Genomic DNA, 121,896 nt, shown 5'->3' on the forward strand with positions numbered 1-121,896 from the left:
TTTTGGTTTTTACCTCTGCCAGGGTTGTTCTACATTGTTTGGTCCTCTTTGAATATCCTGATGATGCTCTTTTCTCCAGTTCTTGACACTTGGAAATGCTCTGATAACTTTTTATATCCTCCTCCTGCTTTGTGAGCATCAAGAATTCTTTTCTGAAATCTAAAATAGTTTTTGGCTTGATTCTTTCTCAAGTAACAGCTCAAACAAATACAAAGATACGTTTTTCAGGGCTGGCAAGTTTTTGTTTTTAGTAAATAATTTTGTTATTGTGTGCAAATAGAAATAATTTATGATTGCAAAGAAGACTAGTAAGTTTAAAAATGCTCTGTTAATAATCCAAATAAAAAAGCACTTGGGAAGGGGGGAGGGAATTATCTGGTGAAATAGTGAAATACTGGCCATTAAAAAAAAGAAGTATATATTAATACATCAGGCATTAGCCAGTAAAAAGGTGGCACCTCTGCCACCTGAGACATCTCTTACAACAGACTGCAAGCTGTCCTTGATGTTGAAGGGTACATATAGACCCACTGAACAGTATTCTGATTCTTTCATAACTGCTTCAGTTCTTTGTCTAATAGATCATAGCATCACACAGCTGCTGCAGAAGATTTGTCACCTGTGATGCAAATCTCCAGTTTACTCAAATCCCAGAGATGCTCTATTTAATTGATATCTGGTAACTGTGGAGGCCATTTCAGTACAGCGAGCTTGTCATGTTCAAGAAATCCGTTTGAGAAGATTTGAGAAGCTTTGCAACATGGTGTATTGTCCTGCTGGAACAGCCATCACAAGTCAGCAACAATACTCAGGTAAGCTCTTATACACTGTTCTGCATACCTTGCTTATAATGAATGATTATTTGGGTTACTGTTACCTTCCTATCAGCTCGAAGCAGTCTGCCAATTCTCCTTTCACCTCTGGCATGAACAGATTACTTTTTTTGTTAGACCATTCTCTGTAAACCCTAGAGATGGCTGTGCAGGATAAACCCAGCAAATCAGCAGTTTCTGAAATGCTGAACACCAGCATCTGGCACATTCAAAGTCATGTAAATCACCTTTTCCTCCCCATTTTAATGGACAGTTAGAAATTCAGTGAGCTGTCTTGACTATGTTTACATGCATAAATGAACTGAGTCACTGCCATGACATTGGGTGACTAGATATTTGCCTTAACAAACAGTTGAACATGTGTACCTAAGTGGCCAGTGAGTGCACAATGTTAAGAAAACCTTTTTCTCAGCATCTCACTATTTGCTTTATTTTTGTTGTAGTTATTGTCATCATCATCACTGCAATGCTTTACAGTTTAATTTGAATCCAGATAATTTGAAATGTTTTTCTTTCTTTCTTCCTGGCCACACTTGTGGCCTACACACCTTGCATCTCCCAGTGTAAACTTGAAAAATTTAACAGTCTGACATTTCCCCTACCTACCTAACAACAGTAAACTTTATACAATGGAGTATGAGGGTCGCATTAAGAAAATATATATACATTGTTGATCATTTTGAGAAAATAGTCAAAATTTTGAGAATGAAATTGAAAATTCAAAATACTATTTGGAGACAAAGGTCGAAACGGTATTTCAAGAAAAAAGTCAAAATGTGGAGATTTTTGTTGTTTCAACACAAACTGACACGCCTGCTATTCCCTCTACAGAATGTCCTGTTTAGGTGAGTTAATGAAACAAGCTGATCAGTTTTTTGTGACACAACCTACATCCTCTTTATTGCACGAGGGTGTAACCATCGGCAGCCTTGTATCTGTCCATTACAAGCCATTTCATGTTGTACAAATTGTTGCAAATCACTCTTAACCTCCGATCCTTTTGTCACCCAGCTGAAAAGAAACACTCTGAAATCACAAACACTTGCAATGCTTTTATTTAAACCAAACCTCTGCGGAGAGGGAGATCATGCAATGTCACCAGCAGATCTGACGGGGAAAACCTTACATTTATACTCGGTGGCCACACCCCTAATGGTCATTTACAGCATCCAACACAGCTTTCCTAAATGACCATATGTGGATATACGTATGTGTGTCTGCGTGTGACACCAATGCTCAAGCCCCTATCAAACAGGATGTGTGGGGATATGCCGTACCCTCTCTGCACCTCAGGGAGAAGGGTAACAAACTTCCTCTCTCTTTCCTAGCTGTTCCATACATTCCTAGCATCCCCCAACTGTGGCTTCCTATTTCCTTTTATGACAGGCAGACCCCCACTGTCAATAAATTCCTCTCTCTCTACACAATTACACACACACTCAGGCCTATAGCTAAACCAACTTAAAACACACACACACATTCACAAATCCTTTCCTATTCCTCTGATCTACAGCTGGACCCCCTCATCTAAGCAAACTTAAGCACATTTTATTCTAATCATTGTTTTCTTGTGCTCACAAAATACAGTCTTGCAAGTTTGTGTGTTTTTCTGTCTGACCAGATACAGCATTCTGCACCTTTTCTCCATATTTTCAGCCTCCTTATACATTTGCCATTTGTCGAAATTTAGACTTTATTCTCAAAATAATCAAGATTATTTTTTAACGCGGCCCTAATACTCCATCGCACACACTTTCAGCACATATTGATGTGCTAAAACAGAAATTATTTCTGTCCTTGTTTTTAAAACCTAATCTGAACTCCGATGGTACAGCAACTGTGTTTGCCAGGTTGCCTTGAAATAACAACTGTAATCTTCACATTTTGACTTTTTTCTTAAAACCGTATTATGACAAATAATATCGAAATTGTTTTTCTTAATATGGCTCTAACACTAATATTAAAACAGACTTTACATTGATATCCAGCAGATGGCATCAGGACCAGATCCGGGTAACATAGGCCATTCTAGCCATTCATTTGTCTAAATTAGGCAGTCATGTGGTCATTTGAAACTTACGGTTCCTCTGAGGACGTTTCGGGAATCCACAAACAGCCTTCTCTTCTAACTACATAGATAAAAATGTTTATGAGCAAAATATCAAAATGTTTTTTTTCATAATAGCATGATAACAGTTATATGGAATGATACATTTAGCCTACAATTAACGATGCACTACTAGACGGGGCACGCAGTGACACAAATTAAACAAAATTAAACAAACCCTGAATGGAGACACGTGACCAACAGCGAGGAATGGATGCTTTTATTCAGAAGAGAAACAAAGTGTGAATTATCAGTAAATCAAATCAAATCAAATAAATAAGAAAATGTGGAATAGGAATACTCAGCATTGTTATTATTTCCTTAACTGTTGTCAACAAGTATTGAAGAGCAGGCTGGGAAGCAACAAAGTACAAATACTTCCTTACTGTACTTAGGTAGAATTTTCAGGTATAAGTAGCCAACTTTACCTGGTAATTTACTTTTCTGACTAGTGATGGGATTTCCGGCTCTTTTTAGAGAACCGGCTCTTTCAGCTCGGCTCACTAAAAAGAGTCGTCACTTTCGGTTGTTTTGTTGCTTTAATTAATTTATTATTAACAATAATATAAAATTATGCACAAAAGGAATTACTAATGTAAAAAAAAAAAGAAGTGGTTTTATTTATATATGTTTTTATATAAATATATGCGGTGGCCCCTAGTGACAAAGCACGTACAAACTTCAAAACATGTACAAACTCCAAAACACATTTCTAGCGTTAACTGAACTTCAAAACACAGCTACTAGATCACTTAAATTACACAATTGAAAGCATGTGTGTATTGTTTGTGTATTTATACACAAGCACTCATATATATTCAAATAATTAAAAAAAAAAAAAAAAAGTTAATTTACCTGTTACTACCACACACCAAATCCGGTTGTTGGTACTTGCTGGCTTGAGTAGCCACTAGGTAACAAAGCTCAACACTGCGCCCGGCATCCTGGAGCACTTCTGTTGTATTTTGTACGTGTTTTGAGTTTTTATGTGCTTCGGAGTTTGTACGCGTTTTGGAGTTTTTACATGTTTTGCAGTTTTTACGTGTTTTGTCTCTAGGGGCCACCGTAAATATACTTTTATTTATTCACCCCACATAAAATGTAATAAATAAATCATATAATACAAAAACCAACTATTCACATTTCAACTTTTAACTATTTAAATTTTCAGCTTTTTCCTTTTAAACAAATTTAAAGTGAAACAACACAAAACACTGCAAACCACAACACAATTAAATATAAATTAAAATATGAAAACAAAAAGAACATGCATATTCTCTGTCATTTGGACCTGCATGAATAAACTTTCTGAATCCTTTATCAGCAACTGAAAATAGTTGTGGATGATTACTATACCTTTCTAATGTGATGTTGTTGTCCCTGGTTCTCTTTCCTCTCTTTCCCTCCTGCTCTGTTCCTGTGCTACTGCGAGTGTAACTACCGCCCCTCCCCCCTCTTCCCAGCTCAAAGCACAAGGCTCGCTGCGGAGTGACAGAAAAAAAGTGCGAGAGAGAGAGAGAGAGAGAGTGAGAGAAAGAAAAAAAAACATGGCTCCCAATAAGGAGCTGGCTTCTGTCATTCACGTCAAAGATTCGGCTCTAAAAGCCATTTCGTTCACAACCAACACATCACTATTTCTGACAGCTTTTTACTTTTACTCCCTACATTTTAACACAAATATCTGTATTTTCTACTCCTTACATTTTTAAAACAGGCTTGTTCAGCACTACATTTATGCCATTTATACTGTGGAGTTAAAGTGGGCAGGGACAAGTGAAGGTGTCCGTGTATTGTAGTCAGCATCTAGCTAGCGCTACAGAAGAGGAATGAGCATAAAGGGAGTAAACGTTTTGCAACAACATTTCTGTCAGCTCAACAAACATGAGCAAACATTTTTCTCAGAATTCTGAGCAAAACCTGTCTTAATGCATCCATTTCTGCACAGTGTGTTTGGGGTTTTTTTTGTCATATGTAGATCATAACGTCTTAGGATTCTTGATCTCCAGAAGAAGATTTCTCCATTATGCTTGTATTAGACCAATGTGGTCAATGTTGAAAAGTGCAGCAGGGTTGGCAGAATACATTTGTATGTACTCTGTCAATCTTCATGGCATAAACCTCAATACATATCTGGGACCTTTCTGAGTGGATCTTACACATTTTCTCTTTTCCTGCATGGGTGTGACACGCTGATACTGATTTATGCCAACTTTGATTTTCTTTCTATGGACGATAACTGACAACATATACAAACAAAAATACAGAGGTTCGGCTGGATTAAGGTGATTTTGTTGCTGAATGGTTTTTGCGCTTGTCCCCCCTTGGTTTACTCTAGTGAACTTTAAGTCACTCACACTGAGGTGCATCCATGCTAAAAATGTTACATGTCAATTGCACATGTTACTATAAGTGTGCATGCAATTATTTTCCTGCACCCCTGTACCCACGTTGTGGGTGCATGAAACAGATCAGCTTGTAACCTGAGATGCATCAGGCTGACTGGCCAAGCACAGAGAAACCAGCCTGGTCAGTTGATGAATTCATCTCTTTTGAAATACCTTAAAAAAACATTTAAAAACTGGTAACTGTTGTTTCTACCAGTACTAGATGTAAGAATTGTACAAATGAATTTATTGGACACAAGATTAAATTGTTATCTCATTTGCCAATATGCCTGTCACAGTCATCAAGATGAAAAATAATTGATAGTCTTTGTAGAATATCATATTAATTAAGGTATATTTCATTTCAAAACTAGAGCTATATTTTTTCCTATGATTGTGGCTTTCACTGAACATTTCTTTTCATGCATATCAGACTCTCTTAATATCAGTTTAGAGAACTTGAAAAACTATTTTAATGGAGCTGAGTAAATGTTTTATTTCATGCTGGTTGACATCAAAAGACTATGCTACTACTGGCACCCAGGAGGCTGCCACCACAGGGAATGGTTTAAGTGGAGTTAAATGCTTTCAGATAAATTTGTAAAACATGCCTGCTCCAGAGACTTCCTCAAGTGTACAGTATAAAGAAGCATAAACATTTAACACAGGAGGATTTGTCATTTGGGGTTACCAAATTGCCAAAATTGCTGTTGAGTACGATTCCATTGAATATGTTAAACATTGTAGAGTGCTGTATAATCTAAATAAAAAGATAAACAGATGAAGGAACACGAGGATTGTTTGATTTATCACAGTGCCTCTGCTATGTTCTGCCAAACACTTTTAACCCACGTGGTCCAGACACAATCAGTTGCTCTTTATTTTGTATTTTGAAAGGGACTCATTGAACATGGAACATAACCCCACCGTTAGTGGCACAAAATCAGGCTGTGTTACTGGCAAGAGCTCCTGTTGTGGGTGTCTGGAATATTAAACTGGGCCGCCTGGTACTCTGTAAGACCATGAGCTCAGCAGACATGAGCACACTGTTTGGCCATGATTTGTTAGAGACTTCAGCAGACAGTGAGGAGCTCTGTCTCCTAGATGAACATAGAGCTTTGGAGCGGTGTTGTGCCAGTCGGTTCAAAGACGAGCAACAAACAAAGCTGAAAGTACGGAGATTAAACTGCATAGCAGCAGAGGGTGAATGACAGCTTTACTTAACCACTCTGTGTGTGAGAGTTCCAGCACTTACGCAACTGTGTACTGTATGATCACGTTAGCATTTTGGTTATTTAGTTCTGTTCCAAGCCTCACACGGATTAGTGATCATATTTTTGGCAACATCATTTAAGAGGAATTATCTAATATGGGCTTTGTCATTAAGTGTGCGAGTAGGAAGAGACAGAAGGAGCCCAATTATGTGTTTATATGTGAAGTTGTGAGGATGAGTGGATGTGCACAGCATATTACTTTATGTCTTGTCTAAAAAATAAGCAGGCTTAAAGGTTTCACTAGTAGTTAAACATAATCATGACGGACACTACAAGATGCTGTGCAGGTTTTATACATGACCTCTTTAATCTTACTCACAAACACACCCACATCGAGGCTCTGCAGGCACGTGGCCATTACCTACATGCATCTTGTTAACTGTCCACAATTTTGGAAGATTTTAGACATCCTGGACATTTGTGTGATAATCATGGTTACAGTGTAGGTTGGAAACCTCTGTTCATGAGGATAAAAATATATACTCCCTGACTGGATAACAATTGTTGATAGAGGTTGCTGGGAAAATGATTGCTAAGCCCTCGTCATTTAGGCCTACAGAACGTGCAGTGACCCCTGAGAACTAGGGACAAATGTTTGTCCCTCAGCTGATTGGCAGAAACCTCCTTGTGATTGCTTTGATTGTTAACATATTGCTGTGGTTTGAATGGAAGTGACAGACTTGCCTACAAACACTGTCCAGCTTATCTATGAGCTGTAATAAAACTGTGAAAAGTCTGACACATACAAATGGAGACCTTTTTCCTACAAAGTGAGAGTTGCACCTTTGCAAATATGTTGGCTGCAGTGCTGAGATACTTCTTTTACTTTGACGATGAACCTTCTTCAATTTTGGTTTGTGCAGCACTTTTTCAACTTGTACTACCGCTCAGCTAGTAGTTAGCAAGTGTTTGAAGACAAACATGAAAAACTGCAGGCAACCAGGCCACTCTGTCAGCAAACAAATCAATCACTAGGATGTTTTTGGTGCAGGACCTTCTTTGGAAGTGATTTCATCCAGTTTCATTACAGTCAGCATCCTCCAGGAACCACTGCCAGCATGTGTTGGTATGGTACACTTTTCTTCATAGCATGGAGGCCTGGATCAATTACATGTAAAAAACAAAACAAAAAAACACTGCCACCATCATGCAAAAGACTTATATTGCATAAAGGTCAGGATCGTACGTATGTATATTGGATGTATATTGGATTGGTGCATCCCAAGCTCATGGTGGACTCAGTATCTGCAAGGTGCAGCAAGGACCTGTGGATCCACAAGCCCAAAACGTCACCCCTCCACCACCGTGCTTCACACTTGACATAAGGTGTTTGTGTCAAACATGGCACTGTGAATTATTAACAAATATTTCTACTTTGATCTTGTATCCAAAGGAACTTGTTCTTGTGCTTTAATCAACTTAGCAAACCTAAGCTATACTGCTATGTTTTTTAATGCATTTCTGGAGCTCATTAGATGGCAGAGTAAAGAGAGAAAGGAAAGCACGGAGCGAGAGTGTGGGGGAAGACGTGCAGCAAAAGATCAGATCAGAATTGAACCTGAGCCACTGCATTCAGCCTTGCGACATATGGTGTTACACCCCGGCCTAGGCAACCGGCGTGCAACGTATGAAAATAGAAATAAGAAAAAAAACACACGAGAAAAAAAACTAAAGCTCTCCACCAAAATCCCAAAACGAAGGTGTCTCAAACGAAAATATTAACAAACCCATTCACAGCTATTTACAACAGACTATTTATTTACAACAAAACACCAAACTATTTACAACACGGGGGAGATCGCGACCATGACCAACTGACACACAGGGCTTAAATACATAGAAGGAGCAATCAGGGAATGGACCACAGGAGGGAAACACAGCTGGGGCAAATTAGACCTGACGAGACAAGGAAACGTAAACTGAACACACTAAGATAACAACAGACCTTCAAAATAAAACAGGAAACACATGACAGTCACGCAAAAACAAAACACTGACAACACCGAAACGTAACAATGGTAACCTGCTTGTGAGCTAAATTGTTGCCCCTTCCTTTTTTTTCTTTCTCTCTCTCTTTTTTTTGCTCCTGGCAACCTTTTGTGGAAGCTTGTGGAACCTTTTTTTTTTTTTTTTTAAATCGTACTGTCATGAACTTTAATATTTAAAAAGCTAACTGAGGTCTGAGGAGTCTGAGATGTGAAATTGGGTTTTTTGCGACTTCTCTGAGCCTTGCACTGTCTGACCTTGAGGTGAATTTGCTGGTTAGTCCACTCTGGGGAAGACTGGCACTTATCTATATTATCGTTTTTCACCTGTGAATAATCTTTCTCACTGTAGAGTGATGGACTTCAAACTGTTTGGAAACGGCCTCAAAACCCTTCCCAGATTGATAGGATTGCTTCTCTACAAGAATTCTCTCTACAATACTTCTTGATGTCTTTCCTCCTTGGGATTGTATCAACACACAACTGAATGCTCACCAGTGGTCACCAGAGGTGGGAAGAAAGTAAGGTAACAAAGCACAAATACTTTGTTACTGTACGTAAGTAGAATTTTCAGGTATCTGTACTTTACTTAACTTTCTACTTTTACTCCTTACATTTGTAAACAAATATCTGTACTTTCTACTCCTTACATGTTCAAAACTGGCTCTGCTTTATGTTTAATGGTATATTTTATAGTATTTATACTCAGGGGTTAAAGTAGTTCAGGTGCCCTTAAGTTATGTTTGCGGTACTTCAGCATCTAGCTATTGTTAAAAAAGAGGAAGAAGAAAGAAGGGAATGATGTTTTTTTTTTAAGTGTCAGATAATTTCAAATGCAACATTTCCATCAGCTTAAATAATTATCAGCAAAACACACAAACTGTTTGTGTGGAGTTTGTAACACTGTGTGTTGTTAGCTACAGGTCTATCTGTTGTATTTCACAGAGAGAGAAAAGAAAGAGAACTTCACACTGAGACTGAGAAAGATATAGCAAGACAGGCAGTACAGGAGAGGAGGATATATTTAAAGGCAAGGACTACTCAGTGGTGCTTGACAAACTGAAATTTTAATCACATATTAGATCTGTATGTAAAGTGTTTTGATAAATTGTGTATTTTCATGTTTTCAAAATATCCTGCAAAACAAACTAAACTATAATAACTTTGTGTTATTCAAATGTTGCATGAAAATACTGGGTGGCTTAGTGCAAGATAAACATTTTAGTTTGCAGTGTTGTGGTGAATTGACAGTAAAGCACTGTGTTGGACTGATGCACAGTGGATGTGGTGCTCATGGTCAGATTTAGATCACATTAAGTGTAGCAGAGATCAATTTGCATTTAAGCTGATGATGCTTAGATTAATTCCCTGGATTCCAACTTTATATCAATTAGATAAAGATAGTATAAACTATGTAGTGTCGATGTAGGAAATGAAAATAAGCCAAGATGTCTGTGAAACAGCTGCTGACATTTTGTTGAATTCGTTTGTGTAATTCTGTCACTTGATCAGGTCATCTGATCAGCTCATAATAGAAATTATTGTGAGCTGTGATTCTTTTCCCAATGCGGAGCCACTACACAGATCTTAGGGTTCCCCACCTGCTGCACCCCTGACTGTACTCATTTTACCATTTAGGTGTGGAGGCAACGTCAGCATCTACAATGTAAGCGACAGAAAACAGTTCTTTTCACTGCTTGTGTCCTACATAATGGAGCTGAGTACATTCATTAAAATTACAATTTAGATTTGAATAATATTTATATTCTCGTGTATTAATATTATTTTACTGTTATATTAATATAGTTACTTTTGTACAATATAGTTAGTTACCTTTGTAGAAATGTCCTTCAAGGAGCTACTTTTTACTTTCTTTTTTAGAGTCCAATTCACTGTACTGTTTAAATTTTAGTCGAGTAAAAACATTGCTTCAGTACTTCAACTTTTACTTGAGTATTTTGTTAACACAGGTATCTGTACTTCTACTTAAGAAAAAAAAGTTTGTACTTTTGCCACCTCTGGTGGTCACACTTGCAGATTGAAATAGCACTGACTGCACTTGTTTTTTGGCAGGTTCTGATTTTCTTTCTAATTCAGTAAAAAGGAGCAGATGTTACAGTCCCTGATAGTGCGTTGCTTTAAATGGAGAAAATCTTGAGGGATGGCTGTTATGAGGAAAGGTAGCCCAGACACTCTACCAGTTTGGGACACATCGTCAGTAGTGGACCTTGGAGTCATATGTGTCGGCCAGTATCACTAGACACCCTCATCCAAGGAGGCTCTGCCAGGGTTGATCAGGCCCTGGTGTGTGTCACTGGTTTATGTTAACTTATTATTTCTCTTCTTCTTTCTTCTGTTTAGTTTCCTACAGTTTAAGAACTATAACTTATAGCAAATACAAACAAATACAGAATTATATTTTCACAAAAAAAATTACTAAAGATGATTTAAAAATGTTACAATTTTCCCCAAACTAAAGCAAGTTACATGATTTTCTCTCAATTAGAAAAAAAAAGTGATCTGCTACTGGGAAGAGGTACAAATACTGAAAATGAGCTGCTATGTGTCTGGTACTTACATCATTTCCCAGCATTTTTATAACTTAACCAGGAAAATACATCAATCCTTTTCTTTTTTCTTTATTCACCTCCATAATGTTTCTTTGTAACTCCTTTGGTTGCTCATACCGAGGCTGCTGGCTACTGGATGGCTCTGAGCTCTGGGTAGCTTTATCTTTATCTTTTTTGCCGTCGTTAGCTTCTTTAAAATGTCTGTGTTCAGTTAAGTGAGGTGATTTTAGTGCCTTATAAGTTTGTTACAAACATTTTCGTGATTCCTGTGGAAGCAGTAAGGATGTACTTACTGTATAAAGTCCAGAAAAACATTAAATATGAATCTGATCCCACTTTGTAGTCAGTCAGCAGACGTAAATACGTGAAGCATTCTGTAAGCGCATTTGTCTTTAGAAGGCAGTCAGAGTGTAGTTTGAAATGAAAACTTCATCCATTCTTGTTAGAAATGATCTTCAAAGGCAGGGAGGATATTTTGAGCACATGTGTGTATGTGTCCATGCAGCTGCTTCCTTTTCATGTTTGAAAATGATTATTATGTGGCTAATCCAGGAAATACACGCCCCTTTTCCGCTTATAGTTTTCAATGCAAACTGCATACTGATTGGTTAACGAAATGTAAATGTCTATTATTTGTTCTCCTTCCATTTCATTATTCTTGATTTTACATTTCACTATGTCCTTTGTCAACAAGCACAAGGATTCAATAATTTAGAAACACTTGCATCGAAGAAGAGTGGGCCATTTGTTGTTACAAATGGCTTTATATTTGATGGAACAAAAAGGATGTTCCACTCTGCATTCAGACAGTAGAAAATGCACAGGGTAACAGAACAGCAGACACATTCACTGAGATATGGCATATACATAATGCAGAAGGCACAGAATACCAGAGAATGTATGATTAATAAGAAACCAGAATACGGGGCAGGAGGTTGGGCAGGAGGAGGCGTAAACAGCAGCAGCTGTGTGTAGCAGGTAGAAGCAAACTGCATAACCAGATCCCGGCCAACAGAAAAAAAGCTAGCACAGTGTGATAATCTTCCTGATAACATACGTAAGCCCCCAATTTATATGACTGCGCAACAAACAATGATTATCATCATGTTTGCGTTAGTTCATTAATCATAAAGTCCTGGAGCTGAAAGTGTTCTTTCTTAATTCCTTATTTTGTGAGGACTCAACGACATTCAGTATTAATTATCTGAAATACTGAAGAAGCTTTAGTTTGATAAATGATCTCAGTAATGAGTCTGTTTTATAACTAAAACTGCATTTATCTTAAGTTGAACACTGGGGATAATATGCTATTGAGGAACCTAAAATCATAGTTTAAATATCTATACTGAGGCTGTTTTTTAAGGCTGAGCAGGAATTAGTTTGATCATGTGTTTGAGTTTTGGAGCACTGTTGCTTTTCCTCACCTCCATTAGATCACCATGTGGGCGAAGCCACCTGATGTTTTTTTTTTTTTTGCTTTCTCACAGTCATTTTCTCTGCAGGCCAAATGCTATGCCAATCATCAGACCCCCCCCATGTAATTCAATAAACAGACCTGAGGCCTTCTGGTGCTGCTGCTTCTATGGGGAAGTCTGTCTAACTAGCGCACTTCAATCAACTCTCAGGCTGTAGCCGGAGCTCCTCAAATATAGCTGTCAGAATTTCCAGCCTTTAGAGATCTGCTGGAGTCTTTAGTAACAGCGAGTTAAAACACAAACTCCTCTTGACAAGAAACGCAAGTTTGATCATTTATAGTGTTTCCTCTGGTATTTAGAACAGTGAAATACTTAAAAAATTTCACAGTTACCTAAAGGAAAATACATCCCCAAAACATTAGATCCATAAATCAAGGTACTAGCTACAAGTCATTTTTTGTAGAGGAGTCAACTTCAGTTGCCAAAGAGATGAAGTGCAAAGCTTTTCTAGCCTTTCCCCACAGGGGTCCAATCCATCATCTGCTGATCTGCCTCTGAGTCTCTATTAGTCCCTCCCTCTCATTAGGGAAATAAAAGCCTTAATTGGAAATTGTGTTAATTCTCTGACATGTTTGAAACTGGATCTCCCCTTCTCTTTCTCTAAATTGGAGACACACTTGACAAATTTGGGGAGGCAGCTCCACTGATGCATATCCTGGTTTAAATGTTTTCAGCTTCGCCCACTTTCCCCTGTTCACGTCACATTATGAGCTCAATGATTAATGCCTTCAAAACTCACAAGCATGCTGGTTCACCAAAATTAATCGGCGGCGCATAAAAAGAATTTTGTTTTGAACAAAGAATAATCATGTTGATGACTAGTACAGCATAGGGGCTCATTGCTTTCGTCATGTAGGAAACACTCAGAAATAATAAATATATACTTAAAAAGATGTGGCTCGCAAAGGGCCTAGTTTATGGTTAGTATTGCTGTCAGGATTGGGGATGTTTCATCAGTCTCGAATGTGATCACTTGAAGCAATATTCTTTTTAAAAAAAATGCTCAGGTGAAACTACAGACTCTAGCTTCTATCATATCACCGCAGCCTGATGAAAAACATGTTTTTATAATGCAGTGAGCAAAGGAGACGGGACCACATTTGAAATGTTGCTGAAATGTTATTCTGTGTTGAGACAGTGGGGACGTAATATTGTCTTTTTATGTTCATCAAGAGGTTATTGAGAACATAACGGTGTATGCGTGTAACAAACAAGAGCAATCCTGAAACAACAGAGGCCATTGAGAATTATATATTTATTTATTTCAAAAAGCCGTTGTAAAGCTCTGTTACAAGTTGTTATTGTCATCATTAATTGATCTTGCTGTCTTTTCAGACACTTATGTGTCTGTGGAATGTATGGCTGGTATAATACCAGATATTTAGCAGTCAGTACTACTGAATTTCTGCTACCTATTACTGGATGCTCTTGCTAACAGTAACAGAAGAATTACACGACTCAACAGAATATCCCAGATACTTTATGTAAACTCTTTTATTAAACATTTAAAATCACTGGCTTGGTGGTGGCAGACTATTTATTTAAAACTGAGTGAAATGTTAGGATGGTTGCCAAGTATCCTCATCAGTGGCGTGCACAGACATTTTGGGGGGCAAGTGCTCCAGGGGGAAAAAAGGGCACTTTTTGCATATGTGGAAAACCTTTTCTTTGTATAATAAAAAAATCGCACAGGTTAAATGCAATTTGACTTTTATTTTCTCCTTTCTCAGCCTCTCTTTCCTAGGCATTATGCTTGCTGAAATTAGTAAATAAATAGACCAAAATGTATGAGAACGAATAAGACTGACTGTGGTCATTACAAGAACAGGGCAGAATGGTCGTTTTCACAGGCAATTGGGAACTGCCTATTTTTCCTTTAGCAAATTAATGTGTTAATGTTGCCAATATGTTACACCAAAAAAAATTAACATGTCTAACCAGTGCTTCTCAAAACTTTTAACATGCACCACCCCCAACACCGTACCCTTCAAACTACCAATAACAACGTCACTGTTCTGTCACAATCAGGTCACAACACAGTGCGTAAATGTCTGCGAGCATCGCTGAGTCAGTAACAACCAGTTAGGCTAAAGACTGCATCTTTAGACAGTTGGACGGTGTTCTAACTTTCTCACAGGAGACACCTACTAAAGACAGTCAAAGACATTAATTTCAATCTTACCAAAGTAGGACAGTAGTTGACGTTAGTTATGGAAAGGCTAATCCACAAAAACGGAGAAACGTCCATAATTCTATTATTCATAATCATGTCAAGGTTTTAGGTTTTTCTGCAGTTCCATCTCTAAAAAGTGTGATGTCTTCCCGTCACTGACTTCAGTTTGAAAACTTTGTATTTATTCACAGATTTCCGTGAGATCATCCTAAAATTTGTAACGAAAAATGGGCTCAAAAGAGCCCTCTGCCTAACGGCATGTAGCCTTAGCCTATAGCATAACGTGATATTTTCAATAGTGTATGCAAAAAGGTCGGAATTGATGGAGAGTGGGGTTGCCTAAATGGTTTAGGTTACATTTTAAATGTGTCGTTTTTTTGTTTATCCATATGGATGGATGGAGGGGTAAGCTGGCAAAGTTTGTCATGTGCAGTTTCTGACAGGCTACTTCACAACAAAACAATTGCAGGTTGGTCTTAGAGGGCAAACAGAATAATTTCACTCGATTCATGGGTTACCTGACTGGTTGGGAAGGGAAAGAGCTGCCGTGTTGTCCGCCGTGGCTCCCAGTCGCTATAGTCAGCCTACTATGCCTACTCCAAGTAGTCCTGTGTCATGCCGCTGCTACACGCCTCACAACAAATGAACTGCAAGCGTGTTCACGTGACACGGTGACAGTGAAAAAGCGACAGGGTTCGGGTGTCTTTGAAGAAGGGGCACAAATCAAGCCATTATTTTCACACCTTTTTAAATCGCGCAGCTTTAAAAAAAAAAAAAAATCACGTCTTTCAAAAGGGCACTTTTTTGGACTGAGGGCAAAAGGGCAAGTGCTTCAGCACCACCTCGTCTCTATCTGTGCACGCCAGTGATCCTCATATGTTTTTGTATTATACAGTGTATGTATTATTTATTAATGTAATTTCACTACTCTCTTACTAGCACTACAAAAAGCAACAATTAACATTTTGCTTTAATAATTTGGGTTTCAAAAGGTTTCATGAGAGCTGGTTCTGCTGACATCCTTTGCGGCATTACAATGGTAAAATAAATATGTATGAATGCTTTTCAGGTAAAGCCTTCCTTTCATGTCTGACCTGGACTGGACTGGGTGTCTAAAATACTCGCTTTTGATCAAAAAGTGATTATAATAACACTGAATTGTGGTCAATTTTGTTTAAAAAATTAATTATAAAATCACTGAAACACTGATCTCTTGATTAATTAATCTAATAACTCTTTCAGTTCCATTTATTAGTAGTGTTTGTGTTGCTGCTGGTAATGATATTTGTATTGGCCTCAAAATCCAGTTCTGATGTGGCTACTGTTGCCAGACAAGGTAGGGGAAATTGCATTTAAATGCTGGCACATTTGAGTTGGAAGTGTCACAATTCTGGATATCAATTTTGATATTTGTATTCAGCTGCCAGCTTGGCTTACGCATTAGGGGCGTGTACTTTGGAAAATTTGGACAGAGGAACGTTTTTCATTTGTGTTTGGTTCTGTGATTGCCAATACTGGCTGATTCTGGCGCATTGTTCATGAGTAGTCTGGAATAAGTCCAGCAATCAGGCGTGTTTGATTAAGGTCCCTGTTTGACTACCTGGCGTCATGCGAAGTGCGAGCACTAGAAAGATTCACCCATCAACAAAGTGGCCCTTTAACGGTGCACCAAAAGCAAAGGAGGAAAAAATAATAATAACAAAAAACAGCACAAGCAGGAATCAATCCTGACCAGGGCGTTTACCTATAGCTGCCACGGTTTAGTTCACAGCTCTAAATTTTGTGCGGCTGTTTAGCATATGAATGATGAGATATGATAAAAGGAGTTTAGAGAGGGCTGATGAATATGTGTGGTTTTGAAGCGGTTCTTGTGTGATCGTGTGCAGATGAGCGCGTGGGAGGTGTCGTGTGTGTGTGTGTGTGTGTGTGTCTGGAAGTGTTTGCTGATGAGGGTGACATTTGTGCTCACAGTGAGAGGTTTAACCACAAGCATCTGGGACTCTGAACCCTAAAACGTCAAGCCAGGAGAGGTAAGAACCAAGCTCAGCCTGGTAGTTTAGTCCTTTATCCTCCACATGTATGTGTGTCAAAGTGAAGATGCTGCTCTCTGCACACTCCACACAGGATTTCAGCACTCTGCACATACTCTGTGGATTCATCACCTTAGCAACCGGTCGATTGAAAGATGATGAATCATGCCAAAGACTGCTAATTTCTTTGCAGTTGTCAAACATGAACAATGGGTGGTAAGAAAGAGTCACAGAAACGTCACGGCAGACAGAATGGTGTGTGTGTGTGTGTGTGTGTGTGTGTGTGTGTGTGTGTGTGTGTGTGTGTGTGTGTGTGTGTGTGTGTGTGTGTGTGTGTGTGTGTGTGTGAACTTGAAGAACAATCGAAAGAAACAGAAAGGAAGAGTGGCAAAAAATGAGGCTAATCGGAGGATGGTGATAGAAGTACGAGTTGTGGTGGTGCTTACTGTTTATACTTTTCACTAACCAATAGGCACGTGCAGGATTGATAGCTATACACGAATGTAAATATAGATACAAGCCCCTGACAATTTCAGGTGAGAGCAGATGGTGTTGATGCTGTATGATTTGATTTCCTCCGTGGCTCCAGTGAATGAAGCTGCAACAACACCTCTGACCTCATCCTCTCGATGTTTTATTGAGCCTGGATGCTCTTCCTGACAAATAACAGTCTTTGTTGTCAAGAGGGAGGGTCTGAGAGGTTCATCTGAGAAACATTAGTGCCACACAATAATAGCAGTGATGGTATAAAAGACACCAATTGAACACAGACATGTGTCAGCTGTAATACACTAGGATTCTGGGAATAGCATATTAAAAAGAGGCAGCCCTCAGATACTGCCAGCCTGGTATGCTGCTACTAATTCAGCAACAAGATGCAAATGTGGCTTCAGTTGATTCCTGTAGAATCAATAATAATGCAGTGCATGAACAATTTATGTCGTGCAGTATACTGAAGGCAAACAGCTCCCACTGCTGGTAAAGATGCTGGAGGCTTGTGCTGCGACAGAGACTCGGCTGCTTTTTGTAACGCTTTGAGCTTCAGTCTGTTTTCCAGTGGGGTTGGAAATGTGCCACGATGGGTGGTTTACTGACCAAGATGCCGTCACTAAACCACTCATTGCCTAGAAGCAAAAGATGCTCAGACTTCTGGTACGCAAAGTAATCAGCCATGATTTTGACAAATAATTACCTCTTTAGGTTGTTTATCTGCTCTCTTTTCTCCTGCAGAAGATAAATAACATTATTTTATCCCGGCAGAGCGCTCATACATCACTGGTTGCAAATGGTCTTATAACGAATTTGTGGAGCAACCTTGAAAAAATGATCTCATGCAACAACCCTTTGTTTATTTCACTGTTCTGTGTATCGTTTACCACATAGATCTCCATGCCAAAAGAAAATGTAAAAATTAAACACTGATCAGGCAGCAGTCTTGGCAGCATTTACTGATTTTCTCTGTTTTATAAAATGTGTTTATGGTCAAAACTGTTACTCGAATAAAGGAGAAATATTATGTTTTATGCATGTTTTGTTTGTTTTCTGGTGATTTATAGATCTAAAGCAGAATTGCACACGAGAAAACAAAAGTCACTCCTCATTTTGTATCATTTGCTAGGGAAAAATAGACTTATATGGAAAGACAGTACAATTCTAACAAGCTTGACAGCCTGTGATTTTGTGTCCAGTTCTCGTGTAATTTGGCATACCTCAAACCCACTGAGACCATTTCTCATGAGATCTTCGTGAAGGGCCGTCTGCTTCTCTCGGGTGCTGCGTCAGGTCTCTGCTGGATGTTTTTAAAATATCTTAAGGGCATGATTTTCAGACACAGTTCATCTGCTGTAAGTAGTTTTACGTCTTTTGTCCTCCATAGATTACTCAAATCTTTAAGGGATGCACTGCACACAGTGCTTTAAATATTCCAAGTTTTTTTCTAATGGATATTTGGGAATAAAATTGTTGGTTAAATTGTTGAATTCAGCTGAAGAAATGGGAATAAATGATGCATTTTTGTGACAGGACCTTTCCCATTTTTATTTAAAGAAAATACTTAATAATACTTTTTAACTGATTCTTGCAGCTCTGCAAGAGATTAATTAGTATTTAAGATGTTTCATCATTACTAAGTCACTAACTCAAAATGAATCTTGACATGCTTGACACCAGCTGATGTTATTTTTGCCGTTACGGGCCTGATGATGTGTAACCCTGTAGTGTGAATGTTTGTGGGAGCTGGAGGTGTGGAATGTGCCATGTCCTGGTCACAGTGTTCCCTCCTCTCTACCGGTCACTCAGCAAGAGAGTTCCTGTGGGCAGAGTGAGAGAGCATCACACTCAGCCCACACATTTGTCCTCCAAAAACCACAGTCATCTTCATAGGCAAAAAAGAAGCGAAACAAATAAGGCTGTGATGCTTTGGGGCATATAGTCAAAGATTTGTAAAAAGTATGTCAGATAAATGCTACTATCAGATGAGACTATAAATGACACTTGAGGGTGGCTCAACACGTCTAAATGCTTCCTTTCTTGAGTTTTAGCCAAGCTTTTTCTCAAAGAAAAAATACATGAGAAATTCATAAATGGACATGTGCAAGAGAACGAACTGGCTTTGTAAGAAATTATTTAGTAAATACTTGCTTACTAAGTAGTTGCGATGATTTTATTTTTCAATGTTGACCTTGACTTCATCCAAGCCATTTCCACTTTACAAATAAGCACAACCCAAGGCAGTAACAGTGCATGCTTCTGTTTCTGGAAGTCATACACTATTTATAAGGAGGCTGATCTTGTGTATTATTCATTAGAGAGGCCCTTGTCTAAGACGTCTGCTGCATAAATTCAAGTTGGATGCTTTTGAATTACCCAATGCTGTCTAGTTGCCCCCTGTCAGTTTAGCAGTTCAGTGAACAAATTGTCCTTTGCCCCTTTTTTTTGTACCTATCAATGTACCCTACAATAATACAACAAATAATGCCAAAAATAACCAAACATTTTAAATTTGGGCCTTTTGCTAATGATTTTCAAGCCAGTTCTTCTTACTTACCTTCGGCATTTTCCCTGTTTCCTTTCTGTAAGAAGCTAGCTGAAAACTTTGGACTACAAAATATGGCTTCTTGACAGGCTGGATAAGAGCCAGAGATTAATAACCAGAGTTGGCAAAAGTACAGACATTCTGTTCTTAAGTAGAAGTACAGGTACTACTGTTAAAAACTACTCCAGTAAAAAGTTCGACTTCAACAACTTCAAAAAGTACCAGCTCTGAAATGCATTCAAAGTAAGAAAGTTAAAGTAGCTCTTTGGAGGACGTTTCTATTTTTGTGCAAAGCTAACTGAACCTTGTGCAATTTTAACACAATGATAAAATAAGATTAGTAGATGGAAATACAAACTTTAGTTTAACTTTTTTATACTAATTATATACGGCTTGAATCTAAAGATTCTGAAAAAAGCTCTATTTTCTGTTGCCTACATTGTGGAGGGTGACTTTTCCTGTAACCAGATGTTTCATAAGTTGTCCTGTCTGATTTTCGTCCTCTACACTGACAGTGCACTGTTTATGCTGTCTTTTTTTTTACAGTTTTTTCTGATTGCTTAAGCACATTTTTTGTAACCATTGGCTAATTTTGCAAAACTCTTCACACAAATAAGAAAACCTGTCACCCAATAATCAAAACATTGTAGTTCTCTTGCAAAAGCAAACACAGCTAGATTAACTCTTCACACCTTCGTAAAAATGGTGTTTCCGTATCAAACAGTACACACAAGCCATCATCTCCTAAGCACACAATGCGCCAACTGCACACTGATGGTATGAATACAAAACACATCTGGCTTTTGCTTTCTCTGTGCACAAGGTAGGCTATGTCAGTTTGAGCTCATACTTCTGTCATAGATCCATAAGCATAGAGGGATCCAAACTTCAAGTACTGGTGTTTATTCAAACACATCAAAACAAACACAAGTGTTTATTTCCAAGTATAGGATTATTTGCAATCGCCATAATGACTATATGGGTTACTTGGTCTGCAGTGAACATGCTTCCTCTGCCCCCAGCATCTGGTCATCTAGCAATTCTGTAAAGTAACAATTTCAGTATTTTTACATCAATGGTATTGGTGTGTTTCTCATTGGCATATGGCAGTGCTACAAATCTTTGTGCGAAGTGACTGTACTAACCGATTCTCATTTCAAGATGTCCTTATGGTACTTGCTACAGTGTAGCGGCTCAGTTTAGGCTGGACCCGTTGGCCAGCTACCCTCAGGGTCATTCCACGGTTGATTACATGGTCCACTATTGTAGCTCTAATGTCATCAGCAATTCTATTTCTTACTCTTCCTACCCTTCCTCTCCCCCCTCCTCGTCTTCCTCTTGCTCCTCCTTGTCCTTGTCGTCCTCTTCATCCTACTTCTTCACCTCCACGTCCTCTTCCTCGGCCTCCTCTACTTCTCACTCTTTCTGCTCCCTCCATTGTACTCCGCACACAGCTTACCTGTATTATAGTGCTTAGGCTGATTGCAAAGTGAACTAATTATCTAAGAAAGTTTTCACATGCGAAAGTGTGCCAGACAGTTGGCAAATTAGTGTTAATGATAGCCATACATGTGTATACTTTTGCTAGGAGTGTGTTGGAAATTTGGTAATTGAGTGTTGTGCAGTGAATTGTGCCTACAGTTTTGCAAAGTGTGTGTTACAAAATTGCAAACTGAGTGCAAAGCAGTTTTTGTGCTTTTAGTTTTGCAAACTCAGTGAGTGGTTTTGCTATAAGTCTGAATAGTTTTAGAGATTGTGCTACAGGAATCACAGTTAGGGTTTAAGCATTCAGAAAAAACTGTAAACGGTATAAAGTTGGTATGAAGGTGGAATTCAGTCAATGAATCTAAGCATATGAATCTGTGCTACACTTGATGTAACCTAACTCTGAGCATTAAACCACACATGAAACCTCCACTAAACTACAGAGTATTTTCATGTAACCTTCAAATAGCAGTTAGTCTACTGCAGTTTGTTTTACAGCATATTTCACAATATGAAAAAACATAGTGTTACATGTACAGGCCCACTATCTAATTTAAAAACACAAGGACTTGCATGTAAACTTTAAATTCCCAGTTTATGAAATCCCACTGAGCATCATAACATTTAAATCTAACCTCTCTTCTCCCTCTCCTCTCCTGTCTTTCTTATTTTTCTCCATCTCTGAATGAAGCTAGCTCTCTTTCTTTTCCTCCCTGTGAAATACAGCATCTGGACCTTTAGCTAGCAACAAACTGTAGACACAAACAGTTTGTGTGTTTGCTGATGTTTGCTGAGCTGATTGAAACATTGCATTTGAAATTACCTGACACTTAAAAAGCGTTACTCCTTTTGCGCTCGCTCTTCTTTTGTAGTGCTAGCTAGATGCTGAAGAACCACAACCGCAACTTATGGACACCTGCAGGAAAACCCCCCAAAACAAAACAACCCTGTCACACTTTTAACCCCTACATTTTGGCACATGTCATCTCTTTTTCTGTGACATTCTCTGGTGATTAATAAACTTTCCTTTCATGTGTTACTGTTTAGGTTTAAATTGGTTTGATATTTAGAGGCCCGCAGTGACGAAATAATAACTCTTCCCAAATGGGTTAAACAGAAAGTAAAAGGCTGTTTTTAAAATGTAAGGAGTAGAAAGTACAGATATTTGTTTAAAAATATAGGGAGTAAGTAAAAAGAAATCAGAAACAAAACTACTCAAGTAAAGCCCAACTACGGGAGGGCTCAGGGTGATCCAGCTCTAACTATAAGCTTTATCAAAAATGTCATCCCCTGCTTGTCATTCAAAATAAAAACAGGTTTAAGGCTTCACTTTTCAGACCTGGCATCTGTGTCTGTCATTCATGCTGTCTGTGGTGTTGACCTGAAATACAAAATCCCCGTTGGTTTCCTGTTTAATCTATACCAAAGCCATTGCAGTTCAAGATGAAATATGAATAACTTTGAACCTCTACATTGTAACCCTTCCTGCAAATGTCCTCTATCAAAGTATTCTGTGGGCAATATTACAGCAGTCCAGTAAGTAAATACTCATTATACTCATAATGGTTCTTTTGAAAAAAATATCTCTGATGGGAATAATAAAAATAAATATAAGTTATAGAAAAATAATAATATATTTTCATGTATAATTTGAGTGTGAATAGTAACTAAGGTCTTTAGCTTCCAGATACACCAGGCAAACAAAGAAAGATATACATGTACTAGAAAGTGAAAGTTTCCTACTGAGTAAAAGTAATATTATAAGTACATTAACTGAATGGTTAAAGGCAAATTCAAACAAGAGTCAAACTTGGGGAAAAGAATTGTTGTTGGAAGGTTGAACCAGAGGGTTTTGGTTGTTTATCTGGTTCCCCACTGGCCACTAAGAAGTTAGCAGCCGTTCTTTCTGTTGTCCAGAGAGTTAGTCATTACATTATTACATAAAATGTCTGCATGGATATATGTATAAATACACCATAAGGCATGTCAAACAGGAAGCCTGATTTTGGTGACCATACATTTGTGTGCAATTGCATTTTCTTTGACTTCCTGAGGAGGGCAGCAAAACACCTGCATAGTTTAAAACAAGAGACCAGCTCTGCAGCTCTGTCTTGGTCTCCTGCAGGATCTGTGAGCCTTGTCGATAAACTCTAGCTTCTTAGCTCTTCAAACACGAATTCTGTGAAATGTTGGGGAAAAGGTCATGACATTTCTCATGTGTGGCACACAGTACAAAGTGTTACCATGAGTTGAGAGAAAATAGAAGCATTACTTCCTCAGGGGGGGACGATTTGAATACTTTTATTTAACAGAAAGTTGGGAGATTTTGAAGCTTTTTCTTTTAAATCTGATTTGAGTAGTGAAAAAATGTAAATGTATACATTGCTTTTGAATTGCTGCTTTTGGTTGCTCCCTTGTTCACAAGGGATCACCAGTAGGTAGTTCCACTTCCTGATGCCAAAGTCCAAAGTGATTCCCACCTCCTCCAGAGATCAAGTCAGGGGTCTTTTGATTATTAGGCACTAATAGGCCACTATATAACATTTTACAATAACTACTTTAAGTTACTACTGGAAATACTCCATGTGATTTAGGTGATGGAGCTGTCTCTGTAGAGTGTGTAGACACAGGATACTCACTAGCTCAGTTTAGCTGTTTATACAACAATATGTGATTTTTTTTTTTTTTTTTTAGTGTTGCAACTACACTTTTTTACGCAATCATATTTAGATCACGAATATTCATGCCTCAAGTTTGTTTCATTGAGTCATTTCCTGTGGTATTCTCACATTGGCACTAATTGTGCCATCAAAGAGGTGGCAGGTTAAAGATTATTTAAAGTCCGGTACAAATGTGTCATGCATTTCATTCACACAGAACAGTGGGTAATGTGAAAAATTAGGGGCTACAGTGCATGGCAATGGCTTGTGTGGCTTGTTATTGAACAAACAATTCAAAACCAGAAGATGTATTGTTTGTTGTACACAGTGTGTAATGGTCCCTGGTCTTTGACCCAGTTTTGAGTTTGTTATGGTTTTGCAGTTTATTTTATCAGTTTATTCTGTGATTGGTACCGTTTAGTTTTGGGTCCAGCTTTCTAGAAAACGTGCTCTGATTTTTATCTAAGTCACAAGTGCTGAAAACATAATGCGCCCCAATGCTAATGAAGCGCAATCACTTACAATCAATCATTACCACCGTTATGGAACAAGGATTCACGGTACTGGGGAAAAGAGAGTGGATCCATTGGGTTGATCAGCTGGCCAAACTCATTTGGTATCATTGCCTTAAAAAATGTCTTCATATTAAACCTTCTCAACGTTTTGGAGATTCTATTTAATATTATTCCTCATAAACCTGCTTTGTTTAAGCCCACTGCACAGGTCTCATACTGTTACTGGTCATGAACACCATGCTTCCATCCTTTAAAACTGAATTATTGAGCTTAGGAGGTAATTTCCCATGACTAACTCACACTATGGATGTTTGGATGATGTGTTTTATATGGGACAGAACAACACCGTGTTTGTGGTGTAAGATGGATTTGTTTTAAGACACATGCATCATTCAGTAGAAATACTATCAGTTTTCATTTGATCTTGCTTGCCTTGTACGATGATAAATTTCAGCTCATGTTTGTGAACCTCAAACCTGCAAAAATATTTTTGCTTAAACATATATTATACTTGAGTCACTGAATACAGTTTCCACTGTGTCTTTTTGTCATCATCGAATGAAGAATCCACTTTTGTATCCACATAATAATTTCAGTTATCATCCACCAGAGAGCATAGTTTGCTAAGGAAGCAAAAATTCTGCTGACCATCCTTCAAGATTTGAAGATTCAGTTTCTATTTTTTTTTTTTACATTTTCCCTCAAACCATACTAGAATAAATATACTAGACTTGTTTTGAATCTTTGCTTAATTGGATAGATGTCCTTGTTATTTGTGTGTGTGTTTTGGAAAGATTACACATTTAACTGACTATTATCCACAGTCCTGCCACCCTAAACAGGATAGTAGAGTCTAGAAATAAGTATTTTATTCCAAAGACCAGCTCAGTATGAGAAGATCTGCAATCTTAATAGGCAAGCTCACAAATTTATATTATATAACACATATTTTCTGTTCTTGAATTTTTTTTGTTGAACAAAATAATTTCGTGTTTCTGTGGTAAACGTAATGAAATCACGTACGATCTGCATGAAATTCAACGCAGCTTAGATTCATTGGTGATTCTAAATTACCTAGAAGTGTGAATGTGAGTGCAAATGGTCGACTGTCTCTCTGTTTTAGCCCTGCCATAGACTGGCGACCTGTCCAGGGTGTATGCTGCTTCTCTCACTATGACAGCTGGGATAGGCTCCAATTGGAATACAGTACCAGAATCGCATAAAGCTAAAATAAAGCAATTTAATCACATGGAAATCCTTTTCTTCTTTTTTTAAATTTCCATTCAAGTAGTTTTTTGAGTGTAGTTGTATCTCCCAGGTCCTGTGTCAAGTCTTTGCTGGAGTTCTTCCTTTTTTTAAGGGCATGCTGCTGTAGCTAGTTTTTTAAGCCTGTGTTTTTTCCTCCTCTTGCCCAGTTTCCTGTTTTGTTTTGTTTTTAGGATGCGCTGCATACCATGTCAAGACATCAAGTTTTGGATTAAGAGTAACTAATAGTTCTTTGGGAATCACTTCACAGTGCAAAAATACAATTTTATGCCTCTCTTGTTACCTTTTATGTAGATTGAGACATTGGAAATGGGACATATTCTTGTTCGAGCCTACTTATTTATTGTTTGAATGAATCCTCAGTGTTTTAGAAATAAGCAAACAAAATTAAAAAAGAAAAGATTCCTCTGAAAATGGTCAAATACAAGAATAAACAGAAAATGAGTGTGAAAGCAGCCAATGTCCAAAGAAAAACTTTGAAAGAGCTGCAGAAAGCCTTGAGAACTATTGCCCTGAAGAACTGCTCAACACTTTTGCCCAGTGATTAATTATCTATGGATTATCTATGGGTTCATACATGTTAACTCTAGTTGTAACCAAGTGGATTTTTTTTACACAAAGCACTTTGTCTTTGCCTCATGTGCAAATTATTATTTATATCTTCTGACCAAGACAGCAGATGAAGAAAAAGGCTTTTTAATTTTCTCATAACGTATCCTTATCTCATATATTACTGTTTTCTAAGTTGTGCTTTTCTGTACTATACTGAATGTAGAGCAGAGGCAGTAATGTTGCTGAGTGGTGGACCATCTTAGCTGTTGGTAAAGAGCTCAGCACTTTCCTAATGGGTGTTGTATTAAAGAGATTTGGGGCTTATGGATGTGTTCCTCTCACAAGCCTGTAATGGATTTAATGTTGCGAGGGTCACTCTCACTCAGTAGGATACTGTGGGACTCAGATGTGATACTTTATTTTTCTTTCCTGGTCTTTTTTTTGTTTGCTTTGATTTTGGGTAGCACATGAAAATGAAACTGTATGAACTTTGAAGTTACTATTACTACTTTAGTGTAAGTTTTGGCATCATAGTAATGCTCTATTATTTTCTCTCTCCAGTGTTTAGCAGTTGTTGCAGGAAACTATGTTGGAAAAAGAAAAAACTATGAAATAAAACGAAATCAGCATCCAGTATTTAATAAAGAGTCTAAAATTAATCATTCTGCAATGCCTATATTTGTCAATATTATTCAGGAATTTACTAGATGATGGAATTGAATTTGTAAATGGATGTGATTAATATAGAGAGATGCTATCCATTAGCAGCCCTATGCAAATTAATATTGAATGAAAGTTTAATATTTTGGCTAAACGTAAGCACCTTAAATTAACACAGTTAAAATAGATTTCTCCTAAAACTCACAGGAAAAGATGTCCATATTAGTGAAAATCCCCTAAAACTTCCAATTTAGAGCTTTATAACTTTGAGCCATGTGGAGGAGACTTGCAGAGATATTAAGAGACATCTGAACTGAACAGTTTCCCTCAGTTGTAGGTTTAAAGCTGACTGTGCACTAAAAGCTTATTTTCTCGCTAGACACGATGTTGTTAACATGCTTCAAAACATACAGTCACTGGATAGCGCCGTGTTAGACGTGAGCAGGTGTAACCTTAATATCTTGATGAGTGGTCATTAATGTTTGCAGTGGTGGCTGGATTAGTTATTAACTGTGGCCTAAATCAGTTTGTGCTGACAGATTGGGAAAGTGATAATCCAAGGTGTGCCTTTAAAAGCCAGACTGTAGCTACCTGGTTCCATTTGTAGCATTTGTACCATCACTCTCCCAAACAGCCAGAAGAAACACCTCTGAAGGGCTGATCGCAACCACAAGCCGCAACCATGAATGGCACAGAGGGACCCTTTTTCTATGTCCCTATGGTAAACACCACTGGTATTGTCCGGAGTCCTTATGAATACCCTCAGCACTACCTTGTCAGCCCAGCAGCTTATGCTGCTCTGGGTGCCTACATGTTCTTTCTCATCCTTGTTGGATTTCCCATCAACTTCCTTACTCTCTATGTCACCATTGAACACAAGAAGCTGCGAACCCCACTAAACTACATCCTTCTGAACCTTGCGGTGGCTGACCTCTTCATGGTGTTTGGAGGATTCACCACAACGGTTTACACCTCTATGCATGGCTACTTCGTCCTAGGTCGCCTTGGCTGCAATCTGGAAGGATTCTTTGCTACCCTCGGTGGTGAGATTGGTCTCTGGTCACTGGTTGTCCTTGCTGTTGAAAGGTGGTTAGTCGTCTGCAAGCCTATTAGCAACTTCCGCTTTGGGGAGAACCACGCTATTATGGGCTTGGCCTTCACCTGGGTAGCGGCCCTTGCTTGCGCTGCACCCCCTCTTGTCGGCTGGTCTCGTTACATCCCTGAGGGCATGCAGTGCTCATGTGGAGTCGACTACTACACACGTGCAGAAGGCTTCAACAACGAGTCGTTTGTTATCTACATGTTTATCTGCCACTTCACGATTCCACTGATTGTTGTGTTTTTCTGCTACGGCCGCCTGCTCTGTGCTGTCAAGGAGGCTGCTGCTGCCCAGCAGGAGTCTGAAACCACCCAGAGGGCTGAAAGGGAAGTCACCCGCATGGTTATTATGATGGTTATTTCCTTCCTGGTATGTTGGCTGCCCTATGCCGGAGTGGCCTGGTATATCTTCACACATCAGGGATCTGAATTTGGACCAGTCTTCATGACCCTCCCAGCCTTCTTTGCCAAGAGCTCTTCCATCTACAACCCTATCATTTACATCTGCATGAACAAGCAGTTCCGCCACTGCATGATCACCACCTTGTGCTGCGGGAAAAATCCCTTTGAAGAAGAGGAGGGAGCATCTTCTACTGCCTCCAAGACCGAGGCTTCCTCTGTGTCCTCCAGCTCTGTGTCTCCTGCATAAAAGGGGCGTCAAGCAACGGCTCCGTGATCCGCCATCCAAGACGAAGACTTCTGCTCCCCCAGGGAAACTACTGAAGGCTAATGTCTACAGAAATAATTTCCTTTTTGTATTTTTACAAACGAATTGATTCAACCTAAAGACAGTTGCAGTAAAGGTCAGCCCATTACAGAGTTGTTCCTGTATGTACAGAATATCCAACTTAACAATCGGTGAGATTTTTTTTTCCTGAGAGGAAAAGGAAAAATGCTAATCTTTCACAGTTGGATCCTAAATGATACTGGCTTATTTTTGAATGTAGAGGCATGTAATCAAGGCAACGTAAAATAAAACGCACTTTGCAAATGACACATCCTGTTTATGTTTTACTTACAGTTTGGGTGGCAAAGTTCTTATGATTGTAGTATATTTAATCAAATAAATAAATGTGAACGACCTATTCAGAATGCATTTATGTCTTGAGTCAGTTTAGACTTTAGAGCTGTTATTGCAGTTACTACTGCTCATCTACTGTTAAACTTGATGAAACAGTACACAAAAACTTAGTACTTAGTGTTTACAAGTGGCCTCTATAATCTCATTTCAGTCACAGGTCACCTTGGGCTTAGAACTTGGCCTAATAAAGAGATTACAACATTATAAGATCTTATTATCGGTGAGTATGCATGACACCAGACACAACTTTATCTGATAATAGATATTAATCACATTATGTAAAGGTTGACAAAGATTTATTAGATGACCAAATGAGTCTAACCAAGTGACACCTTCATGCAAATTCAATGGAAACATTACAGGTAGTGTGAAAGGACGAATCAATCAAGACTCTATTACACGTAAACCTAATTAGTATTAATAAGGAGTATTGATATTTAATGGTTTATAAAACTCTCTAATGTTTTAATAGCATAATAGTATATTACATAAACAATAGTATTACACACACACACACAGCGTGGTGCTTGTGCAGTGGAACTGCATGAGCACAATATGAGCACAGGTCTTTTTGCATCACAGATACGTTACTGAACAAGGTGAATTGTGATGCTTGTGCTCTTGGTAACTTGTAGTTGGAGTCCAGAGCAAATTTCCTTCCTCTTTGGGGAGAATGAAACATAAAATAAAGTAATATTAGTCATTATTATTATTATTATTAATAATAATAAAACTGAATTTACATTTTTAAAGCCAAATTTGAGCTGGCACACTGGACTTCTCTAAGAAATCAGAAATTACTCAAGCATTTAATTACCAACATTCAATCACTAAAAATATTTTTTCTGTTCAGGACTGCAAGTAATTAACTTTTTTTAAAAACATTGTAAATTCATTGATAACAGCAATGATATTTTAGTATTAAAAATAAAATTTAATTTTTTACAGAAACACTTAAAATATTATTTTGGTTATTTACTGTTACTGTTGTTAAGGGTAACTAAACTGTACACTACCTTGTGGTGTAATACATTTGCTAAACTGGTACACTCATTCCTATATGGCAATGAGTAATTATCCGTTTCACAGTTCCAAATTGTCCAAATGTATTAAAACAGCACCCATAACAGCATGTTAGCTCCTTGTATCCATGCTGCCATGTTATGTTTTTGTTTTGTTTTTTTCCAAGTTACCCATTTGAGTTACAAATTAAAACTAAGACATGAAACCTATGACTGTGGACCTGTTGGACAACTACTTGCCTTTTTCCTGCTTTTCTGCACAGTGTCCAGCATTTACATAAGTAGACAACCTTCAGACACTGACAATCTGTGTAAACTTCAGTTTTTTACCCCTCAGCCATAAAAGGCTCATGTGGTGTTGTTGTCACCCTCCCAGGCAGACAATGTGGACACCCGAGTTTGTTAATGCGATAACTCGAGAACGAAGTGACGTTTGAGATTCAGATTGATACCATCAGTGCCGCTTCTACGTTTGAATCACAGTGATCTTGATCTTAACGCTAGAGGTTAAGTTTTCTGAAAGTCTTGTGAATGGGATAAGTTGAAAAGGAAATCACCTATACTTTTCAAATTTATACTATAGGTGTTTGTACTAGGAGGCTGATGGGTACCACTGGGTACCCCCAGTATTTTTTTACACAGATAAAACTGATCAGAAATTACTAGTGTAGTTGATAAAGAAGAATGAACTCTATGAAGCAATATAACTAACGGCCCACATCGATGACTACTATCTTACATGTTTTTTTTTTTGTGTGTGGGAGTCAGTAGACACATTCTCCTCCTCTGAAGAAGGTATTTAAATTTTTTTTAGAGATGTGTGTGATCAACAGATAAGCAGTTTTTAAAACAGTTTGAACTTCAGCAGGTTGTTTTGACCATGTGTGCATTCCTAAACCCATTGAGTTGCTCTCGTGTGTTCACATAAGCGAGCAGTTGTGCAGCTGCACCTAAAGAAGTGGCCAGTGACTGTACAATCACCATTGTTCTTTCTTCCAGTTGCCAGTCTCTACACTTGCACATCAAAACCACGACCAGCTCACCAGCGACGTGATCAAAAACCTGAACAAACGTAAAAGCTTATCCTGAGATGTGCAGTCAGGCATAAAAAAAGAAATCCTTTTGAATTTGTATGGAAAACTTTATTTGATAATAAAAATAGCATTCACAGACTTCTTTTGATAGCTACATATACATTGTAATCCATCTCAAGGAAAGAAGCTGGATAAGTCCACATCTACTTGTACTTTGACTAATGTTATGTATAGCTTCATGGGTCAAATAAAGCTATGAACAATGTAGTATTTATATATGCATAGTTATATAAAAAAGATTGGCCCATATACATGTACTGCTTTTATCAACACAGAGACAGCATTATGTCTGGAGCACGTTGCAAGAAATAATGCTTGAAGAACACAGACTGCATACAAGTGCTTTATAATACAAAGGCAGGCTAACCATTGAGAGAGATTCAAACCATTAAACAGTTTCTGATTGACCACATACAGTCTTTCATTTTAAAATGTCTTTACATACCTGATCCAGAGTAAATCAACATATTTCCCCACAAATCATCAGGTCCACTTCAGAGATATAAACACAATGTCACATTCCTCACTACTGAGGGTTTTCATAAATTTCTCTTTTGTACAAGAAAAAGGCAACATTTTATTCCTCCACAGGTTCCTTGTAGTTACATTGGAGAAAAAAAAAAATCTTTACAGACGATGGCCAACACTTCTCAGATTCGCTTCTTTTTTGTTAAATACAGTACCATGGTGACAATGGTGATTAAACAATGCATTTGTTGTGGTTCTCCCCCCTCCTCCCAATATATTTTTAGTTTGTAAATGAAACATAAAACAGAGAATACACACAAAACAACAGTAAAAAGCAGCAGTCAGATTCCAGTGGCATGACAGCATGGCTCAGCATGGCAGATCAGTTGTCCCCTGTACCGGGAATCTCCATGTTACCGACACACGTAACCACATGGGCTCTGCGCCTCTGTACCCAGGAGGTGGTCGGTGCACAAACGTGCTTGTAATAAACATGAGGACAGGGCTTAAAGTTACTGTGGGATTACAGTGCATGTTCCTTTATCAATTATTCTCACTCAGACCCATCAAATAAAGTGATCACACTACATTTTAATTTACACATGCATCTTGCACAGGGATAATTTACATATTTACTTTTTTTGGCATATCTCAAAAATCATATTTCATGGCAGCTTCGGCTGGTATTATGGCATAATGCAGACTTGTGTAAGGTGAAATTACATTTTTCCACAACAGAGAACATTGTTGCCTGTAGCTGAAAGCGAGTCGAGCTCCTTTCCCATCGCATCAGTACACACAGTTTTTTCCTCAATCCTTCTCCAGGGGGAAATCTAATAATAGCACTGCCAATTTTCACATAATTCGTTAGAGTTTTGGAAGCGTGTATTTAGGCAAAAGAGGTTACACTGCCTCAGCATGCATTTCCAAGTCCGTTGTATACTTTTACCTTGGTCCTTAATAAAAGATCGAATGACTCTTACTGGAGATATGTGCCGAATCAAAAATAAATAGTGAGCAAATGCAAAAATGTCATATATTAATTATCTAATTATCATTCTAGTTTCACCATCAAATCTTAACATTTAGATTTTTGCAAAGTCCATTTTCACAGTTCTCGTGAACCACCAGTGTCTTGTGCTATAGTTTTTTTTTTTTTAAGCAATTCAGGAATGGATAAAGACATCTAAAAACAAGTTGAAAACAAGCTTAGTAGTTACCACAATTGGAAGCATGTTTCATACCTCTGAGGGAACAAATATTTAGAGTCAGCAATGCCTACAAAAAAGCAATATCACTGATTTCATATGCAGGCACATACAATACCTTTACTATAGTACAACAACCTTTGTTATGCTCAAAATAACCAAAACAATGACAAAAACAGTGTGAACTGATAGGATTGTACTCCTGCTGTTTTATGAATCTCTGGATGGGATCACAAGTAGTAAAGTTAATCAAATCAAACCATTCGACCAAATAAAGCACGAGAGTTAGTATCCTTAGAAGTCCAATTCCAGTGTATGGTACATAGTTTGCACAGATAGAGAGAGTGGTGAGGGGGATCTCTGCTCTGCTCTAGATGCTGAGGTCTTTCGGGCTTTCTTTGTACAGCCTTCTCTTGGGCTCAGGGAGCTGGTTCGGGCTGCGGCCTACTGCGTTATTGTTGTGGCCGGTGTTGTTGAAGGCAGCGTTACTGTGTGCAGCGTTGTTCTTCATCATGCTGTAGTAGTCTTTTAGTCTTGGTGCGGCTGCATAGTTCAGCTCATCCCGGCTGTAGGTGCTATCAGGGGAAGAGTCCCGCTCAACTCTGTACAGTCTCTCCATTTTCCCGTTTGTCCGATGTCTCTCCTCTCTCCTCTCCGATGAAGAGTCTCGCAGAAGGTTGCCGTTCTTTGTGGCTCTGTCGTATGTGCGGCCCCTAGCTTGAGAAAAGGAATCCCCTTTGTTGTTGGTGCGCTCCGGGGTGGTAAACTCCCTGACTTGCCCAGTCATCTGCGAGTCCTTGAGGAGCCTCCGCTCATTGTACTTCCGATCGGGGGTGACTGCGAGGAACCCTCCATCATCGTAATCCCTCTCAGGTGTACGGTCGCGATGTGCTCGCTCTGCCCTGCGGTCCATCGATTTGGCCCGCCGGTGATCAGGGGACGAGGCGCGCTTTCGGGTCGGTGAGCGGTCGAGGGAGCCGCGGCGCTGCGGACGAAATCTCCCGTCCAGAGTAGAACTGCTATTTGAGAGCTCTCGCTCCCTCAGTTTCTCGGCAGCTGCAGCTTTTTTCCCCGAGTTGTCCTTCCTCAGAGTCTTTAGGAGTTTAGAGATGCCGCTCTCCGACTCAGACTTCTTGACTTTGCGGCCCCGGCTCTTCTTGTTGCCATTGCTACTGCTGTTGCTGTTGTCAGGAGACTGCTGTCTGGGGGAACTTTGACTGTGATTGTTATTCCAGGTGTGATGATGATGGGGTTTAAATTGCCAGCCTTGGTAGTCCATCTGATTTGACCCATCCCTGTCCCTGTTCCTGTCCATGTCTCGGCCACGCACAGCCTCCTCCTGGCGTGATGGTTTGTGAAGGTCTGGTGGATAACTGGACTCCAATGAGGTGTGATATCGGCTTTTGGGTGGCAGCGTTCTCACTTCCGGAGTGTTTTGTGCCCCGGGTGCGGAAGGGTGCCCGTCATTGCTGCCGTCTGCAGGAGGGAAGAACGAACGGGAAATATCTTTTCAACAAGTATCGGAAAGAAACTTAAAAAAAAAAAGAAAAATCAAAAACGTGAAATTAATTGCGATCAGCAGACATGATTTTCCTTGTTGGCTGATTTGAGCTCTTGCATTGACATGATACAAAAAAAAAAAAAAAAATCAAAGCAGATACTGATGGAAATCATGCATACTGGTATACTTCCATTTGCTGCATTTATTCTTAGAATAAATCCGGCTAATGTAAGCTGATGTGTAACACTTTAACACATCTGCACACAAAAAATGCATTGAAGTTATACATGATTTCAATATGGTTTCGCTATAAGGGCTGCAGGTTAAAACACAAGGTGACTTCGGCAACAACAGCAGGTGCAACACATCAGCAAGTGTAGGGCAGGGGGTTATCGATAACACAGCAGGCACCTAGGAAATCATTCAAAAATAAAATGATGAGTTTAATGTACATTAATTGGAGGAACAAAGCAAAAAAAACTGTTTGGCTGAAAGTCTGCCAACCCCCCCCCCAAAACAGACAGGTTGCAGGTGGCAGCAGCGTGTGATGACGGGTTGAATTAAATTAGTCCCATTAATAAATGTCTGGTCTGAAGCTGGCACATGGGTAGGGATATCATATGCATACAGAAGTTGAATAACATGGGTTAAATGAGGCTGACAAAGCTTGTATACAATGTCAACAGGTCTTCACGCCAACACAATGGGATGCAGGGTGGTATGGGCTGAAAGAAGGGGTGAATATAACTGAAAGGAAAACGGTGACAGGGAGAGTGGAGTGGGACAGACTTTTGGCTACAAACCGTTGTCTGATTTTGGCCCATTAGGTAGAAACAGGGCTCTCCCATCTTGTCATTTCTCATTGTACCAACAGCGAGATGAGGAGCCATCATCGCTGGAGAGAGGAGGAAGAGCCCAGCAACGAGAGACAATCAGAGAGAGAAAGGAGGAGGAGCAGAGAGGAGAAAACAAATAAAACAGACAGGAGGCTGTTTTACAGTACATCTTATTAAGAGAGAGGAAGTTATTTTTTGTCAAAGACAAAAGAATATTGACACAAACTCTTTATAAAGCATCAAAAGAAAACAATCTGAGGGTAAAAGAAAGTGTCAGAAAATTAAAATCCCAGTTGAACCAGCAAATAACAGTAAATTGACAATGAGAAAAAGAATCCTACACAGGAAATCTGTGCAATAGCTCTTTAAGATCAAATATATATTTGAAAGATCAGTTTTGTGGATAAACAATAAATGACAGGTTGTTACATATTAATCACACTTTGAACATGTCTTCCTGTTAAACATTTATCAGTTAGGTTAGCAGTGCAGCTGAAGATCATTTTTAAGGAATATAAAGTTTTTCTGGTGCACTACAAAGATATGAAACTTTAGTCTGCGGTTCAGCAGTGACAGTGATGAGTTTCAGCGCCACACCATAATGCATTACCTACCATATTCAGGTACAGATCCATCTCCCCGTTTGAGGACGAGCCGTGCCCTCCGACCACCATTCTTGATCAGTTCGATGGCACGTGAGTGCTTCATGTTCTTTGTGCTCTCACCATTAATCTCCAAAATCTCATCTCCCACCTGAAAACAGAGAGGCCATGTTACTGTGGCAACTGGCTAAAGGTAGGGTTTCATCGACACTGCAAAAAAGAAATTTAGTACATGAAAATGTATTTTGACAGAGAATCAAAATAAAACAACCCAGATTCTTACCCTTATCTTGCCATTTCTTACAGCAGCCCCGTCCTCTGCTAGTCTTAACACATATAGGTCCATGTTGTACTCCCGGCCGCCTCTCAAGCTAAAGCCAAAACCTTTACTGTCTCGCTCGAGGTCCACAGAGTAGAACTCTGCATCCTAAAAGATAGAAAAGGGTTGACAAAGAGAAAGTCACAGAGACACCAGAGTGACTAAGTTCAAAGAGTCGAAAGGTGATTTCAAACTTAAGGGCTAATCAAGCCCTGTCCCAGAAAAAACTCAAAGTGTCAATGGCAGTGCAATACCTTCAAATGCATGAATAATTAATGATGCATGAGCCTGTGAGCTGGGTACAGATCACTGAGGGAAGGGCACCGCAAGGGCTGGACCCAAAACTTACCTTACTCATGAAAAAGTTAAGAGTTATGGAATCTTCCAGCGCATGGTAGTGTGTGTATGAGGGGGTATCTGTATGTAATAAGGATTATTTGAATATTTGACACAAAAATATTTATGCCATCCACATGTGGTACATATCTCCCCATGTTTACTTGCGCTTTTCTTCCTCCCTCTTCTGGCCTGAAATGGAATATTGCAGCACATGCTGGCATGTTACTGCCATCTATTGATCAGAAAATAGCGTGGTACCACTGCCTGCTTTTTGTAATGCATCACACATGTGTAGGGGCTCTTCTCATTTTCTTTCTCGTGCAACCTTAAAACCACTATCCACTAATTTTACAGTATGACCTACTTTTCAGCTGACAAGTAGTGGAAATACATTAAGGTGACATTCCACAGAGGAGTGGAAGATTCTATTGCGGCCATAATGATCCTTTTATTTCCCTTTGATAATAACTGTAGCATATCTGCATGTTACTGATAGATTGAAGTAAAATGGTGATGACCTTTAACTATGGATGAAAAATCCATTCTTACCTGTGTGATCAGAGATTGTGTGGGAGGAGGAGGTGGAGCTCCTTTTGACTTTGGGTTATTCCTTGGGTTATAAAAAAAACAACAACAACAACCTGTTAATACATGTAATGCATAGATATTGTGCTGTATTTATGGCTTCATCATTCGCCACAACAGTGAAACCACTGTCAGGTGAAGTGAAACATTATCTCATCACAGTGCAATATTCTGCCACCTACATACTGTTACTGCACGCGTGACCCAGTAGATAACTTTCTCTTTACTCAGGGTCTAGGCCCTCTTAAGTCTAATTTTTGCTTCTTTTTTTTCTTTGTTTGCTTTGAATTTCATGATTTGGCTGTTTGGCTGTGCAAATGATTGGCTCTCGTTCACAGTGGGCGATCGTGGCTCAAGAGTTGGGAGTTCGCCTTGTAATCGGAAGGTTGCCGGTTCGAGCCCCGGCTTGGACAGTCCCGGTCGTTGTGTCCTTGGGCAAGACACTTCACCCGTTGCCTACTGGTGGTGGTCAGAGGGCCCGGTGGCGCCAGTGTCCGGCAGCCTCGCCTCTGTCAGTGTGCCCCAGGGTGGCTGTGGCTACAATGTAGCTCGCCATCACCAGTGTGTGAATGTGTGTGTGAATGGGTGGATGACTGGATATGTAAAGCGCTTTGGGGTCCTTAGGGACTAGTAAAGCGCTATATAAATATTTACCATTTACAGTCTGCCTTTTGTCCCGTGTCTCTGGCAACCCGGGCCCGAGTCTGAATCTGTCAGAGGTTTCTTCCTGTTAAAAGGTTGTTTTGTTTTTTCCTTCCCACTGTCTCCAAGTGCTTGCTGTTTGATTGTTGGGGTTTCTCTCTAATATTTTAGAGTCTTTGCCTTAAGGCAACTGTTGTTGTGATTTGGTGCTATATAAATAAATTTAAATTGAATCAGTAATGAGTTGTTTGCAAAAGTCCGCTTATTGACAATGTCATTTTTGCAGTTTAATTGCCACTGTGCAGAAACTACGTCAATCTTTGTGGAAGAACTTCTATTTTTTTAGCCCCAAATCTACAAGGCTCTGGCTTGACTGTGAATCTAAGTAGTTAATGTGAATTTCTCTGTAATCAGAGCTGCAACAGATGGCAACAGATTTTAAATCTTCAATGATTTATCACAGCTAACTGCTGTATTATCACAAAAGGATTGCTTGTAATTGCCAACTTAACTCCTTTTAACTGCAAACCAGTAGCAGAGTGAGACACTGACTTGTCTTAATATTGCTGTCTTTATGCTCCTAAGTCTGAAGACAGCAAGTAGTTGCAGGCCCAGTCTTTCAATCAACCATTTCAAACAAAGTAGGATCACATTTTGCGCATGTTTACATAAACTTTGGACATGCCACAATCTCCATCCGCTTTTCTTTAGTTTAACAGTAACATTCTAATGATGTTTTGGTGACATAAGACAAGTCTGATTGGTGTGCACTCTTTAAAGATGATTTTTATTCGTGGAAATTAAAAAACAAAACAAAAACAAAAAACCCCCCAAAAAAAAACCACATCGTCACCTACCGGGAGTCTGCAGACTGAGGTGTGTGTGTGGTGGTGATAGTGGCGATCTTCTCAGCGTTTGTCAGCAGAGAAGCATTGGAAGATTCTGAAAAGAGAAAATACAATAAAGAGATAAACAATAGAAAACAAAGTGACTACTTTTGTTAAATGCATTTGCCTCTAGCTGCGTTTTAAAAAGATACTCTGGAGAACAAAATGTTAGTCTACAAGAGTCCCCTGAACCACCCACAGGCAGTTCTATTCAACCTGATGCTAACTGCCTGTGATGCTGTCATTTGCCATTTACTCATGTACAACACTGGCCCCACTGCACGAAAGAAAAATAGCATTAAAGGAAAAGAAAAAAAGTCAAAGTCAAAGTCAACTTTATTGTCAATTCTGCCACATGTACAGGACATGTATCATTTTGATTTAGTAGTTGTTCCAGGAGGGCAAAAAAAAAAATTAATAAGAGCAAGAATGACCGTCTTTTCTTGCTTTTCTGTTGTATCACAAACAAGCAGCACATGTATAAGTTACCCGCACCACTGATAGGAGTACAGCTCTGTCTGCAAGAACATCAGCCTGACTCATTTGTCTTAGACTCCTTACTCACTCATGCCTACTTCCCTCATTACTTAAAGAAATACGACTTCCTTGCAGCCACCTCTCACTTTCTCTGAGGCACAGGGTTTTCTAAAGCCACACTACCAAACTTTGCCTTGTGATTCTTCATGAGTGAGTTGCTGAACATGTGCGCGTGGGAGTTTGTTCCCACCTCTGTCACCTCCCATCTTCATTAAGCTTAATTTTATGTCTCTACGGAGTATGTAGCTGCGTGGCTCTTTGCGATGTCTGCATGAGCTGACCAATGGCTCAGTCTTTAACATGCACTTTGTGTCAGCGCTTGACATATTTTTGCCAAAACGTGGAGCTTTGAGTCACAAACTGCTTGTGCTGCAATATTGTGCAGTTCCGTTTCTTTTTCTAGGCTAAGCTAAAGAGCTTAACACCATCAGGAAGCACTTGATTAAATGTGAGCAGTGTTTTTAATCCGTTAAAAGTGACAACAAATCCAGAAAATAAAATAAACCAGAAACTCGGGGGGGTGGAACGAAACTCGGGAAGTGTTATGGCAATTTCTGGGGGCAACTTCACCTTACTCCTACTCAGTGACTCACTTTCAGGAGACGAGGGTTCACACCCTCGTGAAAAGTGCTCTCGCCTGTGAACAGAGTCAGTGCCCTTTGCTTCCCACCACAACCATGAATAAGTCACATCACAATGCATTATGAAACAGCCATCGTGAGGCCGGAAGCCATTGCACGCCTTACCATCACCGGGGATGATCCTGAGCGAGACTGTGTTCCCGGCTTCCTTGATCAGGTTGACGATGTCAGAGTGCGACTTGTTGGTGATGGAGCAGCCGTTAACGGCCAGTATTCGGTCCCCGACTTTCAGCTTCCCGCAGCGGTCCGCCGGGCTGCCCTCAATGATGCGTCCTATTTTGTGGGGCATGGCCACACAAGCATTTCCAGCTTTTGTGTTAATAAACATGTTTGTTTTGTGTGTACATTTTGCACATCATGATGATTTTTTCGATTGGTTGTATCGATTTATAGGTTTGGAAAAAAAAGAAGAGAGAAAGAAAACAGGGAGAAAGAACGAAGAAAGGTTAATTATGCAAATCATTGCGTCCCAGTTCCCCCACAGAAAACCAATAAAGCTGAGGACCTGTTGAAAAATACATATGCACTGTAAAGTATGAGGAGAACAATATAATTTACAGGCTCTTTGGGACAATGCGGGCGATGTGGTAATCAATGCGCAGTGAAGCAGGTGGAGCACCACTCCTGTTAGATATTCAACTAAGTGAGCTTGACCAGCTCCGAAATCAGATGAATTTGGATATGTAGATGTTCAGACTATACTGCAGTTGGAGTTTAGTCAGTGCAAATGCTGCAAGAAATACTTGCAGCAGCAGATTGACAGTTTTCAACACTGCACGCCTCGTTTACACAGAAGCTTTGAACAGACCCAGGGGATCTCCAGCTCTTCTCACCCTCCCTCCATGTTTTTCCCTTTATCTCCGCTGCTCACGACACTTTTCCCTCCAGTATTTTTTGCGGCATCCATATTTATTACATCACCTTAGTTTACCCTTCTTGTGTCTCGATTTAAAAAAATGCAGTTGTATTCTGTCAGTCTATTTAAAAAAGGAAATATGGGACAGGGTGTGTCAAGGATTTAATACCCAATCTGTTAAGCACAACACCAACCCCCAGGTCATGTGGGTAGGAAATGGGGGGGAGGGGGGGGGGCGCAAATGGACTTGTGCAAAGTGATTTATGCATCACTGATGTATGGAAGACAGAATCAGCTGAAATTGCTCTATTTTCTCCACCAGGGCTTTAAAAAAAACCCATCTAGCCTCCTGGAAGAATCCTTGCAGCAATGTCATGCCATGTTTTTATTTTTGTTTGGGCTTTTTTTTAGTAATACACATTCCTCTTTCATATTTCAGCTCGTGTCCCACATGGTTAGAATCCATTAGAGCAGTGAGTGCAGGATGCTACAGCGTGATCCTAGATCAGTGAGTGAAAGCACAAAGTCAATTCATCTCATTCTCCCGAGAGGAATAGTGACAGAGCAGAGAAGGGGGGAGCACAGCGAGGAAGCAGCAAAAACAGGCACCTGAAAAGTAGAAGTAGTCTAGACGTGGTTGTTGACTAGCACCGTCACAGGTGTCATTATAAATAACTCATTAATTCTTGCATCGCATTTTGCAGAGCGACGCCCTCAGCCTGTGGGATCAATGAAATATTCCCCAGGCACTCAGCATGGGTAACGTGTCATCCATTCTTGTGTTATGCCTATGACAGACCACAGTACATCATCATAATGGCTACTACACAGGGGACCTTGCTATGACATTCATGTTTGAAATTCATCACTCAGAGGTTAATACCAAATTTGTTCAAGGACGTCTACAATTCCTCATCAGTGCCTGCCTCACGTTAATACATGTGATTCTGCTCTTTTGCTGCGATACATAAATGGTACGGACAGCTATGGACTGTGCCGAGTATATTTCAATTACATGCTGAATGAATTGGTGAGGGCACCTCCGAGGCATCAATGTGTGATGATGGCGTTTGTGATAAAGCTGCAGCCGGTTCGATCCTGACAGAGTGCACTCGCACACGAAGGGTTCCTTTATCCTTAAGCTTATGATAGTCTGTGACCTCAGTCTGTGGCATTAAGCACCCTCCTGTTAAACACCTCCCCCCTGCTGCGTATAAGCAGGGGAAACTCAGTGATAAAAATATAAAAAAATATGTTAATTCTGCCAGGAGATAGCGTCAATCATTTAACTTTGTAGTGCTTTCATACTTTGTATGGATGTGTTTTGCTGGAGGCAGTTTCATGTACCACCTGTCAGTTTCTTTGGGATGAACTGTTTTGGCTTTAGTTGTAATAAAGAAAACACACACACACACACACACTCTAGAACGTACTAAAGTTTTTTAAAAGTGTTGATGTGTTTTTTTCTTGCCCTCAAAATGCAGTAATTCTGGGTATACACTGTTTTTGTCTCTGAAGCTGGTGATCAGGGGATAATCTATAAACTAAATTGAGCACAAGATGCTGTTCGGTGCTTTTTTTAATTACAGAAGTTTCCATTTATTCCGTCATTTACTCATTATAATCATTTCAGTACATTCTTAATAGTCACTGGCATACACACGTGTGCGTTTGTATATAATCATGACTGGAATTCTGCTTATTTTTGAATTTTTTGCCCATCCTGCTCACAGCCAGAAAGTGAATTAATGACAGAGACATGAGGATAGAAGAAGATGAAAACATCACTTGCACCAATTCAAATTACAAATGCCCGAACAATCAAACTGTTAAATCTGATTAATGTCTAAATTGAACTGTCTGTAGCTTTGAAGACAGAGCCAGGCTATAGTAAACAAAATAATTTCTCTTGTCAGACTGAATTAAAGTTGCTGTCAATCTCAACTAGCTTCAGCTCAGTCTGCCTCACTTACCAAAGGTGGTTCCAGCATCGGGCCTGGAAACTGATGACACGATGACAAAACCGAATCCTTCGTTCTCTCCTCGTTGGATCTCCACATCGTACGGTTGCAGGGAGGCCGGCACTACTGCGCTACCGCTGCCTCCTCCGCCACCACTGCCGATGCCGCTGGTAGATCCACTTCCAGAACTGACAGTGTTGAGTGAGTTCTGGCTCCCCTGGGGGGTCCGCTTGCCCTCTGTTAGACTCGGTGCCTGGGTGCTGCTGTGGTGGGAGGATGCTGGTGATGGAGGGACATCACCTTCCCCTTTTGAAACTTGGGATGAGGGGAGTGAGAATAGACTCTTTAGACTACATTTCAAGCAAGAAGCATGTGATATATTTGCATAAAATACATGTGACTGTGCGTGAGTCATGCATGAATGCACACGCTTAAGTTTTATCTAAAACTTTCCTCACCTCCGTATCCAGGGCTCTTGCGTCTGACAGTGAGATTGACATGACCCTGTTTGGCGGCCTGCTGCATCAGCTGCACCACCAGCTGGTGAGACTTGCCCACTACTGCTGTGCCGTCCACACAGATGAGCTCATCGCCCGACCGCAGGCGACCATCCTCATCTGCTGCCCCGTACTTTACTATATGCCCTATGTAGATCTGCCAAAGGGAAAGCACATTAAATGCATTGCTACAGAGTAATTGCATTAGCTTAGAAAACAAAAGATCATTCAAGACACACCGCACTGAATCCGTGTGATTTATACAGCAGCTTTTCAAAGTTTCCCGTTTCAGTACTTCAAAGTATTTGTGGCTGACACAGGAAAAACCAAAAAGGCCGGTGCAGCCTATTGGGGCGGTGGAGAAACTAGTGTGCTCTAGGCATTGTGTGGGAGAGTACACAGGCCTGCCAGAAACAAGTGCACAAATACCATGCAGCATGTTTGGCACAAACAACAAGTACTAACTCCTGTGGGGCAGACCTGAAACCTGCTGCCATTTTATTTCACTATCTGCCTTCCATTCGTCTTCTCGAAACCTTCTTTAAGACAAAATATATGGCACACAACCAGAAGGAATGGTGGATAAGGCCTTTGCTGTTCTTAACAAGCTATCTATACAAATCTCCAGAGAGCAACAGCTTCAGTTAAAGAGAGAGAGTGATGCATTAGGTCTTTCTGCTATTTGGTTTAAAGGCAGACTGAAAGAGGCACAGGAAATGTAAAACACAGCGGAAACTAATGAAGCAAAGAAACTGTTAGGGAACAGAGCATTTAGTAATGGTTGTTGTGGATGGATGTATATGTAAACATAGTATTCTCATTCACAAGCAATTATAATAAACTGATGAGACTTAAAGTGAAGGAAGACTTACAGGCTCCCCAGGCTCATTTCCTCCCAATATGCGAAAGCCAAAGCCTGTATCCTTCCGCCAAAGGAAAATGTCCTGCTCCTGGCAATCTGGCACTGAAACACAAGAGAAACAGTAAGGACTCCATGGACATCAACAACCAAACCCAAACCAAAGATTTGCAGGTTCTGCTCAATTTTTCCTGCTAGAATCTATTTAGACTGATCACTGGATCCTTTTTTCTCTGATCAAATGTTCGCTTGATTATGGCAAATCTGCTGATCAATAAGGCATTTGCATTTCTAACAGTGTCAGAATGAGAGCAGGCTGGATCAACAGCTGCTTGCTCCTGCCTCATGCTCATGTTCAGAGCGCAAACTAGGCTGCAAGGTCTCGGGCTGTCACCTCATCACACTTGCAGACCTGAAATCTAGAACTCAACGCAGAGCCCTATTATTAGCTCTCATTTACAGTCAAGTCTTTCTTGCATGCATTAATTCATAGCATCTGCCTCCCATGCACTATTTCTGTACACACACACACACACACACACCTCCCCTCACAGTTGCATGCACGGACAGGGCAGACTGTGGAGGAGGACACAGGCAATTTGGTGTCAGTCTGTTCAACCCACAGGGCCAGTATGTACAGAAGGCACAGGCCATTTCTTCCTGCTCTGCCTGCTGCCTACACGGCTGCCACGCAAGGCCAGCAGTGAACCCATTCGTTTCAGCTTTCTAGGTCCCTCGATAAATTGCCTGGTGTGAATTAAACTGCAGCTGTTGGACTTGTAATTAACCCTCTGCTGACCCGCAACTACAGAGTAGTGATCAAAGCTCGATGTAACTAACAGTGCTGCTTTGTGACGCTTCATCATGCAACAGGTAACATGAATTCCCAAAAGCTCACCTTTCAGCCACACTGCTCTGCCACTGAAACTGTGCTCTTCTGGTGGACGCATGAATGCACCTACTCAAAAATTCAAGTTGGGTTCACTCTTATGTGGCAGCATGCACATGAATAAACATGGAAACACACAGAATCTGGGCCTCTTTTTCATTCGGCGTCTCCCTCTCTTGTTTCATTGTGTCTCCTCTCCTCCCCCACTCAATGGAAAAAAAGGCTAGAGCTCCTTCAGTGGTTATCAAACAGATATACCAATCAGCTACAGCTTAAAGCAGACCTCTCCAGGCCCAGTTAATATTTAATCAGCAGCAGTCCTAGATTCTACAGGCAGCCATGATTGTTAATGCACTGCAATACACAGGATGTGGGCAGCTTGCACATCTGGCTGGGAACAGTCACAAATGTGTGACAAGCTAATGCAACAGACTTGCCAGAGACATCACTCTCTCTATTACAATGCAATCTCTGGCAATACTGAGGTTTATTTCACAGCCCATACAAATCCATCCTCCTCTTAAGTATCACCAGTGGTCCAAGTACAGGAGGCGTGAACGATGTAATTCAGCCAGAACGGGCGAGTGGAGTGCTTCTTTTTGAGGATATCCAACACTCCTCTATTTCTTGCAGACTCTTCCATTAGAAACACATAAGTGGTTTGACACCCTTACAGTGTTACCCAATGAATTATGCAAGAGTGGGCCGTGACTGCAAATGATATTGTGGAATTTTATGTGGAGACTGCCCACTTTCTAGTGTTCCAGTTTTGAATTTTCTGTTTTCCCTTCAGTAAACATGGCACAGCACATAACTGTTTGCCTACTAATAACATAAACACTTTCTTTTATAAACTTTAGGGAAAGACTATGGTAGTTGCACATCATCCTTTGGAAAACCAAACCGGGTGCACTCGCATTTCACATCCCAGAGTCTGGGGATAATATCGTGTGTGTGCGACTGACATGCACAAGCGTCACAGCAGCACTCGTCAGCTGCTTTTGTGCGTTTTCAAGGACACTTCTCTCTTGGAGGCACCTTTTGTCACAGGATCAGCTGTGACTGGTAAGCACACAATTGTTGAGCAAACAAACTAAAGGCATTAATGGACACAAATGCGCAGGTAAATGCATTTGCTGATCTACTTTAAACAATCAGAGCCTTGTCCAGGGCGTTTTTTTGCTTCATATGGGTCAGCGTAGTGGGAATCTTTTCTCCTACCTACCTTTACACAGTAGAGCTTTTTACATACCACTAAACTGACATTGCTTACTTACCTTCAATTAAATAATGTTAAATATCATACCATAGAATTTATGGAATAGAAGCCCGCACACAAAGGAAGGAAAACATAAAAAAAATATGTAGCGAAAAGCCTCAGATCTTTAAGAAGATTATTTTTTCCTTTTCGTTTTCATCTTGAATCTAAGCCATCGCATCTATACTGACAGGCTGGTACTCATTCTTACAGACGGTAAAAAAAGAATAAAGAATAAGTCCTCCTGAATTTTTAAACTCTAAAGTCTGCAAAATTTTCATATTCTTCAATTAAAAATTAAAAAAAAAATACTCACGTCGACTCTCATACATGCTCCTGGACTGTGCCCAGATCTTAAAGGGGTCTGGCTTCTTCTGGAGGGTGAGGGTGCCATCTGCGGGATCCTGAGGGGGCAGACCTGGCAGGGGCTGGGTGGGGGCAGCAGGAGTGGGAACCACCGCCTCACTGGGCATGACAGAGGGTGGGTGGCTGGGAGAATCAGTGTGGGTGCTGCGATGACTGCACACACTGTGCTGGGAGCTGCTCTGGCTATCTTTTCTTTCTAGCTGGTGCTGGGTGGACAGAACAGAGAGAGGGAGAGAGAGAGAGAGATTGAGGTGTGTGTATATAAGCGATGGGGGCGGATATAAACATACATGCAGAAGACGGAGATAGAGGGCAGAGAGACGAGAAGAAAGGAAGAGTAGAAAGTGAGTCAATGTTAAGGGTGACATAGAGGAAAAACAAGACGACTTAGAAAAAGAGTTGATGGAGGACAAAAAGAGAGAAAAGTATCCAAGGTCATCTTTTTTAGATGCAGCAGAACATCTCCCACTTTGACAAAAAAAAGAAAAATCTTGCCTTGGTTTCCATGGTTGCGAGACAAAGACAGACAGAAATATGAGGGAATTTTAATGAACAAAGATATTGCCTTTTATAAACCCTGTGATTCTTTGTTCATTGCAGAAGGTTCTCTGCATGAAAACAGAATCAAGGTTGGTCTGAGTTGAAACAGGAATGTGTGCCATCTGCTTTGAAAGCAAACTAAAATCTCAGCTGCAGAGAAAATAACCCACTGAAATTGGTGTACAGAGTCGGTCGTTTTAACGGAATTTTTTTTTTTTTTGTTTACTTCACGGTCATAATCACATGACAAAATAAGATGAAACACAGCCATAGTTAATTCTATCTGTTTAAGCATCAATGAAAATAACACCCATAGCACTGAATGCTTGGTTTGAGATAAAGAGAACTACGTTTTTAATGGTCTAATAATGCAGTTCTATACCTCAACCTTTTGTTCTGTTCCTGTAAACAGAAAACGTGCATAGATGTTATCATGTTATTATTTGCTGATGTTCTTTTTTAACAGGTTATAACTTTAAAAATGTTCCTACGGATAAAATTACTAATAATAATTCTAATACTGAAAAAGCACAAATGTGACTACTTAATCACTTTTTCTGATATGAATAACAAAAAAAGAAAAGATATAGAAGTCTCCCAGTCTCTCACTTATCACACTATATGAGATGAAGGGTCAAATTCCAGTAATGCACTGCATTACAGCCATGTGAAATTGACTTCTTGTTTGATCACTGCAGACTTGCTTAATGAGTTGAGACAGCACGGTCTCTCTTGCATATGGAAGTTTACTGTGAGTATCTATTTAGATGCTGAACTGGAGGCAAAGCGGTTGTTCTGGGCTGACATGAAATCGCATGCAGCGTGACATTTCACTGACATAACACAGAGGGAGGGAAAACTGGCTTTTCCTCAGTGGAAAGCTAATCCAAAGTGACAGTCAGGCTAGGCCACTATTGGTCCCACTCAACCCCCTTACAGTGCCCACCCCCTCCTCCATCCGCCACACCATGTGATCTGAGTAGGTGACACCCACAGCTCTGACGAATGCCATTTTGAAACTAATCCTAATCCCAATATCCAGCAAGCTGAGGTGAGGCTTTTAATGTTGATGAAGAGAAACTGCTGCAAGGGTGCAAGGGTTTCTGCTTCTCAAGTGGGAGGAATTGAACCTGCAACTCAACTTGGTGGCTCTCAGGGGGTAAAACAGGGTGACAGTAATTTGAGACTGTACTGATTTGTTATCAGGCTGATGAGTTGCAAAAACAAAGAAACATTTGCTTTTTGGACTCTTGAATACCTGCACTGGCCCACAAAAGACCCCTCACATTGCCCATCCAGTTTTTCTAGTTTCTTTTCTCTTATAAATAACATCTACAAGACACATTACAATCTATCAAAGTCCCCCATCCAGCTTCCCCAGCTCCCTAATTGTTTGATTCCAGTGCACTTTGGAGACATTGCCCCGTTTTCTCTCCGAGTTAGCCTCAGTGCTCCCTTTTTTATCTGTGGGCCATCACAGGCATTCACTGCTGTGGGCCAATCCATTTTTCTCGTTCTCCTCCTTTTTCTCTATCTTTTCTTCATGCTTCTTTCTCCCATTCTCCCTCGTCTGAGGCTGTGTGCCCTCCCCAACAGCTGGTCAATGTTACACTGCTCTGCCTAGGCTATGCTTAATCAGTCACAGGATGGCAGCATGGCAGGAGCGGAGGGATGTAAGGAGAAAGCGAGACAAAAAAACAGATGACAAAAAAGCAGAAAAAAAACCCTGAGAGAAGGATGTAGGGAGAGCCAAAGTGTCAGACTGGGAACGAAGTAGAGATATGATGGCAGTAGGAACAATGGGAAGAATTTCTGAAACTGTAAAAGCGGGAGTTAGCTATCATATGTCTGTCTTTTGTTCTTTAAATAGAACTCATTTCACTCAGTGGAAAGCGCAAGGAAATGCACAAACACGAAAGAGTTCATAGTACTCACCACCAGCTTTGGACTCCTCTTGGCTGGCACCACTCCTGCAAAACATCGGCAGAGAGACAGAGAGAGCATTAATGACCTGCGGTGCTCTTGACTTGTCCCCTCTTATTAAAAACTCCCCAGGACAAACGGATGAACCCTTGATTCCTGCTGCAGAGCAGAGCGCAACTGGCCCGGTTCTGTCTCCTCTTCCTCCTCCTCCTCTCTGTTGCTTTCTCTCTGAGCAACACACTGCGCTAGGCTGCTCGCTAATCTAAGTGATCTCCGCCCCCCTACGCTCCACTCCGCGCTCTCACCCGTGCTGCTAGAAGAAGAGCTACTGATCTATCCGCATTAGACAGGCTGACCGCCTGCCGCAGCCTTGTACTGCTGGTACAAGCTACAGGTCCTCATAAGCAGCCACAGTCCTGCCTCCACAGCCTGCACAGCAGCCGTCTCCGGCACGAGAGTAAGGGCTCAGCAGTTTACGAATCATGTCAAAGGAAAGCCCGAGTTTCTGCCTTACTATGCACATCCTCTTTGTAACTACAGAGCCGCTTTCTCTCTTCTCAACTCCACTGTTTAACTCAGTGCTTACAATGAGAAGGTTTCCCTCTCTGCCCTTCTTCTTGTTCCCTCCCCCGTCTCTTCATATGTGCACCATGACTTGTTGTGCCTCTATCCCTCTCTCTCCCTCTCTCTCTCATATATGTGCCAGTTAATACAGTGTTAAGAATCACCAAGACGATCAATCTCATTTGTGCTAATGAAATATTAATACATGGAGCCAGCTGTCAGGAGAGATGTTTCACAGCAGACTAATATACATTCCCACATAATAGCCTTTCCCCACATCCATCACAATCAAACAGTTATTCAGTGGGTATGTTCCTTTACCTCTAAGACCAACCTATCAGCTCAGACTCCACCTGACTGCTTTGACCTACACACAGCTTGTGAATCGCTTTCCAAGAACGCTATTTTCCTGTCTTAAATCACCTTTGCCCGTCTCTTACTACGGCACAGTGCGCCGAGACAAAAATAGACAAATGAATGCATGAACGACGTGAGGCGGGATCGGGACAAGGAGTTGCTGTTGCCACGGCAATCAAGTCCTTCCGTATACAACGATGGCAGTCCGTTTTGTTAAGCATAAGAATTGAGCAGCAGTGCAACATATCTATATTAATTGCAGACCTTTGATCTGTTGCAGACAACTCCTCCATCTATGCTGTCAAGACCAATACAAATATAAAGCAGCTAACGGACCGGCACATGCAGGGATTATTAATGGAAACTTCCAGTGACATGAAAACACGCAACAACATGCAAGCATCCATCTTAGGCTCTTTCTGCTGCATTGGCAAAAAAATCATTAAATGTTAAAACTCTGTTGCTGCAAAGCCCCTCTCTCTACGTGATTCATAATTTATCCCTATTTTCTCTCTCCCTCTCTCTCATATTATAGGGGGGCAGCTACTGGAGCAAGTAGAACATCTCACAACTGCTGACGTGCAGAGGGATGCTTGTTTTTTGGTTTTTTTCTTGAGCGAGAGAGAGCGTCAGAGTGAATGTGTGGGTGTGTCTAGCCCAGGATGGACATACACAACAAGGTCAGATGTCAATAATAATGGTTTCTTTTTACAGCACTGTGGAGCCAGTGTGGAAGGTTAGTGAAGATCCTTAACTTTTAAACAACCTCTGAAAATCTCCAAGCGGGCAACAACGTCACCATAATCAGCATTAAGGGTATAGAAATTGAACTCAACTATGGCCGTACGGTTGATAAATTTGAGCACGCAACTAAAGGGGAATAGAAATTAGAGGAACAAACTCATATTGACCCCTGCTCTAAATTCACCCACCGAAGTGTGTGCCAGCTAGAACGGTAGCTTTGCATCTTCATGCGTGATGCAGTCTTTAAATCTGCTTAACTTAATCTAGCATTGTGATGTTGATGTGTTGTATACATGGAATTCAAAGTTGATTGGATCTGTTCGAATGTAACATTTATGAGCAGCCGAGGCTCAGCGAAATAAGTATGCTGATTGCATGTTTGTGCACACACGCAGCTCACGAGAAGTATTAATAAATACGTAGAGCGATACACGCTATATGTGATGACGGCACACATTCAAGAAGGTGAGCGGTTATTTATGCAGAGAACACACACACACACACACACACACAATTTACATTAGGCACCTGTTCCATAATCCTGTTGTATTCCGGTAAAACCATGCTCAATATTCCATAAATAAACGTAGTTCTCTTTAAAAGACTCTGAAATGATGATTAAGAACAAAAGGCCAACTTAAAAGGTAAGCATTTATTAATACTGAGACGATCTTTAGACGGAAAGACTAAAATAGCATCCATTAGCATTCATATGGGAAAGGATGTAAACAATCTAGAAGTGGCTTTGAGTATCAGTGTCTAGAAGGCAGATTCCTCTCCTTTTACAGTAGAGAAGTATGCTTGTGACATCACACAGCATTACAGATAAAGACGTTAATGGCATAATTACTGAACGACTCTCAAGCTGCACACAAGTTTTTTTTACTCACTTGCTTTGGATTCCCAGACAGTTAGCTACTCTATTCTCACACTGGCGTAACTGGGCATCACATGCACGTTGTACTGGGAAGTCGACAGGTTAAAGACTGTTTAGTGTCCAATAGTACTTTTGTATTTTTCAATTTTATATTGTCTATGTATATGCGAGAAAATGTGAAAATGGCTTTTCACATTAGAAAGCTGCAATATTACAACAAACCAGTTGACATTTGTGTTCAGTAGACTGAAAGTATGCATGTGAAAGAAAATCCTCTGTATGATGGAGTAGGTTTGACCTGAGATAAGGTTTGCCCCCCCCCCCCCATTGTCATGTAGGTAGAAAGTATGCATGCAGGGGGGAGCGTTCTTTTATCTTGGAGTGACAAGCAGTGAAACAGCTTGAGGGTTTTTTTAAACTGAATCTGCAGCACTGTGAGTGGCCCACTATTTCAATGTGCAACTGATGCTGTGGCCTTGGTGGGTCTATGCAGAGCCCACACAGCGTGAAGAGTGCGAATGGTCCTTCCTCCAGGTTTTCTATATACATGGTCAGAGGGTGTACAGCATGAGACAAATCTGTAAATATTTGTCCCTTCACTACATATAAGAATTGTCCCATTATCCAATGGGGTTCTCTCCATTCATCTACCCTAAATGATATTGCCTTCACTTCCTCTTCATCTCTTATTGCATTTTCCTTCTAATGCCTTTATTTCCTCTCCATTTTTATTTCTCCTTTCTTCCGGGTTTTCATTTTCTCTCGTCTTTCTCTCTGTCTCTCAGGGGACAGGAGCTCTGTGCACGATTGTCATGGCAACAACGATGGGAAGACAAGATGGAGTCATAGTTGGCCTGGCCTCCTTTACATAGAAGAATCATGCAGTTGAGAACACCAGATGTTATCTTTAAAGTTTTCTAAGAAAAAAAAAAATTAAAATCTATTAAAATGCTAAAAGGTACATCTTGCAATCCACACTTCCTCATTGCACATTAGTCACATGAGAGTGGATTTATTTGTACAGTGGTTTTAGATCAGGGCAGGTAAAGTGATAAACTAGTAGAAATTAGACTCGATTTTAGAAAAATACCCGCCTGGCTCGAGAACACTATCCACAACTATGTTTTGGATTTTTAATATCTTCTGCTATGCAGGAGTTTAACATGTACTTCCTTCACCTGTACAGGGTACTTTTGCACGTCTAATTTTAATTGCACACACATTCTGCCTTCCTCTAGATCTAGACTCTTCAAAGTGTAGCCCGTAAGGCCAATAGTGCAGCAAGAGTGTAGTGAGGAAAGAACATTTTAATCATCCATAGTTCATGTCATGTTACTATCTAGCAGCACAGGTGGTGACTAAAGGAGGGTTTTTACTTCACATCTGTTTTAATCTTCACAGCAAAGTGAACCTTCCCATCTCAGAAATACAGCAGACGTTAAAACACTGCAACAACCACATCCCTAATGTTAAAAAAAAACAACAACCCTAAAACCTACAATGTCCAAAATAAACCACCATCCACCTACACCTAAAGTTTTTTTGTTTTACATGAAGCATTTTTATTCTGTGAAGCCATTCAGAATATGAAGGCTCTCTAAAAATCAGTCACCAGAACTTTGAAATCCTCTGCTCAAGATGTTCGATAACTACACATTTGGAGGAGCAGCGATTGCCAATGTGGCTCTGCTCATTTCACTGTTACGTCACTGCAGGGAGCATTACAGTTATTGCAAATGCACACCCAATGTGTTCTGTCACAGAGCTTCTGAACTCACTGTGCACATTATCTCACATTAACCACCACCAAACTGCCCTGACACAGTTCAGAGCAATGCTGCCTCAGAGCGACAGGGACAAACGAGTGTACGACTCCAGAAGATGTTTTCTCACTTTGTTGGGCATATGCGATAATAGAGACAACTCAATCTGACTCTTAGAAAAAAAACCCAAAAAACAACAAAAAAAAAAAACCTTAAACTACGTTCGGTTTTGTTTTGCACATTTTCTCAACCTATGAAGATCTATTTCTAGTTTTGCCACAGAATATTTTGTATTAAAAGAAAAGCAGACTAAAAATTGCAGCCGGCGTGGGAAACAGAAAAATAGCTGTCATATTTGAATGGAAAACAATCCTGGTGATAAATCACTGTGATGTTCTGACCTTGTGATTTGCGCCTTCTCCTAAAACCGGACTCTGCTGACTGAGTCAGACGACGCAGATTGATGAGTCACAGATGAACCGATTAAACTTCTCTTCTAGCTGAAGTCCACCTTGTTCCTCCTCCTCCTCCTCCTCTCCATCTCAAAAACCAATCCCCTCATATATGCTCCCCTTGCTGAACTTTCAGTGCTGTTCAGCAAATCTCACACTCTCTCCTCTAATCCTCCACCTCCAGTTTCTCAAAACATGATCCCCAGTTCTCATATTTCTCATCCTCTGCTTTTCCTCTTATCTCACTCTTTTTACCTCCTATAACTGTTGTTTGGGAACAATTATGTGCTAGCTACTAGCGATCCTTGAAAGGTCACAGCATAAGTCTTAGAAAACAGAACACAAATCTCGATCAGAACAACAGTTACAACCATAAACTATTTTTCATATTTATTGGTTAATCTGTCACGTACACCTACTCATAATTTACCATAATGGCATTTTAAAATCACCTAATCGACAGTTAACGTGATCTAGTTATCGAACGGACAGCTTTTTGATAAATGCCTTCAAAGTTAATTTTCTTTTGAGCAACTAAAGGTGGCTTTTTACACTCTTAAACACGTGCAAGCTATACCTGACAATACTGTACGATATCAACTTGGGCATCTCTCATGCTAGTACTAAGGAAAGACTCCTGCTATACTCTTGTCCAGCTTGGCATGGAGGGCAGAACCAGGACTGGTACTTGTTTGAGGCAGGTGTTTTTACATACAGTTCTGTGCAAAAGTCATCTCTCATTTTTATTTTTTTCATTTTGCTTCCAAATGTATCAGACTTTCTAATTTTTAAAGTGGTCTTGAGCAATAGCTCTCCAGGATTTCCCATCCTTGTACCTGACCATTTTCTGAGGAATTTCCTTTTTTTTGGGTAAGCCACTTAATACTGACCTATGAACTATTAAAATATAAAAAGGCACCTAATTGAGGATACTGGGATAAACCAGTATTCGTGTCAAACAACTTAGCAAAGAACCAATGTTAAATTGTGTCTTTAGGCGCGTTAACCTTTTTGCAAAAACACATCATTTGTTACCAATTTTGTATCTAAAATCAACAAACAATCCTGAAGTTAACAGGTCTGATTTTTTGCACAAGAAATTGAGTTATTCCCAAAGAGATATTAATGCAAAGCTTGGCACATGTCTTTAAAAAAAATTAAATACAATTTGAAAAAACAAACAAACACCTATCTACAGCAGATGAACACAATCAAGTATGTCTCTAAAAAACAGGGAAAAAAATTCAGCAAAGATGTGACTCATCATCTTTGCTGGATTTTTCGGCCCCTCACTTGATCCATCTACTGTTTACTCATCAAAAATGGTCTCGGGCTGTCAAGAAGCTTGACTTCTTTAGGAAGGGAAGTGCCAAACTACAAATATCTGGACTGAAAAATCAGTGGCAACAGGTATTAATGGCAGGTTTTTTTTCCCCACTTTGGTTCAAATCATTGTCAGTAATGGAAGGTCAGAAGCCATGTGTGACCATGTGTAGCCTTTATAGCCATCTGTAAAACATAAGGCAGATCGAACCATGGTTAGGGACTGGATTTCAGACAGTGGTGTCAGAATCTATGGAACTATGGATGCAGGAAAGTATCATCAGATCAGTGCTATCTATCTAAATGGCAACGGCTTAAGTTTCAAACATGATAATGATCCCAAACACACTGCTAATGCAGGAAAAGCATATCTGGGTAGAAGAAAAAACTGATAATGGAACACTATCAGTCATGGATTGGCCTCCTCAGAACCCAGACCTCATTATTTAAAGATTGTGGGATCATCTTGATAGAGAATGGAACAAAAGGCAGCCAACTAACTTCCTAAGAAGAGCTTTGAGTGTCCTTCAAGAAGCCTAGAGAACTATTCCTGAAGACTACTTGAAAGAAACATGCAAAGGCAGATTTATATAATGTGTGCTCAATAGTCACTTGAACAGCTACTCTGATAGTATCATAAGATGGTCTTTAGTGAAATTTGCATTAAACATACTTCAAAGATGTTGCATTGGTCAGCGCACACTGCATGCTTGCAGATGTAAGTCACATTGTAACAGTTTTGTCCTTCTCTCTGAATTTTGCTCGAGGTCATCTTTTGTCATCAAAGCTCTGAACTGGCAGTCTTTGTTTAGAGGCTTTTACGAGGTTTATCTCACAGTTATCAATGTTATTCTCAGACAGCAGCCCTGCGCTAGACTGGCAGCCTATTCAGGGTGTACCCCACCTTTCACCCTATGACAGCTGGGATAGGTTCCAGGTACCCCGTGACCTTGAACTGGATGTCAGCTGTTAATAAAAGGTATTATGCAGCAGCCTGTGGTTGTGTACTTTGTCCTTCATCACCTGGTCACTCACCTGATCCAACAGTAATGGCAGGTTGATATCAAACATAATGGAGATGATCTACGTTGCTGTCAGTCACCAGTGACTGCCTATGGCCTCCTCCTTCCTTTTGCACCTCTCCCTCTCTGCTCTGTCAGGGGGAAATACTGCTCTGCATCCATATTATTCTCTCTCCCACACTGGTCCATAATGATGCTGACATTTAACACAATACAGTGGTGTTATTCCAGCTGCAGTGCACAAGGTCAGCTCATTAGAGGACATAATTGATGTGGGGTGCAACCTGCCACTAATACAGATCTGGGTCAGCCAACATGAATGACAATTTAACAACAATAAGGACTCAACACAAACGAGGGACCTTGAATGTCATTCAGTAGCCACGTGAATACTCTAAACTCTGTCACGCAAAATGATTTGTTGACATTTCAGCGAGAGAAACGTTTAACTCCGGGTCGTTTCAGGTCAAAAGTGCAACATCTCGGAACAAGATTGGCTAGGGAGCAGATTGAGAAATGAAACGGCCACAATCACGTCAACACAACACCCCCCCCCCTCAAAAAAAACAACCATTATAGCTGAAGCCAGAATCGAAATTGTTCAACAATGACTTTTCAGGATGCTTTCAGGACCAAAGTAGTTTCCAGGGTAATTTGGAAATAAAACACATCAAAACAGAAGATGAGAAGTCACACCAATTGCTCAACATGTCAAATAACTAACATCAGGTAGTAAAAGTGAAGGCCGACTCTGATATACAAGTCCCTGACCTAACGTGCTCCTCCCCCCTCTCATTCATTCATCTCAGCTCTTACCCGTCCTCCCACTCCTTCCCACACTCATCTGCTCGTCCACAGTCATTCTAATTCATCCCATCGTCTCTTTACCTCTTCTCATTTCATCCGCTCTGGTCCGTCCAATTTTCATTCTGCCACCCACTCTCCTCCTCACTTGTCTCTGCTGCTTTTTTCCCCCCCTTATTACTCTTAGTGTGCCAACTGCTCAAGCTGTTGTCTGTTCAGCACTATATTCTTTTGTGTATTTGATCTCATAGCCTTTCATGTCAAAACTTGACTACCTGCATCTGTTTCTCCGCCCCTGTTGATATACATTTGTAAGACATGTAATACATACCTCTCTGCACCAGCATAGTGACCTCGCTGCCTCTGGGACATTTGCTCAGCAGGTCCACCACCTGGTTGTGACTCATATTTTGGACATTTCTTTTGTTGACCTCCATCAGAATATCTCCCTCCTTTAGGCCACGGCATCGCGGATAGTCCACTATTTGTTTGACCCGCTGACCCCCCCCTGTCAGGCTGTCAGCAATAGTGAAGCCAAAACCTTTGTCTCCCTTCTCCATGTGGATAGTGATGAGCTCGGGCTGGGTGGCTATGGACGAGGCCAAGGTGACCACATCGCTGGTGTAGCCGTGTGAGCCGTTAGACGCCACCTCGGCTGACGGGCTGTGCGGCCGTGGCTCACGCAAGCCGTTAATGGGTCCGGCCTGGTTGGAAGGTGGGTCAAACGTTTCCTGTCCATTGACGATGATAGGCTCTTTGTCCAATATTGCGACCGAGGTCACCAGGCTAGTGTTGGGGTCATCAGGGTCAAAGGGCAGCGGGTACCCACGACATAAAGACAGATCGACCATGGAGCCGATTGGGATGGATTGGAAGATCTTCACAACCTGAGCATGGGTGTAGCCCAGCACAATGGTGTCATTCACACTGACTATGACATCACCTGCACAAAGAAAGATCACAATATTGGTAATGTTGCCGTTTACAGTTAAAACCCCTACCAGGCCAGATTCACATTACACTGTTAGTGATATCTGGCATTAATCACAGCTGTGTGGCGGTTAGACTCAAAGAATAAAGAGATGCATTCAGAAAACGACAACACAACGTTTTTAAAAAGAAAACAGTGCCCTCTGTGGATGGTGGTCATGTACTGCACCTGTCTCCATCTTGCCATCCAAAGCTGCAGGCCCATCCAGCACTAGACTTTTGATCTGTAGAAACTCATCTGGCTCGTCTCCTCCAACCACAGTAAAACCGAAGCCGCGGCAGCTTTTCTTCAGCTTTGTGTTGATAAAGGTTCCTTTCAGCTCTGCTGGGTTTCTTGTAAAGAAAGGTTTCCCCCCTGCAGAGTGGGGCAGAAAAAAACTCTTGTATCAATCTGCATAACATACATTACAGAACACAAATAACTTTTAGGTGGCATGTTGGGAATTTTGTCCTTCAGATTCAGAAGTCACATGAATTTCTGCAGTTAAATATGTGATGACTATAAAAATGAAAGAAAAGGCACAGTTGTAATTTTTAGTGGAAATGAAAACAAAAATGAATGTTTTTGAAATGACTTTCCTGTTTTCACTCAAACAACACTACTGGTCAAACCACACCCACTTCTCCAGTTGGTATTTCTCGGTGTAAAATCATTTTACAACATGTATTCTGAATGAATATGCCCCTAATGTTACTGCAGAATTTTCCCAAAAGTGTTGCATTTATTAGGTTGCTTTGCTTTCACAGCTCTGTTCAGTTCATCCCAAACCAACTTGATGGGTTTTAAAACTGGACACTGTGTTCGTCTGGCATCCTTTGAATCCTACTTTCTTTACTTTATTATTTTCTTTGGTTTGTATTTGTTTGCAATATACAGTATGCCTTTTTGCAGTACTACTTCCCATCTCACAATAATGCATTGATGGTCGAGGTACACATTTTTCTTCAATGCTTTGTATAATAACAGAAGTTGGGAAATTGGCAAGATTTCTTAATCCCCGACAAAGGAGCTGTTTTCTCGGAAACTGACTGTTCTATGAAATGTACCATTTAAGGCTATTAGGTGGACTGCACAGTATTTTGTACAGGATGTAGTTTTGGGACTCTTAAGAACGCATAATGAAAAAAAAAAAAAAGTAGTAAAAGGCTATTTCTCAGCCAAAGCTAAAAATTCCCTAAACAAAGACACGAAATCAGTTCCAGAAAGCTTTCTGGATTGGTTTATGATCATATTTTTTCAGTTTGTTTTTCTGAAGATTGTGTGCAAAGTCCAATTTTGCTCTATTGTAAACTGTATAGAATCCTTCCAAAAATTCCTGGATTCACATCCAGATCCAAATGGACTCCAAAAATTACCTCCTGAGTAACGCCACCCACAAACAGACAAAGAAAAAGCAAGCTGAAACAACTCTTTTGAAAAAACAAAGAGTAATAATATATAAAGTCTATAAACATAATGATTTACGTTTGACTCCTGTAGGGACAGGAGGTAGAGCTGGTGGGACCTGTGGGTCCCTGTAGGTCTCCAGATGGTTTGGTGCGTAGTTTGCCAGTGGAGCTGCTGCAGAGGAGTGCTCCTCTATCCACTCTGCACAGACACATTTGTATCCAAACGTTAATCCACACACGCGCGACACAGAGGTGTATTTACATGCCACACATGCACACAGAAACACTTAACAGCAAAATACACACAAACACGGAGCTGAAAGGAAGTACTATTCATACTTATCTGTACTTCTACTAGTGTTTTTTTGTCGTGTATATCATACTGTTGATCTCAGCAAATGTTATGCAGCAAAATTATATCCGTTGTCGCAAAAGCGTCATATTACAAACACTTTACACAGTCTGAGTGTTAGTACTGTTAAAACAAATGAAAACAATTAATAGAAATGGATGTTGTTACTCTGTTATTCTTTGACTTACATCATGCAAACTGTGAAATGCAGTTATCACATTTTGTGGGTTGTGGAGCGTGTGAAGAGTAATGTTTTCATGCAGTCAGTGGCACTTTTAAAAATATGCTGAGTTACTTATGAGTGAGTCACTTCTGTTCTCCGATGTTCTTATGGACGTACAGGCAGCTTTTAAATCACAGCAGTTGTGTCTGTGTTGCGTTGCCATTAGACTAGACTGTCTGCCACTGTATTGAATTTTTTGCGTACCTTGAACAGCAGTGACTTAAACTGAGTTGATCATATCTGAGTTTGAATGAATAAATAATAGACAAAGTTTACTTCTGAGATGAAAAAAAAGAAGATACTGGAACCAATTGAATTTGCTCGTGGATTGGCACAGCTAAGAAATAAGAATAGAGCATATGGCTATAAAGGCAGAATACTGTTGCATTAGTATAGCAAGCAGGCCAGTTAATTTGCTGCTAATATACTGCGTTTCAATGCATTTTATTACTGTTAGTGCATCATCGTGAGCCCTTATCCTCATGCATGTATCTTTGCCTCACCTCTTTCAGTCTTTTCACCCTCGACTGCCAACTCAAAGTTTTTGAATCTCTAAAGCAAACATCATTCTTGCCTTTTCATGGTAATGCAGGATAAATGATCAAATACAAAATGGCACTTATGACTATAAATCACATAAATTAAAACCTAAACATCAAAGACAACCCCTGGCTTGGGCCAGTTCTACTTTTGTGAAACGTCCTTATGAGAATCCATTTTTAATCCTTTGGATTTCAGTAACAATAATATATATTTATATTGCCCCCCCCCCCGTTAAAGTCGAATTAATTCAGAGACAAGAAGTCTGGCCAAAGCCCTGGATAGCAGTGGACAAACTATAAGGACATGACACTGACAGACATGAAGAAAGAAAGAAATGGTGCCGTGCCAGGGCAGGAAACGAACCTCGAATATACCGCTCACCTTCTGGAGGCTGCGGCTGTTGCTGCTGCTCAAGGATTTTTCGACGCCGCGCCTCCCCCACCGGGTTCTCATATTGAGTCTTCCTGTTTATATGACTGAGACAGAGGGCGAGAGGGAGAGAGAACAAGATAATAACTTGGAGACTGATTAGTCTCAGATTCACTTAAGCAGAGAAGAGATTTGTAAAAGGGTGTTTCATCTGGAGAAACCCCGTTTGTCTTTGCAAGCTGCCAATAAGGAGATTCACTTACTCTACATAGTACACCCCATACACTGGGTCATCTATCCTCTCCCATCCTGGAGGCAGCTCTGAAATAGAGAAGGTACACAGCATTGAAGACAAAAATTACATTTTAGCAGAGCTCAGTGGGATAGTTTGGTTTGGGTAACACAGTCTTTCAGTCCCACAGTTATAGGAGAAAAACTATTTCACTAGAAAGGACATGCTGCCTTTATCCCAACAATGGATTTTAACATACATGCCAAAAGGGGATGAAATTGTAGTTTTGGTTTTGTCCTGCTGACCACTGAAAAACACTTTTCATCGTCCATGTTAAAACTTCAGCTTTATTACCAGGGGTGCACATAAGTGGTCGCAGGTGCACATTCGCTGTCAAAATAAAAGACACACACCAGATAAGAAGTTGCAACGCGCGTTTGCGTACATAAGATTTTCTGGAGGATGACAGACATTTGTTTCGAACTCTTAAAGATGTCGAAGAAGCAAGCTCCTTTAAGCAGTTACTTTGGTGTTCCTCCACCTCCAAAGAAATGTCAGAAGGAGTCCGAACAGCAAAAGAAGCGCGTATTCTTGGAAAAGTGGTTGCAGAAGGTGAGCTGGCTTCAAACAAATGATGAACGCACAGAGATGTGGTGCAGAATATGCTGTGAAAATCCGCAAACGCGCGTTGCAACTTCTTATCTGGTGCGCGTCTTTTATTTTGACAGCGAATGTGCAGCTGCGGACCACTTATGTGCACCCCTGGTTATTACTTTTTGTAAAACTGTGCTTGGAGCACAAACTCTTCTCTTTTCCCTTTACATCGTAAGGATTTCAATCCATGGGTACCAGTAATAAAGTATTATTAAATAATAAGCTGGATCTCTCTCCAGCTGCCTGTAACCAATTTTAACATCCTCATTATGGCCAAAACACAATAACTGAGAAAATAACACCAAACAGCTTCAAACAAGACCGCAAAGACATGTGGCTACAAATGTAGTCTGACCATTTAATAAATAACTGAAAAGCATGATGCAGTTATTTTGCTAAGTATTACCATACATTACATCACTACCTCTGTGAACACACCCCTACACATTGTACACAGACCTAACCACATTTCATGACCACGCGCCTATTAAACTGACATGTTCCCATTAAGATGTTGGCATCTCAGATCTCCTATCTCGCTGTATTTGATTTCAGACAAAGACATTACCTCCTTGTGTTCCTGTGGGCTTCTCTGAAGTCCAGTAAACACTTTTATAAGAGTCTAGATTTCACAATCAATAATCACAGACCGTCTGCATCTGAGCAGCCTGGAATAATAAAGGCTCGAAGCCAGACATTCAGAGTCTTGTTTAAGACCGAGCTTGCGTTCCATTGCATGGCTGTTTGTGTTACTTGCAAATGGGATGAGAATCAGCAGCTGAGCAATTTGCCTGCTTGCGAGAAAACTCTGAGTGCATATATGTACCTGTGTCCCCAGTGAAACCTCAGTATAACGGATTACAAATGGTACTAGTGCACTTAGGGCTAATAACTCTTCTTGTTCATGCAGTAAAATATCACGTTTTATTGCATCCGATGCAGATTACATGAGTCAGATCTCCTAAAACAAACAAGAATCTTGGAAAAAAATTCAGGTCCAACAATAGCATACAGTATATTTCACTGTAATGCATGTGATGGATAAATACTGGGATTTCATTACAAGCCTAAAGCCTATAGAGATATATCTAGATAGAAGAGCAAGAAATATAAAACCCAACAGCCAAAAATCGACATGTACTAAGATGCAAGTTATGATGGTACACTGGACGGATTTATTTGCTATCCTTGAACTGACGCCATCTTCACTGCACTATTCTCACGTGGGTGAAATCAGACATTACACAGGCTTTGTAGTTTGGAGCGGGCAGATTAAAGATTGAACATCCATTCTGATGTATTCTTACTAATAGTTCTGCTTGATAATGTTGTGAGATATTCGAGAAAAAAAAACATATTTTTTTCCACAAAATCCAGTAGAATATATTATGGTCATCATCCCTCGCCACCCATGAGATGAAAATATAACTTTGCATTAGAGCAGGGGTGTCCAACTCCAGTCCTCGAGAGCTAATGTCCTGCACTTTTAGATGCATCCTTGTTCCGACACACCTGTATCAAATGAATAGCTTGTTATCAGGCCGTTGCCAAACTTGATGGCATGCTGAAGAGGTAATCCAACCATTTGATTTAGCTGTGCTGGAGCAGGGATGCATCTAAAAGCTGCAGGACAGTAGCTCTTGAGGACTGGAGTTGGACACCCCTGCACTAGAGCATCATGCATGCTTGTTTTTGCTTTTTTTTTTTTTTTAAAAAACAACTCATTTAAACCCTTGCAGCTACCTTTGCTCTAAACTAAATTAATATATCTTCCTTACAGAATTCAGGGCCTTGCATTTGAGACCGATGCCCAATTAAATTTCCTCTTTGAGATGATCAGTTTTGAATGGCATCTTTGAAATAATATAATTTTAATATAGCAAAACATCCTCCATAAAACCTCCAAAAACCTTACCTAGATCACTCTCCAGGTCTTCTGTATGTATCCCTTCTTCTCCAAGGACAAAGCAGGATGAAACAAAGAAGAGAAAATAAAGAGGAAAAAAAAGGGATGATAGCAGATGGAAGGTGGATCATAGATGCAGGAATCCAAAGCAAATAAGGAATGACGTGACCAGTCAGAGAAAGACAAAGAAAAAGGGAAAACCCTTAGAAAAAGACTGACTTGGGCTATAACAACATCTCAAAATGCCCTGAGAAATCTAGTGAGACTTGGGGTGCCATTCTAGATTTCACCACTTGATGGGGTAATTATGCAATTTGTGTTTGGAGTGAGCTGTAAACAAAGTGTCATTTGGAATTAATCAAATGTTTTTTTCTGTTTATTTGAAAATTATGTCAGGTTTTGATGACAGTAGAGCTAACAACAAGACAAATGTAGCACATTCCAATTTCTAACAAATCTTTCAATCAAAACCAAATGAGTGTACTAAAAACAGCACCAGAAATTAACAACAGCATCACAACAATAAACAAGAGGAGCCTCACTTCTGAGACCCCGAGCATCCCCTGCTGTTCCTGAACCACTACACAGGAGTGTGGATGAACGCTTTGATTTAATAAATGAGGAATAGAAGCTTACCATCATCGTCACACTCTTCCAGCGGTCTGGAGGCTCTGTCTCTACACCGAGGATCCAGCCATGATGTGGTCTTTGTATTGTGGCTGAGAGGAAGCAAACAAGAGAACCGAATAATTCAACACAGGCCGTCAGACTGACACAGCAGGGGGACACGAATGCATCAATGAGAATTAGGAAAAACACGTCAGCAAGTTTACAGCGGACAGAAGGTGTGCTGCAAACACAAATGAAAAGAACAGAGAGGCACAGCAAGGAAATAAACAGTAAGCGACCTGACTTTTCCCTCAATTGTTAAACAAGAACATTCTGTAATTCAGTGATAGCAGAAATGAACATACAAGCTCTGAAAATACACAGCCATGTCCTGGTGTTGTGCCTTTGCCGTGCTGCAGAGAGGACAGAGAGGTGGAGGTAGTCAGGTGATCAGGATGTGATCTCCTTTTGAGATCGGGACATGCAGGGATTAACAGGAAAGCAGTAGCACCCAGGGGGCTGGGCAGGTTGGCTGGGAAGGCCTAAAAACCAAATCAAGTGGGAAGACAAGCAACTGGACGAACAAAAGGGATAATAGTGCAGGTAAAATGCAGAAAACACCGACTACAGCGTGAGCCATGGCCAAAAAAAAAAAAATGTATAAACAGGCGGCGTCGAGAGTCTGCTGATACATACTCTATGAAGTAAAGTTCCCCGTTCTCAGTATAAGCCATCTCCCAGTTTTCAGGCAGTGGTCCCAGCGGGTCTTCTGGAGAGACCTGTGGTTCTGCAAGGGTTTGCTGCCCGCTTTCTGCAGTAGAGGTGGCCGCATTGTTCAGAACACAGGATAGAGCATTGTCACGTGCAGGGTACGGCCGGAGAATGCCGCTGCGGCTCTCATCCTGGTCGTTAGGGTTACCTGTGCACAGCAAAGGAGAGGGAAAGAGACTACGTACTAAGGATCCTGGGTGACGTAACAACAACACAGCACAACAACAGAAAACAAACAAAATAATAATCACATTTCATGCATGCAGGAAAGGAAGAGATTAAAAAAAGCAAACATGCTCAGTCTTTATTCTCTTTAGACCACATCAGGCAACTCTAGCCACACTAAAGTGCTAGCACTTCTCCCTTCTTCTGCTTGGTTCCCGCCCATTTCTAGTGTATTGAAAAGGGTCACAGGAATATGCTAATTTCCTCAGCAACTGTCTCTCAAACTCACTTTGACCCCCACCCGTTTTACCTCTCTGCCCACAGGCCTTTTTCTCCTAAAGCTAGTCAATCCCAACCCCCATTCCCATTCCTTCCCCAGTTTTGGCCAAATATCCTCCACCACTTCCGTGGGCTTTTCAGGGTTGATCAAATGCAAATTCAACACTCTGGCAGCCTAGCAGGGGGACACAGAGAGGGCATAGTTTCACAGGATCAAGTTAAAAAAAACAAAAAAACAAGACACCATGTCTTGCACTCAAAACAGGATAAACCCCCTCAGAAGAAAGAAAATCGTGAAAAACTTTGGCTCATTCTTTAGTTTTTTTGTTTAGGAATTAGTTTATAACAGCAGCTAATCTCTTGACATATGCTGAGAATCAGCAGGCATAAACATGATTTCAATCAGCCACGGGACAAATATTCAGAATTGGTATGTGAGTAAATGTTAGGGGCAATTTAGTGAGAAAGCTTTAAAAAAAAATAGTGTAGTTATTGAAACCAGAGCAAGGTGGTGGCAAGGAGAAAATTCTGAACACTGAGTGCAGTTTGTAATCTAAACCTTCCCCCACTACACCCCTCCTCACAGGCAGATGGCAGTGTTTGGAGGCTCACAGAAAAGGAATCAGCATCACAAAGACATGATGTAACCGCCAGACACCCATCACCGTACAGCAGAGGAGAGGATAATAAACATACACACATTATCTCTTTCCTTCTGTGTTCCTAATCTTGGGCACATACATGTTTACCGAGACACGCTTAAACAAACGTCCAGTGGAGAAGAAGCAAAGCACACGCGGGGAATGCTACACATGCGGAAACCAAGGAAAGCTGGATTTCCAAACTTTGGGATCGGCAGCGTTGCCCTCACCTGTAAAACTGTTGTTCATTTCCGTGGCCTGGTCGTCATCGTCGTCGTCAGCAGGCACTACGCGGGCGTTTTGCATGTCATTGTAGGACTTCGTGCGTGTTGGGGTGGACTGATGGGAGCCTGCATCACTGAGAATCACTGTCCCAATGATGGGCTGCCTTGGCGGCTTGGGGGTCCCATAATAGTTACCTAGGCAACAAGGAGGACATTAGTATGCTTGAGAGAGACGCAGAAGGAGGGAGAGCGAGAAACAGAGAAAGGAAGACGGGGATAAAAATGAAAGAGTTGGGGACAGGAAGATAAGCAGGAAGAGCATCTATGAAACCTCCTAATCTTACGCTAGGAGGAAAAGACATAAAGCTGGATCACAATGTGACTAGAAATTGCAGAAATAAGAAGCTGGTTGGAAAGCTAAAAGATTTTAGTTTGGATTTGAGGCTTTAAAGCATAGCGATCAAAACTGTGGACCAGCTCAGCACACAGCTTGTTTTAGCCACTTTTTAGCTCCAAAAAATTGTTTTGGGGAAGTGGGAATCAATATTACATCCTTGAGTATGTTTTTAGTATCGTGTGACAAGCTACTTAGTGTTTGATTGTCAAAGATTAAGCAAAATCTAACACAAACAAAGAAACAGCTTGTTCAATATAACGCTGGTCTGATCACAAGGTCTGGGTTTTGTGGGAAACTGAGTCCTCAAAGTACTCTTCAAGTTAGTATATAATGTATATGCTGTATAGTGTTATGTACACCGCATAATGCCAGTGTGAACTCAATAGCCATACATTCAATCAATTAACTACTCTGCAGTTGAAACTGGCCAGGGGAACCAGTTAGCGCAGCTTTGCATTAGAAAAGAAAAACAACTAAACTAGCTCCGTCCATGGGTTACAAAAAAAAATAAAAATAAATCCCCCACCTACAAGCCTATCTGAGATGTAAAAGGAAAAAAAAAAGCAACTGACCGTAAACAAGAACCACTTCCAGCTATTACCAGAAGCAGTGAATTATTGCTTGCCTGCCTGATAAAAATATACTCATTGTCTTTCTTGCAAAACTCAATAAATCAATACAGTATGTTACACCCCGCAGCCAGTTTGATGAGCTTTGACTTAAGACTGGAAGCAGGGAGAAAAGGGTAACCTGCCCTATCCAGAGACAAACTGCAATTCTGAATTTATGCTCAGCTGAGCTACCCATGTGGATTCTATAGCTTTACATTTTCATGCATGTGACCCGTATGACTCTTCTATCTTTAAACTTAAAAGGAAGACAAGAACATTTGGCAGATGGTCAAGCCATCATTTAAATTTGGTTATATCCCCTCCCTTCATTTCAACTCTTCCACTAAAATCAAATTTTAAAAAAGTGGCATTTTCTAAAGTTATTTCTATAGTTATATTTAGAGACATTTGAACATCTCAAACAGATTTTGCTGAGAATCAATCATCCAATCTTCATCTACTAGCATGGATGGCCACAGCCTCCTGTGGATAGGTATTTGACATTGTCTGCGTGAAAGGAAGAAACGTGCCAACACAGAGCAGAGTCGGTGCCAAGCAGATTAATGTCGTAACATTCCCTCCCAACCAAGCCCATGCACACGCACACACAAATCTGTGTGCATAACACACTGCCTTGTGAACAGGCACGCACGCGCCCACAACAACGCACACAAACACACAGGTTTGTGTTAGTATGAGACTTAGCGCTGCACAGCACCGTCCTAATCAGAGTGAGAGGGCCAGATGTGGAGTGACCTGCTGTCTCCTGATGCATCTCCTCCCATCATGCACTGTATAATCAGAATCAACTGAATGCATGCTTTTGTAGCCTGCCTACATGTAGGAAACACTGATGGCTGCTACGCTCATTGTATCTGTGGAGAATGAGGACACCTGCGCAATCATGAGTCACATGAAGTGCCAGTTATGATCATTATCATCATCATCACCCTCCTCCTCCTCACCTTCATATGTTCCTATTTCCAGTAGCGTGCCACTCTCCTCAAGTTCTAGGAACTCCTCCACAGACAGGAAATTGTAATCCACCCCTGGGACCTCTCCGTCTCTAGGGGGGCGGGTTGTACCTAGGGGTAGGAAAAAAAACAAAATAAGCTGCTGAAGTCAACCCTTATCTTTAGGATAGAATGACAGCAAAATAAGACTTTTCCTCCTTGCGCAACATGTTCAATATACTTCTCTCTCTCAACTGAAAAATCTGTCATTAATGTTAGAAATGCAGCCAGCGCTGCAAGATTCATTCAGCTTTTTGAGATGATGACCAGCCACAGCAAAGTGTTCTGAAATGAAGAGGGTGTGATTGTAATTCAGAGCCATCACTGGCAGCGCAGTGTCTGTTGAGTGGCTGTGAATATTACGTCAGGAAATTAAATCAAGGCTTTGCATCTTGAGCCATCGCTTCGTCTCATGGGAAAGTGCTGCCCGCTAAGATGAAAAAAGGTCACCTTTAGCAATACACTAGTCCTGATAGTGTCATCAATCTCTCAATTTCTTCATGGTGAGTTTGAAATTGTAAAATGGACTGACATAATACTATTAGAGTCGTTTTGCCAAAGGGATCCTAACTAAATTATTATTGATTGTTAAAGCATGCATGCTCACTGCTTGGAAGCTACACTGCATTTTGAGGTGCCGTTCGGTTTAACCGTAGTACAACAAATGCCTTTTAATTTGAGACAAAATAAAGCTGGAGCTTATACCTGAAAGTCAGTATATTCAGAAAGAAATGCTCATTAGAAGTCTGATCATTGTCTTTCTTGCTGGCCCAACTGCCCTGAGCCTGATCTCCTGTTGGAGTTAATGATTAGCGGTTTGCTGTGTTTTGCTTTGTATTGAGAACACTTTATAGGAGGAAGCTGACACCAGACAATGGAGGCAGGGGCCATTGTGTCTTTGACTTTATTGAAGGGAGATGAGATGACGTGCCAGATGGTTGATGGAAGTTGCAACCCATCTGTGATCAGTACAGGAGCATTTACATACACACAGCAGGTACTGCAAAACCCGGCTTAAACAAGAGACTTGAATGTAACACGCAACCCTTGCACCAGTGTGAAGCACTGCAGGCCACATTCAGTTGAACCTCACTGAATTAAGCAGGAGTTCAAACCTGAAAAGAAATCGCTACCTTATAACACAACTGAAGCTATCAGTATAATCCTTCAGAACTGCTTGTTGGATGGTTGAATAGTTTCAGATTAATTAACATTAAAAACAAACTGAATATTCAATCTGATAATGCACTCACTACTAACATTACTACTTACATTTAATCAAGACTGGACATATAATATAGGTGTATGGGCAAAAATACAAATGTTAATCTCTGTCGTCAGGGGATCACTGAATTGCTTTTGAGTTGACGGGTGCAGCAATTGTGCTTCTCACATAGTTTAAAGTCACTGTTCTAGTCGAGCAAGGAGTACAAAAAGACTCTTTCATGTTTATTTTCCTCAGCCCATGCAGTATGCAAGCACGCATCCTATCCCTCAAGGTGCATCCAGCCCACAAACACCCTGTAATAAACAAGTCTTTACCAAGCACTGTTCAGTCCCACACCTGCCCCGCAAAGGAAACGCCGATTCTTTTTTGCTTTCCTTTCTGCCATTTTGAAAATGATACTCGAGATAAATAGATAAGGGAGGAGGAAATTTTATTACACAAGGCTGTCTAAGATTTAAACCATGAGTAAAAATACTCACACGAAGAAAACATGATAAATCATCAGCAGCAATGCACGAGCAAAGTGATGCTTTTTATTCCTCTTAGTGGATCACGATAAGATGAAAGTAACCGTCTCTGGGAGTTTGAGTCATACCACTGGGTGGTCCCATGGTGGAAGATGATGTTTCTGAGGCTCGGTGTGCTCTAATGACACTGTCTGCTGAGCTGGGAATGGAGCTGTTATTCAGGGCTATTCCCCACAGTAGAGAGAGCTCTGATAGGCTGACTAATTCTGATGTGCCCGCAGTATAAAATATTAAAGCTTTTGTTACATCAGCACACCATCATATATAAAACAACATTCTCTTAAAATATTTTTGTCTTTTAAACCCCATGAGTGGAACTGCATCAGTAAAGTAAGGACCACTCTTATTGCTTGCGAGCAATCCATTCCCAAAATGCCATCATATTTGGGTGCATTTAATAAAATCGCAAACATAAATCCCCATGCACCGGATCTCAATCCAAACAAAGTCACCGTGGCTCACTGTTTACTTACACTGTAGTCAATTAAAGCAGAAACTATAAGAAGAATTTTACTGGAAATTTATAGTTTACATTTTTCACACCTAAACTAATTCTGGAATGAAATAAATCAATTAAATAAACAACATCTAACATTTAAAGGATCTTTTTATGACCAGCATCATCACGCTTGGATCTTTTAGTAGCTGAATCACTGGTCAGTGTTATCAGCATTATAAATGAGCAGAATTAACAAGTGGAACGATCTGAGACGGCCGTGTCACAACCAATGTTGCTCCAGGACCATCACTGCAACTGAGGAATCGCAATGATGTGATGTCTTGTTTATAATGGCTCAGGATAAAAAGACTAGTCAAACACTACAGTACGGATGAAAAGCCTCATCCTTAAACTAGTTGAGTACTATCCCAAATTTTGGGATAAATAAAGTACTTATTACCTTAAAAATAATGTAAAAGTGTCATGTAGAACGCAATCATTTATATCATGTAGTAGGTGCACTGTAAAGGAATAGGTGTATGCAGATAAACCTATTTTTTGCAGAGAAGAAGGTTGTCTTTAAATGGTTAAAATAGCTTTTTAACATCAGATTTAACACGTGGTTAACATTGTGAAGAGGGTCCATTTTAATCCAAGCCACGATCTTTTTCTTTTGCAGTAAACGTCTCACACTACTGTATCTTCTTGTTCCCAAGAGTGAGCCCAACTTGATACTCTTGTAGTGGCTGTAGTTGATTTCTCTACACTACTGTGTACTGGACAGTGCACTACAGAGGGCAGCACAGTGGTTAGCACTGTTGCCACACAGCAAGAAGGTCCTGAGTTCAATTCCACCATCAGGCGGGGGTCTTTCTGAGTGGAGTTTGCATGTCTTCCCCGTGCTTGCGTGGGTTCTCCCCGGGTACTTCCTCCCACCGTCCAAAGACATGCAGTTAAGGATAGGTTAATTGATTAATCTAAATTGCCCATAGGTGTGAATCTGTGAGTACGAATGGTTGTCTGTGTCTTTATGTGTTAGCCCTGCGACAGACTGGCGAGCTGTCCAGGGCGTACCCCGCCTCTCGCACTATGACAGCTGGGATAGGCTCCAGCACGCCCTGCGACCCTGGAAAGGATAAGCGGAAGCGAATGGATGGATGGATTATTAATCTAGTGACCAGGGAATGGGAGTCAAGTTAACAATTATCTAATGACACAGCTCCACAGTTATGCCTTACAAACTTACACCAGCTTAAGTTACCAGAAAAACAGTCACTTTGCCATTGTCCTTTAATCCTCTGCTCTGAAATTTATGATGATGATGTATTTTTTTATTATTTCCACAGCCATGTGAAAGTCTGTGTCCCTCTCAGTGAATAATAATCAACAAGAAGCAGTCAGTGCTTTGCATGTTTTAATAAAATAAACAAAGGTCGCATTGTTAACGAATACAGTGATGTTTGTTTTGTCAAAATCCAGCAATGAAAAACCTTACAGTACTGTAGTCTACTGTAAAAGTCATATTACAAAGGAAACATTTTATTAATTCCTAAAGGAAAAATGCCAAACATTTCCTGTTCCTGTAAATCCCGTTTCACTATAAAGGAGCTTTACTTATTAATTTCAGTGCCTAATACCTTGATACATTCAGAGATATCTAAATATGACAGTGAAATCCAGTTGACAGTTGACAAATTAATATTGTGTGTTCGTTTACATCGCCATGTTTCCCCTTTGCTATTCCACAGAACAAATTACTTTGCAAAGCTAAGATTTAAAAACTGAGCGTCTGACAGTCTACTTGATGAGGAGATTTGTGCTCTTAAGAATCACTGATGTCTTTCTAGAAAAGTCTATTCCGCCAGATCCATAAACAAAACTAAAGGCATTTTATCAAGTGTAGGAAATAATCCCTGTTGAATAAACAGCAGCACAGACAGCTTCAATGCTTTCACTGTAGGACAGTAGCAGTGATGTCAGACTCAACTCTGAATTATCAGTGTGGTCAGTGTCTATTTTCTCTGTCCAGTTAAACAATGACAGTGCCATGGTGAGTCCTGACCCCAACTCTGATTAACTAACTCTGTCGGCCATCAATGGACTTTGTTGTTTTACTGTGAGAAAACAGCCTGTACAAGCACGGATGGCAAATAAGAAACAAGCACATTTGGAAACGCCTTCACTTTTAACACTAACCTATACAAGTTGAGCCACTATTTGCTCAGAGAACATATGAAAAAGTGTAAATACTCTGTCTTCACCAAGTCTGGTACAGAGGGTGGACATAAACACTAACCCCTTATAAAAAATAAATAAATCAAGGCAGTACAGCAGCACAATCCAAAGCTTAAAACTAAACAAATGGATGGATGAGCTCTCTCGACAAACATTATAAGCTTCACAAACTCATTGCACTATTGCAAGACTATACAGTGGATTAAATTTTTGACTTCACTACTTTTTCCCGTTATCATCATTATTTGTTAATAGTGATACCATACTGGCAGTGCTTATATACATTTTCTAAGCTTTGCTTTTTGTGCTACATAATTATTGTAATTTGCAGCAATAAGCATTAAAAATGGCTTATGTAAAACCTAAATCTAGCACAATGCGTTTTGTGCTACTCATAAACAACACAGTCGTAGCATTATATAACAGTGACGGGCTGAGACTGTTTTTTAGACAGCTTGTTCCCGATAGAGAGGCTTCATGTCAGGCTACACAGGAGCTCCTTCAACAGTAACTCAAACATACTAATCTCACCCAGACTGAAGCTACCACAGGGACTTGCTGCTGACTGTGTGTTCACTACTGTTTGAACATTTGTCTTAAATCCACTCAATGTTAAAAAATATATATGATGACATAGGGTTGGTTTAGTAAATTGCTAACATTGTTAATTCAGTTTTCTTTACATAGCCAATTCACAATAACATTTAAGTCAAGGTGGTTTCTATTGTAAGGTAAAGATCTTACAATATTAGAAAGAAACTCCATCAATCAGTTCTCACTCTTAGTGTAACACAGGCTGCTATTCAGTAGCGAATATTAACTGACTAACAAAGTAAGGATATGCAACAATATTTTTTTTTTTTCCTTGCTCAGGTCAGACACACACACACAGACACGGGAGTTTTCTGCTGAACACACATTATTTCCCAGTATATAATATTATTTTGAGCTAATGTTGAGGGTTTTATGGGTTATGAGACTGTAAATACCTTTGGAATTATGATATATAACATATTTGCATTTCCTCTAATGTCAGTTTTTAATTACAACATTTAACAAAGAAAAAAAAACCTTGATATTTCTACTTTTGCAGGCTGGAGCGTGATAAGCAAGGGATTTTTACCCACTTTGAAATTTTTCACAATTCCTTGATTTTTTTTTTAAAGAGCAATTCAATGTTAGATTTTTTTTTTTTTTTTTTAAATAAAACAAAAAGCTTATAATTAATGAGAATATTTTTGATATGTTATTTAGAGCATATATGTATGAAAATCTCCAACATTATGTGTGGCGTTGTCGACTTTTTCAGAACTGTAATGTCTGTAACAGCGCATATCTTGAGTGATGCAACAGCAAATACAAATATTACTTTACCATACTTAATTATTCATAACTTCTGTATATCCCATGCATATGATATTACTGCAGGTACAACGTTAAATTATAGTACAGGCTCGTGGGACGAGTTGAGTAGCATGGTGCAGGCTGCAGTGTCTGTAACAGTAAATGATACACCTCATAGGGCTTATATGCAACACATATGTATAAATGAGATATAATTGGTTAAAACGTATCAAAATGTCTTTTCTATTATCCCCAATTATTGCTGGGTTACTTAATATTCATTCATGTATAAAAACAGAGACATTTTCAAAAACAAAAGAATTTTACATGGGTGAAACGCAACAGTCGTTAATCTTAACCATTCTGTGATTCTTTATTCATCATGAATACTACTTCACAAAATTTTACCGCCTCCTCCCAAAAGGTTTAAATGTCTACCTTGGTCACATATTAGCTGAAGGTGTCTTTGGCTATATCCTAAAGGTACAAAATAGTGAACTGAAGTACTTCAGTTTCAGTTCAGCTCACGGGACAAACCCAAGATTTTAGCGGGAATAACAAACCTTTATCTAAAGCTGCACAGTGAGGGCTGAAATAACAATTATTGGAGGCGTATCCTGTGCAAATAAGCTGGGTATGCCTCGTACAACAAACAGGAACTCCATCAATTGTATTCCGTCACAGATCAGCTTTGTGTAATTTCATCTGCGTTTGAGTTCACAACTTCTGCAGCCTCCTAGCCACTGTTAATGACTTCTTTGAGGAGAGTTTTTCTATCAACACATATATGGGTTTAAATATGCAAATCTCAGCATGGTAGTAGATGCGAGAATATTGAGGTGTTTGAAAATAAATCAAGAGCGGGATACAGAGAAGTAGAAATTCATTGTGGATAAAATTTTTAAAAAAACTTCCAGGATGCTTTCCAGATAAGTATTTGCTTGGCTGGCATGTTTGCTCTGCAGTGAGCAGGAAATTGAGAATGTTGTCAATGTACTCAAACCATTGTAATTTTGCATCATCATTGTCTGCGGTTGAGTCATTGTCATTTTAACACCATTGCACTGTGGGGCTCTAGCAAAAATAGTCGTACTTACTTGCTGTGGGCACCCTTTTTTGGTTCTATTGTGCACTCATGGATAAATTTACACATTCAGAATTCAGGCTGCTAAATATAATAGTGCACATTAAATGAAGCAGACTATACATTCAGTAGGAAGTGATTTTGGACAGAGCACTAAGAGACTACTGCCAAGCAAGCAGCTGATGGTTTTAATGGTTTTTATGTTAACCATTATAGTAGATAAGCACAAAAGACAGCCAATGGGAATTAGAAATCAATGTTGCCACTATCTGGTCAAAAACCAAAACAACTAAATCAGCTGGAGATTTGATTTGATGCTGAAGCTGGATAAGAAGTGACAAGATTACCAAGATTCCAGTTCACGCTGATGGAGACTTGTATTTGTCATAAAAATTAATGCAACAGTTGTTGAAATATTTCACTAAAACCAGACATTTCATTATCATATCGGTGTCAAAGTAGTAGACCGTGCTATGCTACCATGCAGGCCTGACTGCTGCTTTCTAAAGAAGATTCTGCACAAAATACAAAAGATCAGCCAGTTCACCAAGAGTCATGTGATGCAATGTGTTGTGGTTAACAAATCACTGTTTGACTTGCTAGAACAAAACCTTTAAAAAAAATAAAAAATAAAAGTAAAAAAATCCACCACTAGATGTGGGTGGATTACAGATTGCAGTCAACTGAAGTCTGCTTCGCCATCCCTCCCAGTTCAAGTGCATAATCTTAGCTATGGTGGCCACTGTAGAACAAGCAAGTATTCATCTGCAGCAACTGTAGGCTGTCAGTCTGCTATTTACCTGATGTATTTACTCTGGAGGAGGCTGTAAAACTTTGAAAAAATTCTAATATAAGCGGATGAGTCAGTAAAGGTAATTTCTGTCTGATGATAGTGATACTGAGGCTTGTTGAGGATACTGTGAACTTTTCTATCTGTTATTTTCCACCGTTAGTCAGTGTTAGTTATTTTACTTTAGTATACACTGAAATAAGGTATAGAGCAGAACATTTAAAGCATTAGGTTTCTGTACTGTTTAAAGTGAGGTTTGGATCTTTTTACATCTTTTTTTACATCATATCCATTAGTGATATGGAATAGAATCAAGAAAAATTTGTACCCATGTCACTCACCTATCCACTTCAGTGCACTTTACATTAGTTTGAAATGAATAATTGTAAATGTCACTCTCAGTTTGGAACTGTTTTTAAGAATCTTAGTATCTCACACATTTTCCTAATTCCTTATTTGTTAAACGTTTTTTGTTGCTGTGAATGGTCTGTGCCTAAAGATCAACTCCTCCACTCTTTTTTTATCTTGGTTTTTCACTTCACGTAAGGTTAATTTGTCTATTTCCCTTGATACTTTTGAAAACGTTTCTGGGTTTTAGTGGGCAGGCAATGGCAAATCACTTCTAGCTGAGGTGTCCACCACAAAAAGTGTATCTTTGCTAGCTCTTTGCAGAGTTTACAAACCAAACACATAACATCCAATCAGTACCTAGCTCTCGCTTAATGTCAATCAGCCGCTCCGGTCTGTTCCCAGAGGGAGAGGACGTACAAGGCTGTTATGACAGAGAGCATCTGCCAAATGGTGGAACAGCACAGAAGAGAATGAGAGAGTGAAGGAGGATGAAGGCAGCACAGATACACAGCACACACACACACACACACAACAAAAATAATCACCTAATGGCCACGTGACATCTCTTGCAGAACAAACAACTCACACTTTCTCACTCAAACATACAACCACGCCTCTGGTTTTCCTCACATCTCCACTGTCATGTTGTTTTGGTGTTGTGATGTTGAGTGAATTGCATCTCACTCTCTAAGAAGCTGGATGTGTGCATGTTTGAGTGTGTGACACGCAGAGCATTGCTAAAAGGATAAAAGAGTCCAGGCAAGCCTGTCCTCGCCTCTCCCACATCATTAACATTATCTCTGTGACTGTGCCACTGTAGTGCTGCAACACCTTTCTGTGCAATATCAATGAACTGATTAGATGACTGGCAAAAATGAATTGGTCAGTTCGGATAATCAGTTACAGGTCCTTTAACAAGCAAAATCACTTAATGCTCAGTCGTTTCTGCCTTTTTGAAGGGAAAAAAAATGCTTTATTTACATGTTGCTAAATAATATTTAATATGCTGTTATATGATGTATTTTTATTAACACAGCTGTCAGTTTTCCAGAGCCAAAGGTGATTTCTTTAATCCCAAACAATTAATTAACATTCATAAATCGACTGATAGATTTAATTTACAAATACACAAAACGAAAAGTTGCAAACCCACATTTGAGAGACTTAAGCCGGTAGATTGTTTTGACATTTTCACTTGATTAAATAACATTCTTGTATTTCATTAAAAAATAATTTTAAAAGTAATTTAAATAAATTATCTTAGACTTCAGTTTTGTTTTGTTTTTAATTTTGTAGATAAAGCACAACAAATTGTTCAGTAACACAAAAGTGGTCAGTTGCAGCACTTGAGCATTTAGGAAAGAGACCCACTGCTCACTTAACTCGAAGCAATCTAATGCAGTAATGCTGGATTTGTAAAGCAGATTTTTCCAGTTTGCAGAGTGATTAAATTATTGTGCAATAGACTGGATGGTATTGTTATGCGTTTGTGTTTTAATGACCTTCCTAAATAGGAAGTGAAGTACAACCATAAGAGTGTTGCGTGTCTGCCTACGTTTATCACTGCTGCACTTTGATCTAAATTTAGCTCCGATCTGTATAGGACACCAAATTAACAACAAGAACGCACATGCAGTTTTGAGCACCCACACTGACATATGCACAGAAGAAGCTGTTCTCACACATGCGCTGCAGCTATGAACTTTTCTTGACATTACCCAAGAGGGGAGCTTGGGAGAACTCAAATCAGTATGAAATGCAATCAGTAAGGACATTAAACAGTCTTTAGCTCCCTACTACAAAGTCTCTGTGAAGTCTGAGTGTGCTGATCTGTGCTGATGTGAGAATAAAGCAGGTAATACTCCAATGTATTAACAGCTAGAGTTGTCATCCGGTGCCCATTTTCTGCATGCTGAATCCAGTAGTGACAACCTGGCTGAACAAGTTATCACTTGCTATGAGCAGCTGTGAGCTGTATGTGGCCAGTGTCCCAACCTTTTTCAGCTACATAAGACAAAGATAGAGGGCAGAAGTAGCATGTAAATACATATATATAGTGTATTCAGAATATGGACTATAAATATCAAGCTAGCAAAGCCAGCTTCTGTCCTCACTGGCAGTTCATAAAAAGCTCTGGAGCAAGGGACATGTGTCCCTGAAGTGGCCTGTTTGAGTGCATGCTCTGACCCACATCCTCACTCCTAATACTGGGCCACTCACTCACTGCTACTGAACATGCACCATAAACTGCAGGAGCATCTGAGCTGTGCTATGAAATTAATTACAGACCTTGAAGTTGCACACCTTAGAGGAATGTCCTCACCCTAGAGTAGATGCTCTGAGTACTGGAATAGTTATGTTAAATGGACATCCTCGTGGAGATTCATTCACACGTATAGCAACTGTCTTTGTCTCGGAGCGTATGGTGGTTAAGAGGATGTATGCGATGAAGGCTCACAGCTCAGAAAGACTCAAAATTGTTCAAAAGAGAAACCTCTTCTCTCAGCTAGGTGCCACAAATAGAAGGAAATCGTATTATCAGCAACTATTGGAGTGACTGTGCTGGTCTTAGCATCTCTAGGCCTCTTCCTTGACATGTCTTGGCCACAAATATGATGACTGATTTATTTATATTCCATGACTTCAAGGATTACATTGGCCAAGATTATTATATTTAAGCTTTCTCATGAAGTCATACAGAGAATTGCTTTAGAGAACTTTATTTCTACATTTCACATCAACTTCCACTTCCATTTATCTTAAGTTTGACTTGGATATAATTCAGAGTTTACAGTCTCCAGATTTATTTGAACACTTCTGCACGCTGTAAATGAGCTCCCACCCGAGTGATGAGCGGCAAAACATTTAGAGGCCATTTTATCTAGCTTCAGAGAAAAGCAGATTCTAAGGCCATCTGGCTTCTGAATCTTTTACAATGCACAAGGCTTAACTTTCACCGTTTTGGCAGTGAAAAATCCATATTTTTCATCTTATATCGCTCTACATCATCAACACAAATACTGAGCTACCACCAAACCAGTGAGTGTTTGCACAAAGGTCACAGATAAACATAAAAAAGGTTTGACCAGTGTAAACAGTCTTTTTACGTTACACTGTTAAAAAAAAAAAGAGAAAAAAAAAAAGAAGAAGAAACATTTTTTTTGCATGCAATTAAGTTGCACAGCAGCCTTTTCTGCTGGCCTGATGAAAGCTATGAGAGTTTGTGCTGCGGGAGAAGCTGTTGTCTGTGGAGGCTGACTAAATATTTCATTCATGTAGCTGAGTGAATGTTTGTATTGTATAAAAGTGGTTCAGGCCTACCAGGGATATCCACATTTAACATAATGCACTATACATGAGTAAAAGGAATAAAGGGGAGATCTGGTTCTAATGTTGCACTTACAAGCTAAAAATAAGGGGGAAAGGAAGTAGAGAATATCTGAAATGGACATTTTTCAAATATTTGATTTAAATTACATATTATAATTATAGTGTTTTATGGGTAGACTATGTCAGCAGCATGGTAAGGTTCTTGTGACCTGATCATCTTCCTTTGTCCAACCTGAAATATTACAAATATTGGATTTCTGACGATAAAAACTCCAAAATGATGATCTGCGATTTTTCCATTAGCATCACCATCTACTGCATAAAGAAATAAAGTATGTTCAGGTTTTCAATTAACTCACCTCAGTAATTGTTGAATGGATTTCTATGGCAACTCACTAATTAGCAAATATTAGCATGGAAGGCTAGTGTTTTAAATCAGTAGTTAACCTAGCAAGCATGTCTTTGGACTAAGGAAGGAATCAAGAGTATCCATGTGCTCACAGGGAGAACATGCTAACCATGCTAACCATTGGATTTAAACCTAGGACAAAAATCTTTTTTTCAGAGGTGACGAAAACGACTTGATGATGAACACTGTAAACACGATCTTGCTTTCACATTAGCATTTTACTCAAAAAACAGAAACAACCACTTGCATGAACTCTTGCTTATGGTGAATATATATGCCTTGGGAGGGGCAAGTTTGTGAAAGGCTATCCATCTCATGGACTGAAGAAAGACAGTTACTAAGATCTGCCTAATGAGGCCGAAGGATCGCATCATCACTGTGCTATTTTTTCAGACAACCCAGCTGGAGTCCGAACAAACAACTGAAGAAAGCCACTGGGGAGGTAATCACAGCAGCCAACATCAGCTCGAGATGGTTCTGGATGGTCGTAGCTAACCTCGTCAGGTATAGGGGTGAAATCCTGCTTACCCCAAGATACCAGGTGAAGATATGGGTGGGTTCCCAATAAAGAGAATAATCTAGTTGCTTCAGCAATTTGTAGGTATAGCAAATAAAATTTGAGGTTTACTTCACCTGTATTTTATATATGAACACAAATGCGTAGAAAAACAAAACAAAACACCAGCACAGTTTATAGATTACTGTAAATCTGCACTAAGTCTAGTAATCAATCAGTAGAAGACCCACCCAAACCCTGAATTTGTAGAATATTTTAGCTGTTTCACCTGAGACTTGGTTTGTGGTACATTACTGAAAGGGCTCCTGTGGGCCATTTGAAGAATTTTTCAAAAGCCGAAAAACAACAACATGTTTATTATTATAACAGTTTAGGATGGGCTGAGGCTGCCAAGCAAAAAAGTGCAGTTTGAAGAGTTTGTCTTCTACTCATGTGAAGCCATCTGATAAGATTCTGCTTCTCACTGCAAAATCGTTCCTCTTTTGATGTTGTTATTTACATTGGAAGGTGAAATGCAGGATGTCAAGCAAAGTGCGAGAAGCCGACTACGTCCCGTGCTCACGTTGTCCTCTTCTGACCTTTGGGTCAGTATGGTTCAGTTACCTGGGGCCAAGATGACCTCTCTGACTGCAATTACATGACCTCAAACTCTGTTGACTTGCTGAGATCTTTTCTCCCATATATAAAATGTATATATCAGATATCAAAGACAAATGGCCAGTGACAGCGAAATCTTAATGAGTTTGTAAAATGACGCAAAAAAAAAAAAAACATTCCTTGTGTGCGCACGCCACTGCCACCACAACAACAATCGCATCCGAACGCACACAAACACACAAATCCAGGTGAAAACCGTCCTGAGTATTAACAATAGGCCAACGGCACTTTGGTGACATCTGATACCCTCAATCGCCTTCCTGCTGTTGATGGTCTGAGGAGCTTCCACTCATTGTCTAGCAGACATAGGCAAACTTGTAGACACACACGGGGACACACGCACACCGTTTCAGCCAAACATCTGCTGTTTTTAACCCCTGCTGGTTGTGAGCGTGAGCATAGCAGGAGGGAGAACACAAAAGAACAGGCACTGACCTGAGAGCGAGATTAACCTGATGGCTGGATTTTAGCAAATTAATGTCAGACCATGCTCTGAGTGTTTCAGTAATGAAAACAGCAGCTGGATTATTTATTTAATTAGAGTCATAATAAAATAAAAGAACAAACTTTATATTCTTAAGAAACCCAATCTTATCATACGTGCTCGTAACAGTCCTGTGTACAGCATCTAAACCACAGCGAGAGCATATTTTGGGGCATTGTTTCCAGAATAAACACACATCTTTGTGTTGATGGGCAAGGTGTGTGTTATGAAAACAGAGGCTGAGAGGTGACGTTAGAAGAAATTACATGAACATCTCAGAGCAGACCGAGCAGAGGCGGGGCAGAGAAAGCAAACAGTCGCGCAGGGAGTTAGCATGGAACTGTCTTGGGCCTCTAAGCCAATTACTGGAGCTGCATTGATTGAGGGAGCACTTTAAGGCCTCATCCACACAAGTAGTCCCTTAATACACTGGTCAGATGATGGAAGCTTCTCAACCGCAAACTATGGTTAGGTGGCCATTTGCATCCATTATGGTGTGAGCTGGACAAGTCTTTAGCAAAGATAATAGGACAAATACATCATATTATAAGATATTTTTCTATTTTACGTTTTAGGAACATAATTTGAACATAAAATTAATTAAAGGATCCAGCCTCATTCTGATGCTTGAAGGCTAGAAGTCTGCTGCTGTTGCTGAGTTGGACAGGTTCTGGACCTGTTTTTTGTAGCCCTGATCAGGACCAAGATGATTTTTATGTCCCCAGTACCATGGCTGCGTTCAATCAGCACTTCTATCCCCCATTAAAGGAAATGCTGGCCCATAATGATTGATGAAGGGGAACAGGGAGAGAATCAATGTAGTGGAGGCCCTCAGATTAATGATTAAGCAAATAGCAATCCCACTCCAGATCCTATCAGCTGCTGGGAGCATGCCATGCTGTAGCAGGTTCGGTTAACTACCAGTGTGCTGGGGATGGTTCAGCAAGGTGCTGCAATGCCTCCTCCTGTCTTATACAAGAAAATAGAGGCAAAAAAGGCAAATTTGAAAAACTATCAAAAACAAATGCGTAGAGTATCTGTGTCACCATGTATGTCAGTACTATTTTTGTAGTAAAACTGTGTGAGTGTATGGATGGCTGTCAGCTAATGGGTCTATGAAATGCCAAAAAAACAAAACGCCCTCAGTAATAATGCAAAAGATTCTTCAGTCTCAGCTTCTCAAATCTGAATATTTCACTCTTCTCTGTTTTACACAACTAAATATGTTTGTGTTCTGGACTGTTTGTCAGACAGAATGCTTACTACAGGGCCTGGAGGACTTGGAAATGACATTTGTCATCTCTAGTTTTTAATATTTTATAAGCTAATATTTATTATGAAAATGGTATTAGGAAAATAACTTGGATAGCCCTGCTATTCAACCTGAACAGTTTCCGATTTATACCTTTGCTTATTTGATTTTTGATCAGATGGTAACATTTTAAATAAAATATGAAACCATCTTCACAACCGATGTGTTTTTCCTTACAACTATTAATGTTTAGATGAGATTGAACATTTAAGACGTCAAAGACCTTAATGCTGCTTTCATGAAATATGGAAAAATCATGCTCTCACAAGAAAGTATTTTACCAGCACAGTGTGTAGCGCTTTTATTTTATTGGGGCTACAATAGAAAGTTTTCAAACAATACCCGGCCCTTTACTTATGAAGAGGCCAGGTTGTGTATCAAAGAGCCTATTTATTTAATTATTATTAAACATAGAAAAGGTTTCTCGCTGTGATTGTTTCAATAAAGGAATGACGGAGTTGCCCATTAAAGAGAAGGAGGCCAGACACACAATGCTGCTGCTGCCCAGCACAACAGGGCATTCTTTCAGCTCGCGCCACAACAGTCCTCACTGCCGAGTCCAGCCACTGCTCTCCTGCTGCTTCCACAGCTCCCTCCTTTTCAATGTGGGGACGAAGAATAAGGACTGAAAATGAATAGTGGGCAAGCATATAAAATCTGAAGCGTTATTAGCTATAAATCTAATGAAATAACATTAAGATTTCAGTTTGGGTTTTTGTGGGGTTTTTCGCCTTCTACTAGAAACCGGTGCAGAAATAAAACCCAAAATTGGAAAGGAAGAAAGGAGCTTTCATTTAAAAGGCAAAGCTGAGAGGAGAACAGATTAGCTAGTGCACAAGAAAGGGTGACTCAAAGAAGGGGAGAAATGGAAAGGTGGATGACAGAAAGAAAAAGATGTAGCTGCAGGAGCCAGGGGCAGGGCAAAATGTCCTCCTATGGTAGTGTGTCAACAGATCAGCGTTTAAAGTGAGCCGCTAATCAAACATCAGCTCAGACTGACAATAATGCATGTGTGTGCGATTAAGAGAGCCGCCGTCATCAAAGACGCACAGCACAACACATCACAGCTTATCAATATCACACCACAAATCTGCATAAGCACCGGTTCCCACAGTCTGTTAAAAATCCACCTGCCTGCATTTCTGCCTCTGTGTATCCATCTATTCTCCCCACCCACATCTCTTTCAACGTAATCCCGGAAGACACGGCATCATTCCCAGGAGAAGTAGTAAATGTCACAGATTACCTCTACGCCGCTGCTTCTGTGCCCGTTCTCTCTGGTTATTCCACAGAAATATTCAAAAAGATAAATCCAAGCAGGATGACTTTGACTAGGATGAATTCTGCTTTTCTTGCTCCATCCAAACCATCCATGGATCATCCAGCTGTCTGTGAGCAAGTGCTAGCTCCCAGCTTGCAAACTCATTCAGGCAGGCAGCTAGTAGGCAGCTGCCGTTTTTCTTCAAAGCTCCACAAGCAGAGCAAATTAGAGGTCCAGCCCAGCTTAGAGGCTAAGCCAATGTGAGCTATTCACACTCCAGTTCCTGTCTGAGGCCAATGGCTGCAGCCCCACAGCCCCTTGCATACTCCCGCCCACTATAAAAATAGTTCTAAAAACACAACCAATTTGCCATATAAAACTGTGCTCATCACTTACATGATGGACAAAATAGACAAATGCACTACTCAATTAACCAGTTACGATATAAAAAAGAAAAGCCCTCAAGGACATTATGAGGTTTGGTCCATTTTTAATATGTCATGTAGTTAATGCACCAGTCGGGCAATAATCTGGGTGCAATTTGACAACAACTATGGCTTTATCATGAGTAAGGGAGTGTTGATCCAAACTCTGATACCGTAATCTGAAGATTGATTTTATCTGATTGTAGAGATTTTGAGCCACAGTCATGGTCACTGCTTGCAGGAACTGGCTAGCTAGAATGTAGACTAGCTGGCCACCACAGCAGATCCAAATCATCACGAGACAGACAGACACAGACTAGTCTTCATGATCACAACAAAGAATCCTTGTTCAGCCAGTTTATTTACACAATTTAGTTCATTGAACTCAAAAAGTTCAAAAGAGGTGTCATTGTCACACACAACACTAACAGCTAACCAGCTAGCTTGACTGCCAGCTAGTCAAAAATATTCTCTAAACACACAAGCTTTTTTTTCCTTCATGTGAGGCAAAGGGCTCTACTTTTGCTGAAGTACGAGTCTAGTCTGAGCATGCAGGGAGTGCAATCACCCCGAGCTAAACTGAGAGAACTACAGTACATGAATACTTCTACAGTTAAAGAACAAGCTAGTGGTTCAATAATCAGGGCCTGATCACCTTAACTTGACCCGAGTGACTGAGACTAGCCTCTCAACGGTTTTCACATCCTTACTTGAGTATTCACACGATCAAAGCATGGCCGTCTTACATGGATGAGCTTGATGAGGAAAGCAGAATGAGGATTTTAAATAACAATAACATTACTGTGAGCCTCACTTTATATTCATGATCACAGTGGTTCTTCAGCAGTATTGATTAAGTTGATGTAAGACCAGGCTCAGAGTACAGTTTGTTCTTACCTCCAAGTGCAGAAATAAAAAGAGAAACAGAGGTTGTGCTTTGACAATGGTAATTCTGAATAGTGTGCCATAAGAAAAGGGCCTGAAGGAAATTGTCAGTAACAAAACAACATAGGACCATAGCCTCCAGGGCTGACTTTCACCCACTTGCCAATCACAGTGACAAACAAGGAAGAAGATCTGCAGTTCTTTTGTAGATTTGAAAATTGGTTCTGTTATTTACTCTAATAGTAGGAAATGATAGTCTTTTGTGACTGTATCTGCAAAATGTACTAAAAACAAACACCACATGCATTAAACATAAACCTCACAAAGTCCTTGAACACAGAGGCTGCACCTGTCCTCATGCATCATTACTATGCAAAAACACATATTTGCCCAGCTTCCTCAGTGAGCTTAGAAGCCATCATTTTTCCTTCCTCTGCCTTTTCTAGAGAGAATTGTGTGTTAACGCAGCTGATATTTGGTCACGAAAGAAATATGAACCGTGTGTATGTGAAAAGAAGGCAAACAGAAGCTGGGGCCCACTCATCCGTTACAAGAATGAATGGCCATCATTAGCATGAGGCTCCCCAGCAGCACCCTGCAATGCAGCGACACACACAATGGCGAGTGCCACGCTTCCCCCTGCCGTTCCCCCAGAGAAGCCCTTTTGTTTGAGCAGCATCTGGACCTGACCTCCATGTATTCAAGGCTGATGACCCCCCTCTCCATTCCCTCTCAGCTCCTCATATCTTCTCTTCTCTCCTGTAGTAACCCCTTCTTAAAAACCTGCTCTGCCTCTAGAGCAGCCCCCTCCTCCTTCCTCTCGTATACCTTGTCCGTTCATCACATACAGATGCCCCCCCTCCTTCTTCTAGCTAAAGAGAGCAGCCATCTCTTGCTTCTTGAAGAGAAGGTCTGTGTATTAGTGGGCCTTATACAAAGCCTGCAGGGTGAATTAGAAAACCAAAGAGGAAAAAGCACCAGGGCTACTGGCCATCTGTCCCTCTGGGTTGGACGTGCCTGCTCCAAGTGTGCCTGCCCCCCCTCTTTCCCTCACATAATTCCCACCCCTACCCCCACCTTCCCTGATTCCCTTAGCCTATATACACAGCATCAACCACACACACACTACCATGCATACATCACAGGCTTTGGATTGTGGATGATGGTGAGAGCGAAAAAAAAGAAGGAGCGAATAAGGATAGAATAAGGAGCTGCCACTTGCCTGGATGCAGAGAGAGCCCGGAGCCAACAAATCAACCCGTAATCCCTTTCTTTGTGTGAACGGCAAACAGAGAAATTTGTCTCCCACAATGACTTCCCCAAGATCGGCAGTGGAGTGGAAAACAAGGAAGCGAGGGAGTGAAAGATAGCAAGGAGGGGAGGGAGAAAGAGAGAGAGAGAGCAGGAGATGGTGGGTGAGAGCAGTAGAGGCAGGGACACGGTGGGAGCAGCTAGAGTGTGACAGAGAGAGACTGAGGAAGGCAGCAGCCACCGCCGAGCCACAGGAACGCTGACACTCACAGGAGGATTTGATGTGAAGAGAGGAGAATGACAGAGTGAGGGAGCAGAGAGAGAGAGCAACGGAGGGAGGGAGAGATCAGGTGGGGGAGGGAAGATTGGTTCACTCTGTTGCTCAAAACGCTGAGATAACCCTCATCCGCAAGCAGCAGCTGTAGATGTGAGAGAGAAATGAATCCCACGAGAGAGCAACTTGTCTATCAATTGTGACATTTGCTGCACATGATAACAATGGCCATCTGTATCAGCGGGGATATGCGGGAGAAGAGGGTGGGTTGAGGCAGAGGTGCTCTTACTATAAACACACAAACACACACACACAAGCCCAAAAGCAAAAAGAAATACCTCAGATAGTGTCAGCGCTAAAGGCACCTGTTCGAGTCAACCAAGTGGAGTGGGAGCAACACATGTACCCAGGAAAGGGGGAGGAGACACGAGAGACACAGACAAAGGAAGCACAGGGCTGAGAAGTGTGTCCTTTATTTGACTGCTTTTGTTATTCTGCCTTGTCATGCTAAGACTATATTTGCATGTGTGCGTCTGTTTGTGGTAGAGACACTATAAAGGAGGTGGCAGGGATAGTAAGTCACTAAAGAGTGAGCAGACGGAACAGGAAAAGGGAGAAAGGGGGTAAACAATATAAACGTTTCAATGTTATATACACACACACACACACACACACACACACACACACACACACACACACACACACACACACAGTGTTGTGCCCCAAAAAGGGCCACAAGACAATATGTCTGTGTGTCTTTGTGTGTCTTTCCAGCTGCTTACTATATAGCAGCGGGATAGTCTTTGGAACAATAGGTTGGGGTTCGAATCCTGGTCAAACCATGCATCCAGTAAGGAGCTTGAGGCTAAAACCCCAACCCTACCTTGGAAGATGATCAAGAGATGCAACTAAAGTCATACTGGTTCAGTTGTTACCCAGCTTAGCAAGGTATTGGAGAACCATCAAATACTGATGAGAGGTGGGCTAGTGGAACAAGTCACGGACAAGGAGTTAATGGAATGCTACTATCCAAGTCGAGCCAAGCCATATCATGTTACAATGCATGTACTATGGATAAGTGGAAGGCAAACATCCACATTGACCTGGTAGCTCAATGCTATAACGTCAGTGTAAGAAAGCTACTATTGAAGCTGAAGATCCAAAGTACAGAACAATATGAACAGTAGTGAGCAGTGTGGACATAATGAGCTGACCCTGATAGACTGGAGTAGTCTAGTTGAGCTACGTAATGCCCACCTAACTGCTGTAGCAGTAGCATCTGCTGAGCTGAGAATGAACGATGTGGCCAAGGTTGTCATGGTCCTGGGTCGAGCGACCCAGTGTTTGAGTTTTATGTATCTTTTGTATTTATTTGTGCCTTAGCTTAGTTCACCTAGTTAATTTCTAGATTGCTGTTTAGTCTTGTTCCTTAGTTGTTTATGTAATCTCCCCCTGTACTAAGTCTCCCTGGTTCATGCGTCATGTCTGCGTGGTTATGTTTAGTTCATGTCATGTCTAATCTCCATGTTTCCTGTTTTACTTTGAAAGTCTGTATTCAATGTCAGTGTTGTATTCATAGTTATGGTTTCCTGTGTCTTCATAGTTTTTTCCTAGTTTTACTTTCCCAGTTTAGTCATAGTTTAGTTTGTCACTGCATTTCTGCCTTGTCTGCACTCCTTGTCACCAGTCACAATAAAGGCTCGCTTTCAGTTAAGTTTACTCCAGTCTACTCTCGTGTGTTCGCACCTGGGTCCACCGCATGGTCTGCCTCCTCAGACCGTGACAAAGGTAGCCACAAAACCAAGGACAAGACTCCCTGAGCTCACTGACAAAGTCCCAACAGACAAGAATGCGTTCAGATGTGAAACCACCTCCAGCCCTACTATCAGAATCACTGAAACCAATGAGCTCATACACAGTACTATCACAGTAGTCCTACAAACACTGGGGTATAAAATCAATGCATGTAGAGAAAGCCACCATCCCCATCTGTGGAGAAGGTGGTTGGAAATAAAATAAAAAAATAGCTGGTTAACAAGGGAGCAGACGTCACAAGAAAAAGGTCCTGGATGGATAATATATACAAAACTATATACATATCTAAGGATACCAGCCAAAAACTACCAGCCAAAGGCTAACAGGTCTGGACACCGTTTCAATATTTTCTTCAAACCAAATAAAGGAATTGAAAGAACATCCAATATAAGCAGCGACTGATTAGTAGTGGAAAATATTTTTGAGTGTAAGTGTCACATTATAGTATTGTTTTAAAATGACAAATTAATGATATGCCCAGTGAACGAGCAGTAGGGGATTTTAATCTATAGTAAATGTGTGAAGATATTGACGTCATGTGTCAAAAATTAGTCTGTAACATACTCTGTAATACTCAAAAAATTCAGATAAATGACAGATGTTTATGTCCCCTCAACAACGTACCCAGACAATTCATGAGATATACCTTACCAGTTCTGGGTTTAACCCCCTTTGCTTTCCAAAGTGCCTTCTTTGTGGTATATAACTTGTTGAATATATGTATATTCAACAATTTGCTAGAAACATTCCTTAGAGATTTTAGTCCATATTGACATGACAGCATCAAGTAGTTGCTGCAAACATGTTGGCTGCTCACCCATGATGCAAATTTCCTGTGCAAGATATCTGGTGACAGTGGAGGTCATTTGAGTACAGTGAAATCATTTTCATGTTGAAGAAACCAGTTTGATCTGTCTTGAGCTTTGTGACATTTTCTGCTGGAAGCAACCATTAGAAAATTGGCACACTGTGGCCATAAAGGGTTGGACGGGGTCAGTGACAATCGTCATCCAGGATGTGGTGTTTAAACAATGCTCAGCTGGTACTATGGGGCCCAAAATGTGCCAAGAAAATATCCCAAAACCATTACACCACTATCATCAGCCTGAATTTTTAATACAAGGCAGGTTGGATCCATACTTTCATGGTTAAATTCTGATCCTACCAGCTAGATGCAGAAGTAGAAGTAGACTCATACCAAGCAACATTTTCCAATTTTACATTTTCTTCTGCATACAGAAAGTGCAACAAGTGATTGTGCTACTGTTTGTTTTCCATCAGCTTAAAGCAGTCTGGCCATTCTCTTCTGAGGACAATACAAAATACTGTCGCCTTCTGGATATTTTTATGTTTTTCCAGTGTTTCTCTGCAAGCTCTATGGATGGTCCTGTGGGAAAATTCCAGTGGAGCGAAATATTCAGTCAAGCCCATCTGGCACCAACAATCTTTCAGAACTTAAAATCACCTTTCTTCCTCATTCAGATCTTTGCTTTGAACTACAACAGGTCATCTTGACCACGTCAAAATGCATTAGCTTGCTGCCATGTAATTGGCCGATTACATTATATTCAGCAAAGTGCCATGTCAGTATATATTATATTCGACTGCTATTATGACCGTTTCTCATATTTTTATCGGTCGTTTCAACAACCTTGACGCCAAACCAGCAAAACCAATAGCTTGGTTGATCAGTCTGTGTGTTTAGTAGAGGTGGGAATCACCATACATCCCACGATACGATATTATCACAATACTTAACGCACGATACGATATTATTGCAATTTTTAAAAATATTTTGCAATATTCAGATTCTGTACATAAAGGTAAACTTTATCAATATTCATTTTATCTAATATCAAAGTTTCACACTCAGTCTTTCTCTCATTTCAGTCAGTTTTATTGTTGACAAACTTGAACGGTTTGTATTACAGTCTAGTCCAACTTAACTGAATGCAACCATCTGGTACAATTATAGCTATTGTGAACTATGCAATTTATGAAAACTATGCAGCCCCTTCAGCAACTGAAGAATTTGAAAGTAAATTAAAACAAAATATAATTTTACATTAAATAAAAAAGTTTTAAACTTAATTAAAATAAAACATGTCTTAAATTAAAATAAGTAAACTGTCATGTTTATTGCTGCCAAAAAAAGAGTTAAACACATTTGGACAGTGAAGGAATGTCAGGATTCTTGCTCAGAAAAAGGAGCTGAACAACATGCTCTGAAGTCAGAGCATGTTCCATTCCACAAAAACTTTTTTTGTAACAAAATATCGATTTCTGCTGTCCCTGTATCGATACATTATTAGCAAACAAAATATCACGATACTACACAGTATCGATTTTTTTCCCCACCCCTAGTGTTTAGTGCTAATCACATGCTAAATTATTGTTGCAAATCTGGTAGATTACACCAGCTACATATCAGCATTACCAATGTGAACATGTTACTGGCTGTAGTGGCTCCACCAGGCACCCTTCAGTGTTCTTTTTTTTTTATTTATCTTTCACACAAACATAATTAAATAAAAAAATTGGCACATAATCTTGCTTTGATAATACCTTTATTCAAAGCATTTGTTTTCTAATCTGAGTACATAGTGACCAGTTCTGTCTTAGGCTTTTTTATTTATTTGCTAGTAACATTTACCCTAAGTGTTTCCACCATGCTCCAAAAAACTGACCAGCTGGGTTAGAGAGATTTTTATACAATATGAGCAGGAAATGGAAGAGTCCAACAGTGGACTGAAAACAGGGGATATGAAATTGGGAGGGAGACTTGAAAAAATCTATATAGATATATATTAGAAATATGATTATATCTGATATAAGTTAATCTTGATTTGTAAGAAATATTAGTTGACTGATGTTATTTTAAAGTTTTCTAAGTTTGTTCGTTGTTATTGTTTGGCTAAGTGCCCCACCCTTTTCTGTCTAACCTGTGTCTACATTAAATCCGTGTGCCTGAATTGTTAGGTGAAGTTAGATATATAAACCTAATCTCAGCTTGGGTTTTCTTTTGTTGAATTTATTTTGAGTTTTTGGATGTCTTTACACCATTTGGGATTTTGTGGACAGTGTTACAATTTTTCATTTAATTAAAAATGATTAAAAAAAAAATGCTTCTTACATATTTGCCCCATGTGCCTTACTGTTTGGTCCCTGACACTGATATTTAGTCCTGTTAACAGCTAAGTTTAGCTATGTAGAGGTTTGTTCTGTACACATTTGTTAGGAGAGTCTTTAAGGTCAATGACGGATCAGTTAAACACTGTATCACAAGTCATAAAAGCACAATATAAGAGCTCTAAAAACATTGAGAGTCTTTGAGAGAGAGCATACAAGGCACAGTCCTGCCTACATCTCACTCCTCACTGACCTTAGAGACTTAAACCAACCTTCATGATGACAATTCAGTTGCACTGGTACATTTCCTCTCTTGTGGATTTCATCAGTCAGCTATGATAAAAGTGCAGCCTCTTAATAAAAGCGCTCTTGTAAAAATAAAAACCAGTGTGCAATGACCCAAAGATTAATTTCTTGCAGTTAAAGACATCTTAAAAAGTTTTACTAAATCTGCCGACAGTTATCTCTAAAAAGGAAGTGATCTTTGTATCTCTATTTGTATCCACAATTTCTTAGGGAAAAAAAGTTAAAAAAAATAGAAACAAATCCTTGCAATCATTTGGGTCTCTCTTACACCACCTTACAGTAGCATTCTTTTGAAAATCTCTTGTTGTTTAGTTTTCGTTTTGATGTTTATGTCAGCACTGTCCTAGCACACAGGGGCCTCTCCATCATACAATGAACTTCGTAAGAGTCCAACATGCTCATCACATAATCGGACAGGAATCTATTTTCAATATATCAGAACATCATAATCCCAGGGAGGGCACCGGGTGAGGCTCAGAGAGGCAGATTTACCAGTCACATGGCTGAGAGTAAGAGAAAGACACCCAGAGATGGGGAGCAAAGAGCGAAAAGGCAAAGAACAAGAGAGTGACCCAGGGAGAGAAAAAAATCCATTAGACTAGAAGCCACATTTTATTAGGAAGCACTGCAATGCAAACACATGCAAACCAACACCAAGTCCCATTTCAGAGAAACAGGAGCGAGTGGTCATGGTGATGCTGATCTCTGTTGTGCCTGTTTAATTAATGTCTGTACATATCATAATCAGATAAAGTTCTCAGGGGGAAACATTAACATACACTTGCAAGCTGAAAACATCTACTGTGCTGCTTTGCTGAAACACTTAAGGCCTCAAGCCTCGTGGCCGACACAATTCAAGCTAAATGCTTTGGAAACACAAACGTGACATGAGTACAGTAGGAAAATGAACTGAGTAAAGCTGGGCTGTGTTACCCAGCCGCACATCCAACTGTTTGTGACGTAAGTGAGCCCAGCTGTGGAGTCTGGCACAGCGCGGAGTGTTTGGCTTGAGCCATGTTTTTTGTATCTTTCACAGTGATGTGAGACAGCTGCAAAAATGGTACTCTGGCGTGGTCAACACAAGTGGCTTTAATGGGCAGTAATGAGAAAAATGACAGCGAGTGTGTTTGAAAAATACATGTTTCCCCTTTCGCTGATTAGAAGCAAAGCTTGTGCGAATTTTAAATGATGACAAGAACATAAAGACTAACAGAATAATTTATATAAAAAAGGAAAGGATTAAATAAAAAAAGATGGTAAACAAGCCATAAAATAAGCCAGTGATGAAGAAATTATGTAAAAAACAAAAACAAAACCCAAACAACAAAAAGTAATACTCACAAGGCACAGCATGACGATACAGGTTGGCTCGGATTGTCTTCTGCAGTTCGTGGTCAGGAGAAGACTTCTGAAACCTCAAGCTCAGATAGTGCTTCAGATCCTTGTTGAGCTTGTGACCTGGAAAACATGGCCAGACAAAAACAGCTCAAATAAATAAACCTAAAAAAAGGACATCTTTTCACCGCTGACATGCTTTCATTCACCCTCAAGTAATGTCATGAAAGGCCACGACATTTCCATTGTTCAAATAGTGACAGAGGACCAGACCTTTCTCAGACAGTAAATAAACAATAACTTGTTACACATACATCTGATTCATAGTGAAGAATACAGTAAATATGTGATAATATTATCACATATTATCACAAGAGAATTAGTGGTGCTTACTATGGGGCTAATGTAAAAAAAGAGTTGGGGCCTTATAAACAGTTTGACTACAGCAGGGAAACACACACATTATGTACTAGGATGGTCCGTTTATTTGGGAAAGGTAGAGACTGAGGGAGGTTTGGGTAATTGTTTATAAGGCTGTCTGATTGGCTGGAATATTCATGCACACTCATCAACCATCCAATCAGGCGTGAGGATGCTGCTGGCTGAGTTTGAACAGAGCTCCGGCGCTCACAATGGGGCCAGATGGTCAGAGCTCGCTCTCACGCCAGGGTCTCATTTAGGACCATTTAATGATCTCCAAATATATCATCCATGTCTGGGAGAGCTGGCACGCAGTTCTTGGGGGAGGTGCCATGGCCTCCTGTCGGGATCAGTTCATAGTAGAGGAGTCTCTCCTTGATCTGTGCTTCCTGATGCCAGGGTCAGTGCCCTTACTGAGGATGTATTGTTTACTTTACAACTGATGGGACTTGGAGGGAATTTAACATTACAGTAACATAAAAAGGGCCAATTGTTCTGTCAACTGGGATCCAGCTGATCCATGAAGTGACTAACTACTGCTGACCTAAGCGATCAGTGTCAGTAGGGTATCTCTAATCTATGAATAAGATCAGTATGATTGTTTCCTGAATTAGTACACCTCCAAGGAGCAGGTCATACAGCACATATTTTTAACCTTCGTTTGACAACGACTAAGCAAAATTTAAAAGATAAAAGTTTGTTCAAGTTAATAGAATGGTTAATGGTTTGAGTTCAAATAAGAACTTCATAATGGTAGAGAGCAGTTAGACCTGGAAATGCCATAGCCGTAGAGTTTCAGTGAAGTACTTTTACTAAAACCCTTTAGTTTCAGTAAAGGCTTTTCAGGGTGGAGAAGTCTAAGCCAGGAAGGAGGCAGGAAGGTTTTCCAGTTTTGGAAAAAATTCTATTCAGAAGTAGGAAAAACATTACAAAAAAAGAGACAAAGCAGAATCATCAGAAGGAAAAAAAAACCCAAAACTACTGGTCATCTATCCTGAGGTTTCGTGTAACGTGACATCATCATCTGCCCCTCGTCACATCCACCCGACCACCCTCTACTTGGACACGACCATAAACACTTGAACACTGAAGTAAAACCAATAATGCAAGGCGCAGAGAATTAACAAAAAACATCTAAATCAAACATGAATAAAGAATGAGATTACAGTTGCAAAACAGTTTGTTTACACACAAATTTGAAGCTCTGTGAAAACAATATTAAAATAGAAGTTGAGAATAAGTTTACAGCGAAGATTCAGAAAGAGTGCTGGGCTAATAATACCACAGTGATTCTGCTCCTGGGTGTTTTCTGCCCTAAAACTGGAGACAGTGGCTAAGATTCTATGTTGTTGTATATTTCAGTTTCTGTGCACACACGTACACACACACACATGCACACACATAGCCCACCGTGTAATTCAGTGCAAGCAAAGCACAGTCAGGTAATTGTTACCTAGCAACCAGCCAGTGCTGACGACCATCATTACGGTCCCTGCTAGGCAAGCAGAAGTCAGATTGTAAGAGGAAAAACAGATACAACAGCATACTCTCTCAGACATGCAAGCACACACACACACACACACACACACATGCACACATCTTTTTGAATCACTGCATCCTTTGCTGTTTTCATGTCTGTAGCGATTTGATTTATACAAACAATGCTTCATCTAAAATAAGATGTGTTACACATACATTAGCGGGCGCCTTTACTGTCTTGTCAGTTTTGCTGGCTCAGATGCTTTCCCTGAGATTAGACCGCTGTCGGGAACAACCCCCCCTCCCACGGGTGTTACAGTTAGCAGAGGGTGGGCCGCCTAGGTGTCATGCTCCATCAATGAGAAAGTCATCAAATATTCAATATTTATGAGGATTATAGGCATGTGGATCACAGATTACCACTGCACCACTGTGGCATGCGTATGTGTGTGTGTGTGTGCATGCACTTTATATGCCGTTTATTTATATTCTACCTGAATTTTGAATTACAAATGCTGTTGTGCAAAGCAAATGAGCAAATGGTTTGGTGGTGAAGATGCAGCCTTCTGCAAGTTAAACTGTAAAATTAAAAAATATTTCTATAAAGATGTTGAACAAATAAGCACTCCTCTCATGGAAAATTCATGGTTTGATTTGATACATATTAGCCGTGTCACAATTTCTGATATATTTTTATTACAGCAAGAAAAAGGGGCCTTGGATTTTTTTTTTCAATTTCTTACCATGTTCAAGGACTTTAACTAAAACACAATTTTTTTTCTTGACCTATTTAAAGCGGTTTTCCAGCAGCATGTGACACAAAGCTTTAAAATGCAACAAAAACAACCAGATGTGGTGTAAAAAGTGGAGATAATATCTCAGCGACGACGGCGCTGCAGTGTTCCACAGATTTTTTGAACAATGGACATGGTGAATTGTTCAATTCACCATGAGCTGAATGGAGATCCCTGTATTGTGTACGCTAAGAGCGCTGTATTGTTACTGGGAATGTACTGGACATTCTCATACAGCTACTGCTAATCCACAACTAATCTCTCCTAAACACAGTCTTTATAATGCTGTTGTTCTTTTTTTGTTTTGTTTTTTAAAAAGGCACATACTACTACTGCACTGAACATATACATTTTTGATTTGATACCTTATAACATGGGAAAATGTTAATATCTGTGATGTAATGTGAAAAATACATTTATAGTGTAAAGTCTACAGAGTCATTGAATTCTGCACAGTAATCTGTCATATCCACTTGCACAAGTTCTACTTTGGTGTTGTTTTGGCTGGTTGTGTACCTCTCAATGATTCATAGATAATACAGAGAGAGATCCTGCAGCAGATTGAACTTTCTGGAAGAAAATTATGTGATTAAAAAAATGTGCAGCTTCCTTGAATCTGTGTTTGGTTTCTTCTCCTCCTGTAATAGTGCTGTTATTGAGGTTTTGTCAAAGTGGTGACACCTATTGTTCAGGAGAATACTGCAGCAAGTACCAACACTCTCAGTACTGATGTAACTGGTACAGAGCTGGTTGTGTTGGTGTTTGTGCATAATGCATCCAGTGTGGTGGGTATGAATGGCCCATAAGGAATGGGTGTCTCTTAATCAGGTTAAGAAAAGAAGATATGTAAGCAAGTAAAAACTGCTCTGGTAAAAGAAGAAGTCTAAAAACAAGAACCAAGGGCTTATGGAAGTGGAAAGTCAGAAATCTCGAGTTGCAATTGGAATTTTCAAATGGAACTTCCCAGTCAGAAAGTTGGAGAAACCCTTCCAACCCTGATTTGTCCACAGATCCAGGATGGCAGCAGTGCTAATAAACAGTAGCAAAACTGGGATGCTTGTACTCTTTACTAGGCCTGGTGTGCATTTTTTAAATCTATACATAAGCCACACACAGAGCAGTGACACAGGCTCCATCCATGAATGTGTTGCAGCTGCTACAGGAAAAAAAAAAAATAGAGGATCACAAGAAATAGTGCGTTCATCCTCTAAATGTTTGTACCAAAGGACATATTTACTTTGTAGTAGTTAATGACTGACTGACTAACATTGCTATCCTTACAGCAAAACTGCTTGGATAGTTAGGAATTTGAGGCGAGACAATGAATTAGTTAAAAGACAATGGTTAAATGCTTTTCCTCAAAGATCATATTTACAATAGTCACAGTTTTATTATGTAAAATATGAATATTTTCTGATCTTATCTTCTGTAATATAAAGTTATTATGGCATATTATCAAATTAATTACATATTATGATGCCTGTCTTACTTTAATAATGAATATCAGACCTTAGTTTTGGTAAACACGGGCAATATAGTAAGTATAAATGTCTTTCACGAACACATGCAGCCCAAAAAATGCCATACCATTTTGTCAGTGAAAATGACAGAGAATCTGTGTCTAAATGATAAGATAGATCCTTTAAGAAGTTGAAGAAGATATTCTTGATTTTCATAACAATCAAATCACTCCATCAGGGAAAAATCTGAGACACCAGAGACATTAGCGCTTTGAGAGATGGTTCTTGGGAGTTAGGATGTTTGTGAAGCTGGCTGGTAAAAGACTGTGTGTGACAGAGATTGGTGCTTTTCAAGTCTGATGAGGCAGAAGAGAGATGTGTGAATATGTAAGGGCCCCTGTCCTTTTCCAGATTGACAGAGAGCGCCGGAGAGAGATGGATTTAACCCAAATAAGAGTGGATTATACACATCCTCCATGCCTCCAGTCAGCATTACATAACCTTAAATCTAGTTATGCATCCCTGTCTCAATTTGGAAATGGAGGTGGAGGCTGGGGGACGCAGCATGTGCACTTAAACATCTAAAGAGATAGAGATTTACACATTCTCACATTTATTGACTTGACTGCGAAAGCAGAGATAAATACACACAAAATGCATCCACGTCGTGATCATGTGATGTTAATTGGAGAGGCTATCATAAGAGCTTGTCTTTAGAAGAGACATTTGAAGAGGATAAAAAGAAAATCTCATGCATTAAAACATGCTGGCCAGATGACAAGAGCACACAAACATATGGCCGTGACTGGCTAAAACATCAGCAGAAGACTGTGCAAAGCAGCTGCAGACTATAGTACCACAGAGCAGCTGTCGTCACTATGAGTCACTGCTACTGCGTGTCAATCAAGCGTGTGGAAATAAACATGCCATTCAAACCACAGGCTTAGGCATCCAAACACCAGCGGTGTTGTGGAGGTGTTTGTGATTGTTTTTTATGTAAAAGTAGTTAGCAGCTTTTGCCATCAGTTTTTAGGAAATATCCACCATATCAGTGTGTTTGCTGTCTGCCTGTGAAGCTCTGCTCAGCTGCTGATTGGGATTCATCTCCCATCCTAAAGCTCAACACTGCCCTCTGTGTCTCCAATCCTCATAGCCTGCAAGCCTGATTCCAGCAGATCCGTTACCATGGCAACACAGAGCCAACCTGCAAATGACATGAGCCATGTGTGGTCATTAGAGGATGCTGCCCTCCAGTGGTGGATCTCAATTATGTGAGTTCTAATAAGAAAACATAAACAAAAAGAAACAAAAAGATGTGGAGATTTTAGACCAGAGTGCTTTCACTTCATTTGTAACTTTGTAATTTTGCTTTACCACATTTCACAGGAAAATGTAATAAAAAAAAAATCCTTTAAAAATACTGTACTACTACTGCTGCTTTTACTTAGTGACCTTAGTTTTGCTTCCACCTCTGCCACAAAGGTGTTTGTAGTAGTAAAAAAAGAGTTGGACAGCACATAAAAACTGTCTGCAACCAAGGTCTGACAAATCATGTGTAACGAAAAAAAAAATCAACACAACTGTTTAATCCCAAGATAAAGACCACACAAGCAGGCGTAGTTTCATGCTGGCCATAGCAGAAAGAATCCCTAAATTACAGCTGCTCTCTGGGAGAATGCTGCACAGTTTATACTCTGCAAGTGGTAATTACCATAAGAAAAGTGTGTATTGTATGATAAGATGGTAATAATGGAAACTTTAAACACTTGTTTTCCACTTTATTTACATTAAAGTAGACTCAAAACAAACATAAACATCCCCAAAGATAACTCTGTAACACCAGCAAGCCTCTGGAGAAACCTCCCTTCTCCAGAGGAAGTTGCAGCTGGCACCGATTAGATGTTAAACGGTAGGCAAGTTGCCCTTATGTGTAAAGCAGGACAGTCAATCATGCAGACGGACACACACACACACACACACACACACACACACACACACACACACACACACACACACACACACACACACACACACACACTTCTGCCTATTATAAAATGGCACCTGTGGTGATGACAGACGGATTATTGCTTAAGAAAAGGTTTACTTCCAAGCAGAGGGTGTTAGGCAAAGGTGACCGTGTTAAGATATTTGGGTATAAAAATTCCAGGTGCCACCAGTCATTCTTTCAAATTACCTAATATGTTGTCTTTTAAAGAAAGTTTTAATTCCTGTTAATTTCCTTGCTGATAGTTGAATGGCTTTGTTGGCTGGCTGAGCTGCTGAGCATAGTGATTGGAAACAGAGGGAGGCTGGTATGAAACGCAGAGAGCTGCAGAACTGCTAGTGCAAACTTCTGTTGTGTTCAGTCAAAGCCGGCCTAACTGTTTCTAGTCCTAATGGTGCGCTAAGGGCCTGCTGCTGCAGGTTAGCAGTGACAGCACAGAGTAGCACTAACCTTCTCATCTCAGCTATAGTACTAACCAACTGTTTAAACAGTAACTTACAGAAGCTAGCAGACAGTTCATCTAGAGCTCTTCCCCATCATAACACCGTCTACATCAGGATGAGATGAACAAAGAGAAACGTCCTGCAAAACTGCGAAGGCCTCAATAGCTTTTTCGATCACAGCTTAACTGAGAAGGCTCCACTCTGGCTGCGTCCTTCTATCTGTGGCACAAAGTCACGCATGGACCGAAATGCTTTCTGTGAATGTTTCAAGCAATCTCAGGTTGATAACCCTGAGCTTAAACAAAGAAATGGTATTTCCTCCAGGTGACAAATAATATTGTATTTCCTCTGCTGATTCCAAATAATAGCCACAGAGAAGGAACTGGAAATGTTGGTTCTTAAACAGTAAATTCCATTGTTTAAGCAGCTTCCTGTGGGTCTCAGCACATCCCGTCAGTCAACATTAGACTCTCCAGTTACAGATGAGAGCATTTAACTCTACATTATCCAGTAATACAAGGAGGGGCTGTCTGAGAGAGGTTAACATCGGGTGGGATGCAAGAGACAAAACTAATCAAATACTCCTGCTCTCAGTGATGTGCTTCACTTGACTCTCTCGGTGTGATAAAGTAGCTGCAATCTCCAGCTATTACACATCCATTACCCTGCCCAGTTAATGACAGCTGATACAGAAGACTTGATAGTAGTGATATTAAACATGGATCTCACATTTTTGTTCTCATGGGAACTGAATGCATACACACGATTTCTGTCGCTCCTTTATAGCCATATGAACATACAGAGACAGAAAGGAAGTGCTTTTAGGGTCATCTGCACATGTTCACCACTAGCAGCCCTGCAATCAGAGTGCCAGGGATGGAGAGGAAAAAACAACAATCACAGATAGGTCTGCCATACAGCTATGGACTGGTCCTCTGCCATCTCCTCCTATAATTACCTCCATAACCAGCCACACCCAGAACTCCTTTTATGTTACTCCCACTGTAACATCCTGCTTTCAATGGGACCATGGAGAACCCGAGTGTCAGCATCATATTCAGCAAAATAACACCATCTGGGCAGTGACACAATGTTAAAGTGAGAAAACTCAGTCTGTCTTCCTTATATCTGTTTTCATATATATATATTTTGTTGGCCAATTAAAAAGCAAGAGTCACGACTGCACAAAAGTTAAAAGTTACACTAACTTTGCTAACAACAATAAGCAAAAACTGTGTTTGTGTTTTGCTGCATATTTTTTGAATAACACATTTTTTAAATGCAAAAAAAAAAGGGGGGGGGGGGGGAGGACAGAGCGGCTTGAATGGCAATGAAATCATTGTATTTATTAATCTGACAATTATTTTGTCAAACATGAAAAATGACAAACATTAAAAAATGCCTCTCAGAGGGGACTTGGTGCCTCCACAGTGTAGCGTTTACACATTGTTCAGTTCTGGGAGGAGACACGCAAGGATTGCATCAAGAAGGGCACCCAGCATGAAAATATGCCATAACATGTGGCAGCTCCTCGTGAATAAAGAAGCAGCCGAAAGTATTTATGACCTTTTTTCCCCTTTCTCTGCAAAATTTAAAAAAACATAACAAAAAAACCTTCTTATGAAAAGAACAATCAATCGGTACGGTCATCGCAAACAAACTCAACTCTCCTTAACCAAGGAAACACTGTCGCATAACTTGGTCACCTTACTTTGGTGTGGTATGGCAGGTCGTCACAGTTTAGTTAGCCACTCTTTACATGATTCATTTTCACAACTTGATGCCTTCTAACTGTATGCTGTCCTTCTCTGTAGTTCCTAAATGCTAGATTGGAGCATTTCAGGAAGCCAGTCAGACCCATCTGGGCTAAATGTTTGACACTTCTCCTCTATGCAGTATTATTTTGTATTTGTATTATATGAAAAAGTCATTTTTTAAAAAGTTAGCAGCACATAGTTAATAGTAAGCTTTGTTTTTTGTCAAGGTAGTTTAATATGCAGAACCCAGTCCTGACCCAGTTGTCCTGCGTTGTGCTGCTGAGTCAGAGTCAGCAGAGCATGATAGGAGAATGGGTTTGAAGGAAGAGTCACAGTCAAAGACACGCAAAAACACACAAGCGCACACAGCAAAGCGAACAGAGGCAGTATGTTCCACTCCAGTGCGCTGCATCTGTTCATTGCTAAATATAACCAGAGGAACCCAGGCCTACTCTTCCCTTTGCTCTGTGTTACAGGCTGAGCAGGACAAAGGATGAAGAAAGAATGAAAAAAAAACATGCACAAGGAGGCGAATCAAAGGTTTATTCAGCTATGAAAACTAAAAGAAAGACTAGAAACCTGAGGTTTGAGACAAGGGTCGATCTTAAATGATGTGGGCACGATCCAAGATAAACAGCCAAAAATATTTTAACACAGACTAAACACGGACAGATTTTCCTGTCAAATACTGGAACACCAAACTCAACACACTCCAGATGGCAGGATCTCTATTCTTATCCCTCGAGTTCATTTGTAATGTGAAGGAAAAACATTTCTTTGTGCCACGTTTCTACAAAAAAAAAAAAAAAAAAAAAAAAAATGCACACAAAGCAACTATTTTAATACACCATTGTATCTGTTTTCCTCCCATGGGCAACATATGTTAAAAAAAAGATGCTTTGGGCCAGTTGAATCCTCCCTGATGCTGATAGAGAGCATCAGGCTACAGCTGTCGGTATGCAAGCGTGCCATCAGTTCTAACTGGCTGCTTCTGTTAAATGTCATTGCCTGCCTGGTCATGACACACACAAAGGGCCCCTCTGTCATTAATGTCCCCTCTTTCACAGGAGCCAATGACCACGGGCAATGAGACAGGGAAGAGATACGTGTCCCACCTCCTCTTTTAATTCCCCCGCCTGTCGACTGCTGCAGCAGTCTGGAGCACATCACACCAGAGGGATGAACATTTCATCACCAGCCAGTATATGATGAAACACAATAAAACACAAGACAAGAAATTACCACATTAGGCTTGAATTATGGTTTATATGTATTTAGATGAAGGAGTGGAAAATGGGAAGCTTCTCCGCCCAGTGTAATAACCACTAATTTGTACCTTGAGGGCTGTAATTGAAGGGACTGCTTGTGCTGTTGATCCAGCACACAAACAAACCAGTGAAGTTCGCTCGAAGGGGAGAAGAGGAGACGGGACATCCAAAAAACTCTCTGCTATGTTAAACTAAGTAATAATGAATTTACCATATATGAAGCCCTACTTTTACAAAGATACCCTTCCTAACTTAGGGGTTATCCATCAAATATACAGGGCTCTGTATAGCTGAAAAACATGAGGACCCACAGGGAGATTCATTAAATTATAACCGTCATGTGAATTTCCTCACTTTGTAATGCAATGGCTACCAGGATTTTGTGCTGAGAGGTGGCAGTATCTCAGAAATGCCAGCTGTGCAAGTTTGTCAGAGGATTTAGCTAATATACTGAAAAAACAGTACTCCCAACCAGAAAGTGAGCAGGAATTACAGGATATAAAGTGGGTTCAATAAACCTTCTTGCAGACCGATAAGGGACAACAAAAAAAAGCAAGAATGTTTCACTTACAGATGAACACACAAACACACATAACACACATCAGACTGATACCTGGGGATCAGCAGCTGAGATAAGATTAAAGCCTGAGTCAGATCTAAAGTCCTTAGATCTGAGCAGCCAGTGTGGTTATTATGATGCTGAAAACCTTCACAGGTGCATTTCAGTCCTGGCTATTCAAAGAGAATCATCCTCAACACACAACACAAGCTCTCTTTCCTTAAAAAGAAGACACAAGAAAACAACGGGAAGACAGACGAGACAGTATGAAAACATTATGTTTAGAGAAAAGAACTCGAAGAGACAATCAGTCAATCAAACGGTGCAGCAGAGCGTGAACAGAAAAAAAATCGGATGATCTGTTGTAGGATGCTGCCTCCCAAACTCATGCACCGCTTCTGGCTTTTGGTGATGCAATGTGATTTATTGGTTGGTTAAATCTAAGCATCCCCATGGGTGACAATTTAACAGATGGTCCAGAGAACAGAAGAGCTTGTCCCGTTTTGTAAGCGCAGTGTAGAAAACATGCAAAAATGGACAGACTTCAACCCAAAAAGATAAAAAAGACTCTTACAAACAAGAGACAAAATAATGAAGACAAAAAAATTGGAAGATTTACCACATGATGCACAAAAAGATGGCATTTTAAGCAACACAAGAACCTATGTCAAGTAAGGTTTTCTCTGCACATAAACCATCGGTGCTGAACTGCTTCAGACTAAAAGTGAATATATGTCTGTGTATAATGGTAGACTGCAGTCCTTCATACATCACTGACCATCAAACCATCAATTCCCCGACCTTCAGACTATAAGAAATCACAGATTCTCCTTCACAGCTGGACAGCACAAAAAAGGCTGGATCAGAGGGCCTTTAAAGACATGAAGAGGCAGTGTTTGCGGGGTTCATCATGCTGCCGTACCAAGCGAGTGGCGATGTGGACCCGTGAGCCTAAAGATGGGAAGTCTTCTGCAATGGAAATTATTAATATAAAACTTAATATTTCAGCTATTTTTAAAGCTATTTGTTGCTTTTTTCAGTCATATAAGAGAGCAAATCAGTTTTGGACTCACATTAAATAAAACAAGATCTTAACAACATGTGAAAGCGATTAAAGTTGACTTAAAAGTAAGAAAGGGGGGGTCAAAAAACACAATAAAATCATAAGTTTTTCATTTAGAAATTTAACCACATATTACATCAGTCTGTTGAGATCACTACAATGAGATTAAGCACTGCTTCCCAATCACTTCTGCTTCTGTTAAGTTTAACTGCGAATGCTTTAAGTGCTTTAATACGACGTAGTGTTTGATGTGATATAATGTGTCAAGTACTTGTGCTATTGAGCTCTCTTTTAATGAGGCTGCTGGTAATGGGTGACTGCATATCAACACTTATAATATCAACCAAAAGTAGGAGCAGTATTCATGAAGGAATCTGTTTTTTTTTTAAAAATAGGTTTTCAGATGTTTTCAGATTATAGTGAAGAACATTCTTGGGTGTCTTTTGTCATTACTTCCATTGTGGGTGTATTGTAGTCAAGGCTATTGTCACATGAATGTTTAAACCTAATTTGTAATCCCTTCCTTCCCACATACTTTACGTTAATATGACAAGAAGGGCCATGACAATAAGACTGGACCATTTCCAGTGCTTACTCAGGCATATTCAAGTCAGTGGTGTGTTCAAGATATAATACAAGGAAGGATGTGTTTTAATTGTCGCCAAACATAGTTAAGACCTTGTGGCTTTTTAACAGCTTTTCCTGTTGAAAACATGCACGACAAGCTACATATGGATAATGAAGCTGTCATTTTGTGTGGCGTGTGATTGCACTGTGCGGTTATTGCTGACCAGTTTGTTCAGTGTTTCATTTTGAGTGCTGCTTTCATCATTTGCAATGTTTCCAGTTGCATCTTTGATTGTGCAACTCTTTCCTCTTTTCCATGCTTCTCCAAAGACTTTGAGGTTTCTTTTTATAGACAAAAGTTACAACTATTAACTTTGCTAATGTATCTTATGAAACTATGTTCCCAATTAAATCAAAAGATGAAAAAGACTTAAAAGGGAATTAAAGAAAGAACCCTCAGAGTTGAACAACCTGTCTGGTGGAAATCCTCTATGTAAATTGTTACATTTTATATATGTATTCTTATTTCACCATGACAGCTGTGCAAACTTCATCTGCCGCAAAGTCACGCTAGAGACATAGCCTTTGAGTTTGTCGAATTAAAATAAGAAATGTATATATTAACGTGTCAGACATCTTCAACTTACCTAAGAAAGTCTGTTTGTGTTCAGTTTGATAGCAAAGTTATTTTCTGTTTGAATGTCAGGCGACAGCTTTATCTGAGAAAGTCCAGGTTTCATTTTTGTCATAACTGCAGACAGAGAAGGATCTTTAATCACCGAAATCATAACTGTGACACACCCAAGTGCTTCTATTTTTATCGTAGGAATTAAACTCTTCAGTTCAGCTTTGCTATTCTTCACTAAAACTGTTACATGGCATTAAAACAATTGTTAAAGGTAGGGCAAAGCTCGATTTAAACAAAAGTAACTTAAAAATCCATTTTAAATCCACCTGTACGACAAACACTTGATCATTTTTTTAAAAGGGTTGCAAAAAAACATCTGTACTAGCAGAAATAGAAAGGTTGAAACCCTGTATTCATTTAGTCATGCATGCAAACTTTAATAATCAGCACAGAAAATCCTTTGCTTACACCTTACACTACTGAGAGCCACAGTATTATACACTTATTAAACCATACATCTACAGGCCAGTGGACACTCTTTCAAGGATGAGGATGTACACATCCTGGACAGAGAGCAACGAGTGTGAGCAGCGAGTCAGGGAGGCCATTTACGTGAAAAGGGAAAGACCACGTCTGAATCGTGGAGGGGGCTTAAGGGTACATCTTTCGCCATCTTACAATGCTGCGATTGCAGCCATTCCCCAAGTCTCTGTGAATGGTACTCGTGTCCACTGATCAGTGGTCTTTGATCAATGGTCATGAGAATTTCCATGTTAATGATCAAGGAACTGACCTCCCAGCCCATTGTTCATTCAGTGGTGCTAGTTTCATTTATTGTGCAAATGTAATGTTTATAAGATTGGGGAAACCTGCAGTCAGCTGAAGAAGTCACGTGGATGAGTGACGAAATGTTTCCCCCACTGAAAACGCTACGTCTAGATGAACACAATCAACCTTTTGGGATTTAATCATGCAGTATTATATTATATTATACCATATTATATTATATTGTACTTAATTTAAAGACGTGCCAAACTTCTTTTTCTTCCGCCATTCTGCAAATGTACAAGAATTGCTAACTTTAGGACTGAAGAACTAAATGTTCAGTGTATTAAATGTACAATTGGAGGACAGAAATAGATCTTTCTAATCTAGAAAGCTATATGGATTATGCTTTAATTAGTCCTATCCTCTATGCAACCAGCTCAGAACAAAGTATTTCTACTCTCTGTATGCCCAGCTCCCCCATGGGCACACCTCACCCCTGAGCACAGCCAGATGCTGCCAAATTGTGATGAACAGCTGCAGCCCAAGGTCAGTCCTTCCCTTGTACAGGCAGAAGCATGCAAACAGTCCCAGAAGGTGTCATGGATCTGTTTTATCTTAAAAGAACAGCAGGAACCGATATTTAGCTTTTATCATCGTATAATGTCTTCTGCTGAGAGTTTTAAAAATATCCCCCCTCCGTGTCTGCTCCTTATTTTAAAACAGTTATCTGAGGATATTTTGGTCAGACTGTGGCATTTGCAGTGATGTTCAACTGATTAAACGGACTAAGCTACCATATATAACCTCACACAGAAGCTCTATATTGAGAACAGAAGTAAACATAAAAGAGTACAACATTATTTTTCTTCTGCAAACTTAATAAGATTCGAGCCAGCTTCAGGTCAGGTTTATAAAGGCAGTGTAACAAAAGAAGAGACACAGAGTGAGTTACACAAGCTGATGTTCAAAGTAAGTTTAGCTGACAATGACAGCTGGTAAAAGTGCTTCCATCAATTAACTCACTTTGACAAGGAGTCTAAATTTACAATACAGTGCTTCAGAACAGCTGTAAGAAAAACAGCACGTGGTCTGATATCTGGACGCATGCGTCAGATTGTAGTAAATTTGTACAATATTCTCCCTCAGTCCTCTCAGGCCAGAGGACTGAGGGAGAATATTGTAGTGATCATGACCCAAAACATGGACCAATGAAACACTGTGCAAACAGAAACAAATAAAGACAGATAAGAAGCAGACTGACTTTGACCACGATGATTGCACATAAAACGTGTCACAAAGCAGAATGTCTGGTTAATATTTTGAAACCAAACAGTAATACCTGGAATTGACTGACCATTAGCAACTCTGAAGCATGGCTATGTCAAGAAAAACACTTGCCTAACTAATGCAGTCGGCCATATGTTTTTCTTTCATTATTTCTCTGTCACTCTTTCGTGAAGCTACCAAAGATGTGTCCCTGCAGCACAAATCAGATTTATTGTTGTGGCCTTCCTTTCCTTCCTACTGTGACTAACTCAGACCACCACAGACGGAACTGTCTTCAAGCATCACAACAGTAATGAGAATATCAGATGGAGGAAGCCAGTTCCTGCAAAGCTTTGATGTAGATAAGGTGTCCTTCCACCCGTTACAAGTCACAAATATATGACTGGGAATAGAGTGGAAAATGTGAACACTGGGACCCACACACAGATGCACAGAGTTCATAAAGGTGTTTGAACCTTCTTCTCCACCTGTTCAAAGCTGTCAGGGCAATGGTCTGACAGGGCAAAAAGTCAGGGAACAAGATCATGGGAAAAGCAGGCTGGGTCTTCTGCACTTCCAAGATCAAAGTCAGCTCTGCTTACTGACTCCAGTCATTGTGTATTAGGTTGGGTTTAGGTGTAACATCGAGAAGAGAAACCTTTCCTTTGAGTTTACACGCCTGTAAGCCACAACACCCGCGTGACTAAAAACAATGATTACACTTCTGTCTTGTGCTCCAGTGTGCGCTGTAAGCTTCAAATAATGATTAAAACTCAACTGTGTAACACAAAGCAGTATTACAGAGAAAATATTTTTTTTTAATTGAGTTTTGCAGCTGACATTTAATTCGAATTAGCAGCCCTAGGAATGTAAAAATAAGCACTACTATGTCCCTACTATGCCAATATGTATATGTATATGCCATGCATATATGCATTATTTTATTGCAATGTTTTGGATTCAGCGTTATCATAGATGAATTTAGCACTAAGGTGCCCTACTTGTGTCAATTTTATTTCTATAGCACATTTAAACGCAACAAATTTGAGAGAAAACCATAGAAACCAGTTGTTTTGTTTATATAAATATGTGTTATTTGAAATGATGCTGTTCAGAAATTATGCAAAAACAACAGTGAATAAGAAAATTCTCCAGAATAAATCCACATGGTGCCAGCGTGCTCACAAAGTCTTTATTTATGATCCAAATAAGGTAATGTCATTAAAAAAAAGATAATGCAATTTTGATTGTCACTTTAAGAGACTGAGGTTAGCACAAATGTTTGCTAAGCCAAACAAAAGCCTGGACTCTGTGTACCAAAGCAGAATTAACAAGCTCAGCTTGCTGATGATGTTCCAGGAAAAGTATTTCATGTCAAAATTACTCACATGTTACCCAGAAATGATATATCATTGTAATAAAAGTTTGTGCACTGGTGTCAATTAACACAAACTTTCTGTTTTAATTTGTTTCAATAAAACAGGTGTTGATTCTGTGATAGAGAAACAGACATTAGAGGGAATTTCCAAATCGGTTTCCAAGGCAAGTTAACCTCTTACAGCATGAACTCACCAACCCTGTAAATCATTACATTTCAACAAGCAGGGCGGCCAGAGGATGAGTTGTAGAACAACAGCTTAATGTGTGTTACATACAGGAACATGTGCCCTTTCAGATTAAATGTGAACATTAAAGCCAGGATATGAGATGATGGTATAACTTGTTTTATATGCTGCAAAAACCTTAAAAGGTTGGGTTAGCCTCTCAAGCACTCACAAGCAATCCGAGTCCCTGGTGACTGACACACTAGAAGTACTGAAAGGATAAGGAGCAGAACAAAAAGCCTCTCCCTCAGTTCACATAATAAAAATAATGGTACATTTGTAGCAGTGTCTTATTTTACAAACAATCAAATGAGCGCTTTACTGAAATATTTTCATCTCAGCATGATGTTCTGCCCAGCTGATATAGAAACCTAGCTGATGACAGAGGAGCTTGAAGAAAATTAGAATGCTTCACACAGTATATGCAATTTGTTTCTTATATAAGGTGTAATTACTGTGCCTGAAAAACCACAACAAAACCAAAGAAACTTGCTAAAAGTAGAACTGTGATTCACGTGTATAAAAAAAGAGCTCTAATCGTACTTGATTCACTCCAGATGTATGATTGAGGAGCGAAGCTTAAATGTCAATTAATATCCAGTGTATGAGACTCTTGCGGTGAACATGCAGATGTGTGCTTGATTGACTGTAGAGGATCGTGTATGAGCGCCACTGCATGTGCAGGGACTGCCTGAAAGGGAAAATCTAGTGGAAAGACCTTAAAACTTCATCAGTGTGTTTATTTCCCTGGATCACCTGCTTTCAAGCAGCCAATCAGAGCAAAGATAGACTACGTCAGTAGCATTGAGAGGAAAAACCTTTCAGCAGTAATGTAAAATAGGTTGTTCTGACTGGCTACTGCACCAGTTTACTTAAAACACACAGTACATAAATCTAAGCACCTCCACTGAAACTGAATCCATCCTGCTCACAGCTTCAGAGCCGTTTGCTGAGTTTGCTGAGTCATAGTCACGTTCTTAACTCAATGAAGTGATGCCTAACAAGGGACTATTTCATACACATGTGCAGCACATAGTTTATTTACCAGTTGATCAGCACTTTTCGCTCTAAATGAGTATTTTCTTGTGATACTATTTAAAATCTAAAAACCTCTTATTTTGCTACTTGTGTCACCAGGCTGAAAAAGTGAATATTTGTGTGCACTATAATGTTTGCAGGCTATGGCAGGACAAATCAAAGACATTCGTGTGCTGAGTATATTCTTCGGACAGCTCTTCTTCACGAAATTCCCAGAAGACGCACAGCCCTACAGGCAAACGTCAAGGAACAAAAGTTTCTGTAGAAACCAAAAACAATAGATTACTTAAAAGAGCGTATCCATATTACCAAATACCTGCACCACTTCCCTGTTTCAACCCAACTGTACTCAGGAAGAAAAAAGCAATATAAATCCAATCTATCTAAACAGGTCTTATAACACCCACTCTATTTATCAGTGATGATTCAAATTGCAAAATGTCCAGTGCAAACAAGGCTTATTTGGCTTTTTTACACATTTAGTGCATCTGGTATCATGTTTAGTGTATATAATACATTGCTTACACCTGAAGGCCTTTCAACCTTACACCGAATCATACTCTGCTTCCATGGAGCTCAAAAAAAATGACTAAGCACTCCAAGATGTTTATGTGTATCATAAAGAATTGCTGACACTGAAAACACTATTTAAATATTGTAGCTGAACACTACATGTTGATGTTTGCAGGTGCTTATTTAGCCACATGACCAAAAAGGGCCCGTATTTGCCATTTAGCTCTGTTTTTTGATGGTTTCACATACTAGTTATTGTGAAATAAGATTTTATATATATTCAGATAGATAATAGCATATGAGAGGTACTCCAGAAAACAGCACAGTAACAAAGGAGAAAAAAGACAGCAACACAGAGAGAAATAAATAACCTCAGCTGAGTTCAAACTCCTATACTGATCAAGTATTACTGGTAATGTGCATGTCTGTATGCAGATGAAGGTGAAATAATGATCTCAAAAAAGATAATGTCAGTTTTAGATTAAGTAAAACTATCAGAAGCACAGGCGTGGCCTCTAAATGGGGACAAACCACAAACATAGAGTCTGCAGTTGGTCCTGAAATATAAACCATTTGAAATTATGAAGAAATATGTCATTTCTAAGTAACAATAATAGATAAACCAATTTAAAAATAGATATTCAAAATTTGATTTATTTTTTCTGATTCCAAATTTACTTGCACATTTACATGTGTTCACCCTGGTGTTATCATTCGTGTTCTTTATTTTACGACTGGGTTTCATTTTTTCTTGTCTCGAAACTACTAAGACATTATATGTAAACATTTCTGCAACAAAAAACATTTTTCCTTTTAGTTTGGGCTGAAATTTGTCTCTCTTTTTTTTTTTTTTTCATAATTGTGACTAAAAAGCCTGTAAAAGATTTGCTTAGAGATCGTGGAGTAACACACTGGTGCAGAGAATTTCCATGTTGAAGCTTCAAGTTCACCATCTTGTTTTCTGAGGTCTGAAAAGACCACATTTTTGAGAAAATGAATTGTTAAGCTATCAGCCAGTGTGCTTGGTTCATGATCTATGGATGTATTGTCTGCTAATCAGTTCTAAGCAGCAAATAAAATAAAATGACCAACACTGGAGACGTTTGCTCTTTGTGCATTTGTTCACACTGCAAACCATTTTTCTTTAAACTTTTTTTGATCAGATGGATAAATTAAATTAAAAATCCTCCAAAAGTTGCCGATTTCTTCTTTAGAGTTAACCAACCTAACATGTGGTACTACATCTGACTCACTTTTTATAGCCAACCTCAATCGGCCATTTAATTTATTTATTTTATTGGCTTCATTTCTCAGTCTTTGAAGTTGCTGTTTGAAGAAACAGGAAAGTGATGAGTTTTGTTTTTTTTTTGTTAGACATTTAGCTGAATGCATTTTGCAAATCTACATACAGTAACACACTGCCCGCAATGCTTTTTCTGTGTGCAATGATAAGCAAGAGTAAATCAGTGAGCACTTTTTACACCCAGAAGGCTCTTCATGCTTGTTACAGCTTTGCTGTGGAGGAGTATCTCTTCATGAACCTAATGACATGAATTTACCCTTCTTTATCACCACGGCATTCCTTTCAAGCTGAGGTCATTGGAAACAAATGAAGCACATTTTTTATGATGAGAACTGCACAGTCTGAAAAGCTGTCACTTTATCAACCATACACTTGGATATGTTTTTTTCTACACAGCATTTTCTTATGAAAGCTGGTTGTAGATGTCAAAAAGCTCCTGTTATTCCAAGCACTGAAAATAAATTCAGTGATCACAGAAATCACCGAATGGATCTTCACTCAAATTACACTCAAGGTCATATTTGTCATTTTACAAGCACTTTTCAATTTTCAAAGCATAACCTTCATTCACACTACATAATTGTTGCTAATGATTAGCTGAATAGTATTCCCCTCAAACTTGGAAAGTCATTAACATATAATTCTTGATGCTGATAAATTTTGCATGCTCAAAATGTACCATGCGAGCTTACCAAGCAGGACTGTCAAAATAACTGATACTCAGACACTAGTTTACATTTTACCACTGAGAAGGTTCACCTTCAAACACAAAAAATTTACTGATATGGTCCTGAGACTTATGAAGTGAAACAACATGGCCATACTTTAATATACTGACAGCAGTTCAGCTTAAAATACATTAAATGATTTTTTAAGAAAATATCTGGTTGATTCATTGATAGTGCGATAAGTATTACTCCTCATGCCAAAATATAACACTAACATCAGTAAATTGCCTTCTGTAAAGTTAAATATCAAAACACAAGCAAAGAATAAGCAAAGCACGAATTATACATCTGACACTGTATGTCAGGTTTTGTATGGTTTGATATATGCAAAAATAATGTACACCCGACAAGCCACTTTTGCAAGGCTAAAGAGTACAAAGAATGAATGTCTTTGCCTGAGAGAGCATCACATCCACAGCACTGGTTTTTTCTTGTAACCCTTCTGGCCTGCACTCCATCCTAACCTCATTGTTACGACACCTGAGGCAAAGTCTGTGAATTGCACAGCCATTTGTTCAAGCTTGAATGACACAAGCTGCTTATGTGCTCCTTGTATAGTTCCTTCACTGGTGCGCTGCCTTTATTAACATTCATCAAGTAAAACTGCAGCATATAAACCATAAAAAAGCATACAGTATGAGTCACAAGAAAGTACGGCTATATTTACACTTATTTTGAAGACATCCACAGTAACATTTCTTATAATGTCAAAATCTTATTCTGTGCACACAAAAAAAGCATAAGTGTGAAAAGACAGGAACACACAAAACATCTTAGAGGCCTCACTGCTGTCTAAAACAGCTGTCTAAAACAGAGCTCTTAAAGAGAAGGCGATTAAGGAAAGGAAAGGAAAAAGCAGAAGGAACAGAGCCCCTGACAAGCCTTTCAAGGATATACTTACATGTAGTCGGTTGCTTTTAATCAAGACTGACAAAGTCTTCGTCCTTAAAAAATGCAAGGAACTTGCATTCTGGAATAAGCCTGTAAGGGAAGAGCTCTGCGTCTGCAAACACTGTCATGATGCCTGTAAGCCTTTTTAACCACACATAAAAGATAGTGTAACCTTTAAATCACAGTCAGTTTTAAACATAGAATTTAAAGGCAAGCTACAATTAAATCCAGTTTTGCTAAGTATACTTTCTATTTGTTTCCCCATATAATCTATTTATAACAGATGGATGCAGCCATATCACACATTTATTTGTGAATACAGTTTTGAAGCCAGTCTTCATTTTTAGAGCTAGAAGTAATTATTTGGATAAGAGGCGGGTTGATCCATCATAAGCTAATACTAGTGAGGTAAGTTGAATCCATAAACTGTATGGACTGCACAGACACATACATTTGCTTATTAATTAATTATAAATAGAATATTACACTTATTGTACCAGGTAAACCTAGAAACACACTATTGGTCTGTCTATGTGAGGACCATCAACAACACATCAAATGGCACCAACCGCTCTGAAATCATCACATACAAAAGGCAGGACCCATAGGCTTCACGCTGTACTACTTTACTGACATTTATCAGCATGCGCCTCAGTATGAGGTCCAGTAAAGGTCAATGGTTGTCCCTCAACATCTGAAATAGAAACGGCAAAAACAGCAAAAATGCTTTTTTTGGGACCGTCACAATCGGTCAATGTCAGAAAAGCTTGTTGCAAATGGGAGTTTTAATGCAGTGTTTGTTTAACATAGTGAAGACTAAATCTGACAAGGTAGGTTAGGTTTAGATCGGCAAAGGTATAGTCAAAAATGTAAGTAAGTGACTAAAGAAAACTGTCCCAGCAAGGAGTCAAATTCTTATCTTCTGTTTGAAGGTCATATGATCGCCTCTCGATGTTGACTTGTAGGTTATTCTTCTTCCCCGTGTTGAAAGGAGGTAACTTAACCGTGGTGAGAAAGGGTTCCTGACTATGCATCAGTTTAAAACTAGTCTGGAGAGAGAATGCGTTGTAACAACACAGTCAAGAGGTCGAGTCCAGTGACTCAACATAGCTGACGTGACATCCAGCAGAACCACGAATCATCCAAAGTGGTCACGCCCATCATCAGGCGACTTTTAACCCTTAGTACAAAAAGTTGTGAATTTTATAGAAACTCACAAACTTATGCACTTGAACAGGGGTCTATTTCTGTACTATTGTGTGGACCCAAACTAAAGTTTGCATTTGAATAACTGCAATTTTCTTTTGAGCATCAAAAATCTGAGTGGAAGTAACAGAAATCTGACCAAAAAAGAATGAACTATATCAAATAAGTTTTCATCACTGTCTGAGTATATAATGTTATGAATAAATAAAGTGAATGTCCTCAACCATGTGATGTTTGACTGGCTTTTATCATTTGGTTGTGCCCACTTCTGCTGCAATGGTTTGAAAAGCACCCAGCTAGAAAAGTTGTGCCTGAAGCTATTTATCTAGATGTGCACAACTTCTAAAATTTGCATAACGCAACACTGGATTGGCTCATATTTCATTATAAGAACATTTAAATAAAGAACTGAACAACATATATCTTTAATAGTGTTTTATTGCCACTGAAGAAAATATGAAAATGGAAACATTATGTGTTTAGCATATAGAAATGAGTAAACTCAATCAAAGCAGCCAGGTGTGCTCCCAAATGGGAATTATGATTAACTGGTGAGTCTGGTGATACTAAATGTACACACAGGTAGCTGTTAGTGACTGTTTGTAAGGACAGATGCTTACTATCACAATCGTTTAAGGACTACACAGATAATCTTGTTAATAACTATACCACACTGCATCCAAGGACTGAGCAGGGTGATGACAGAAAGCAAGAGAAGGTCTAAAGGACTAACTAAAAAGGTAAAAAACTTAAAATTTTATGTGTAAAAGTCTAGCCAGTGTCATCAGAATGTTCCATTAAGAGCTCATCTCCACCTCCCAGGAATGCCTGGCATCTAGCAGACTGGCCTGATTCCCCTCTGTCTGGCTAAGGTTCAACACAAGATCTAAGGGGAGTAAGGGCTACTTGAGATCAGACAGCCTGACACCTGGCCCAGACCCTCTCATGATCATAAACCCCCAGACTCTTGGCTGCTGGAGGGCATCGTGGTTCTCTTAAAAGACAAATAATTCAACTGTTGAGAAGACTGTTCACACCCAAACAGTTTCATTCACTATCACTCTTGTTAGTCTAGTATTACTAAATGACCTGATATAGAACTGTTGCGCTTTTACAGACACTAAAAGATGTCAGGCTATTATAATTGCCTCTATTTAACCAGGAAGTCCCATTGAGAGCAAATCTCCTTTACAAGGGAGACCTGGCCAAGGTAGCAGCCATTCAAGCTCAAAACACAGTGACAACAAAACCTTTCATCACTGAGCTGGATTCAACCGATGATAACAGAGAAGAGCTGCGTAAGTAGGTCACAGTCATAAGATGTCTCAAAGAACTCCTTCTTTGGACTTTAACCTGAAAGTTATGCCACATCAGAAAACTATTTTATTCGCCTGACCTTTGTAAGTATCACTGTTGTTAAAACATCTGAAGTAACCACAGCCCTCTGGAAGGGCTAAAAAGGAAAGTATGGGCCAATTGCCTCGGAGTGTTTTCCTTTATGGTTTACTTTGTTTTTATTTCGGGTTGAATGAGCTGGAGGTTTTCAGAGGGGAGAGGTGCGGAGCAAACATTCAACATGAGGTGAAAGAGGCAGATGGATACAGTTGTTGTAAATACCAAAGGAGTAAAGTTATTGTGATCTGGCAGAGTTAGCAGCTGTAGCTGTGATACTAGACGCTTTGCAGTTTGGTTACTTTGAAGCCTGTTGTACTTATAAGCCACAATTTACATTTACTGGGCACACCCTCTCTGCCTTATAACCATAAAAAGAATTATCAATCCAAAGATAAAGTTTACAGTTATTTACTGTCAATAGTCATTAGACACATATGATAACTATCTTATTTTCCTTTTTAAAATTTTTTTTTTTACCACTTTGTTCTGGGTAAATAAAGTAAGTAAAAAACAAACTAACTAAAGAAAACCAAAACAAATCACCCTTTTTAAAAATCTTTCTGACCTCTATTGAACAGGTTTTTTAACATGTTATTTGCTGAGTATTCTACAGCTTTTTTTTTAAAGCGTCAGGCATCAAGATCTCACAAGTTTAATATTCCACACTCTCTGCAGGAATGCTCAGGTTTATTTCAGGTGTTTTTTTTGTGCATTCCTCTGAGGGAGCGACACACCTGTGGGCACCGTCTACTTGCACATGCTGATTGTGTTTCCACCTACAGTACCGAGGTGATGTGGTCTCGTGTAATACGACCCACAGCTTTCTGGAATGAAAAGCAGAGAGATCTGATCTGTCTCAACGGCCTGTCATCTGGTCTGGGACAACTTGGATCGCTATCCCTTACCGGTTCTGCATGGGAGCCCAGTGGACTGCCAGGCACAATGAAAGCCTTGTGAGCTACTCGGATAATCAAAGACTATCCCCCTCCTTTAATTAAGAGACAAGGAGAATCTGCTGACTAATGCAAGAAACTAATGACAGATGGGCCAAGATATCCTTTATGTCTATGCGTTGAGTGTTTCCATAGGAGTTAAGAATAATTAGAAAACTATTGGATCACTGTGGATATTAAAAATGTCCCATGATGCAAACATGCTCTGATTATGTGTCAAACAAATGCCAGTTCTGCAAACACAGAGCGGCATTAGTGCTGAGCTCTTGTCCCTGAGGTCGAGACTTCAGTTTCAGAGGTGAAACATTCACTGTGGAGCCACTAATGGACATACAGTACAAAGATGCTACACTGACACTACCCACAGTTATATAACACAGTTAATGATTTCCCCAGAGAGGAGGCACTGCAAGCTTTGTTAAACAGTGAATGTTTGGAAAGAGACGCTCGGAATAAAAATATCACAATAAAATCTGATTTTTAAATAGTTTTGGGGGGTGGGGGGGGGGGGGGGTGTTCCGAATATTGCAGCTTCCAAAATAACCTTATCCAATAACAAACAAAGAAACAAGTTCAAGTTTAACTTTGAGGCCTCAGGACTGTCTCACATGTTCTACTCCTTAGAAAATCTAAAATAAATAAACAAATAAAGAGACAAGATTTAGAATTAGTGGCAGCCCTAGAAACAGGAACATTTTAAAGTGTTGGAGTATTATAGGTGGTCTAATCTGTGACGCTCCAAGTCTGACCCAGAGTGGCTTTAGCAATATTAGACAAATGGGGGCAGGATGACTGTCAGGGCAGCTTCATGTCAAATCCAGTGAAGACTCCAGGCTGCTGAGGAGGGATGAGCAGCAGAAGCAGCAGCAGCATCAGCAGCTCTCCTCTGCCCTAATTCACTCACATCCCCATTTTGTTACTGTATATGAGCTTTTTGCACCACAGCTGTACAACAGCCACCACTGGCTTTCATCAGCTGCTTTGTATGTGTACATTAGTCACTCTCCCACACACCTGTCATACGCACGCGCGTGCATGCATGTATGCAAACATGCATCACTTTTTTTAAATGGCTGACTTACCTTGGCGCACAGTTTTCAATCTTACGGGACCTTTGCAGCAACTGATCACAGTAAAAATGTCATACAGAGGTAATCCAGACACAGACAGCCCCTCGACTTCCAAGAGCAGTTCTCCTTCGCTAAGTTTGCCGTCCTGATAAAGCACAGCATCCTCTTTAACTTGCCCGATGTATGGAAACTCTCCATTCTCAGCTCCGCCGCGCAGCTCTACATTCAGCTCCCCGTACGCGTCCCGGATGACCGCGCACTCGTTTACTTTGGTGATCCAGTGGTTCTTCCTCTGAATGACTTTTGACATGGTGATTCAGGTCCAAACCAAACCCGTTAGATCCGAGGAACGGTGCAAAAATCATCCGATTCACAGCCCTGAAACTGTCCCAGAAAGAAAACTTTAGTGTGTTTGCGTCCAATCTGGAGAATTTTCACTCTTCTCCTGAGCCAAGACATCCTCCTGCCAGTGCATGTAAATATCACAGTGTCTCAAAATCCAGATGGTTGTTGCTTCTGATGTTGTTTCCGCATCTTTCACAACAGCACACGCTCTGATTCCTCGCAGTGGGATCTAATCCGCTCTCAGATTGTCAGCTTTACATTCAAAGACTCTTCTCCTCATTCATCGTTTAATTCTGCCCCCTTCCTTTAACTATTTGGCACTTTTTAAACTTTCTACTAAGAATAAAAATGTTTATGTTCACCTATCCCGTGAGCAGGTTGAGCTTTTCACACAAACCAGCGGCGCCTTTAAGCAGGTATAACACGACAATTCATCTCATTTGCTCCTGGGGCTGGGGATCGACAACTAGTGGAAGGGGGCGCATGCGTCCAGCTGCTACTCCACGAGGAAAAATCCTACCCGGCCCACACCTACCGGGTCCTAAGCTCCTCCCCGCCTGCCGGCCCGCAAACGGATTACAACGATCTCTGCGTCTAATCCCCCGCGAGATCCAGCCTGTTGTCTTTATTCACAAATAAAGGAAACACACAGTGGGGGCCGATTCTCTCTGAACACGAAAGTGCTGCATGTTTATTAGCGCTCTTGGTTCAAAGTCCAAAACCGGAAGTTATGTAACACATCATGAACCATAAACGGGTAAATTCAGTCACACCTTGGCTGTTAACTGGTGTTTCAATGCAGTACAAACTCAAGTTAAAACTGTACTTTACATTCAGTGGTGTCGCCTTAAGTTGTTAAAGAGTTCTGAAACACGAAAGATCCGCGTATAGTTAAATAAAATCGCCGCAGGAAACCACAAACAAACAACAAAAAGATTAATAAACGGTAAGTAAATGCCTTGACTTAAGAAAAAAAACTACTTGAGTATAATGTTATAGAACAATTATAGTTGGCATAGACTGACATTAACGAGTCACAGAAAAGAAAACTGGAAAAATGTATGATCAGCACAATTCAGTAAAACTTTATACATAGTAAAGAATTTAATGTGTTTTAGCATGTAATATTTAATGTGTTAACCAAACATATAAATCACAATCTGTAAAGTTAAACTAGATTATTAGTGGAGAAAACCAAATCCAGTGTTATTCTACATTTTTTACTCTACTAAAAAAATACATACAAAATATATAATTTTCAGCACTTATGATCTCAGAGGTAGATACATGTATTACTTTATGTCCCAGACAGCAAGCAGTTGCTGCTTATTAAGAATGTTACCCTTTTGTTGAGTTGGTGGTATAAACACTGTGGCTTGCAGGAATGTGCGAACCTGTGGAGGATGCTGCTTGGTCACCAGTTCCAAGAACAATTCATAACATGCATTTTGGAAGTAAAAACCTAAAGTAGCAGTTTCATGAAAATCCTTGAAACAGATTCACAAGAGAGTACCAGAGCAACTTCCACCATGTTCCTGTCAACTTCAAAGAGAGGAAGTCACTCAAAAGAATCAAAGAGAGTTTGGATCTCGCCACCAAACTCAGGCAGACTTAACTGTCTCACAAGCTTGTTGCCTAATCTTTGCAAGTGAAACAAGATATTTAAGTTAATGAGTCTTTTTTTTTTTATTAACCTCACAAATAATTTTGTCTTTACTGTTGGGGGGAAAGTTTTTTTTTTTCATTTTCTGCTTCCTTTGACCAAACAAAATGTGATTTTTGACATTTAAACAGAGTCCCAGTCAATGGACTGCAGTGTCCACATTCACATTACCTAGAGCAATGCTGTGGTTTCTGCAGTTTGGAAAAAAAGAGGAGGGATCAGGTGAGAAACACATGGCACAGCAAGGGAAAAACAGGCTCTCTGTGTTTCCTGCCTCTTCAGATAAAGTACAGTAACTGGCACTCTACCACTGTGAGGGCAGTGGCCTGGATAGCAGTGCATGAAAGGCAGCTTTCCATCCCATTTCATCTTACTGGTGAGTGCTGGGAGACTTCATGGTGAGGCAACAGTGACACTTTTTACCTCTCCTGTTTATCTCATAAAGTGTTCGTTTCAAATGACCAGGAAATGGCATCAATCCTTTTCTTTTAAGATCTAAATTTACTTGATTTATAAATGTTTTTACGTGTTTTACTATCATTTCCTCTGTGTGTTGCAAAGTGGGCTCATTTGTGATGGTCACACATCACATGACGTCAGGGCCGGCCCGTGGCATAGGCCGTATCCGGTTGTTCAGTGATGACGCGACGAATCCTACTTCCGGGTCTAAAGTAGTCTGCGTTTAATATGGCTTTTGTGTTGTTAACATGTTTAATGTCATGTATTTTCTTCTATTTGATCTCAAAAAGCTCCTAAAACAGTCAGTGATCCCTGTTGACCTCCCTCGGCTTTTATTACCGCTAATCATTTATTGAAGCTCAGTTTTTAAAACCTTAGGAAGTAACTACAGCACAGCCCATGCAGCAGTATATGAATGACTAACCTCGTATTGTGGATGGATTATCTCAGTTGTTCTCCTGGCTGAAGTTTGGTCCTTTTACAGCATCCTGCCATGCGATTACATTTGTTCCTGACCACCGAGAACACTCACGATAACTTTTATCGAGTGGAAAAAAAGTTAGCTTGTTTATATTAT

General features: G+C 40.0%; 2 protein-coding genes across 13 annotated transcripts; one reads left to right on the top strand and one right to left on the bottom strand.

The window, feature by feature from the left end:
- The first annotated feature begins 27,685 nt into the window (after positions 1 to 27,685).
- LOC146645478 (rhodopsin) lies at positions 27,686 to 28,750 on the top strand. Its single transcript, XM_085392978.1, has one exon. It carries the CDS (start codon positions 27,686 to 27,688, stop codon positions 28,748 to 28,750), a length of 1,065 nt encoding a protein of 354 aa, XP_085249104.1.
- A 2,580-nt stretch (positions 28,751 to 31,330) lies between these two features.
- On the bottom strand, positions 31,331 to 119,686 carry LOC146645479 (membrane-associated guanylate kinase, WW and PDZ domain-containing protein 1-like). 12 transcript variants are annotated; one of them, XM_085394851.1, is made up of 25 exons: positions 118,865 to 119,686; positions 93,681 to 93,797; positions 68,239 to 68,358; positions 66,272 to 66,460; positions 64,882 to 65,104; positions 64,551 to 64,598; positions 64,213 to 64,295; positions 63,586 to 63,624; positions 61,048 to 61,105; positions 60,779 to 60,891; positions 59,374 to 59,496; positions 58,078 to 58,263; positions 57,250 to 57,861; positions 49,025 to 49,059; positions 46,500 to 46,755; positions 44,050 to 44,141; positions 43,139 to 43,334; positions 42,693 to 42,995; positions 39,969 to 40,172; positions 38,656 to 38,740; positions 37,121 to 37,181; positions 36,197 to 36,340; positions 35,926 to 36,064; positions 35,279 to 35,370; positions 34,251 to 34,450 (listed from the first exon to the last, which is right to left on the bottom strand). In XM_085394851.1, the coding sequence occupies exons 1-25, from the start codon at positions 119,160 to 119,162 to the stop codon at positions 34,394 to 34,396; spliced, it is 3,873 nt and encodes a 1,290-aa protein (XP_085250977.1). In that variant the 5' UTR covers positions 119,163 to 119,686; the 3' UTR covers positions 34,251 to 34,393. The 12 variants fall into 12 exon arrangements, with proteins under 12 accessions (XP_085250968.1, XP_085250966.1, XP_085250967.1 ...); XM_085394842.1 differs by lacking the exon at positions 35,279 to 35,370 and having other exon boundaries at positions 31,331 to 34,450; positions 39,969 to 40,136; positions 118,865 to 119,684; XM_085394840.1 differs by lacking the exon at positions 35,279 to 35,370 and having other exon boundaries at positions 31,331 to 34,450; positions 63,586 to 63,621; positions 118,865 to 119,683.
- Between the last annotated feature and the right edge of the window lie 2,210 nt (positions 119,687 to 121,896).

Source organism: Rhamphochromis longiceps, linkage group LG20 (assembly GCF_057381845.1).
Source record: "Rhamphochromis longiceps isolate RC_006_pf linkage group LG20, R_longiceps_female_GT1.1, whole genome shotgun sequence".
Classification (NCBI taxonomy): Eukaryota; Metazoa; Chordata; class Actinopteri; order Cichliformes; family Cichlidae; genus Rhamphochromis; species Rhamphochromis longiceps.

Excerpts from the sequence above, each read along its gene's own strand:
- LOC146645478 (XM_085392978.1), top strand. The coding sequence starts at position 27,686 with ATGAATGGCACAGAGGGACCCTTTTTCTATGTCCCTATGGTAAACACC.
- LOC146645479 (XM_085394839.1), bottom strand. The coding sequence starts at position 119,162 with ATGTCAAAAGTCATTCAGAGGAAGAACCACTGGATCACCAAAGTAAAC. Across the intron at positions 49,060-57,249 it reads CACTATGCTGGTGCAGAGAG|GAGTGGTGCCAGCCAAGAGG; the intron begins GTATGTATTACA and ends GATGTTTTGCAG. Across the intron at positions 46,756-49,024 it reads AGAGGAGTCCAAAGCTGGTG|CACCAGCTAGAAAGAAAAGA; the intron begins GTGAGTACTATG and ends CTGTCCACCCAG.